This window comes from Hevea brasiliensis, chromosome 13, assembly GCF_030052815.1.
Source record: "Hevea brasiliensis isolate MT/VB/25A 57/8 chromosome 13, ASM3005281v1, whole genome shotgun sequence".
In the NCBI taxonomy this organism is placed as follows: Eukaryota; Viridiplantae; Streptophyta; class Magnoliopsida; order Malpighiales; family Euphorbiaceae; genus Hevea; species Hevea brasiliensis.
The window spans coordinates 82,972,983-83,111,694 of NC_079505.1; the positions used below are offsets into that span (position 1 = coordinate 82,972,983).

The window sequence follows — 138,712 nt, forward strand, 5'->3', positions numbered from 1 at the left end:
AATCCAACTGACACCAGGAATTTTCCTTACTCCAACATTGTCCATATCATCTCTCATCTTCTTTACATCATCCCACCTCCCATCACCTGCATAACTATTAGAAAGCATCACTCTGTAGGCACCTTTTCTGGGCTCATTATCAAAGAGATGCTGGGATACTATTTCTGCCAACTCATAACTCCTATGACTATGACAACATGATAAAAGTGCTCCCCAAATTCCAGAATCCACCGGCTGTTTCAAGGACAAGATAAAATTGTATGCCTCTTTCAATTCCCCAACCGTCCCTAGGAGTTTTACAATGTGAACGTAATGCTCAGTTTTAGGTTGGATGCAAAATTCATCCATCATTCTCCTGAAAACTTCCCGCCCAGCTTTGACTAGGCCACTATGACAGCATGCACAAAGAAGGGAAGAGAATGTAGATTCGTCAGGTTTCATCCCTGTCTCTATCATCTCCTCAAATAGTTTGAAAGCCTGAACAGCAAGTCCATGCAAACCAAGACCTGAAATTACTGAATTATAGGACACAACATTTCTGTTGGACATATTGTCAAAGACAAGAATCCCAAGTCCTACAAAACCACACTTCAAATACATATCTATGAGAGCCGAAGAAACCTTGACATTAGATTCAAATCCATGTCGAAGAACATAACCATGTATCTCAGAACCACACCTTACATCTGCCAAATGGGCAGCAGCCACCAATATACTGGCAATCAAAATGGAATCTGACTTCTTGCCTTCCACGGATAGATTCCTATAGAAAAACAGTGCCTTCTTATGATCTCCATACCGAGAATATCCAGTTATCAGAGCAGACCATGCAACTAAATCAGGCTGACATAAGCTGATAAAAACACCATATGCTAAATTCATGCATTTGAATCTTGAATACATGCTTACAAGTGCACTGCCTACATAAGCACTGCAATCAAAACCACTTTTCAAGCACAGCCCATGAATCCCTAGGCCAATTCCCAGCTGACTAAAATCCATAAAACCTGAGATGATCCCAACCAAAGTGTAACCATCTGGCTGCTGCTTCCCATTCTCTCGCATCCTATTAAACAACCGCAACCCTTCAGCCCAAAATTCACAAAAACTATAGCCAGAAATCATAGAATTCCATAGAACCAAATCCGGCTCAGATACCCCGGAAAACACCTTGCTTGCTTCGCTAACAAGGCCCATCTTTGAATAAGCTGTCACCAGTGCACTACAGGAAAAAGAATCCAATGCCAACCCAGAAACAATTACTCCTCCATGTACAAGTCTCAAACCATCCAGATCAAAGTTTTCATGGCACGCTCGTATAAGACACGCATAAGTAAAGTTATCGGGTCTGATTTGGGTTCCTAGCATCTTTGTATACAGCGATAGCGCTTCATCAAATTTGTGGGCTCGGGCAAAAGCTCGAATCATGGAATTCCAGAGGAAAACGCTGCGTTGAGGAGTTTTATCGAACAGGTTGCAAGCAGAGCGAAGGTCATTGTTCAAGCCGTAGAATCTTAGAATTTTAGTAGCATAAAACGAGTCATGTGAGAGGTGGACTCTGGTGATCGAAGCATGTAACTGCTTGGTTATTGATAGCGTTTGATGGGACTTCGCAAGCTCCAGGAGCAGCGAGGGATATTGAATAAACATTTCAAGGGGACGTGTTTGCCGAAATAGAAAGTGAAAGAAGGTTAGCGTGGGGTTTCCGGCCAGTTTCAACTTTCAAGATCGTTGCGTCTCTGGATTTTTTCGTTTTTTTTAATTAAACTGGATCTCAAATTGGGGTGGGCTGCCCTCTTTGAACCAAAATGGCCTGTTCAGCTATACTGGTCCTGATTTGGTGTTCTCCACTTATAAGGCCATTTTTCATTCTCGTTGGTTGGTAGTAAATAGCATATTTATGTCTTGTGGCCTCAACATCTGATTATAGATGAAGTCTACAACTTAGTCCTCAAAGAATAAGTTTGAGTATCAAGACCGCTATAAGCACAATCTGATTGAAACTTTCGTGAAATTGTATCAGTCATTGCTAAAGCGTTCCATGCTTCAGTTGCAATGTTTACCTCTACTGAACAGGACAGACAAAATTGGCATAGATAATAGATTATTACTCATCAGTATTTGGCTTTCTCGTCAAGCTACTGTCTTCGCTTCAAGGCAAAATATATGTACTAGCAGGTGAGCTGATCTGCTCATGAAGCACCAAGCTAAAACATAAACTCCTCGGCCCGACCTGACCACCACGGAACCACATGATGCTTGTCTATCTTTGACTAGGATGCTTGTCTATCTTTGATTAGGATATAGTGGCGGTGATGGAATTCTCAACCTTAGGTTCAGAATTGAAACTTATTTCTGCCAGCAACCATCACAATTCTGCTAACTCTGGCTGTAACTGCATCCATTAGGCCATTTCCAAACTCAAAAACTTGCAATAAACTCCTCCTGCCATCTCTCAGACCATGAAAAAATGATAAACATAAAGTAAGAAACACTATGCTTAACACAGTAATTTTCATCCCATTGTCACAAAATTCACATCATCCACAATCAAAAAGTACTGTACTCAGATAGCTCCAATTAGAGAGCAAGTAACAAGACGATTCCAGAAGTAGGCAATAAGATATTTGGTGAATTCCATGGGATGCATCAAAACACAGTTGTTCATTACAATGTCATAATGTGCGAGTACAGAGTGCTCATCATTCAATTTGAGCACCTTTTAGACTGAGTCCACGTATGAACCAATGAATATAATTCTGATGTCCTAAAATATGTCCAAGAGAGAAGTGAATTGGACTTTAAAAATAATTTTTCGATTCTTGCTCAAAACCTTTGAAAAATTGCAGCTTTCAACCTAATTTTCTACTGTGAAATATGTGCAATACTGCTCAATTGATAAGTTAATACAAAGTTGGCTCATAAGCATTCAGTATACTGATCTAACAGGATATATTGACATTAAGAAAGAATTTCAGTAATCTGAATAAAATCACAACACAGCAAACAAAGCAGTAAACAGAATATATTAATTGACAGTAGATATAACAGTAAGCAAATTATATCAGATATCAGCAGATTCAACAGTAAACAAATTATCTTAGTTTACAACAGAGTTAACAGTAAACAGTATCAATTTTCATCTCAGCAAAAACACTTCAATCAGAAAATTAAAATGCATAAATGTAAAGAGTAAGGGTTGAGAAAATTGAACACTGAATTTTTATAGTGGTTCGGCTCAACTATCCTCCATCCACTCTCTCAAAGATCCCACTTTGAGTCTTCACTCCACTAATCTTCTCTTTTAAAAGCAAGAGACAAAAGCCCTTTACAAATCTTCTCACCAAAACTTTTACAAGTAGCTTCACACTTCTACCAAGTGTTATCCCAAATACTTTTCACAATCAGTTTCAATAGGTGCTTGAATGACCTTTCATAAATGATAAGAAAGTGTTTAAAACTCAATCTCACTCAATACAACAGAATCTATAAAAAAGAGATGAGTAGGTAAGCCAATGATGAGCAATAAAAACAATTTGAGCACTTTGAATGAAAGCTTTAATGATCTTAAAATGTTAGGAACAGTAGAGAGACTTTCATTAAGTGCAACATGGCCGAGAGTAAGTGTATTTATAGCTTTGAATCATTTCTGACCGTTTGAGAACTCATTTGAATGTTACAATTTCAAATTTCAAGAAAATAGCCGTTATTTTGTCTTTTTCTGCGATGTTGTGAAGAGTTGAGACAGTTAGCATACCAGAAAAAGTAGCAAATCAGTTAGCATACCAAAACAAGTAGCAAACCAGTTAGCATACCAGGAAAACTTTTCTGCATAACTTTGAAAACTTTAAAACTTTACACCAAATCATAATCAAATGCTTTTAGGCCATTGATGATATTTAAAAGAAAATAATTGAGGGATTAGAAATAAGTATCTTTGGCTTCTACTCCTCAATTTTTTTCACAAGTAATCATAAAAGTTAAAACTAACTTCTATACTATCTGTACCTTCAAATTTGATTTTCAATGCAACTTTGAAAGGTAACCTTTTCTTCCTTTATCTTTTTTGATTCATCCTGTATTATCTTAAAATGTCATCCTTTCTTTAAAAGCACGAATCAATCATGAATTCTTTGAGTCTTTTTCTTTGTTCTTTGAGAAGCACAACACTTAAAACAAGGTTAGTTTGATTCTAGTTGAGTTTTGTTATCATCAAAATCTATGCTCCTTTGAGCTCATAGGGTCATCAATCTCTCCTTTTTGATGATGACAAAACTCAATTGAATCACCATGTAAGAATTAACAAGTGTGAGTATGTGTATGAATGTATATGTGGGAATAACTCTCCCTATGTATGTGCCTATATCAACACATATTAACAAATAACTCCCCCTTAATAATTTCAATGAAATATTCACAAGCATTTTCTGTCACAAGGAGTTTTAGACAAATGTGACTGAAATACTAATTAAATATGCACAATATATTTTCATAAGCTATATCAATAATATATTAGTCACAAGCTATATCAACAAGATAACTCGTTCATTTCTCCCCCATTTTGTCAGCATCAAAAGAATATGGGAGAAAACATGCACATGTGTATAAACCAAAATTCAGTTTAAGTGCGGTGAACAAAATAGTTAAAATAGTAGATAATATAGCAAACTAATTAAAGTCCATAAAACTAAAAATAGCAAACAGAGTAGCAAACTAAAAGACAGACTGTCAGACAAAATAAAATCAGTAAACATCCAGTATGGGGATTTATCCTTTCAGCCTAAAGCTTCTTTTGATTTGTTTTAAAGCGGCCATCTTCACCCTTTTTGGCTTAACAGGTTTATCACTCAAGGTTTGAAGGATTTCATCAACCATTGTAGTTCTAGGTGTTAAGGAAACAATAGGGCCAACAACTAACTCAGATGCAGCAATAGTACCGGATTCTACAATAGGCTTTTTGCAAGTTTTAGCCTTTTTGCCAGATGGTTTACCAGTTTCTTCTTTCTGCTTGCTTCTTTGTTCCTCTTTAGCTGTTTTTGCCTTTCCTTTTGCAGGTGCAGCAAGAGCAGGAGTCTGTGGTTCCAACTCAAAAGCAGAGTCACTCATGTCATCTCCATTTCCTTCTTTGCTGCCTCCTTTTCCATTACCATCATCGGATTCTTCTTCCTCTTTTTCAGTCTCTTCTTCTTCCTCTTCTTCCTCTTCTTCTTGTTCTGTTTCCTTTTCTTCTTCCTCTTTTTCTTCTCTTTCTTCGTCTTCCTCTTCTTCTTCTTCTATTTCCTTTTCTTTTTCTATTTGTGAAATAGAACAGTAGCAGCAACCTTACTGGTTTCTCCAGCTTCAGTGCTTGAAAGACCCAAATGAACTTTGATTTTGAATAGTTCTTCCACAATTTTATACATCAACATCAAAGTTCCATCAATCTTAGAATCAAGTGCATTCATAAGAATAGTTTGAAAAGATTTAAATTTCTGTAATTCTTCAAATTCAATCTCAACAAATTGCCTTAAATTATTCACTTCTTCCAGAATTTCTTCAACATCAAAAGCACCACTTGCACTATCCTTAGAACTAATACCTTGTTCAAATCTTAGTTTTCTATCATCATCATCTTTCTGCATACTTGTAATTGGGATCATATTTATTCTAAGTTTCTCAGTTTCCAAAGGTATCCCAAAGTCTCTAAATATGCAATTAAGAAGATAGGCATAGGGTGGTTTCCATTTCATAATTTGCTTCAGCATAAATTAGGCAAGATTAAACTCAATTTCATTCACAATATGCCAAATTATGCAGAGATCAAGTGTGCTTAAATAGTTTGGACTACCAGTTCTAGGATTCAGCACATAAATGATCAAGCTATGAAGGATTTTGATGTGTTGGTGAGCATGGGTGATGCTAGTCTTATCTTTCACTTCTTCTTTAAATACTTCTGCCTCAAAATCTCTTTTATTGAACCCTCCAACAGCAAATACTTCTTTATGAGAATAGATTCTATTCTCACTGTTTGGGATGCCTAGGGCTCTGGCTAACCTTTCTACTGTCAGCTCATAAACTTTTCCTTTCATTTTAACCTTAAAAGATTCATCACTTTCAGCATCATCAACTCTTAAATTTCTATAGAATTCTTGAACTAAATCCACATATATTCCCTCAGTATTAGAGCATAATTTATCCCATTTTTTATATTTAAATAGAGACTGTAAAGGAATATAGACTTCATTAAAAACAGGCCAATGAATGTACCATGGTTCATGAATAGCCCTTTTCATAAGCACAATTGGAGCTTTTGAAGTCTTTTTCTTCTTAGAACCTTTTTCCTAGACAGGCTCACTAATCCTCTTCTTGGACTTTTCTTTTGATTTTCCAATGACCAGAGGAACTTCTCTCTGTGGAGGAGGTGATGCAGGGACACTGGCATTGGTAGAATCTGAAGATGATGAAGGTGTGGTGACCTTTTCTTTGCCTTTTCCTTTTGATCATGCTATGACCAAATCAGAAAAAGTTGTCAGTAGGGATAGAGAAAGCTAGGTTCACAAAATGAACAATGTGAGCAATCAACGTATAACCATAAGAAGTATATCAACACATTTTTTTTTTTTACACAATGTTATGTATTATTCAAAAATTTTAGAACTAACAATAAGAAATATTAAGGTTTTTGAGAATCAACAACAACAAATTCATGATTTTGTTATATAGCGCATTTTGGTGTAATGTGAATACTCAAAATAAGAAAATCCATCAACTAATTTCAAGAGTGAGAGACGAAAGCAAAACAAACAAAAAAAAATGTAAAACACGTATCCACTAATGTTTCAAAATCAATACCTGATACTTGTAGAGAGAACACGAATCGATGATGACAAGAGAGAATGCGTCGAAAAATTTTAACTGAATGAGAATCAATTTGAATGATTTCCTTCGGTAGAGTGAGAGAGATATCGGGGAATGAATAGGAAGGATTTAGGGATTTTCTGTCTTGAAGAATGCAAAATGATAGCTTTGTTTTAGAGCAAATGGGTTTCGGAAATTTTAAAGAAGACAAAGGGAGATGATGGTTAAGAGGTTTCTGAGTGAAACGGGTTAACAATGGAGAGGAGATGCATTCAATCAGTTTTCAGGAAGAGATGCGTCGGAAAAGGGAACAATTTTGAAATTTAAACTTGAAAAGACATAAATGGAGATTTTGCAGAGTGATTGATACCATGTACTAGTGGAGAAGCAGAGAAGACTAATGGTTCTGCAAATTTTTGTGTCCCGCGCTAGAGGTTAATATATAAAAAGTCTTTTGCCCTCTAAACACATAATGATACATTACTTTAAATAAAGGAGTATTTAAATAATATGCCTTTTTAAAAATACATAATAGGTGCTCCGAAAAGAAGAATAATCTTAGAATTTCAGTACAATTAGACCTAACTACCAATTTGCCAACGAAGAATTAGGAGCAGTGGTAAAGCACTTAGCAAACAAATTAGTATGCCACTGCAATCAAATTTTACAGAATACTGCTCATGTCAGATCAGACCCAGAAATTTTCAAATTACACCAGAAATATCAGAACACATTTTTAACACCACATACCAACATATATCACTTCATTTTCATATAGGAACATGAGTATGCATCAAAAGTTAAGCAAGAGCATCAATCATACCAAGTTCTTTTCTTATTTTGCAAAAAATTTCCTCATTAAGTGGCTTTGTAAAAATGTCAGCAAGCTGTTTTTCAGAAGGGACAAATTCAATTTGAATATCACCATTTTGAACATGATTCCTAATAAAATGATGTCTAATTTCAATATGCTTGCTTTTAGAGTGTTGGACAAGATTTTTTGACAAGTTTATAACACTAGTGTTGTCACATCTTATGGGAATATGATCAAATTTAATTTCAAAATCTTCAAGTTGTTGTTTCATCCACAAAATTTGTGCAACACAATTTCCAGCTGTAATATATTTAGCTTCTGCTGTAGAAAGTGCAACAGAAATTTGCTTTTTACTGTGCCATGAAACTAATGCATGACATAGAAATTGACAAGTTCCATATGTGCTTTTTCTGTCCAATCTACTACTAGCAAAATTTGAATCACTATAACCAATAAGATCAAATGATTCACATTTTGGATACCACAAGCCAATGTTGTGTGTGCCAATGAGGTACTTAAAAATTCTTTTAACTACTACAAAATGAGATTCTTTTGGACAAGATTGAAATCTTGCACATAAACATATACTAAAATGAATGTCTGGTCTAGATGCTGTAAAGTAGAGTAAAGAACCAATCATACCTCTATAGAGTTTATTATCTATCTCCTTACCTTTTTCATCTTTCTCTAATTTGACTGTTGAGCTTATGGGAGTTCCAATGCTTTTCATATCTTCCATTTTGAATTTCTTTAGCATATCCCTTATGTACTTGGACTGATTTATAAAAATTCCATCTTTCATTTGTTTGATTTTCAATCCAAGGAAGAAAGTAAGTTCACCCATCATACTCATTTAAAATTCACTTTTCATCATATTGGAAAATTTCTTATAAAGGGAATGGTTAGTAGCACCAAAAATGATATCATCTACATAGATTTACACAATAAGCATGTCGTTTTCTAGTTTTTTAATGAAAATAGTAGTATCCACTTTTCCTCTTTTAAAATCATTTTGAAGCAAAAATTTACTAAGTCTCTCATACCATGCTCTAGGAGCTTGCTTTAAACCATAGAGAGCTTTAGAAGCTTGTAAACATAATTTGGAAAATGAGGGTCTTCAAAACTAGGAGGTTGAGCCACATAAACTTCTTCATCAATATATCCATTTAAGAATGCACTTTTAACATCCATTTGATAAAGCATGAAATTCTTAAAACATGCAAATGCACACAACATTCTAATAGCTTCAATTCTAGCAACCAGGGCAAAGGTTTCATCAAAATCAATACCTTCCTCTTGGTTGTATCCTTGAGCTACTAGTCTAGCTTTATTTCTAATTACATGTCCTTTTTCATCCATTTTATTCCTAAATACCCATTTAGTTCCAATAATAGAATGCTTTTTAAGTTTAGGAACAAGTGTCCACACTTTATTTCTTTCATATTGATTTAATTCCTTTTGCATAGCAAGAAGCCAATTTTCATCATTTTGAGCATCATCATATGTTTTGGGTTCAAATTAAGAGACAAAAGCAATATTACCAAAATATCTTCTAAGTTGATCTCTTGTCATCATTCTTTGTGATGGACTATCAAGAATGTCATCTTTGGAATGATTTCTATGGTACCTCCATTCTTGTGGAATGTCTTGATGTTAAGGTTTCTCAATTTGTAATTCTTCCACATTTGGTTGGGAGTCTTCTTGAATTTCAACATTTGTGGAACAAGGAAGTTCTTCTTTTTTGTCATTTTGATCATCCTCTACTAGTTATTTTGGATCAAGCTCATCTTTATTTGAATTCTTTGAATTTAGAATCTGCTCATTTTTATCATCACAAGAATCTTTCCTTTGCAAGAAAGTGTTAGCATCATCAAAAAGTATATGCATTGATTCTTCCATGGTCAAGGTTTTTCTATTGAAAATCCTATATGCTTTGCTATTTGTTGAATAACCTAAAAATATTCCCTCACAATATTTAGCATCAAATTTCTTGAGATTACTGTCTTTGTCATTCAAAATGTAACATTTGCAACCAAAGACATGAAAATATGCAATATTAGGTTTTCTTCATTTCCAAAGTTCATAAGGAGTTTTCTTTAAAATAGTTCTAATGGAAATTCTGTTCAGAATGTAGCATGTTGTATTTACAGCTTCCGCCTAGAAATATTTTGGTAAACTGTTTTCCTTCAGCATTGTTCTTGCCATTTCTTGCAAAGATCTGTTTTTCCTTTCAACAACTCCATTTTGTTGTGGAGTTTTAAGAGTTGAAAAAGTATGATAAATACCATTTTGAGAACAGAAATTTTCAAATAAACTATTTTTCAAATTCCTTTCCATTATTGCTCTTCAAAAATATAATGCAGTAGCCTTTTTCATTTTGAATTCTTTTGCAAAAAACTTCAAATACATCAAAGGTTTTATCTTTATGAGCAAGAAAGAAAGTCCATGTGAATCTTGAAAAATCATCAACAATTACAAATGTATATGCCTTGCCTCCTAGACTTCTAGGTGTGATTGGATCAAAAAGATCAAGATGTAATAACTCCAATGGTCTAGACGTAGTTACAACATTTTTTATTTAAAAGATGATTTTGTATGCTTGCCAAGTGCACATGCTTTGCATTGAAACTCTTTTTCAAATCTTAACTTTGGAAGGCTTCTAACAAGATTTCTTCTAGAAAGTTTAGCAAGTATACTCATGCTAGCATGTCCTAATTTTCTATGTCACAACCATGTACTATCATCTGAAGTCATAAAGCATGTTTCACAATTTTCTTCAAGACTTGTTAAATCAAGTAGGTAAATATTATCTATTCTAGCACCAGCAAACATAACATTATTTCCATGAATCTCACAATGTGTAGAAGTAAAAATGACTTTAAAACTATTATCACACAGTTGACTAACACTTAAAAGATTATATTTTAATCCTTGTACTAATGCAACATTCTCAATGCAAGAATTTTTACCAATAATTCCACATCTAATAATTTTAGCTTTACTTTTATCACCAAATTTGACATAACCTTCTTCTTTCAAAGTAAGAGAGGAGAATTTGTCTTTATTTCCTGTCATGTGCCTAGAGCAATCACTATCTATGTACCAGTGTTCTGTTTCCAACATACTCCTTAGGCAGACCTGAAATCAGTTAATTGTCCTTAGGTACCCAAGCAACTTTAGGTCCTTGTATGTTAGTAATATTAGGTAGGGTTCCTTTAGGCACCCATACTTTCCTTGCCTTAAAGTTTCCTTTCCTAATAGGACAAGCATTAATCATATGACCTTTATGATTACAATTAAAGCATGTAATATTTGGTTGAAAAGAAGATGAAGCTTTAACAAAATAATGTTTGTATTTTCCATATTTCATAAATCCATCATAACCAATTCCAAATTTTTCATTTGTGGATCTTTGATTCCCAATAAGTACATCAAGTGTTTCTTTTCCTTTTGTAAATTTTGTTAAATCTCTTGTCAAATATTCAACTTTTGCTTCAAGAATTCAGTTTTTCTCAAAAAGTTGTTCACAAACTTCTTTTGATCTTTGAAGCTCATCATTAACTTCCTTAAATAACTTCATTTGAGATTTGTAAAATTCATTTTCCTTTGAAACTATACTCAAAGAAATATTTTCTTATCTTAAAGCACAGTTTTCATGTATCAAAATTTTGCATTTCTTTTAAAAGATCTATATTTATCATATGTCTTTACAAATGCAAGTTCTAACTCATCAACATTAGAAGGTTCAAGATTTACCTCATTTTCACTATCTTCAATGTGCGAGCTTTCACCTTTTTCTTCAATTGCCATCATACAAGTATTTGCAACATCTTTGTCACTTGTGTCATCATTTGATGAAGAGTCACTATCACTCCATGTTACCGTCATTGCCTTTTTACTTTTATTTTTTGTAAACTTGTTTTTTTTCTTCAATATAAGACACTTTGGGTTAATGTGGCCTGGTTTGTTACACTCATAACAAACTATTTCACTTGAATGATTTGGAGTCTTTGGAGCATATTTCTTTGTGAACTTCTTGTATTTGCTTCCACCTTTTCTAAATGCTCTTTTGAATCTCTTGACTATCATAGCCATATCTTCATCATCATCACTTGAAGCACTTGAATCATCACTTGAACTAGCTTTGAAAGCAACATTTTTCTTTTTCTCATCTACCTTTACGGATATGAAGGCTATACCTTTCTTTTTCTTTTGATCACCTTCTTTCTCATCTTTCTTGTAGATAATCTCATGTGCAATGAGAGAATGCTCATCATAGGAATACTTTCTGAAATCCTTGGTGTCTTGAATAACAGTGGCCTTTGCTTCCCATGATTTTGAAAGAGATCTCAAAATTTTCTTTACGAGTTCTTGTTCCTCAAATTTCTTTCCAAGAGCTTTAAGAAGATTAACAAGATCTATGAATCTGGTACTCATTTCAGCAATTGTTTCATCAGATTTCATCTCAAATAACTCATAATCACGGATAAGGAGGTTTGCCTTTGACTCTGTCACCACATCGGTTCCTTCATATGTGACTTTTAGTTTGTCCCATATTTCTTTTGTAGTTTGACACCCTAAAATATGATTATACTCATTAATATCAAGAGCACAATGAAGAATGTTAATAGCTTTGGCATTTGTAGAAATTTTCTTCCAATCATTATTATCAAATTCAACTTCAACTTTAGGAATTTGCACAGTTCCTCCACTAATTTTATAAGGAATATAAGGACCATCTTTAATTATTCTCCAAGCATCAATATCAACAGATTGTATAAAGTTTCTCATTCTAGTTTTCCAAAAAGAGTAATTTGTGCCATTAAAAAGTGAAGGTCTAGTGATTGAATAACCTTTAGCTAAGGGAGCAGGTATACCAGCTAAGTATCTAAATGAACCAACCATGTGTATGGATCACTCTAAGGTGTTTAATCCTCAACCAAGAGAGACAGGCTCTGATACCAAATTGATGTCCCAAAATATGTCTAAGAGGGGGGTGAATTGGACTTTAAAAATAATTTTTTTGTTCTTGCTCAAAACCTTTGAAAAATTACAGCTTGGTTCAACCTAATTTTCTACTATGAAATATGTGCAATACTGCTCAATTGATAAGTTGATACAAAGTTGGCTCATAAGCATTCAGTATACTGATCTAACAGGATATATTGGCATTCAGTAAGAATTTCAGTAATCTGAATAAAATTACAACACAGCAAACAGAGCAATAAATAGAATATATTAGTTGACAGCAGATATAACAGTAAGCAAATTATATCAGATATCAGCAGATTCAACAGTAAACAAATTATCTCAGTTTGCAGCAGAGTTAACAGTAAATAGTATCAATTTTCATCTCAGCAAAAACACTTCAATCAGAAAATTAAAATGCATAAATGTAAAGAGTAAGGGTTGAGAAAATTGAACACTGAATTTTTATAGTGGTTTGGCTCAACTAGCCTACATCCACTTTCTCAAAGATCCCACTTTGAGTCTTCACTCCACTAATCTTCTCTTTTAAAGGCAAAAGACAAAAGCTCTTTATAAATCTTCTCACCAAAGCTTTTACAAATAGCTTCACACTTCTATCAAGTGTTATCCCAAACACTTTTCACAATCAAGCTTCAATAGGTGCTTGAATGACCTCTCATAAATGATAAGAAAGTGTTTAAAACTCAATCTCACTCAATACAACAGAATCTATAAAGAAGATATGAGTAGGTAAGCCAATGATGAGTAATAAGAACAATTTGAGCACTTTGAATGAAAGCTTTAATGATCTTAAAAGGTCAGGAACAGTAGAGAGACTTTCATTAAGTGCAAAATGGCCAAGAGTAAGTGTATTTATAGCTTTGAATCATTTTTTACCGTTTGAGAACTAATTTGAACGTTACAATTTCAAATTTCAAGAAAATAGTCATTATTTTATTTTTTTCTGCGATATTGTGCAGAATTGAGATAGTTAGCATACCATAAAAAGTAGCAAACTAGTTAGCATACCAAAACAAGTAGCAAACCAGTTAGCATACCAGGAAAACTTTTCTGCATAACTTTGAAAACTTTAAAACTTTACACCAAATCATAATCAAAACTTTTAGGCCATTGATGATATTTAAAAGAAAATAATTGAAGGATTAAAAATAAATATTATTGGCTTCTACTCCTTAATTCTTTTCACAAGCAATCATAAAAGTTAAAACTAACTTCTATACTATATGTACCTTCAAATTTGATCTTCAATGCAGCTTTGGAAGGTAACATTTTCTTCTTTTATCTCCTTTGATTCATCCTGTATTAACTTAAAATGTCATACTTTCTTTAAAAGCATGAATCCATCATGAATTCTTTTAGTCTTTTTCTTTGTTCTTTGAGAAGCACAACACTTAAAACAAGGTTAGTTTGATTCTAGTTGAGTTTTATTATCATCAAAATTTATGCTTCTTTGAGCTCATGGGGTCAACAAATTCATTATGCTAACACTCAAATAAGCACTTACTGCAGCATTAACCACCCTCCTTCAGTGACAAGAAGGATATTAATGTGTTGAGAAGCTAGCTATATTTAAATTATGAAGATGACCCTGACTGATCTGAAGTGCTACATACCACCAAACTCCCTGCACTTCACCAAAGAAAATGAAAAAGCGGCAAGTGTTTGAACAAATCATATCGAAGTACCTTTTTTTAAAATGTACATAACCTGCATTCATAGGCATGGGAACCCAAAAAAAGGCCAGGACTTCAAAGTTTCCCCGAGTGATCTACTTTATGATAATAATAAGCTTCCTCAATCCCGTTAATCCAATTGCATCACATTACATCTAACTTTTACCGCATCTTCACACCAACTTGCTGATGAACAAGTATTTGCAGAGAAGAAAACAGAATGGAAGAACATACTAAAAAAAACTACCCTTGATAAGCACGGTATGAACAGAAAAACATCTATTTTTTTGCCTTTTAAGAAAAACATCTAATGTTGATTCATACAGGAATACACACAAATACAAAAAGAGCATTAATACATTTCTCAATAAAATCCCTTCATTCCACAAGTTCAATTGTATAAGAAGCACCATAAAAACAATACCAGACTAACACATAAATGGTGCGTGCCCACGTAAGAGCAATCGAGCAGTCGTCCTTTCCATTTCCAAGACTCAAAACAAAAAGATCGTCACCGAATACCTGATGCATAGCCTTCAAAGTATCCCCCATAACCACATCGCCGTCCCTCCTCTTATCCTTCGTCTCCACACAGCGACCCCCAACATTCACCGTGATTCTTCCGCCTTTCCTCAGACACCTGCTTAACTCCTCCCAAGTGTTTGGATCTTGAAGCTCGGGGATCACACTACCCTCGCCAAAGAGATCAACAAAATCCCCGAAAACCGTCTTTAACATTGGATTTTAACGTCAATGCATTTCCAATTTAAATAAAAACTCTCGGGGTTCTGCTTTTCGAGGCTCTCAAGGCCAAAATACTCTCTGCCCACTGCAATCACAGATGATCAAGCTCCCATCGGTGAACCGCCGCTTCTGGATACAACTACAGTATTAAACAGGCCGCAGAACATGGCCACAGATCCAGCGAACAAAATGGGAGGCAAAGTGGTGAAAACGTCAAAATAGGTATCAGTGAGTAATTTGAAGCGAAAGGAAATGCCATGGATGTTTTCCTAGGCATCTAGGAGGAGGAGTCTACAGCCGGTAAGAGGGTGATCGACTTTACGAGAGAATTCAAGAACGCGAATGTAGCTGTATCTGGACTTAAGTTTGGCAATGATTTTGAGGTTTTCGATGGCGATGCCATCGTCCAGGGTCTTGGTTTGGGGTTGGAGTGGTGGGTCGGTCGAGACTTGGTTGCTATTTGAGAGCTTGGGGTAGACATTGGAGGGGAATTAAAAGATAATTTGAGGTTTCTCGGGCAAGTGTGGCGGGAAATTTGAATCGGGTAGGAATAATCGGTCGGATTTTGAGTGAGGTTAGCGTTAGTGCCATTGCCTCCTATTCGGTCTTGCTCTCTCCAGACATTGAGCAATACGTCCGATTCGCATATCGCAGCCTGGGCTCGGAGCACTATAAAAATGGTGTTTTCGTATGCCCATAATTATATTTATTCTTTGAATTAAGAAATAATAAATTTCATATTTTATGAAAAATAAAAAATATATTTTAAGAACACATAATAATTTTTCAGCAATTCATAATAATTGATTGCACTGAATAAACTCTCAATTTATATGAGGTGAAAACAACAGTCTCTGGGCCTTGTAGAGCGTGGTTGGTATAAGGAGTCTTAACACTTGTTCAAAACCCATGGCAATGTGGAATTAGATGAATGCAGAAGTTCAAAGAATCTACCAGCATGGGTGGGATATCTCAGTAATAATCAAACTAAAATTTTCTTATGATTTCAAATCCGCTTTTTGATGTTTTAATTGAATTTTAATCTCATTATTGTAATTTTGGTTTGATTTGATTTTAATTCAAATTTTTTTCTTAAAATAATTTCAAGCAATTATTATCATAAAATTGTATTTAATTATTATTTAAAATTTAAAATTAATTATTAATATAAAACAGATCTTTTAATGATTTCTTAATTATATAATTAAATATTAAGTATATTATATAATATATTAATATACTTAAAATAAAAATTATAAAATAATTTAATATATTTATAAGTAAAATTATTAATATATATATATATATTTCCCAAAGTCTGCCACGCAATATTTTATTATATATAAGTTAAAAATTATTTAATAGTTATCATATTAATACTATAATAAATAATATTATTATAAAATAACTTGTAATATATTAACATATTTTAATTATTTTTATTAAAAAATTTGAGATATAAAAATAATAAAAATAAAATTTAAAATAATTAATAAAAATTTTAAAATATTATATTATTTTTAATATTAAAATTAAAAAAATATATAAATTAAAATTATTAATAGCATGTGTTATAATTCCCAAATAAATATTCCCAAGCCTTTTTTTTTCTTTATTTGAAATTTAAAATTTTATAGAAATTTAATTTCGAATTTAATTTTTTAATTTAAAATTTTTTATTTTAAAAAATAAAAGTTAACTATAATTCTGTAAAAATGTAATTGAATTTTTTTTCTCTTTCAAACGATTTTTCTTTTAGGTTCTTTACCATTGATTTCCTCTAAACTACTTCAATCTAATACCCCAAGAGCCGCGTGAGCAAACCCGTCTACCCCGCTTCAAATTGTAATAATTAATTGTACCGTTCTTTCTCCATTATAAACAAATAATAATAATAATATGTGATTTACAAATATTCGAGAATAAAATTGACCAGAATAACCAAGAAAAAGGTAAATTGTATTTATATTCTGTTCGCATATCACATCTAATTTATAAGGCTTCGTTTGTTTCATATAAAATATTTTCTATATTTTTTTAGTATTTGAAACATTCAAAAAAAAATAATTAATAAAAAATATTTTCATAATTAAAAAAAATTAAACTATTTTTTTTTAAAATAACATTTTCTTCTAAAATTATTTTATATTTTCTAAATTTTAATAATTTTATTAAAATATAAAAATACTTATTTATCCACATTATATAAATACATATCATTAGTTTAATATTACAAATAAATAATAAAAAATATTTTTTATATAAAAATTATTTTTCCCGAAAAAAACGGAACCTATAAAATACAATTTCAAACAAATAGGGTGACAGCAAAGGGAGCTAAGTGTTTGTAAGTTTCTGCTCTATGCCTCATCAGAAGTGTCTAAGACCAACCTCAGGGCTTGGAAGTCCGAGCTTTCATTGTCGGAGGAAGATCTCTGATTCTACAAGAATAAGAAAAAAGAGGCACTGAACCAAGAACAAGCAATTCCATGTGTCAAGAACGCGGATGCTCTTCTCTCTTGTCTTCCTTTTCATCTGAATAATCCCTAAATAAAAATCAGAAATTTATAAATTAGCTGCAGGCAAGAAATGTTTTAACAGTGCAATATGGCAATTCATGTTTGACTATTCTATACATGGATCACTCTCGGTGACTCCCCCGTTTCCAAATTCTCAGTTTCTCCCACGTTAGCAATTAATAGCATGAGCCATTAAGGAAAATTAACAAATTTGATACTAAACAAATGGATGAAGGTTACATTACATATCAATTCTCACTTTCCATTCAGTTGGAATTAAGGTTAAATAGGTATCGGTAACCATGTAAATTTAAAATGTGTAACAAATGTATACATGGGTCATTATTCATTAACTTTTTCCCATATTGTATTTTCTATCTTATGGGCAAGACCCACAATATGTGGGAATATTAATGAACAGACCAGATTAAAAAGCATCATCCAAAAGAGTGACGATTTCACAAGTTTGAGTTAAGAAATAGAACTAGAACCTCATTTCAACTTCAGCAACAATCTGACCATCATTGTTCGAACTTCTAGGTTGAAACTTCTCATCCTCATCAGGATCAGACACATAATCTTCACCATTCCATATGCAACATTTAGGTCTTCTATCAATGTCCTCTTCAGCCTATATAAAATAAATCATCCAACAACGGAGTACAGAGATATGGTCAGGAAGTTATATCCATGAAATAACTATAGAAAATTTTGTCACTGCCTGCCAACCTCTTCTGGGACTTCAGTAGTGGATGGTGTTGTCTGAAAAGGAACACTGGGAGCATTAGGCAGTTTAGAGAGTTGCTCTAAAAGTATGTTCCTGAAACAGCATGTCAGTCAATGTCAAACACAAGGGTACAAGCCAAAGATAGCTACAATAAGAATTATTTAAAATGAAAAATAGGCTAATATATAACATATAACAAATTTCTAACAGACATTATCTATGCCCACTTTTTGGTGTACACTTCTATACATGAGAGAGAGTTTTACTATGTTCATTGGATTCACTTTTTAATATTATGGCTGAAGTTTTCAAGGAAATGTCTGCAAGCAGTCCGGCGCGTGAACAGATGTATGTACTGGGAAAAAAAAATGTTTCCCCATGTAGCAGGCAGCAGGAGAAATCCCCAAATAGTGCCCATCAAGATAGATAAATTAGCCATCCAACCAACAATTATAACTCTAGCTCCTCATGTCCTCAAACAGGCAACCACATATCAGCTCAAGAAAATATTAAGCCCAAGTGGCAGCATTTATCAAACAGATCTATTTGATTAGATTAGCCACCAAGTAATAATGGACAAAGCATTGGTAATGTATTGATATTTTGATATTTTCAACTAGGAAAAGAAATAATATATCACTGACTGCAAATTCAAATGGCAAACAGTTCTAGTCTCACATTGTGGAATGAGAATGAAAAGCTTCATAGGATGAACACCTTCATAAGTATCATTGCTGCACAAAGAGCATATGCAAGGTAAGCTGCATGTGCCATGCTTCAAATGTCAAAGAAATAGGATCCCGGTCCATTTCAACATAGTAATTTTCACTGTAATCTTTAGATTTGGCTCTAATAGGAGCAAAAGGCAGAATAAATTATAGAGTTGTTTGTCATTTTGAGCCATGGCCATTCACCAACATGATATTATTTCAGCGTTAAACAAAGAAGCATCTCACTAAATTGAGTTATAACAAAACTGTTTACCACAATTCATAAAGCGTATTCAAGATAAAATATTTTTTCAAAGTTCTACCTGTCACTACTCAAAAGTTTTAATTTAAAATTTGAAATGCAAATATAAAAATAAATTACTAGAGCTACCAATAATGTTGACTCTAAGTATAAGCAAGTAATATAGCAACCCAAATCACCTTATTCTCTCCATGTCTTTAGGTGAGTTTAAGTTCTCCATGTTGGAAGGTTCAAAGTGAAGTGTGTAATCTGGGCCAAAGTACTCATAATATTCATTGTAAGGCAATTTATTATCAGGTTCCACCCCAACTGCAACTGCTGTCTGTGAAAAAGCAACAAAGGCACTCATCACTTGAAAGAGTTAAAGAATTGACAGACAAGAGAGAGAGAACAGGAGGAGGAAGAGAATGACAAGCCTCATAGCACCAGCAACGGGCAACATTCCGAATAGTATATCCGCCACCACCCAAGACCATCAAAGGGACATTAAAAGATCTAAGAAAATGAAGGCAATCAGCATGACCCTTCACAGACAAGTTGAAGCACCCCAACCTATCACCAGATAATGAATCTGCTCCACATTGGAGAACAACCGCATCAGGCTGATATATCTCCATGACTTTCTGGATGATGGGACGAAACAGACTGCGGAAACTTTCATCATTCATCCCATCATTTAATGGGATATTCAGAGCATAGTTCTTCCCTTGCCCAGTACCAGTGTCCTTTATATGCCCTGTTCCTGGAAAGAAATCTCCAAATTTATGAAAGGACACTGTCATGACCCTGTCAGTAGTATAAAATGCCTCCTCAACACCATCTCCATGGTGGACATCAATATCAACATACAGGACACGCTGCCAAATATATTCAAACACACCATTCAGCAAAAAAGTAATTGTCACATGCAACAGTTTTAATTCCAAACATGTACCTTAGAAATTAAACATGATAAAAGATGAGTCAAACATAAAACATGTAATAAGGTCCCAAAACAACTGTCTTTCAGTGAATATACAAACTGATGTGATCACACAAGAAAACAAGAGGTATATTAAACAAAGAAATCTAAAATATAGTGTACATCAGCCATAATTATTGGCAATGTTATTGGCACTTCCATTGCCAAAAAGCACTGCCACTAAAACTTATATTTGTCCATCTATCATAATTCTATGTTGATGCAAACAAGTACACCCAAGATCACAAACCTCCAGTATTTCCATTTTCCAGCTTCAACCATTATCAACCACCCCCTCCATCTTATCTGAACAAAAACAGGCATCTATAGGCAACCACAGAAACTTGAAGAAATAAGAAATGCTAATATAAATTATCGCTCAAATTTTGGCGCAAAACAAACTACTTACTGCAAATAAGCTTTGAGTATCAAAAATAAAAAGAGAAAGAAAATAGATGCAACTGTAGAATTTTCAGCTTTGAGTATAACAAATAAAAAAGATAAATAAAATAGATGCAACAGTAGAATTCTCTAAAATTTTTCTCCATGACAAGCAAACAAAGTATACATCCATCAAGTCATCAAAAAGAAGACCATACCACAGTAACAGGTAAAAACAAATATCTCAACAAAACCACCTAAAACAACAACAATCCAGATATTAGAAGGAGAAGAGGAAGAAACTTTTACCCTGTGAACCTTAAGCAACTCGAGAATCCCCAGCACAATATCATTAACATAACAAAATCCGGACGCCTCACTCTTCTTAGCATGATGCAAGCCACCAGCCCAGTTCAACGCGATATCGGCATCACCCCGATTGAGCTTGACAGCAGCCCCAATCGAGCCACCGGCAGATGCCTGACAAAACTCAAAAAGCTCATAGAAAACAGGGCAATCCTCCCCAACGTTAAACCTCTTGAGATGTCTATTATGCGAGGGGTCAGCCATAGACTCTGGAGACACGGAAGAAAGGAACTTCACGTAGTCATCCGAATGGAACTTGAGGATGTCAGCGGGAGCCGCGGGGAAGGGCCGGTTTATCTCCATCCTACGGTGGAGGGAGTAGTGCACGATCAAATTATGCGCCATGCGAATTCGGTGGGGCTTCATTGCGTGTCCCTGGCCATAGTAGTAGTTGCCAATCGTGGGCTCGTAGAAGTAGGTTACACGACGCTTCTTGGCGTCGGTGCCGGTGGACAGGAGAGAAGCACCACCAGTTGTGTCACCCATTTGAAAAACCCTATTTGAAGAGAAGCTGAAGTTTGTGTGTGATTTCCTCTTTCCAGAAGGGGAAAAATGTTGACAAAAATAAATTCTGAAAAAATTCTATAATTTGATTCAAATACGAGTTAATTTCCCTATTTATATAGTATTAAAGTTCAACTAAATAAAATAAAATTTATATAAAATTTTATAATAAAAAAATTTTTTTAATTATTTTATTTACAAATATATGCTTTAAATTAATTTTTATGCACTTATTTATTTATTTATTTTTTTTTATTATTAATATTTTTAAAAAAAATTATTATTATCACTAATATTTTCATTCATAAATTGATCACTTTTTAATTTTTAATTATCAATTAAATTAACAAAAATAAACATAAAGGTAAAAGGTATAAACAAATGAAAATTTATAAATATTTTTATCTATTATTTAAGACGCAAAAAGACAACCATCAATAATAAACATAACACATTAAAAAAGGTAATACTAAATAGTGCTATGGTTATATTAATATTACAATATACTTATTAAAAATTAAGGTGACATAGTGGCGAATCCTAGTTGAATGATAAACTAATAAATGAGTGACACGTAAGTAAAATAATTACTAAATTTTAAAAATAAAAAATTGTTGAGTAGGTATTTCACATATATATGTATGTTTAAAAAAAATGCTTAAAAAATTATAATGTAGCATAATTAATTTTATACATTTATTTGTATAATTATTTATATAAAAAAATTAACTTATTATGTTAAATATAATTTTTTACTTAAATATTTTCAAATTTTAAATACAAAAATTTCATCTTATTATAAAAAATATAAAAAAAAATTTTAATATACTTTTTAAGAATTTTAAAATTCTTAAATTTACAATTTTAGAAATTATAAAACTATACTTATATTTATATAATCAAATTTTTAATTAAATCGTCAGTCATATTAAAAAAAATTATATATATATATATAACAATTATTTAATAAAAAATTATTTATAAAATTTAAAATTTTATTTTTTAAAAACATATCTTATATTTAAAATTTAAGAATTTTAATGGTACTTCAAAAACTGTCACATGACATATTTTTTATTTTGTTTATTATTTTGTTAGAATATGTCAACTAATTTGAAAAATAATAAAAATAATTTTTTAATCAAATTATTTATTTATTAACACTTAAAATAAAATTATAATTAATGAAATTTTTATCATTAATAAGATTTTATAATATGAATTTAAAATATAAGATATAAAAAATATTAAACTATATTATTAAATAAAATATAAATAATTCGTGCAACACACAAGTAAAACAACTAATCTAATACTATAATAAAAAATTTTAAAATTAATATAAAAAAATCCACTAAACTTGTCCTAAGAATATTTTTGAATGTATGCAAAAATTAAAAAACTTGTTTTATTGCACAATAATTAACCTAAAATTTACTAAATTTTATATTTTAACATTATAAAGTAAGGCTTATATTAAGGTTTTAATTTTTCTATTATACTAATTGTATTAGAGTTTTTCTATTTACTAAATTCCTTGATGGCTATCAAGTTAATTTAATATTTTATAAGAAAATTTTAGATTTTAATATCAAAAATATTATGAAAGGTTAAAAAGATATTTTTCTTTTAACTAACAAATATTATTTTAAACTCAAATCTAATACTGTTTAGTAAAAACTAAACTATGAATCTCTTTAATTACAATTTATTTTCCCTAATACTCAAAAAATATAAATTTTAATAATATTTTTTAGCCTGAATTTATTTTCATAATTATTATATTAACATATAATTACATTCTTTTTCCATTTTATTGTTGCCTTCTAAATTAATAATATAGCACATTCAAAATTTAAATTACAAATTAAAAAATATATATATATATATATATATAATAAAAAAAAGTGACGTGGAATTTTACTTTAGGACCAAAAAAAGCACTACGTGAAGCCCAATGAGTCCAAATTAGTCCAAGCCGAGCACATTTTATATGCATCATAATACCTCAAGGATGAAGCCCACATAAAATGAATTTAGCCCAAATTTCTATTTTTATCATGCAATTCAAATTCGACATATTTATATAGTGGAAATGAGATCAAATATAATTATGTATTATCAGCCCATGGTTAAATAAGTTTTAAATTAATTTTTAATTTAAATATTATTCTTTTTATTTTTTTATAATAAAATATTAAAAATAATAATTTTAATATCAAATAATTGTTATCATTTTCTTTAATTTTTAATTTTCTTTTAATTAAAATAATATTTAATATTTTAAATTTTTAAAAATAATATTTTATTATTAAAATTTAATATTTTATTGGGGGAAGACTTATTTAGTCTTAATCTTTTACTATAAATTTTATAAATTTAAAATTTAAAATCTTTTACTATAAATTTAATACTTTTTAGTAAGAAATTCTCGTGCCATAATTAGATATAAAATGTAACAAATATGACTACAAAATAGATTGTAATGAGATACTTGACCTATAAATTTAGCAATAGATTTAGCCAATATAATCTTAATATAAACCATAGAATTTATATTAATCTTGATTACATTAGACATTTAAAATTATTACTGAAATCCTCATCTACAAATTTAATTTTTTTTTACAATAGATTAATTTCTTGATATTTGCAAAAGAAAAGAGAAGGATTGAAACTTAGATTTTTTATTAATGTGATAAAATTATATTAAATGTAATTGATAATAATGTGATTAGGTGGAAGGGACAAAGCTAATGTCAGCCTGAAAGAACGTCAAACAAGACGGCATATGCTAAAGATTACAGAAGCTATTCTTGGTCAGCCCTACAAGCTATGTCATTTCAAAGCTTCTACTTTCTGGGAAATTTGCGTTTTTGTGTCGGTTGTATTACAGGCCTGTATAGCAAACTTGTACAATATGAAGAGGGTGAGTGTTACATTATTAGAACTAAAGATGGATACAGGAAGTACTAACTGTGTCTAATCAGAAATTTGCTGTCAACTGGGGTCATATATGAAACTTTAATCAGGCTTACCCCTTAGGGGTATTTGTGACATTAGACATTGAAGGGGATTTTCTTATAATTGCAACTTTTGACTTGAAAAAAGGCAGTCGATTGGGTACATGGACAGTGTACCAAAGAGGGACCTTGGAATCTTCTAACTGTGCATTGCAGGGGTTGACATAAGAATCCTTCCATAGTGTGATTAGGCATATTTCACTAATCGAAATTAATTAAAGAAAGTTTTAATATATAGTAATTAATTTATATATTTTATTAAATTATAAATATTAAATAGTAAAATACCAAGAAAAAAAAAAAGAGAAAGAGGTAAAAGACCTAATGATTAGAGAGAGGGATGAAGGAAAATAAAGGATTTTCCAAAGCTTTACTTTCACTATAATTTAGTGATGAAAATCTCTTGAAAAGGAAGCTTTATTGTTGGTTGATGCTGAGAGTGTTGAAAGGACACTGCCTTTGTAGGAAAACACCAGCAGTTTCCAATTTCAATACCCATCACTATTCAGCTGCTCTACTGCTTGTATTTTTCTTTTTCTTTTTCTTTTTCTTTCTATTATTTTTATTGTTATTTATAGTCCCAATATATTGATGCTGCAGTGAGCTTTGTGGACCCAGTAGGGCCGGTACTAATGCCACGTGGCTCTGAGTGATCCCATAACTGACTACTCTGATGGTTAAATTAATAAATTAATTGTAAAATAATTAAAAAAAATTATAATTGATTTGAGAGGATGAATATATGTTTATTTTTTTATGATATTTTTTTAATATTTATAAGCTTTTAAAGAAAATAATCATTACTTTAATTACAGAGATAATCTTGACATCTCGATATTATCTCTTCAAAATTCAGCTTTTTCATTTTTGTTGGTGCTTTTGCTTGGTATAGGTTTTGCTCAGGTTATTGAGTAGGCAACATCATTCTTGTCAATCTAGGCTTAGATTGTCTGCGAGGATGGTTTGAAATTGCTTGGCTTTTAGCTTGGTCTTGACTTTCTATATGAGTATTTGTTATTTTGATTGTCATATTAAATTCTTTTCATTTTTTTAACCTTATTTTGCTCGGATAGCATTATATATATATATATATACTTTGAAAGCTTTTGTCTAATATGCATATAACACAACGATACGGAATTAATTTGTAAGTTATTAAATTAGAAGTTCTTAGAGGTTTCAACGTGTAAAACTCCACCCTGTTAATCTCCACAATTCATTTTATAGTAAAGTGCATATTAATTTTATATATGTGTATGTTAAATTCGAGAAAATGTTTGATAAATTATATGTTATTTTATTTTTATTATAAATTTATATAAGTGATTAAATTATTTTACATATCAAAATAAAACAAAAGCAAAGTAATCACTGTAATCCATTCATTTATATTTACTCTTTAATTTTTCTAATTTTTAAGTATGAGATATGTAATCCTAATAATGTATAAAATATTAAAAATTAAATATTTAATTAAGCTTGAGTTGAACATGTAAAATTCGTAATTTTTATAATAAAAATAAATTTGATAATTCATAAAAAACTATAATGAGAAATTAAAAGTACCGCGTAATATTTTCATAAGAGGAAAAAAAATTACAAATGTAAAAAATTACAATATTCTATTCATAAATCATGTAGCAGAAAGAAATAATTTTTCAAATAAAAAATTTGACGGGATTAAAACTCAGTTAATATGTAATTGATGAGTTAATGTCAATTGTTGGTATAGTATTTGATAATATAGTTCGTGTCACTATTTAAAAAAATATTATCCTAAATATATTAATTATAAGCTATTATAAAACTTATTTCTTTAAATTAAATTTTATATATTTTTATTGTAAAATTTGAAAATAGTTAAACGATAATTTCAACCTTTCAGTTCAATTAATTAACACCTAAAATAGTTTATTCTAGCTTTTGTAAATCGCTTTTGTCCTTTAACTATTAACCAATAATTTTTTTTTTTTTACTTAACTAAATTTTTATTTCAAAAATTTAGGATAAGTTATGAATTCTCTTTATCCACTCTAAATAATTTTAATTTTAAATAATTATAATTATCAATAATTAATACACAATAAATTTTCTGTAAATTAAAAATTAAAGATTATACAAATACGAAGTGCGCCAACTGTTGTATATAGATAAGAAGACATAAAGTGTTGAATGGATGAAAGAGAAAAGATGAATCGTAATCCAAAATTGATTAAAAACGTTAATGGAGATGGAACACATCTTAATCTGCGGTCATCCATCCATTGATTGAGGGGGTGGCTCACTTTTTAATTATTTCTTCTAAAAGTTTTTTGAATTTTGAATCTTTCTTTGATTTCTTCTTCTTCTTCTCCTTATTATTGCATACGTATATCAGTCCACGTTGCTTTTCAACACGACGCACCCAGAGCCTCAGATATGCTTCAGTTATCCTCTACTACTATTTACCTTATTTTCATTAAAAAAAATAAAGCTAAATTAATTTATATATTTACGATTATTTTATTTATAAAATAAAATAAACACTCCATACAAGAAGGCAATGAATGAATGAATTTATATTTCCAGTGGTAAAAAGAAATGAATAAATCATTGATATTTTGTGAACCCATTCCAAGAAGACAGGGGAGAGTGATTGTGATTGAGCGTAGAGATTTTGGAAGGGGAATTGAAGATAGATGGGACTGACCCGACTCCTCACCATGTGTATACAATGTACTGCTTCTTCACAGCCCCACATTCTCTTCATCAATCATCAATTCATTCCCCCGTCATTTCAATTTCCTCATTCTTATCTCATTATATCCTAGGAACATTCACTGATAACTTAGGACAAGGTGTATATATGATGTGTTGACGCGTGTTTGAGAGGTTCAAGTCGATGGAAATAAATTTACTTAGTACAATCGTTTTACAGCCACTCGATTTCAGAGTAGTTTTCTGTGGGCAGAATTCTATTGGTGCATCAAAAGGGTTCGGTAAAATCTAAGATGACTTGTATTTATGTAGCAAAAAAGTTAATATTTGCTTGACAGGTATAAAGTCATATCTAAATCAATGATATTCTAAGTCGAATCAAGTGTTCTTTAAAGTGTTAATGGCTCTGACATACTTGAAGTGATGGTGACTAATCGATTAATGAGGCTGGCTTATCTGCCTATCCAACCTATTTGTGGGAGATAAGTGTATGTACCGATTAGTTAGTATAGGTAATTTTTCTTTTAATTAGTCAAAGTGTCAGAGAGTTAAAAAACATATTTCACTCTGCTTTTAGTTGTATTCTTTCGAATTTGGTATTGATCTTTTAGATCTCTCAACTTAGAGTTCTGGTACTTCATAAATAATTATGAAGTTTAGATAAGTCGACATGATTCAACTCTTTTTTTGCAACTTATTACTACAGTATGATCGCCTCTGATGGTATTTAGGGTAGGCTACCTCTTTAGTAGAAGTGCAGATACTTTTACATCTCCTTTTCTTGTACTGAAACTCTTCCAACTTCTCTCACAAAGTGTGCACGTGTCACCCTATTAGAGATTTGTATATTTTATGATGCATCATTCACTATATACGAGTATGCTTCACTGCCCACAAACACACTCAAATTATTAAAATGATACTCCATGTTGCAATATTTATTACTTGGTTGTTTATGTATAATCATTAATTCGAATAAATCAAAAGGAGAAGATCAAATGCGAAAGTATGAAACAGACTTCTGAACTCAATTCTAGGACAAAATGGTTGAAAATTGCTAACAACATGACAATGAGAATAAAGAAAAAAGGAAATGGAGGAGGAGAGCGATGAGCAAAACAGGTAAATAATATAAGAGTTGGAGTGGGATTTTAATATGTTGTGTGAGAAATTGGTTCAAAATGAATTGGTTGGTAAAGTTAAGTCTTAATCCAGCTTTATTTCTTTTTGACAATCTTCATATTGTGACAAAAACTCTTGACAACCTAACAACAATGATGCTGTACATAAGCAACCCTTTTTATTTAATAACAACTATATGGAATGGGACCCTTTTCAATACACATAGTTAGCCATTTACAGCATTTTGATGCGCAAACACCCACACAAAAATATTGTGTTTGGCCAATTAGCTTCTTGCATCCTTCAGAGAAGCAAGCAGCCTTATGCTGCAAAACCTTTACCATTATTAATTTGTTAATAATTTTTCTCATTAAAAGCAATTAATTTCTATAGTTAGGTAAGTAAGCTATGGTCAAATTATAATAAAGAACATTAATCACGAGAAAGATTAATGAATGATCACGGAAATTTGCAAATAGAATAAAAAATTAATTAGATTAGACATCAATTATTTATAAGAACTTAATTATGAATGTATATATTATAATGGATGCATGCACAACTAGATGATGACTGAACATTATTTATTTGGATTGATATACAATACAACTAACCTATTTCAGAAGCACCGTTTCTGATACATCTTCACGAGGAAAAATTATATCTTACTACAGTGATTCTATATATATAGATTAATACAAATTGCAGCTGATGAATACCATATCAGTTGCTCATGAGCTATCAATTTTATTTTTTTAAACTTGTCAAACACTCTAATTCATTTGTTTGGGTGTCTATCAGCTATCAGCTATCAGCTATACCCAACAGGTAAACCAAATACCTTCTTAATTGGCTTTGAAATATCTTATTTTTTATTTTTAAAAAAATATATAAAAAATAATACTTATATATTTGTATTTTACATTTATATTCTTATATATAATTATATACTAAAATTTTCACTATAAAACATTAAAATTTAAATTTTTATAAATTTATTTTTAAAAATTTTAAAAAGAATTTTTAGTTTATTTATTTGTTATATATATAATATTTTTTAAAAAGAAATCCATAAATTATCAAATTCATGAAAAGTAGAGTAGGATGATGGTGGAGGAGCTAAGGATGACATCATGGTTTTTTCATATGATTTTGTTTTTAAAAGAAAGGGAAAATGAAAAATGGCAGGAAGCTCAATGTATTGATATTTAATAGGATGTGTCAAGCTGGCTATGTAATTAATTTCCAAAGAGAATATATCTCTCAAAGTTTTTCTTTGTCGTTTCTCTCGAGTTGTCAAGCTTTTCTTTTGTTGAAGGCTTCCCTTGCCCTTCGAAGCAGATAAAGACTCGCTTAGCTACGATTTATCCCTCCTGCAATTGGGTTGAGAGTAAATAGTCTTTTGGGTGTTGTTTCTTGCATATCTATGAGTCTTCATGGTGAGGGTGATAAGGAGTAGATCTATGTAGGGATTTCTATGGCTAAATAAGAGAATTGGTGGCCTTTTATGTTTGGGGATGAAATCTGGTGGAGATTAAAAAAACTGCTGGTGGTAGGTTCCTGTGTCGTCCAACGTCCCCTTTTGACACCGAATCTATTGTTCTCGACAGGTGGCTCAGTAAGGGAAGCTCAGATCTTTGAAAGGCTCATTGTCTTTTTAGGCGGCAAAGAAGATAATGATTTAACTACTAGAGTGCTCTCTCTGTTTCCGAATATCTCTGTGTTGATATTCTTTGTTTCAAATTAGTTGAGTTTTGATTTTACTTTGTAGTATGATTTGTGGACATGGGGTTTGCCTATGGATAAACTTTCAATCTTCTGATGGTGCCATGCAGCAAAGCTATGGTGAAGGGTTCTGTTTCGTCTTCTTTAGCATGTTCTAGAGATTTCCTTTCTAGTTCCCTTTGCTTTATAATGGGCAGGGTTGAAACTTTTGGGTTGATGAGTTTTGGATTATTTATTTTTAGTTTGGACTTAGTACTTAACCCCTGTGTTTCCTTTCATTTTAATGAAATTCTGATTTCGTGTTATGTTATGTAATTAATTTCCAAGACTTATTAAAAAATTAAAAATAACAACATTGCATTTATAATTTATAGAATGTCCAACTTGTTATTGTGGGGTACGGATATATGCAAGTCTATGAATGATTCCGATCATTGGAGTTGCTTCTACCATTCACAGCGTTCTTGAAACTTGCTAGCAATGGTTTCATTTTATTTAATTTAATTTTTAAAATTTGGTGGTTGAGTTACCTAATTGGGCTGCTTTTACATTAATTCCTTTAAATATCAACAAAATGCAAGTTTATGATTATGTCTTTATTATTATTATTGCTTGCTCGTGGAATTGTACTTTTCTCATTAATTTAAAAATGCAATCACTTTTTTTTTTTTTCCTTTCTTTTAGTATTCGACGTTGGTGTAAAAAAATTCACATTTAAAGGTTAGATTTAAAAGAAATATTATGCAAAAAAAAAAAATAAACAAGTTGGCACCCACATGTATTGCATTAATTAATTTGATTAGAGAAAAAGAAGTGTATTAAGACGTGCAAAAAGCACACTAATTACTAAGCATTATGATGGACCCTTTTCATTTTTTCTTTTTAATTTTTATTTTTAAATAAATTTTATACTTATTTAAAAAAAAAATGTTATTATTATTATTATTATTATTATTATTATTATTATTATTATTATTATTATTATTATTGTTTAACTTGGCTGTAATAATTTTCGACTCAAACACCATTTTCTTTTGAGCAAACAATCAACTAATTTAATTTGAAATTGAAAAAACTGATAATTAAAATTGAATTATCTATTACTAAATTAATTTAATTGTGATATTAATTAACAAAAGTAAAATGAAATTAATCAATTCTGTTTGGTTCGATCTATCGATAATTTTAAATACAATTTCAAGCATTAACACGAACACTTGAAATCAAATAATAAATAACCCATGAAATTTCAACCCAATAATGCAATGTATAACAATTTTAGCCATCAAACATAAACCACTCAACAATTTTACAAGATTGGTAAGATGTGTTACATAAGTTTCCTTTAGAATAAATTATTTATAAGAAAATAATTTAATTAAAAATATTTATTTTATATTTAATTTTTTTATTTATTTTCAAATATTTTTTTAAATTAAAAATAATTAAATTCTTTTATTTAAAATATAAGAATTGATGAAAATTAAATTAATTAAATTAAAATTTTATAAAATTTTAATTTTCACACAAGCAGATATAATTAATTAAACAGCGTCATTTCCTGTAAGTTAAAGTCTTTATGAATAAAACTTTTCCCTTTATTATCTGTTTCATATTCCTTCACTAAATTTTCTTCAATTCCTTACTAGCTAAGTGAATATTCTCATAAGTGATATTTCTCTCTCTCCCTCTCATTAAAAATTTTTAGTTTATTTTTAATATTTTATATTATGTTTTTCTAAAAATCTCTACATTCATATTCTTTTTGAAACGATATTACTAACACCCAGAAAATATTATTTTTTTTATAAATAATTTATCGTAAATTTACTTATGTAAAACTGCCATAATGTAAAATTCTTTACTTTAAATCTATATATATATATATAGATTTAAAAAAAAAAAACTCAAATTTACATCTCTTCTGAAAAAATTTCAAATGATGAACTACCAAATGTGACAAGTCAATAGATAATGTATACTTTTTCTATTTTGTTTTTTAGATTTATTGATGTTTCATCATAGATTTTTTTTTTATTTAAACTCAATTTATTATAGACCTATAATATAATATGTATCATAGGATTTATTTATTAAACATACATATTTATATCTTGAATTTCTTATAAACCTAATCTAAATAAGAATTCTCCATTATTATGCATGACTCGGTTATGGCATCTCATTTTCTATGGATAAGTTGCACCTAACATATATGTTTTATTTGCATGTGCAAATTTCATTAACGTGTGCAATGCACACACAACAAAGATTTATTATAACTTGGGGTGGAGGGGAAGCAGTGGTAATTGTTTAAAATAATGACTGGCTGATTCAAAGCAAGACTTGCTTCAAGTATTAGGGAGTAGAAGTTATCAAAAAGGATTGTTTTTATAACATGTGTGGTTCATGGTTTTAGATTATTAATAGAAACTTCGTTTTCATTGTTTATTCTTTTTTTTTTCAACATTTTCTGTCTATTTCAGGGAAAACCCTTTTCATTTTGGTCCAAACGCACCATCCCTTGTATATGTACTATGTAGGGCACTCCAAAAGGAACAGAACAGAAAAAAGAAAGAAATTTATTTATTTTTTAACTATTTTTTGTTTTTTCTCATTGAATCTTTTACGTAATGTCCTTCTCCTTGTTACATGACAGTCAAATTATATTATTCATGGGCCCCACCCAGTGTCGGCCGCCTTTATATATCACCTTATAATATTGGGAATTATATATGTAATAATATAAAAGATTTAATATTGGGAATTATAATTTTACATGAGTTATCTGCAATGGGGTGCTTCGCAGTAACTGGCAAGCAAAGAATTTTCCCCTGAGAGAAAGCGACCCTGTTATTTTATTTTCTTCATAGTAATTACATGTTGCTCACAGTTTCTCTAATCAAATAATTAAGTTGGTAGGTATTCTAATTTCTACCCTTCCATTGAGAATTTCTTTCTTTCACTAATACATATTTAAAAATTATTCAAGAATTAAAATTATTTACTTTGATAATTATAATAGTCGATTAACGTATAGTTGTTATAATTAGTTTGTATATTATATAATAGAGAGAAAAAAATTTTCACATTTTTAAAATATAAAAAATAAAATAAATGAAAAGAATGAAATATATATAGAATCATATATATTTAAATAAATATATATCATTTTATGATGATAATTGGCACGTACATATATAAAATAAAATAATTATTTTATTTTAATTTTTATAAATAAATTATGAATATATATGTTTATTAACAAATAGATGTGTCTATTAATAAATAGATATATTTATTACACATAAATAATTACAACTGTTAGAAGACATGTCAGAATATATGTATCTATTAATAAATGAATATTTTCATATTTATTAGAAGATATGCAAATTAAAACAAATAGTTGTGCTTGTTAGAAATAAACATGTGTGCCTATTAATAAACGAATATAGTCACATCTGTTAGAAGATATACCGATTTAAAATAAATAATTATATCTGTTAAAAATAGGCATATGTGTCTGTTTATAAAAAGTTATATGACTTTCATTCTTTATAAATATGGATGAGTTTTTCAATTTAGATATATATTATTTCCATTATTTCTTTTTTTTTCCTTCTCTTTTAGTATCTTTAAATTCAGTTCATATAAATAATTCTTAAGGAAAATCTTCAGGAATTGCTGTCTACAGATTTCAGATTTTATTGTATTCTGAAAATATATTGCCATAACCTTACAGCAATCTAGTGAGAGCAATTAATATCTTAAAGATAGTAATTTATCATGCCTTAAAACCTATTCTACACCCACTGCCTCAACAATAGTTAACCGCAAGATAAAAAAAAATGTTTTGTAAGTTTGAAATTGAGGAACATATGATGCTTAAGTGAAGAAATTATGAAAGAGGGTAAAAGTGAATATATGCATGTATGTAGGGGAGTTTTTATAATTTAAAGAAGTTGATTTGGTTCAACAATAATTGGAGAATGTTAATTTCCCATGATTATATTTCAATGTACATGTATGAGGTTTGACTTTCAAGGCACTCTCATAAATTAGACTATTATAATTTGAGGACACAATTTATAACCGTATTATTACTTATGATTGCAAGGTTATTCAATGCACTCATTGCATACAAACACTCTCTTCTCTCTATAAATATATGAGTTTCATCTCTTGAAAATCAACACTATCTCTAGATTATAGTTTGAAATGATTTCATATTATATGATACGGTTATTGTATTTATTTGAAAATATTGTTCCTAAAAAATGATAATTCAGGATTGTAAAACGATGGCGTTCTAATCATCTTTTTATTGTAACTTTTCAAACTACTAAATTGATGATTTGATATGATTTTCACTCCACAATGTATAAAATTCTAATTATATAGTTTCAATGTCATATATTTATAATATATATTTAGTGTATCTTTAATTATTATTATTATTATAACATTATTTATAAATTAATATTTTATTTAAATAAATATTTTTAAACTATTTTTATATTTAAAATAGGAATAAATAATATTTTAGTAATATTTATTTTTGTTTTATTATACCATACTATATAACCAAACAAGAGAAGGATTGAAAAAATAGTATAATAATATGTTAATAATAAAAATCATATTATATAATATAATACTATACAATACAATACATTAATAAATCACAATACATTCAATCTAAACAAAATAAAAAAAAATGATTTTTTTTTTCTATAAGAGTACTCTGCTTGTTCATAGAGTTGTTCTCATTTAATCAATCATTTTCTTTTAATTTTAGTTTTTCTACCGATAGGGATATCTTAAAAACCAATCCAGTCCGATGCGAAAGCAGCAACGGATTTTCGTAAAATCCACTTGATTGTTTCACCTTCCTCAACAATACCTCTCCCCTCTCCCTCTCTCTCTCTCTCTCTCTCTCTCTCTCTCTCTCTCTCTCTCTCGATCTTGATAACTTGAATCCCAAGTATGATTTAGTCCTCTTCTCTTTAAATCATCATAATATGTTTCTTGATTTCTCTCCCTATACACCATACAAATACTCAACTACTTCTTATACTTAGCTCTCTCTCTCTCTCTCTCTCTCTCTCTCTCTCTCTCTATATATATATATAATATATGTTCAAATCATCCGGAAACCTTCCTTCTCAGTGGGTTGTGCGCAAGAAATGGGGAGACATTCTTGCTGCTTAAAGCAGAAATTAAGGAAAGGTTTATGGTCACCTGAAGAAGATGAGAAACTTTACAACTACATAACTAGATTTGGTGTTGGTTGCTGGAGTTCTGTTCCTAAGCTAGCTGGTAATAATAATTTATCCAGTTGACGTACGTTTTTTTGTCCTTGTCTAAGTAACAATCTTGGTTCTTGGATAATCTTAAGTTTACTGTTTGATTCGTGCAGGCCTGCAAAGGTGTGGAAAGAGTTGTAGACTCAGATGGATTAACTACTTGAGACCTGACCTTAAGAGAGGAATGTTCTCACAACAGGAGGAGGATCTTGTAATCAGTCTTCATGAAGTTTTGGGTAACAGGTATATCTTGTTATCAAATTAATTAGAACTTAATCTTTGGCACAGAAATGGAAATAATGGGTTCTGCATTTGCAATTGCAGGTGGGCTCAAATTGCAGCAGAGTTACCAGGAAGAACAGATAATGAGATAAAGAACTTCTGGAATTCTTGCTTGAAGAAGAAGCTCATGAAGCAAGGTATAGACCCAGCAACCCACAAGCCAATAAGTGAAGCACTGGAAGTGAAAGAGGAGAAGAATTGTAAAGATAAGGCATCCTTGCAAATACCGCCTTCCAAAGGGCTACCAGTTGTATCAAACACGACAATACAGGAGCCAACATTTCTCATTAACGATACGACTTACTATGGCAATGGATTAACAGAAACTTCAAGAGAGCAATTCATGAACAAGCAAGTCTATGATCCCTTATCCTACTTTGAATTCTCAGCAGGGTTTGAGCCATGTGGGTATAACTCAAGTAATATTCCAGGTCTACAGCACCCAAATCTCAGACCCTTTGATCAAAACCATTTCGAAACAAGCTCAAACTTTTCATTTACTTCAATGCCAAGTTTAACAAGTTTCGATAATGGAAGCTTGAGTGCCACAGATTTCTCCAACAATTCAGCTTCAAGAATGAGTTCTATGTTCTTGAATGAGGCCAAAGAAAGTTCCAGCAACAGCTCAAACATAAGCAGTTATACAGGATATCAGATGAACCGTATGGTGGAGAACAATGCAGCTTTCTCGTGGGACGCCGATAACAAAATAGACTGTGTGTTTCAGTTTCCGATGAACGGAATCAAGATGGAGGAATTGAGGCAGAGTCCATGGGAAGAAGGACAGCTTCACACTCAGAATTCAGTAGATTTCAGTAGCTATCCGTTAACGTCTCTGTCAGAAGATCTAGCGGGAGTAAATTTTGAGGTCTACCACCAGATATGATCACTGTAAATTAATTCGTTTACCTTCCTCAATATCTCTCTAAACAAATGCACGAGATGCTGATAGTACAGGAGTGTTTGAGATTTATATTTTTTCTCTAAAAGGAAAAAAGATGTAATCTTTTTTTTTCCCTGATTAACTAGGTGAAGATTGAAAAGCTGATATTTCTTTGGCTTTTAATCTGTGTGGTTTTCTGTATTAATTTGTTTCCTGAACAGTTGAAATGATGTACTGAAAATTTCAAGAGTGAAAACTAATTTTGTGGTCTTAACTTTCGCTGGTTCAGTTTGTCTAACTAATTATCATAATTATGTGCAGTTATGATGCTATTTTCGTGGCTGTCTTTTTCCTGCTTAAGGAGAACCATTGTTAGATAAGAAAACTTATATAGCAATAACAGAAAAAAAAAAAAAAAAGGCTTGCAGTCATTTCTGATTGAAAATACCCATTTGTGATTATATTAGTATAGGCTACACGATTAATTGAATGTGAATGTAATCAGAGAAAGGTGGGGTGGGTTTTGATTGTGAAATTCGGAAGCGCTGGCAGAGTTTTAATTAACAAGATTATCTGGGCCTACGCTCATATCTAAGATTCTGATTTCTTAGCATAAGATAATACAGCTGCTCATGCATTTTAGCGAGTCCCTCCAAAAGGCTAAAATTGGCTGTCTGTCCTCTCCTCTCCATTATTAGAGAGAGAGAGAGAGAGGGTCAACCAGAGTAACAATGCAAGGTCTAGAATCATTCATTCATCATCTTTAATTAAGTTGGTTCTAGTGCTAGCTTTAGTGGATATGCATATGCCATCATCATCAAAGGACTCTCCATAACCCCAGGCTTCACTGTTAATTAATTGCAGTGGAAAAGAACACCATGATTGGAAATTAACTGTTCATGGATGAAGTCATGCATATCCATGCTAGAGATACCTAGAATACGGAAGCAAAGAGGAAGAAGATTCCTCAGAAACGAATTATATATATATATATATATATATATATATATCAGTATCATGCATTATTGCTGTTTACATTACCAGATGATGATCATATACATGAAGGGGTTCGTACACAAACAGATTGGCTAGAAGTGTTGGTGGATCAATTATGGCAAAAACTCGTACCTTCTTCATCAAAAACAAAAGTCTGTGCCTCCACTAAAACTTGGAATAGTAACGTGGTCTGGACCAACTAGCTAGCTTTCAGTGATTAGTGAATGTCCTCTGCGACTCTAATTGAACTGTCTTTTCTATGCAACAGGAGCTAGCTAGCAAGCTATAGCTATAGGTCCTTCCAAGATGGTCCTAAACCCTCTCTAAGGTCATTTTCAGCTCAGTTTACGGGCATTGGACTTCATTAATTATATGCACTACACCTAACTAAACCCATCTGTGATGATCCTGACTCTTGTATTTTATAAAATCAAGAGACCTAATTACAATTATTTTCAAATTGATTTAACTAATAATGAATTAGTTTTCAAATTATAAGATGCCAAGTTTGAATATTATTGAAATTAAATAACTTAAAAAATTATAAATTTAATAAGTAATTTAATGCTCTATACGGAATTCATTTTTTCCTGTCGATAGATTATTGGATTGCCAAAAGGAAGAATGCGATGGGCATAGAAAAAAGGGAAGAAAGAGTCACAATTCTAAGGTGTGTTTCATACATTAGAAGCTTTTTTTTTTTTTTTTTTATAAAGCTGATGACTTAATAATAATAATAATATTCCTGATGGACTCCATTCATGAGGTTTTCCAATAAAGGGGTGCATATTATTATAGAAGTTTTAGGCGGAAATGCAGCTTCAAATTGACAGAGCAAATTAAACAAACCTATATAATATTAACATAAACAACAGTAATTAGTACTAATTTATATACCTTTTACATCAAAGTTCTCAAATTTATGCTTTAACCGACACTGTAATTTGGGATCAATAGCTATTATTCCAGTCAATTTTGACTAATCTCAAACGCCATGTTTTGTCCCCTCCGCGTATTGATTGCTGTAACATGAGAAGTGAAAGTCAAACCAAGTTAAGGAATAAAGGGCGAACAGAAAGTAAAGGTAATCTTTTCCAAAATCAATTCAAACCATAAAATCAATGTTGGCGGAAAGAATCTTTTCATTCTTAAAATTATTAAATTCATAAATTATGAATATTATTGATTGTAAAATTGTGGGTAAAAATTGTTTGATTTACAAATATATATACCTGCCGACACCCTTTGATTAGCTCAATTTTACGATTAAATAATGAAAGAATTAGATCATATGGTAAACAAAATAATGAGAAGAGAAACAGCTGGGAAAGTTCGGAATATAGTAGCATATATTTTGTTGGTCAGAAAATGGCGGGTGGTCCTCCGACAGGTGCAGTTGGTACTTGGGTATGCTCTATCTAATCATAGCTCTTCCAGACATTGCCACGGTAAAACTACACCGACAGGACATTTCATTATTGTGACTCCAGAAGAAATTTCTCAAGTCAATTCTATTTTATAAGTAATGTTCATGAATCGGATATGAATTAGAAGAGGTAATGATAACGAGGATCTACTTTTTTTGCATATCCATTTGCATCTTTTCCTTATTTCCCCTGCTAAAGCACAGCTTAATCATGATTTTACGATGCAGCATTTATGGTTAATATTCCAAGACAATGGCGAGAAATCCCACGTTTAACTTTATTTACTTTTCTTTGTCCCATGCATACGACTGTGTTAAACCAAGAGAGTGACACAGATATTACCGTCCAATGCTGTGTTATATTGAGGCCCTGCAAATGATTATAGATACAAAACACAACTTGCTGTTAGGTTTAACAGTAATATATAATAATGACCTTAATTTAAACCTAAAAAACTTCGCCTTGTATCACATAAACAACATCAAGTGTTTCCTTAAATTTAAAGTTGTTTGTAGCTTCTCATCAAAGATAAGCTGTACCTAATGAATTTTATTTTATTTTATTTTTTTAAAAAAATTAATGAAATTGTTTCCATAAGTCTCCATTGATTGCCTACAGCTCTTAATTTCGTAAAATGAGCTAAAGAAACTTCTGATGACATGTTTGATGATCGTTTCTTTCAAATATGGAAGAAATGAGACATCTGTTTCTGACATCCTAATCCTTGGATTTTAGGTTTAAGAATTTGGTCTAATGAAGGTAGGTAGGACAAGAATTTTCCTTGTAATTATTATTATTTTCAATGATGATTTCTGCCATTAATTCCCTAATTAATCATAGTTGTCACACATTAGAAGGAAATAAGCAGAGAGGGCAAGCTGATTTCTGTTGTGATTAAACATTTATCTGTGACAGATACTGCTACGCATGCAGCACTGTAAGCTAACTCTCCATATTGGCTGCCATTTTTCATAATTCAGATTTAGCTCTACACGTGATAGAGAATAAAGATATGATTTTGGCAGCAAGGAAATTTCATTTTTCTCTATGATTATAATATATTAAAATCTTCCTTGCATTTATATAAAATTCAACTTTAAATAAAATAATAATAATAATAATATCATACAAAGTAATAGGACGCCATGAATTCTTTATATCCTTACTTCTTGAATTGATGACAAAGAAAGGGCCTTCGAGCCCATTGTTTTATTTTGATGGGCTGGGCCTTTCAACAGAGGCTTGTCTTTCTATTCCCTATCAGTTTTTATTTTGGGCTCTAGGAGAAAAGAGGTTTGGGCTCTTTTATCAATTGTGTTGAAGGAAAGGCTTTGCGAGCTATTCAAAATCCAGCTCCATGAGAACTTACTTATTTTAAATTTAATTTTTCTTTAATAATAAGCCAAAATTTTAATTAGATAAAATTTGACTAGTTTCGAATTATTAGTTGGCTATTTTTCCTATATTTGTTAGCCAATTTTTTATTAATAATTTAATTTTAATTTTTATATATGATATACATAGAAATAATAATACTTATTTAAAATTGTTTATAAAAATTGGTTTTCAACAAGGTATTGTTTTAATTTCAATCTTGTAATGTATAATTAAAACTTAAAATACATATTTTAAGTAATTACAGATATTATTAATTGGGCCCAATTAATATAGGAGTTTGTAGAGAAAAAGATACCATTGCATTACACGTTGTGTATATGAAGAGGGAAATTATTTCTACCGACACCTGAGAAGAGAATGGAGAAACTATTTAACAATCTTCCTGGCACTGGCTACTTGTTTACCCATAAAAATCCAAAGGGAGAAGCTTCCAGAGAACTCTCTTGGCGACACCAAAAGGCCATCCTCATTTGGTGGATGAGAAAAGAGTAGGCCATGCTTCATATTAACTCAACTTTCTTTTCTTTTCTCTTTTGGAAGAAAAAATCACTTGTGTGGTGTCACCCTTACCCCACATGGCAGCTCTGCTATCCAACATTACTTGCTCTCGCATCATATTCATAGCCGCAGGACAAGAAGCCAGTTTCTCCAAGAAACAGAGGCTTTTGTCGATACCCTGTAGAGTTAGCAATTCATGTTCATCATTTCTGTCCTTGTGATGTGACTCATAAGCAATAATCAGTTACAAGGAAACTGGCAAATTCTCTTCATTTATAAGCTGGTGGAATGTCAAGCTAAGCAGCCAATGAAAAAAAAAAAAAAACACCAATGATAAACCACAACTAATAGCTCTTTCCATAGTTGGAAAACGTACTTTGATTCAATCTTTAATACCTTCTTAAAGCTACTATGCGATAGGAACACTACGTGTATCAGATTAAAGAGTGGATATAAATTACAGCCACAAAACTCAGGTATGCTTCAGAAATGATGTAGAATAAACATGGTGGTACTAGTAACTTGTCAACTTTATGCTACCATCCATAAGAAATAGAAATTTAGACCCAATTCTTGATATTGATAATACCATTGTTAAATCGATGAAAAAAAAAAAAAAAAAAAAAAAAACAACCCCAAATAGAGTGAATATAAGGTGGTGCAAACCAAAGTACTTGGGTCATTTGAGTGGAGGTAGACTAATTTAGAAGGGATTTTGCTGATCCACACTTTGGGCCCGCGAAATTCAGCAACCATCTCAACCACAATGCATATCTACACATTGTTAATTCCACAGAATGCTGGTGCATTCAAGAAGCGAAGCAGAGTATTCCCTCGATGCAGAGCACAATGTTCCTAAATCATCACAATTTTTCATATTCACATGGCAGATTTTTTCCGATCCACACTGACGGAGTTAGAAAATCTATTTAGGAGATCTAATTAAAAAAATATGTAATTTATAAAAAATGATATAAATTCATAAAAAAAACTTTTAAAAATAAATCTATTTACTAAAAATTAAATAAAAATTGTTGTTAATTAAAAATAATAATAAATACTTAATATTAAGAATTATCGTACTTATAATAAAGTAATGGCTTAAAATTAAAATATTTATCTAATTTGTCTCGAATTTTTTTTTTCATAGTAATTACGAAAAATAAATTTAACTAAAATTATAAATTAAATAAAATAAATGATATGGCTTTAATTTATAAAAGAATTTTTTTTTTAATTTGAGTCTAAAAAAATTATAGTAAGAGAAAAATTTTAATAATAGCAATAAGATTATGAGAAGAAAGCCGTTAAAATTTTAAATTAATAAAAAAAAATGACAAAATAAATGTACTAGAATTTCATTTGATAATTTATCCAATAATTTAAATTTCAAAGAAAAGAAATTAGTGATTGCGGTAAAATAAAATTGATGGTAAAGAATAAGCCAAGAAATAATGATGTCTTAAATTTTTTTACAAAAAAATTTACGTTTTACTATTAATATCATTCAGTTAAAATTTAGAGTTTTACTTTTTATAAAATTAGTAATACTCCCAAAAATTTTTAAAATATTAAGACAACAATTGATTCTTTAGAAACTATTACTATATTATACCCCTAAAAGATTTTAAAATACTTATTAAATTTTTAAAAGAGGTAGTATCCCATAAAATTTATATACTAATAATTAAAAAATACTAATATTTTAAAAAATTACTATTATATCTTTAAAAATTTTTGAAAACTCGGGGGATCTATTGCCCCCCTTGGCCCAAGTGTAGCTTCCCCCTACACCAAAACACTGATTGCTAATCATTTTCTCATAACCATGACTAGATTTTATGTCAAAGGAATTATGAAAAACCTTTTTTAGTAAAATAGGTACACAAGTTTAAAGCACATGTGTAGTATAGAAAAAAAAAAAGAAAATAACACAAAATTTAGATGATTCGACTGTAAATTTTATATTTACAGTCAAGATGAAAGAAAAAAAGTATCATCCGCTACCAACACATGTCTCACTTTTTATTGCTAAATTTTCAAGTTGGGGTGATAAATAGTAACTACTTCATGGTCACGGAATCAACCAATCTTCGCTTATGCAGTCCACAACCTGAGTTATCAGACAATTCAAATCATTCTGCAAAAGACAGAATTGTGAAAGCTCTGAACGATAGTCACAATTGATAATTCTTAGCTTGAGCTAAAGGAGTTGGAAGACAGAACGACGGGTAAAAATAATTGTGGGGGCACATTTGGAGCTGCAAAAAGAACCAAGTTTGTTTATTGGAGAGAGACAGAGAGTGCATGTGAAAATCATAGCAAAATGAAAAGCTTGACAATCCTTTAACAGTAGTGAGAAATGCCAAAATTAATTTTCAGTCTGTGGAACAACCATCTCTTGAACAACAAAATTTTCCTCTGTTCCATAACTTTTATTTTTCAATCTAATATAAGATATGTTACAATAACAATAAGAAGGTTCACATGGTTTGGAAGCTCAAACGGTGGTATTAATTATGACGCAAACGACTGCCTATGAGGATGAGCTCCGGCCTGATAAAGAGTGAGATGGTGTATAGCCTTAGCAAGCAAATCCCTCAACTCAGGATGTTGAGCTATCACAGGACGAGCTGCTCCTTCAAGAGCATTCAATGCCCTCACTTGTTCAAGGGCCTTGCTATTCCCAGAATTCAGGGCAAGGTAACATAGTAATACTAGGCCATGCATTCGAGCTCGATCACCATTCCTTATCAATTTCATCAAAGGCTGAACCCCATCAAACTCTATAATTGCTTTTGAATGTTGAGAGCAATTGAAATTATCAGGAGACACAAATTTCCCCAAGGAAATAGCTACTTCAGTTGCAACATCCACATTTCTATTACCAAGCTGGGCAACTAAAGGGGCAATTATCCTGGTCTCCCTAGCAGGGAAAGTTCGAGCTAAGCACCCAATTGATCTAATAGCAGGAATCTGCAACTTCGGATCACTTTCTTCCTGAATTACTCTTAAAAGCTGATTCAAAACTGCCTTGGCAGGAGGCCAATTGGTCTTAAAAGCTGCACGTCTAAGATCATCATTGGATTCTGCCACTGCTACAATCTCCGAAACCGTCATCAAGCAATTTAACTGCAACTCCCCTTTTTCATGTTCAATAATCTTGGCCAAGCAAAGCAGGCCTTTGGTCTCTGTAATCTTCCTACTATTGGATACACTCCCTTTAGACAATTTCCATAATGCCAGTGCGCAACTAACCTTAAGCTTAAGCCGCACCTCAGGTGTTTCCATCTCCCTTTCCTTTCTGTGGTGCGAATTACCATCAGAAGAATGACCATTGTTGTATCTTATATTATTATAAGACAATTCTTTATTCATTTGCACAAGCGAATGAATACTTGTTTTAGCAGACTGATTTTTGGCAACGTCCAAATCCAAGTCAATGGATAACAGAGATACCAAAGGCCGATTCACGGTCTCTCTCATGAACTCCTCCTGCGCATATGGGTCAAGTTCCGCCATGCTGGCCACTAAATTCGCAACCACAATCTGAACCTTCATCGGAGAATCCCCTAAAACACCCACAATGATAGGGACCCCAAGACAAACCACAATCAACCTAACTCTCTCCTGGTCAGTGGCGATATTGAAGAGGGCATTTGCAGCAGCAATTTGCGCCTCAGGAGAGGGACCTTCCTTAAGCAACTTCAAACAGGGCAAAATCCCTCCTTCCTTCACTATCATCTTCTTGTTCCTATCGCTATCCCGAGCTAGAGAGGCGAGCTCGTTAGCCGCATCAACGCGGTCTTTCGGCTGGCCCATCTGGATAGTCGATATATGAGACCAGACCCAAGCTAGAATAGGATCGTTACAAGCAATTGGAGGGAGGGACAGATAAGTACCTCCATCGGACTCGAAAATCGACAGAAGCCATTTCATATCGCCGATGGAAGACTCCAGAAGGTTGGAGACCTTGCGAAAGTCAGCAGTAGAGATGATGGAGAAGACATGGCGGAGAACGCCGCTGTGCTTGCACTTACGAACAAGGGTGAGGGCACGATCGAGGTTCTTGGAGATGTCGGAAGCGATGAGGCGGAGAGGGCGGTCGTAGATGGAAGGAGTGGTGGAGACGAGGCGGACGGTGGATCGTAGCAACTGGGATAGGCGTTCCACTTGTTTAGCAAGGTCGGAGCAATCCTGTTTGAACGATTCTGCTTCTTGGGCCGAATTGATCACTCGATCTGCAAGTAAAATTGGGATAGTCAGCTCTTGGAGAGTCTTCTCTTCTTCACGGCTAGACACTGTAGCGGCAACGGCCATTTTTTAAAAATGTTTTCTGGCTCTATTACTAATGATTAACCGACATACATGAAGCACCTCTTACTTTATGTTAGATTTGAGCAATCTAGAAGTTGCTGATGAGTAGAGTTTTGCTTCTGTCAGATGGTCGAAATATGTGAAAGGCAAGGTGAGTGGTAGTGATTTGAGATATTATTTATTTAATTTGGGAAATGATCCTGGTGATGGCTTTGTCTGTGTGCAAGAAAGACGAACATAAGAGGAGGATGACAGTTGACTAATCAATTATTTAGATAAGGATGCGGAAGAGGATGGAGAAAATTCTTATGTCGACTGACGCTGAGGAAATGCCAACCCCGAAATCAATTTTAGCGTTTTTTTTAATTTGGCTATTGACTATTTACATACAGCTGATATGTTATAAGCCGATAATTGTTATTGTTAATTAATAATTAATATTTTATAGTTGATGATTATTAATTTATATTAAATATTTAATAAAATAAAATTATTATTATTATATATAAAATAATTAAATTAAAAATATAATTATTAATTTAATATATTATATTATTTATTATATTATTAAATAAATATATAATTATTAATTTATTATATTATATCAGAAAATAATTAAATTATTTTAAAAAATAATTAAATAACTTAAAAAATGTAATTATAAAATAATAAAATAATTATTATTAATAAAAAAAATTATAATTAATTTTAAATTTTTAAATGTAAAAAATGTAATTTTTCATAATAAATAAATATTTTATATTTTATATTTTTAAAAAAAATATTTTAATAAAATTATAATATGCTAATTAATATATTGAAATTATAAATATAAAAAAATAAAAGTAAATATTATTAATAATATTAATTTTTAAATTTTTTAAAAACAATAATATGATTTAAATAAAATATAAAATTAAATTAATTTTATAAAAAATAACACGTTAATATAAATGATAATCGATAGATATTTTATTAATTATTAATTTTATTTTTTTAATTCATCAAATATCTCAATTCACTTTTGTCCGTACCAAAAAAAGTAAACCAAATGCTGCAATACCCAAATTCACAAATTATTTCCGGTGTAAGCTTGCCGTAGGCAAACTCACCTTTCTAATTTATTTCTTAAAAATTAAGATTAATCACACGGGTCCATAACGTAATATTATATTATTATAAAATCATGCGTTCACACCACGTCCCTGTTAAACGCAAAGAAATAGGTCTGCCGCTTGCTGCTTGCTTTGCATGGCCCATGTCTCTATCGACAAGTCGAAGGCCAGAACATTGAGAAATAGCTGTACGATGCGATACTAATTAAAAACATTCTTTTATTCGTTTAATCAACTAAATCACACTCAAATCCACAATATATCAACATATAGTCAGATAAAAAGTTCCAGATCAAACCTCAATTCACAAAGCAAATCCTGATAATTATACCCAAAGAAATATATATATATATATATATATATATATATCCTGATGTGCAAAAACCACTAACAATGATCAGGCTCATTGCCTAGTTGCCAATGCTGCGATTGGATGGCGGGAGGAGAAAACGCTACTTTATCAAGTTGCTTTCTAGCATAGAATCCATTTGGAAGATATTCAGAGCTTTGCCAGCAACCCACTCTGAAGAGGCTTGGCTACGCCATTGTCTTTGACATCAGTGTCTTTGGTATCCAATTCGCACGCATTGGGTGGGACATCCACGGCAGGAGAGCAGTTGAAGAACCCATGCGGCTGCATTTACAAACCTCAGCAAATTCAGATTGATACAAGAATAATCAATAATGTGCTCCAACATAAGCCAGAAGTTTCATTGCCAGATCAAAATATCTGTTTCTTGAATGATAGTCAGATGTCTAACCTCATGTTATTAAAATAATTATCGTATAGCTTAACCATATTAGAATAATTATCGTATAGCTTAACCAATTTTATTAACAAATCAAATACATCAGAATCAGAGACCTCGTGCAATTTCAGTTGAGTTTTTCTAATAAATCTACCCAAAGCTTATCCCATGTTCCCGTAAGACTCTTAATGAGCACACAGTTAATAGGAGAATCCAATAATAATAAAGAGAAATGCACGGTATTGGCAAAGTGAATACCATTAGCATAAAACCAATGCGCTCTACAGGCATTACTGGCCAGTCTTCCAACCGAGGAACATGAGTGATTCCAAAAACATACCTGCAAACAATATAATCAGAAATGACTTGTCAGAGGAATCAACCCAAATTTGAGCTGTAAATGTTCCATTAAGTGTAAAAGAACAAACAACAGCATAATAGAAAATTAACACAACTCTTTTTTTTTGCATTGCAATCAGCAGCTTAAGTTTCAAAGTCATCAAATGCATCATTAATAAGACATCGTTATTATAGCAGTTAAAGCTTGGGACACCTCCATGCTGTATGGGCACCACAGGCAGTTCATTAAGCTTCAAAATATGCAGTAGGAAAGATCAGAAGCATGAAGCAAAAAGGCATATAACCTGAATAATAATAAATTCAAGCAGCATGTGCCAATAATACCACATAACGTAGCTTGCAATAACTTCCCAACATTTTAGCATGTCAAACACGGTCAAAACATCAAAGTGATGATGCACCCAACTGAGATGAGTGCTTCAAAGGCAAAATATTTTTGGATAAACACACATATTTCTGTGCACATGTGAGCAAATAGAAGAGACAGAAAGCAAGAAAACTAACCAAAGAACTATATCAGTTTCTTCCAAAGACCGATTCTGCTTCACCCATGTAGCAAGTCCTTCTCCAACACGTGGATTTTGGTTAGGGAATTCTCCTCCAGGAAACATCTCATCATGTGCATAAGGTGTAACCCAAAGATTATGCTTCAAAAAAGCAGCTCTTCTCAACACCTTGGCCTCAGGACCAGCTAATGGCAAACAGTTTGAACCAGGCACCAGCTTGTAACTTGCTAACTGTCCCATCCTATTGACAGTTCTAGAATTTCTCACCTAGAAAGTAGACATGAGTAAATGTTAACTGTACATTACTAAATTAAGAAAAATTGAAAAAAGACAAGAGTAGCCACATAATAGCCACATAATTTTTATTACATGTGGAGTTCTATATGCCTCAATATCCAATCATGGTATTCTACCTACAAAAAGGTCCAAGTTTTGCTAAACTGAGACTAGATCAAGAATGTAGCGAGTGCATACAAAGTAAAATCCAATTAACATATGACATACTCTGATTATAATCTACAATGATCTAATCTAGGCTCCAATTTGCAAGGACCAGGTAAGACATAGCTAAGCCCACTCAACATTCAGACCAAATTAACAATGTCCTTCACCTATTTGCACCAGGCAATAGACACAAGGAAGCCAACAACTTATATGACTCTGCCTTATATCATTCATCACATGTACAGCCATTATTTATTAAATGATCAAAAAGTACACCAAGTACATAGACACTAAACTGAGAAGACCGGCAACATTCGGAAACATCATTCTAGAAGTACAAATCAAAGATTTTCAAGATTAGATGACATAGACATTAGAGCAAAAAGTAGTATTTCAGTAAGAATCTAAGCTCCTGGATCAATACAAAGAATTGATCAAGAAAAGGAAACAACTAATCAACTGGCATTCTCCAACCATAGGAGGATTTAGCAACTACAACTAGATGGAATGTTTTCATTCTGCTTCACTGACCATTGTTTTCCACAACTCTTCATGAAAATGAAATCATTCAATGCCATCCAATCAAGATTTTATCTTAGTTCCATTCAACAATAAATATAGACGCTATCAATAATACAACACATAGAACTGATAGGTCAGCAAATATATACAACCAAAGGCATTTCAAATAAAGAAGCAATAAAAAATATCGTAAGTTGTAAATAATGGCCCAGCAGAAGCAGCTTTATGACCAGAACTAGGAGGCCTTACAATCCAATGGCGTGCAGTTAAAGGATTACAGTCCCGCATTGCTTGCAATTCAGATCTAAGCAACGTCTCTTCAGCATAAAATGCATTATTGTGGACATTGTTCTCCCCAGGCTTCTCAACCTTAACATCCACCTCAACAACCTCCAAAAGTGAAAAGAAAATGAATAAAAATGTATAGCATAATATATAGACAACAAAAAATGTTGAGAAATAAATTAAAATATCTAGTTTCTTTTTTAGACAACAGATGAACTTTATTTTGTTCATATTCAATCGACATCTTCCTAAGAGTATTGATAATTTTACAATAATGGTTCAAGACTGAAATACTGATAATTTGGTTTTTTTTTTTTTTTTTTTTTTGTCTAAAGGTACAATTGCTTAAAATTTGTTTGCACCCATCTTTAGCAAGACTATGTATGAGGTCAAGGCCTCCAAGTGCAGAAGAGAGTAAGAGAAACATGGATCCTCAAGAAAAAAAAATCCATAAATTAGAACAGACCACCTTTTTAAAGAGATAGTGAGAAGAACCTAACATTTTTCCTTAGTTCCTAAGGAAGCAACAACCTGGCCCAAATATCACTCAACTGTGTGGATAAAGCCAATAAAAAGTAAAAGGCCAGAAAAGTGAGGATTTAATTAATTTTTAGCCATAAATATTCACCAGGTTTAAAAACCGTTAGTTCCTGCATTACCTTCACACTTACAAAATTGCAAGTTAACAAAATTAAAATTTTTTAAATTCAATGCAATCTACCTGATTGAAAGCTTCACCAGGTTTGCAATCTACAGCCATGTTCATACGAGCAACAAAGAAATGTTGATGAACCGGGGCATATAGACCTGGAGCGATGGTTGTGCCATATTTTCGAGTTTCTCCAGGTTGCAATGCTCCTAAGCTGAGGATTCCTGTAAGTTTAACTTCTGCCTCAATTTTGCCATCCTGTAACAACAAAATTGCATATCATCTTATTCTTAAGAGCAAACACTGTAACCAAAAGAAATGCACCTTCAAACCATGTAAGATGTCTATAACTAAGCCTAGATTAAATCATGACTTTCAGGAAACATGTGAGACCAGCACGTATAAAGGAACTTAAAAGGTTACTTGAAATAATGCCCATAACAAGTTTACGTTGTCACTGGCAAATGCAATCTTATGTGTTCAAGTGAGCTTAATGATTCCAACAGAAACAAACACCAACCACCCCCCCCCCCCCCTCCCCCCTTCTATTCTCATTCACAAATCACATGCGACAATAATCCAACTTGCCTGATAGAAATGCCAATAGAATCCATACTCATAATTAGCAACTGTACATATAAAAGACACTGTGAGCCGTCTGGACCTTCGTACTTCTGCTAATCCAGTTCTCCAGTCTTGATGCTTCCATAGAATTCCATGATCCTCTTCGTGCAAGCATACACAATTTTCAATTGTTTCAACACCTCCTGTGAAGTTTGTAAAGTGGGCATCAAAGTATTTGATATAGCCCAAACAGTCACATCCCTGCGATAGTAATTTTAATTATGATCCAATAATAAAGAATAATCTAGTGCACACTAATTGAAGTTGTTTGCAGACCTTTTTAAGAGAATGTGCATTTTTACCAAGGCCATCTTCCCCAGCATCAAAGGCATTTTTCCGATAATGAGGATCATTTGGATCTCCATAAGGCACAACCATCTCTACAAAGCTTAACCTGTGGGCAACAGGTCTCCGCCCCCTGCTACCATCAACATATGCAACAGAATGTATAACCAAACCCTCTCTAGGAGTGAATCCAATACGAAAATTCCACTGCCAACCAGCAATAATAGAAAAAGACTGTTCAGTATAATCTTCTAAACATAATAAAAATATGTTATCAAACCAAATCAATAAAAATACGTACCTTTTGCCATTCAACAAAGTACCCATTGATACGAAAGCTTGGACCTTCAGGCTGAACAATTTGTAAAGGTTTCACGTCACTTCGATCAACACCCCCCCTTGTCTCACCAGGGGTATAATTCCTTAATGGATCAGCTGGAGGTAAGGGAATAAGTTTACGATCTTCAAACTCAATCACCTTCATGTTCTGCATGTCAACAAGTACATAGATGCCCTCAACTGGGCGTGCATAACCATTTTCCATTGGGCAGTCGCTCTCAGTTCTGCAGAATATAAGAGGTTTGGCAAGTCTTTTGCTTGGAGCATCGGCATCACTGTGATAACCAACACACCTGCATCATAAATATTTTAATATGAACATCAAGATATCAAATAAAAGCACAGCATTAGATAAACTTTCCAGAACAAGTTTACAGAAGCCAATCTTTTCTAACTTACCAGGCATCAACCATTACAAGTTCCATATCTTCAATACCTCTTTTCCTCATTGCCTCTCTAAATGGAGGGAAGTCTTTTACTACAGCTTCACATTCAGCATATTCAACAGCATCCTGAACTTAAGCAAGAAAAGCATTAGAACAAAACAGCAAAATAACCATGTGAGCATAGATAATCTAATAAACAGTCCTTTCAATACATCAGTTGCCCAGATTTGTGAAAGATATTTATTTACAGAACTCAGCTGACCATCAAACTTAATGGTTACCATATCAGATAAAGCCTGTAACCTACAAACTCAAACAAGCATCTTTTTCATGATACAGAATAAATGAAGACAGGAATCGATATTTTGCACATAAAATGTTATCCATGTTACCAAGACATTGAATTATTGAGAGTAACAAACTTCACTTCTTTCAATTAGAAACATTATGTTTAAGTAAAAAATTAGGGATATAAATCTTCCAATATTCATTTTAATGGCGTAGCATCTACAATCAGTGTTTTAGTAAAATACTTTTCTTTGCCTGAGGACGCGAGAAAAGAAATGGATAAACACAAAAAAAGAAATGACTAGGGATTAGAGGAAAACCATGGGAGGCTGAACATCAGGAACTACTTGTGACGAAATTACTTTTCCCCTATGATGTCCACCTCGAGTTACGGCATGTACTTCAGATAGCTCCACAATCCATATACTTGTCTTGTTTGACCTTTTGTTGTAAACGACCAGCCTAGCTCTCCTTGGAGGCAACTTGGCAGGAATTACAGGACCACCTTTTGTTCTGTGAAGCAAGGATGGTTGGAAAGGGGGGAAGAAATATGCATCTGCCAGCGCAACAACATGTTTATCTGGTTCCAAAAGAACCACCTCAATGAACCGCATGCCATCTCTGACCTGACAAGCAAAATGTTAATTAGCTCACTACTTGAAAGTATAAAAATAATAAACAAATAACACACGCAAGAGCTCCAGTAACCATTAGTCCTTAAAAGAGAATTATAGGAAAAAAAGGGTCATAGTATATTTGACAACCTCAGGAGTGGCTCCAGCAGCCCGGACAGTTGCCACTGCCACATAGATTTCAGCAGCAGACAAAGGATCCAAAGGATGACTGGTTTGAGCCCTCAACATGACTGGAATGCCAGCTGAACAATACAACAAAGAGGATCTATCAACTAAGTGAAATGAAAAGCATTGCAGCACTAATCCTTCAAGATCAACCAAGAATTTGCAACATAGAATTGTCAAATTTTTAGAAAGATCCACGAGGGTGGATATATTCTCATATAGAATCAGAATAAATTGAATAGAAATGCTACTTTGTTTGACTTCAAATTCATATTATAGAGCTGCACAAGATTTTCTTTTCCATGAAAAGGAAATTATAGGAAATCAGAAATCAGGAAACAGTTAATAAAAGGGAGAATAGGAATTTCCAAAGTGAAATAACGCAGTACTTGGCCATCATTGAGGTTCATTTCAGAGCACTGACAATTGTATAATGTATATAAAAATTAGTACTTAGTAATTTACAATATATTTAACAGATCTTCTAATACATTGAATGATCATCATCGATGGACCCATATAATGGATGCTTTCAATTTCAGTCGCCACTAAATAAGTCATGTGACTTCTAAAACGAGCCGCAAAATCGATTTATCATAATATATATATATATATATATATATATATATATATATATATATATATATATATATATATATATATACAAGTCAATAAAAGCAAGACAAAAACAAAAATGATCAACGGAGAAAACCTTTGGGGGCGGCGTTTGTGGAAGGTTCGGGAAGTGAATCGACAGGGCGACTCAAGGACGTGATGGCAGCCTTCTCGCCGAGCTGATCCTCGAGGCGGCGATCGCTCCAATCTTGCGGCACCACGGACGACGGCGCAGGAGCAGCCTCGCGACGAACGGAAGCAGAATCACTTGAAGAGACGCAACACGAACGAGGAGGAGAATGAGGCGTCGTCTTTTTCGTAGTTGAGGCCATTGCAGGGGGTTCGCGAGCTCGCCAATTCCACCAAGGTAAGTCTCTAAACAATCTACTGACATACAGCAATTCTCTTCTTTACCTCTCTCCCACTGTATCACCCTCTTTCTCTACTACGGTACACCACTCTGTTCAGCCCAAAATAGCTATTTAAAGAGAAGCTTCAAGAAACAGAGAAATCTTTCTTTCCTTCGCTTTCTGTGCGTTTTTTCAGTATAAACTAGGGTTTAAACAGCGAAAAATGTGTGAATATTCATGAAAATAAAGAAGAAAAGGCAAATGTAACAGACTGATTTGGCGGTGAGAGAGAGAGAGAGAGAGAGAAGGGGAGGGGAGGGGGGGGCAGAGAGATATGGTTGGGAGAGGAAATGATCAGAAGAGAAGGGTTATATATAAGGGGGGCGTGCCACGTGCATCGATCCTACTTGAGCTTTTCTTATTAATATTTTTTTTTCTTTCTTGGTCTTTTTAATTTCTTCTCGTTTTATTTCACTGTTGAAGGTGTAAAATTTAAGAGGATAAGGGCAAAAATTGGGGGAATTTTTTATTTGCCCTTTTTTTTATAAAATTTAAGAGGCTTATCAGTTGGGCTTAAGCATACGATAAGTACTTGTCGCATGTAGGTGTGATAAGCCGAATCTCCGTGCGCTGATGGACATATAGCAGGGTCCAAAAGCAATTTTTGATATTAGCATGATAAGACATGCAATCTTTTTCACATTGTTTCAAGAAAAATGCCAAAACTTGAAAAGCAGTTGCTTTTTTTTTTATCAATTGAAAAGCACTTGTTGTTTTTTGGCCATTTGGGATGTCTAATTGCATTCTTTAATTTCTCTATTTATTTGATTGATCTTAATAATTTTAGACAATTTTAATATTATTAAATTAAAATTAATTAATTTTTTTTATGATTCCTACATTTTCTAAATATTGTTATGATGATAATAATAGAAAATTAATCTAGAAGGGAAATTTATTAAAAAATATATTATATTGCCATTAAGAATATTATATATTAGTATATTAAGCAACAAATTTTTAGTTGCATTTTTATTTATTTTGCATAACATTCTTTATGGAAATCCAGCACTAATTTGATTATAATAGTGTTTATTGCCAATATTTTACTTCTTCTTTAGGAAAAAAATCAGAGCAAAAATGATATTACAAATGGGATTTTTTATATATGTGTAAAAAAATTCACTCTCCTTTATTAACATATATGCATTTATTGCACCAACGCACCAATGATATAAAAAATTAATTTTTTTTTTAATTTGAGAAATTGGACTTTGAGAAGCATACAATATAATTTTATTTAATTTTTAAAATTTACAAGGTGAGAAAATTTTAAGTTTTTTTTACCTATTATAAAGTCTCTGAGTCAATTTTATATTTATTTTAATTAATTCATCAAATACCATAAACTAGTGAGAAAAATCAACTTTAAATTATAATTTTGTTTTATTAATTAATTCACCTAGTCATAAGTAATATGATTATTTTAAATGTACATTTATTTTTTAATTAGCTAAAAGAATAACTTATTTATTATATTAATCTAAAAAAAAAAGAAAATAACTTATTATACTATAATTTAAATTTTTTTTTAAGCTTCAGTTAGATAAATGGAGATTTTAAATAAAAGATGATTTGAATTTGAAATTATATTAATGTTTTATAATTTTTTACTTAAAATCATGTTTATTTTGTTTATGGTATTTTTGGTACAAAAACTTTTTTTTTATTCTAATACAAAATATATAAGATATATATATATATTTATTAATTTAGTGCAATGCTTTTAGAATAGTCAAGAAATTTCATAAGAACATAAATTAACAAAGAAGGGGGAAATATTATTTAATATTTTTATTTTAATAAAAATAATTCTTTAATTTTTTTTTATTTTAAAAATTACATTAATTAATTCTTATATTCTTGTTCTGCTTGTCCTTTAATCTCTCCAATCATATTAAGAATTAATATAAATTCTATTTAGTTTCTATAATTCAAAAAACACAATTATATAATTTATTTACTTTTTAAATTTAAAATTATTTAATTTCATAATAATAATTTTTCTTTCATTTAAATATCTGAACTAATAGAACTTATGACCGTTAATTGATCCAATATTAAACTTAATCAGATTGTTGTTATACTTTTACGAAACACTGGCTTTTCCGAATTACAAATAAATAAATAATTTATATCTTTATTTTTATTTTATTTATATTTTGTTTTTTTACTAATAAATTATATATTACCAATATATTTTATAATGGATAAATTTTATTTTATAAAAAATAAAATTACTATAAAAAATATGAGTTTAGTATTTTAAAAAATAAAATAAAAATAATGAAATATTATGAGAATAAATAGAAAACCTGAAAACGTCCTTATCTACGTGCACAACTAGTGCAGGCGTAAAGGCGACCAGATAAGGCATGCCCATGCTTAAGCAACAAGTCCACGCAACCATCTCCATCTCCCTCTAATTTTAATTAAGTAATACTTAAAAAAAATAAAAATTAAAACTATCATTAAATGTTAAAAAAAAAATCTAATTACAACACTTCATGCATTACAATTTTATAATTATAAATAAAAAAATTTAAGATAAATCACTAATATATAATATAATAATAATTATATTAATTTGAGATATTTAATAGCGTTGATGAAATACTTGAATTGATCATTCGATATGATATATGCTTTATTTGATGATAATTTATATTGTTTCACTTTAAAATTTTCTAATTAATCTAATTTATTATTAAAATAAATTATTGCAATAAAGAAAATAATAAATTTTTATAAAAAAGAAAATATGGAAACCCCATATGAAAAAGGTAGCTAATCATTTTAAACGAGAAAACAAAAATCGGATAACTTAAAGATAAATATAAATATATTCTAAAATATATATATATCTAGATATTATTGAAAAAAATATAAAATAAATATAAGAAAATTAAATGAAAAAAATGACAATTACCCATAAAATTACTTACGAACAACTACTTTAAAGAGCTTATAAGAAGAGAAATAAGAAAGAAGAATATACTTTTATTTTTAAAGTTACGAATTCTAATAGTTATCAGTTGTGAGCTATTTAATTGATCAAAATACAAAATGCACTAGAATTGAAACGTGTGATTTTAATTTTTAATGTTTAATTCATTATAAAATGAGAGAAAAAGTATATTGTGATTCCTCAAATGAGAGAATCACCCGTTTCCTCCTATTTCTAAAAAGTGAGGTTTGAATTTCCATGAAAATCAATTCAAACAAATGATTTATTGATCAAACTTGTCAAAACTTAACATTTAATATTTAAAATTTAAATTACATAATTAAAAATAAAAATAGAAACTTTAAATTATGAAGTTTCAAGTTCGAATTTTATTTAAAATATTTAAAAATTAAAAATAAATAAATTATAAAATTAACTCAGAGCAATCGAATAACTAATTGAACTACGATTTTGGTAATTTTTTAATTTTAAAAATTAAAAAAAATGAATTTCTCAATTTATTAATTATTAAATTTCTTATTTTTATCATGAAAGTTATTAAATTTTGAGAACTATATTTCATTATATAATTTATTATCTTTAAATTAAAAAATTAATGATCCTTTGCAAAGTTACTCTATTATTTATCAAACCTTTTTCAACTTAAAATAAAATTTAAATAAATTTTAGTTCATTGAATTTTTTTATTTATTTTGTTACATCATGATATAAAAATATGTACACAAATAATTTCTTTCGCACACAATCCTCCAATTATGTTCCTTAGTCGGATTAATTATTTAAATAATATAATTTTAAAAGCTATTTATCATTATAATGTAAAATTTAAATTATTTATCAAAATGATTTGGTGTAATAAAAATCACTAATTGAAATAGCGATTTTATGATCTTTCAAATCAAGTATCAAATTCAATTTAAGTATACTAAAAATACCATATTAGTTTGAGGTTTCAAGAATAATATTTATAACTTATCACATCAATTGACCAACTAAATTTATGTACACTGAAAATATCATATAAGTTGGCAGTTTCAAGAGCAATATCACTATAGTATTGTGAAAATTAGATTGTAAGAATGTTGAGAATTTATTCCTTTACTCACACATGCCCAATACAAACATTGCTCATGGCTCACTTGCTGGATTTAAAAACCTGTTGTAAATATATAAAAATTGGGACATACAAATTTTTAATCATTGGTACATAAAATTGTAAATACAAAATTTTAACTAGAATGTATGTGTAATATTTATTAAATTGATGTTAAGAATTTCCTATTAAAACAAAATTGTCATATTTTATAAAATAAAAGTTATAATATTATAAATAATTTAAAGCATAATCAAAATTAAAATAATTAATTATACTCATAATAAAAATGTAAATAAAAAGGGTGTTACAATACTCCTAATTTTTACTTTCCAAAATTTTTTTAAAAAATTGATATAATATATCGCTAAAATTATCACAAAAATATATATATATATCAATTATAATTTATTTTAACTGATTATTCAACATACTAATTTATTTTTAAGTAATTATCACATCTTACGCACGTACCATTAAATTCATCACTTAATTTAACATATACATTAATAAAATTGTCATAAACAAAATATTGAAGAATATATCACAACAATAATCACAATAATAATTTGCATTAAAGTTTAAAATTTTACCTTAGCTGTAATAAAACTTCTTAGCGCGAAAAATCAATCGCCGTGAATGTAACAACCCAAAAATTTGAAAATAATAATAATAATAAATTAATTAATTAATTAATTAAAAATTAAATTAAACTTTAACATGATAAAATTATTTTGGACCTAATTGTAAACCCCCAAAAAGTTGAGGGATTAATAGTGTAATTAAAAGTAAAAAAAATAAAACACAGCAAGCCGCTCCCTCCCGTCTCTCTCTTCCTCCCGTCTCTCTCCCTCTCCCTCTCCGTTCACTGCGTCTCCAGCCGACCTAGTGGCGGGCGACGGTGGGCAGAGGTTCGGCAAGCTCCCAGCAGTCCCTAGCGGCACCGGCAACCCCCTAGACAGGAACGGCTGCGAGAGGAGGCCCCCAACGCGTGCGGCAGCCGTGTCCTTCTAGGCGTGATTCCTGCCAGGTGAGGGTGGCGCTTGACGCCTGGGACCACGGGCTTCCCATCTCGACCGGCGATGCTCCATTCCGTGGAGGTTTCCGGCGAGTCTCGAAGAGAGAGAAAGAGGAGAGAGAAAGTGATGGCAGTGGCTTTTCGGCCACTTTTCCGGCGATCCGATCGTCAGATCAAAAATCTGAGGCCACCGATGGACTCAGGACGACGAGATCTTCGAGGTAGGACTGGTCCCGCTTTGATCGGACACCATTTTAAAAAGGCGATAATCGGACAGTTCAGATCGTGTAGTGAGATTTTCAAACTTTTTCAATTTTCAAAATTTAAAAATAATTTTATGATAATTATTAACAAAATTTGGACTTAATTTAGGTGCGATCGGACCGAGGATAGCTCACCGGCGTTGGGACTGCATTTTTAGCTAGATCCGACTGCCCGGCAGCCCGTCTCAGAACGTGGTTAATATTATAGTCAATCATAATATTTTCAGACGTTTTGGATGCGTTCCAGGTGTCAGAATTGGCATAGGTAAATCCGAACTCTAAGTTGCTCATTTTCGACTAATACCAATTTAGAATAAAATTAATAAAATATTCATAGATGATCAGAAAATTATGATTTCTTTTGCATTAGCTTAGTAATGTTGCTAAGGACCGCGGGGAAAAGTTTTAGAATTTTTAGAGCTCATTTGGATGGTTTTTGCAAATGGGTCAATTATAGGGACTAAACTGTAATTTTACATATTGTGATTGATGACAGTTTAGATGGGCCCAGGAGGGGCTGTGTGATGTGATTGAGTTGTGGATGTATGATTTGTGGATATAGAAGTGCATTTTAAACCCATTTGCAGGTTGAGTAGGTCCTAGGTATAGGGGAGACTCTGCCAGATTTTCGGCACGACTTAGGACATCTTTGGTCTTTTTCTTAGTTTGCATTGAGTCAAATTTATTAAATGATTGTAATAAAATTGTCAGGTGAGCCGGGACAGCCTTCCTCCTCTGCCCAGCTGCCACAGTGACTGCGGTTAAGTCTGTGAGTAAAATATTAATTTTAATTGTAATTTCGATATTATTATATGTTCAAGCATGCCCATGCATCACTTATAAATATGTATTTATGTAGTTAAATACTAGGAACATTTTATATTTTATTCATAATTGTTAAAGTGCCATGGATGTTGTTGTGGTAATTTGGAGCAGTGTGCATGAGTTGGCGTGCGTATGGTATGGTTGTTAGTAGTATGCCCTAGAGCATATCATTTAGTATGTATCTTGTACATGTTTTTATTAATAAAAGACATTTCTACTTTTCTTTTTACATAATATATTTATGTGTAATAGAAAAGGTCCATTGATATTTTGTTAGAAATTCTATTCTTAAGTTATTAAGAATATGAGTGACAGTATTTCTAACACAAAGTATCATAAATAGGTTCACAATCGAGGATACTTCATAATAAGGACATGACTTATCCAGAAAGATTGTATTCATGTTTGTTCCCAAGTTATTTATATGAGATATAAATAAGATGGAATGGTTAGTCTCATGCCATATAACAAATATGATAGGCACTTATACATAATAAGTAGGCCGAACCAGTGACACTTATGACAAGCATATGGAGTTTACTCTTGTCAATGCATTGTCATAAATCATATCAGTGCATATAATCTTTAGACATGAGATAGCACAGTTATCTTGTATATAGGTGGTTTAAGTTTGATACTGCTTTCATACTTATACTGTGTATGGGTATATGGACATGTGTTGGCTCCTACTAGTTATTCATTTAGGTAGGTATTGATCAAGATGGAATCTGTTCCTCTAAGTAAATAGAGATAAAATCCTATGTTCATTTAATTGTTCTTGATGTTTCAAGTTCCTAACCAAGACAGATAGATTTAATCAGAAAATAGTTTCTGATGAGAAAATTTTTTAATCAAGAACTATAATTAAAAGAGAACATAATATTCATAGCAAATGGAGTTTGACATAAACCATGACTCCAGCTTGAGTTGGGATTTTGTAACAGAGAGATTCTAGTGCATGGTAACATATGATTATAGGTCCATTTAAGGTAAACCTTATTACTAATTGGATGGCCATGGCATGCTATGCTAGGTGTTAACCATGGTCTATGAGGTGCATAAAATGATTTAGAGAAATCATTTATGGTAAAAAATAGTTCTGATGATATTAAGAGTTGATACCATATCTCATTGCCAATTAGTGATGAGCCTAGTAAGTCACACACATACGCAAGTTATCACCTAATTAAATATGATTTAATTAATTAATTAAAGAGTTTAATTGATTAATTAAATAGGTTTGGTTTGTAATTAGATTGCAAAGTCCCTAGCATGACTTGAAACCAAATCTAGATTATTTGATGTACAGTATAAGTTAAATTTATATTTAAAGTGTTTAAATATTAATTTAATTAATAAGAAATTAATTAATAAAGATTAATTAATTAAATTATATTTGATATAAATTGATTAGAAGAAGAGAAATAATTATTTTGGTTGAAAACTCAAAATTAAAACACAGAGGCATTTTGGTCATTTCACATGGTGACATGTGGCACCATGAGATGGTGACACATGGCATTACACATAAACTTGCCAAATGTCTTTTAATCATATAAGATGATTAAAATTAAGATTGAATATAGGTTTGATACTTGGCACAATGTGATTGGGTCAATTAAACCTATAATCAATCAAAGGGTGACATGTGGCAAGGGTTTAATGTGTTAACCTAGCTATATAAGTGTTGTTATGAAAAGAAATAACACAACCAGTAGCTCCTCATCCTTGGCGCCGCCACCCAAGAGCCTCCCTTCTCTTTCTCTTCATCTCTCATCTATTCCAAGAGATTAGCAAACAATCTCTTGAATTAAAAATACTAGAAATTGTTTTTAGTGTCCTGTTAACATCTTTAATCTCTTAAAAGGCATAACTTAATTTTCTAAATAATAGAAAAAGCTTTAGAAGCTGTTCAAGGGCTGCCATAGGTGTTCTTGGTGTAGATAAGCTAGAGGGACAACATCTGGTGTCCTAAAGACACATCTCAAAAGCGCAAATACACTACAGTGCATCAAGAGGTTAGTGTGTTTATTCTTGATTTAATCTAGGGTTCTAAAATTAATCTGATTAATTTAAAAATCTTAAATGGCAAATACAGATCCAAAAACATATTAAAAGAGTTTTAATATGTTGTTTATCATTGAAATCAAATATATAAAAATAAATCTTGCGTGATGCATGTGACCCTAGGTGAAAATTTTTGAATTCAATGGTATAAACTTGTGTTTTTCACGCTTTCGTTCCTTCAATGATGTTGGCTATGGACAGGACGGGTAGACACTGCTTGAGTTCTTCACTGAGACCCCAATTTAGTTTATTAAGCGAAAGTCCGGCTTGAATTCTTCGCTGACACAGGTTGGATTAAGAGGACTGTATAGGGGATCAGCTCCTATATATGTATTGTTTGACCTTATCGAGTGTGTGAGTGCTCCAGATTATTTTTTTGTTGTTATGATGTGAAAATATTAATGATATTGCATTTCACTCTATAGGTACATTAGTTTTATATAGCTATAGAGATTATGGTTAAAATTGATATTTTACTCTCTGAGTCGAACGCTCACTCCTGTTCATTATTTTTCCAGGCTACAGGAGGATTATTGTTGTGGTTAACCTGCTTTTCTTCTTCGCAGGTCGTTTATTAATGTTTGTGTAATTCTATTAACTCCTAGAATTTTCGCATGTGTTAGAAATATTTATTTGATTTGAGTCTGTAATATAATTTGCCAGGTTGGACCTGTAAACTTATTATATGCATGTATGTTGGACTGGATGAGGGAGCTGAGCTCCCATTTGACTTTATGTTATTATGAGTATGTGGGGGGTGAGCTGAGCTCCCCAATTAATTATATATTGTGTTTGCAGGTCCGGTAAGTTAAAAACTCCCCATTAAAAGGTCCATTTTATGGCCAGACTCTGTCCGGTTGAATTCTTGAAATTAGGCCCAAATGGGCCTTAGAGTTGGGTTGAAGAATAGTTAGGCTTACTGTGGTCTCGGGGGCTTTAGGCTGGCCTAGGTCCTAGTGCCAGTCCGGCCTATAGGTTGGGTCGTGATAGTGAAATTTCAAAATCCTATATATAATATAAAAAAATGCTGAATTAAGAAAAAAAAAATAGAAGATAAGAGAAGAGAAAACATGTATTCAAGAGAAGTAAAACTCTAAGTTTGATAAAGGGAGTTACTCTTTTTAAAACTAGTTGAAACTTTTCAAATTATTTATGGTCATGCGTGTAAAATGAAGGAATAAATTTCCTGTCAATTTTTGATTTCTAATGATTTTGGGTAATTTTGGTGCTACTTCTGAAATCGTTAGTTCAAGTGATGATTTCTATGTTTGCTCCATTTTTCGTGCTTTTTAGTAAAATGACGTGACTTTTTACTATTGAAACCACCAATTCAAGTAGTGGTTTCTATGTTTTAAGGTTGCCACATTTAAACATGACGTTCTGCTTATGAAACTATCAATTTAAGTGACAGTCTCTGTGTCCTAGGGCCGTAAACTTTTCAATGACGTGACGTGATATAAATGTAGTGTTTTACTTCTGAAACCATCATTTTAATTGATAGTATTTTATTACCTTTTTACACATTGAAAACATATTTTCAATTAGCTTTTTTTCAAACAAACATTAGAATGATAAATAGTTTGGATTTCACACTATAATAATAAATTGTTTTTTAAAATACATTATTTAAATAATTATTCCTCCTTTGTCAATAAAACTTTGCATAATGCCTTCCTTTTTTTTATGATTAGTTTTTACCAAAGAAATCTCGGAGTTTAAAAAAAATTATTATTAAATTAAAATTCATCTTATTAAAAAAATGAATGTTTTGGTTAAAAAATATAAAATTTATTTTTTAAAATTACAATAATTATTATTTTAAAATTTTAATTCGCAACATTCGTAAAAAAAAATATTTACATATTATACACAACATAATGTGAATAAAAAATTAAATCAATAAGTGAACAAACTTTTATGATCCGGGCACCACATTGGGTGGTGGAGCTGTAAAGGCCATGTCTGAGGTTGCACCCAATTTAAAGTGATAATCACAAAGACATTCATTAAGCATGAACTTATCAAAGTTGAAAAGACATTATATGAATTGAAAATGAATGAGAATGTCAAATATGATTATTAACTATTTGTAATAACAAAGTAATTTCATATTAGTTCCACCTACCAATGCGAAAGTACATGGACATTGGACAATCATCCTCCACACTTGGTGGTGGAAGTGGACTGCTGGCGGTGGAATCTAGTTGACATCCCACTTGATAATGATGCTTACTTTTTTTAATTAAGGCTGACTCAGCCTTCCCTACCCACCTCCATTACGCGCTATTACATTAATTGTTAGTCAATAACTAACTAAGTATTATTCTACCAATGGTTTTTACTTTCCTTATCAGAAATTTTAATCTCCTTTATGTGTGTCAAGAAAATAAACCCTATTTTGCACTTAAAAAAAAAGTTTATAGTCCAAATATATTAATTTTGTAACACTCTTAATTTTTAAATTTATTATTTTATGAGAAAATATTAATATTTTAAATTATTTAAATTTTAGAAAATTATTTGAAATTTCTCAAATTTTAGAAATCAGGTTTGATTTTCCGAAAATATAAAACTTTGATGATTTTTAAAAATTAATTTAAAGACCACGTGATAAAACTAAAAATATATTTGGACTCTAAGAATTTTTCTGAGTTTTTTAGAATTTTTTCGAAATTTTTGGGCCTCGTTTTTTGTCCCAAGGCAGAGTAAACATTCAAAATTTTGTATCTTGAATCGAACTGGCCAAATCGAATCAGACCGGATTGGACCAATCGAATCGAACCGACCTCTTTCCTTCTTTTCTTTCTTCCCCGCGCGCGTCCCGTCTCTCTTCCTTTCTCTCCCATTTTCTTTCTCCTCCCTCCTCCCCACGCCGGCCAGCCACCGCCCCAGCCTCCCCACCTCGCAGGCCCGTCGCCCCAGTGCTTCCCCATCGCCGGCCGCCGCTTGGAACGCTCGGAAAACATGCACGAAGTCCCGCGACGCGCAGCGCGATGCCTCACCTTCCCGGCCAAAATCCGACGAATCAGGCCACCGATTGGGCCGGGTCTTGTGTCAAACACCATCTACACCTCGAGAGCTTTCCATAGACACCAAGAACACCAAAATCCATCAGCGGTTTGCCCAATATTTGTCTGGGAAGGTTTATCCCATTTTGACTTTTGGGCTAGATTTCTCGCAAACCGTGAACCCCACGAGAAAACCGAGAGTACCAGAGCGCTCCACTCGTCGAGAGCTTCGCGGCAATATAAATTTCAAAATTTTTCGATACCGTTTTTCGGTGGGTCCCATGAAACTTCGTAGTATTTTTTTGAGCATTAAATGAGCTTAGAAAATTTCGTAAAAATTATATACTAACCCCCGTGTTACCTTCAATTCGCGGAAATTCAATAGTTGCCCGGATCTGTGAATTTCCGGCCAGACAGACCGACTACCGAAAAAGTCTTGGAATTGGATCGAGATTTTTGCTACCCCACCGTTTTCAGACGTCCCGAGCGCGTCCCCGGAGTCAGAATCGGCATAAGTAAACCCGAACCTTGCTTTTTCATAATTTTTTAGTGCTTGAATTGGATTAAAAATTCATAAAATATTCGTGGTAGCTCAAAAAATTATAATTCCTTTCGCATTAGCTTAGTAATGATGCTAAGGACCGCGGGGCAAAGTTTTAGAATTTTTAGAACTCATTTGGGTAGCTTTTGCAAGAGGGTTAAATTATGAGGACTAAACTGTAATTTTACATGTTGTGATTAGTGACTATTTGGATGAGCCCAGGAGGGGTTGTGTGATAAGATTTAGTTGTGGATATATGGTTTGTGGATATGGAAGTGTGTTTTAAGCCTTTTTGCAGGTTGGGTAGGTCCTAGGTATAGGGGAGACTCTATTGGATTTTCAGCACGACTTAGGATATCTTTGGTCTTTTTCTTAGTTTGTATTGAGTCAAATTTATTAAATGATTGTAATAAAAATTGTCAGGTAAGCCGGGACAGCCTTCCTCCTCCGCCCAGCCAGCACAGTGACTGCGGTTAAGTCTGTGAGTAAATATTAATTTTAATTATAATTTCGATATTATTATATGTTCAAGCATGCCCATGCATCACTTATAAATATGTATCTATACAGTTAAATTCTAGGCACGTTTTATGCTGCATTCACAACTGTTAAAGTGCCATGGATGTTGTTGTGGTAATTTGGAGCAGTGTGCATGAGTTGGCGTGCATGTGGTATGGTGTTGGCTATGAACAGAATGGGTAGACACAGCTTGAGATCTTCGCTGAGACCCGGTCCTTTGGGGTAGATACGGCTTGAGTTCTTCGCTGGGACCCCTATTTAGTTTATTAAGCGAAGGTCCAGCTTGAGTTCTTCACTGGCACAGGTTAGAGTAAGAGGGGTATATAGGGGATCAGCTCCCATATATGTATTGTTTGACCTTATCGGGTGTGTGAGTACTCCAAATTATCTTTTTGCTGTTATGATGTGAAAATATTGACGATGTTGCATTTCACTCTACACTGTTCATTAGCTTTAGATAGCTATAGAGATTACGGTTAAAATTGGTATTTTACTCTCTGAGTCGAATGCTTACTCATGTTCATTATTTTTCCAGGCTACAGGAGGATTATTGTTGTGGTTAACCTACTTTTCTTCTTCGCAGGTCGTTTATTTATGTTTGTATAATTCTGTTAACTCTTAGAATTTTTGCATGTGTTAGAAATATTTATTTGATTTGGGACTGTAATAAAATTTGCCATGTTGGACTTGTAAACTTATTATATGCATGTATGTTGGACTGGATGAGGGAGCTGAGCTCCCATTTGACTTTATGTTATTATGAGCATGTAGAGGGCGAGCTGAGCTCTCCAATTGATTATATATTGTGTTTACAGGTCCGGTGAGTCAAAAACTCCCCGTTAAAAGGTCCATTTTATGGCCAGACTCTGTCCGGTTGAATTCATGAAATTGGGCCCAAATGGGCCTTAGAGTTGGGATTGAGGAATAGTTAGGCTTACTACGGGCCTTGGGGGCTTTAGGCTGGCCCAGGTCTTAGTGTCGTTCCGGCCCATAGGTTGGGTCATGACAAATGTGGTATCAGAGCTTAGGCTCCAGATTCATAAGGAAAAATTGTCTAAAGTGTTGGGAAGAGTCTAATAGGAGTCACATGCGGAAAATAAGGTCCACATTCGTCTTGCATTGTCATCTTTGCTTCTAGTTTTTACCTTATAAAATTGTGTATAAATATGAGTCTATAGAGCCATGTAACATGTAGTTTTGAATTTTGTGGGCTAATGCTGCTGAATTTCAGGAAAATGCGTAGAAGTAGGAGAGCTGCCACTGCACCAGAACCAAATGTGCCTGATGAGGTGTCGGCACAGGACGAGGCGCCTGCCCCGAGGAGACGGGGTAGGAGGCCTAGAGCTGCTCAAGTAGAGGAGCAGCCACCACCAGTTTAGGATCAGTCTTTTATGGCATAGGGTCCCATGGACCCAATGGCAGCTACTCTAGCTGGTTTGCAGAGAACCATCGATATGATGGCACAGTATATGGTCCACCCTCCCCAACAGCAGCAGTCCACCGCACTAAGAGGAGAACCTTACAAACAAATAATTAATTTCAAGAAGTTGGTGCCGGGTACTTATGATGTGTCAGACAATGCCTATCGATTTTTGGATTCCTGTAAATAGGCAGGGATGGAGTTGTAGTTGACCAATAGGAGACTTATAGAGCGTGTGCAGCATGTCATGGGGCCTATGCTTAGACAATGGATGAATGACTACATATTACCTCGGATGGAAGGTTTGTCATGGACCCAGTTTGTGAAACTGTTTATCAACAGATTTGTACCAAAAAGTTTCAGAGATCAAAAGCAGTGAGCCTTTGAGGCCTTAAGGCAGAATGGCAGGTCTGTAGATGAATATGCTACAGAATTTCTGGAACTAAGCAGATATACCCCTACAGCAGTGGCTACAAAAAGTATGAAGGTAAAAAGGTTCCTAAAGGGGCTAGACAGGAGGTATGCAAACCTGGCCATGATGTCTGATCAGTCTTTTGATGTGGTAGTTGATCGAGCCCGACAGATTGAGATTAGCTACACCAGAGATGACAGTGGAAGAGCAAAGAAAAATAGAGCAGAGGGTTCTTTAAGTGTTCCCCACTTGGGTGCTCCGGATAGCGGAGGCCATAGTAATTACAGAGGAAAAAGTAGGAACAAGAGGAGTGGTTTTAGACACAAATCTCAAGGATTCATACCAGGGTACAAATCCAGTAGTGGTCACAGTTCGGGATACAGCAATTCTGGGTCTGGTTCAGGATCCTCCTTGGCACCTTGCGCACAGTGTGGAAGAGGACATTCAGGACCTTATCTGATGGGTACAGGAGTATGTTTTAGGTGTGGCCAACCAGGTCACTTTGCTAGGGAATACCCCGTGTTCAGCGAGCCACAGATAGGGTCACAAGGTTCTGTTGTAAATGTTCATCGTCAGTTGTATCCTAGTACTTCCAGCACGGCAGGCAGTCAGTTCAGTGGCCAATAGGGCCGAGGACAAGGGGGACGTGGATTTGGAGGCAGATCAGGAGGTAGGAGTCAATATCAGGATTCAGCAACGCAGGGTAGGGGTCAAGCTCGGGTTTTCATCCTGACCCACTAGGATGCTCAGGCTTCTAATGTAGTTGTAGCAGGTATTCTTCTAGTCTGTTCCTATGAGGCTCGTGTTTTGATAGATCCGAGTGCTACGCACTCCTTTGTCTCTCTAGTGTTTTCCATGAGATTGGGTAGGAACCCTACAACTTTAGAATGTCCTTTGTCTATAACTACCTCGCTTAGTGACAACATAGATGTAGATATGGTTTTTCCAGGTAGCCCAGTAGTAATGGATGGAAGAATCCTCCCAGCAGACTTGGTTCCTCTATCAGTAATAGATTTTGATATAATTTTGAAAACGGATTGGTTGGCAACTCATTATGCCACTTTAGACTGCAGGAACAAAAAGGTGTATTTCCACATACGTGGTGTGGAAGAGTTTAGCTTTGATGGTGACAGGAGCGTAGCTCCATATAATTTGGTGTCAGCAATTAGTGCTAGAAAAATATTGAGGCGTAGATGTCAAGGATATTTGGCATTGGTGAGAGATACATCTATAGAAGGTATTAACATGGAAAATGTTCCCGTTGTTAGAGAATTCATGGATATATTCCCTGAGGAGCTTCCAGGGTTACCACCAGGAAGGGAAATAGAGTTCTGCATTGATATTATGCTAGGTACAAACCCCATATCAATGCCGCCATACAGGATGGCACCAGCAGAATTGAAAGAGCTAAAGGAGCAACTACAGGAGCTTTTGGACAAGGGTTTCCTTCGTCCGAGCACTTCACCCTAGGGCGCTCCTGTTCTATTTGTGAGAAAGAAAGATGGGTCATTGAGGTTGTGCATTGACTATAAACAGCTGAATAAGGTGACTGTGAAGAACAAGTATCCATTTCCTCGGATCGATGATCTGTTTGATCAGCTCCAAGGGGCTAGATTCTTTTCCAAGATAGACTTACGATCAAGCTACCATCAGTTGAGAATCAGGAATGAGGATGTGTCCAAAACATCATTCAGGACAATATATGGTCATTATGAGTTCTTGGTGATGTCTTTTGGACTCACTAATGCACCAGCATCCTTCATGGACTTGATGAACAGGGTGTTCAGGCCATTCCTGAACCGTTTTGTCATCATATTCATAGATGAAATTTTGGTATACTCTCGGACCGAGGAAGAACACGTATGGCACTTGAGGATGGTGTTGTAGACTTTGAGGGAGCACCAGCTATATGCCAAATTTTCAAAATGTGAATTTTAGCTAGAAAGCATCTCATTCTTAGGACAAGTGATTTCTAGTGAAGGCATTCAAGTGGATCCCAAGAAAATTGAGGCTGTAACTAATTGCCTTAGGCCTACAACAGTCACTGAGGTGCGAAGTTTTCTGGGCCTAGCTGACTACTATAGGCATTTTGTGCAGGATTTTTCCAGGATAGCAGCTCCCCTAACTAAGTTAACTTGGAAGAATGTTCCATTCATTTGGACAGATGACTGTAAAGAGAGTTTCCAGAAGCTTAAGGAGTGTTTAACCACCGTCTCAGTGCTGACATTACCTATGAGTGGTGAAGGATATACCGTATACTGTGATGCCTCCAGAGTTGGCTTAGGGTGTGTTTTGATGTAGAATGAAAAAGTAGTGGCTTATGCTTCAAGGCAGTTAAAGAGGTATGGGCAGAACTACCCCACCCATGATTTGAAAATGGCGACTGTAGTCTTTGTACTAAAGATCTGGAGACACTATCTATATGGTGAAGTGTGTGAGATATACACCTACTACAAGAGTTTGAAGTACATCTTCCAACAGAGGGATTTAAACTTGAGACAGAGGAGATGGATGGAGCTTCTGAAGGACTATGATTGTACCATGCAGTACCACCCTGGGAAGGCCAATGTAGTAGCAGATGCTTTGAGCAAAAAATCTTCTGGCAGCTTAGCGCACATATCAGTGGAGAAGAGACCGTTGATTCAGGAAGTACATGAGTTGATGGATCAGGTCTGATCTTAGATCTTTCAGATGAGGGGGTATTATTGGCTCATTTTTCAGTGAGACCAAACCTGCGAGACAGAGTTAAAGTTTCTCAGCACAGAGACCAACAATTGATGAAGATCATAAAAGGAGTACAGCAGGGTGAAGGTGGTGAGTTTGGATTTGCCAATGATGGCGCTCTTATGCAAGGTTCCAGGATATGTGTGCCCGACATGGACAATCTCATAAATGAAATCATGCGAGAGGCACACTATACACTATACAATATCCACTCAGGCTCCACCAAGACGTACCATGATGTGAAAGATAGTTATTAGTGGAATGGCATGAAGAGAGACATAGCAGACTTTGTTTCCAAGTGTTTGACTTGTCAGAAGGTGAAATTTGAATACCAGAGACCGTCAGGGAAGCTGCAAGAGCTCCCTATTCCAAAATGAAAGTGGAAAATGATTACTATGAATTTTGTGACTGGGTTGCCTCGTACTACACGGGAATATAACTCAATATGGGTAATTATAGACCGTCTAACTAAATCAGCTCATTTCTTGCCTGTGAAGACTACATATTCTGTGGCACAGTGCGCCCGGCTCTATATTGCATAGAGTTTCGGCTTCCATAATATCTGACAGAGGGCCCCAGTTCACTTCTCAGTTTTGGAGGAAGTTATAAAAGGCACTTGGCATGCAGTTGAACTTTAGTACCGCTTTCCACCCTCAGACAGATGGACAGTCTGAAAGGACAATCCAAACACTGAAAGACATGCTTCGCATGAGTGTTTTGGATTTTGGAAGTTAATGGGATGATCAGTTACCCTTGGTGGAGTTTGCCTACAATAACAGTTATCATTCCAACGTAGGGATGGCACCCTATGAGGCACTATATGGAAGAAAGTGTAGGTCTCCTTTGTGTTAGACGGAAATGGGAGAAGCGAAGGTGCACGATATAGACCTAGTGTAGTACACTTCAGAGATAGTTCCTCTAATAAGGGAACGATTGAAAACAGCTTTCAGTAGGCAGAAGAGTTATGCAGACCCCAGACGGAGGGATGTAGAATTTGCATTAGGCGATTACGTATTTTTGAAGGTTTCTCCGATGAAGTGAGTCATGAGATTTGGAAAGAAGGGCAAGTTGGTGCCTCGGTATATTGGACCTTTTGAGGTTACTGATAGAGTTGGAGCAGTTGCCTACCGGTTGGAGCTACCACCCAACCTTTCCCACGTTCATCTTGTATTCCATATCTCAATGCTCCGAAAATACATTCCTGATCATTCTCATGTGTTACAGCCGGATGTAGTAGAGCTGAAAGAAAACCTGACGTTTGAGGAACAACCTGTAGCCATAGTGGACTACCAAGTGAGACAACTAAGATCAAAACAGATCCCTATGGTTAAGGTTTTGTGGAGGAGCCAGTCAGTGGAAGAGTGCACCTAGGAGTCAGAGGGGGATATGCGTAGCAAGTACCCTTATCTATTCCATGTGTAATTCTGTACTTTATTCTGCCTTGTGTAAAATTCGAGGACAAATTTTTTGTAAGGGGGAAGAATGTAACACCCCTAATTTTTAAATTTATTATTTTGTGGGAAAATATTAATATTTTAAATTATTTAAATTTTAAGAAATTATTTGAAACTTTTCAGATTTTAGAAATCGAGTTCGATTTTTCGAAAATATAAAACTTTGATGATTTTTAAAAATTAATTTAGAGACCACGTGGCAAAACTAAAAATATATTTGAACTCTACGGATTTTTCTGAGTTTTCTAGAATTTTTTCGGAATTTTTGGACCTCGTTTTCGGTCCCAAGGCAGAGTAAAAATTCAAAATTTTGTATTCTGAATTGAACAGACCGAATCGAACTGGACCGGATCGGTCGAATCGGACTGGCCTCTTTCTTCCTTTTCTTTCTTCCCCGCGCACGTCCCGTCTCTCTTCCTTTCTCTCCTGTTTTCTTTCTCCTCCCTCCTCCCTCCTCCTTACGCTGGCCAGCCACCGCCCTAGCCTTCCCACCTTGCTAGCGCGCCTCCCCAGTGCTTCCCCATCGCTGGCCACCGCCTGGAACGTAGGGAAAACGCGCGAGAAGTCACTCGACGCGCAGCGCGATGGCTCGCCTTCCCGGCCAAAATCCGACCGATCCAACTACCGATTGGGCCGGGTCTTGTGTCAAACACCATCTACACCTCGAGAGCTTTCCATAGACACCAAGAACACCAAAATCCATGGAGCAGTTTGCCCAATTTTTGTCCTGAAAGTTTTAGCCCATTTCGATTTTTGGGCTAGATTTCTTGCAAACCGTGAACCCCACGAGAAAACTGAGAGTACCAAAGCACTCCACTCGTCGAGAGCTTCACGGCAATATAAATTTGAAATTTTCTGACACCGTTTTTCGGTGGGTCCCATGAAACTTCATAGTGTTTTTTTAAGCATTAAATGAGCTTAGAAAATTTCGTAAAAATTATATACTAACGCCCGTGTTGTGAGCTTCGTATAGGTACTTTCAATTCGCGGAAATTCGACGGTTGTCCAAGTCTGTGAATTTCCGGCCAGACAGATCGACTACCGAAAAAGTCTTAGAATTGGATCAAGATTTTGGCTACCTCACCGTTGTCAAATGTCCCGAGCAAGTCCTCGGAGTCGGAATTGGCATAGGTAAACCCGAACCTTGCTTTTTCATAATTTTCTAGTGCTTGAATTGGATTAAAAATTCATAAAATATTCATGGTAGCTCAAAAAATTATAATTTCTTTTGCAGTAGCTTAGTAATGATGCTAAGGACCGCAAGGCAAAGTTTTAGAATTTTTAGAACTCATTTGGGTAGTTTTTGCAAGAGGGTTAAATTATGAGGACTAAACTGTAATTTTACATGTTGTGATTGATGACTATTTGGATGGGCCCAGGAGGGGCTGTGTGATGTGATTGAGTTGTGGATATATGGTTTGTGGATATGGAAATGTGTTTTAAGCCTTTTTGCAGGTTGGGTAGGTCCTAGGTATAGGGGAGACTCTGTCAGATTTTCGGCATGACTTAGGACATCTTTGGTCTTTTTCTTAGTTTGTATTGAGTCAAATTTATTAAATAATTGTAATAAAAATTATCAGGTGAGCCGGGACAGCCTTCCTCCTCCGCCCAGCCGCCACAATGATTGCGGTTAAGTCTGTGAGTAAAATATTAATTTTAATTGTAATTTCGATATTATTATATGTTCAAATATGCCCATGCATCACTTATAAATATGTATCTATATAGTTAAACTCTAGGCACGTTTTATGTTGCATTCACAACTGTTAAAGTGCCATGGATGTTGTTGTGGTAATTTGGAGCAGTGTGCGTGAGTTGGCGTGCGTGTGGTATGGTGTTGGCTATGGACAGGACGGGTAGATACGGCTTGAGATCTTTGCTAGGACCCGGTCCTTCGAGGTAGACACGGCTTAAGTTCTTTGCTGGGACCCCTATTTGGTTTATTAAGCGAAAGTCTAGCTTGAGTTCTTCGCTAGCACAGGTTGGATTAAGAGGGCTGTATAGGGGATCAGCTCCCATATATATATTGTTTGACCTTATCGGGTGTGTGAGTGCTCCAAATTACCTTTTTGCTGTTATGATGTGAAAATATTGATGATGTTGCATTTCACTCTACAGGATGCATTAGCTTTAGATAGCTATAGAGATATGATTAAAATTGATATTTTACTCTCTGAGTCGAACGCTCACTCTTGTTCATTATTTTTCCAGGCTACAGGAGGATTATTGTTATGGTTAACCTGTTTTTCTTCTTCACAGGTCGTTTATTTATGTTTGTGTAATTCTGTTAACTCCTAGAATTTCCGCATGTATTAGAAATATTTATTTGATTTGAGATTGTAATATAATTTACCATGTTGGACCTGTAAACTTATTATATGCATGTATGTTGGACTGGATGAGAGAGCTGAGCTCCCATTTGACTTTATGTTATTATGAGTATGTGGAGGGCGAGCTGAGCACCCCAATTGATTATATATTGTGTTTACAGGTTGGGTGAGTAAAAATCTCCCCGTTAAAAGGTCCATTTTATGGCCGGACTCTATCTGGTTGGTTAAATTCTTGAAATTGGGCCCAAATGGACCTTAGAGTTTGGATTGAGAAATAATTAGGCTTATTACGGGTCTTGAGGGCTTTAGACTGGTCTAGGTTCTAGTGCCGATCCTGCCAATAGGTTGAGTCGTGACAAATTTGGATTTCATTTTAATTTTCAGTCTTTTTATTATGATAAAATAATGTTACAGGTCATATTTTACTCATAAAAGATAAGGTTGTGTTTGAATTTAAGGTTGTCCATATATTCACTTTAAATCAATGATACAAAATTTAAATCAATGGATTCAAATCAAGTGTTATTATTATTATTATTATTATTATTATTGATCGATCTAGAACCCTACCTCCAGTCACCATGCTCCAGTAAGATTAAAATGGAATATCAATCTATCACTTTGTTAAACTTTAAACAATGTGGTCTCCAGCCGGTGACAAGCGTTACATCATGGAAAGTTTAAGTGGGCATTGAATTAAGTTCAGAAAATTGAATATATAAATTTCATTGGAATAAATAGTAAAATATTTTACAACTTCATTTCAATAGTATTGGAATCTATCACCAAAATTAATATTTGAATATCAATCAAAATTAAGTGTAAAAAAAAAAAACCCAAAACAAAAATCAAATGCCTAATTTTAAAATGGAATTTGTATCATTTCAAGAATTATATGAACAAACAGTATAATACGGAGGGACTTCAATTTCAATGAAAGCGAAAGTAAGAGTAAAATAATGTAATTTTTAAACTTCAGGTACTCAAGTATTAATAATAACAAAATTCAAGGATCAAATAGTAGATTTTCTTATTTATAATGAGTGTAATGATTTTTGAGCCAACATTAGTTGATAAGGAGATGAATGGTCCCCTTCTCAGCTTCTCCCATGATGAGGCTTATGATGATAAACAGAAAGAAGCTGTGCATGTTCTTTTGGTGGAATCCTCTTAGTTTTAAGCACTGCTGTTGTGTTGTTATGTGCGTTGTCAAATCAGTTCAGTTCTTCGCTATTGGGTGTTGGGCAGGACAAGGAAAACTACAACTTACAGGTGAGTTTGCAAGAGAAATCTCGTGACAGAACTCACTTGAAATCTAACTTCCCTTTTAAACCCTCTACTTACTGAATCTATTGACTATCAAAAATTCATTTCTGGCCATCATTATTTCCATTGTCGTTTTCATTATACTTTTGTTGTGCTTTTACTTTAATAGTTCCTTGGTCTTTCCCTAAATATGTAGTGGGTAATTTACACGGCTAGACCGAAGAAAAAAGGGGTGCAAAATAGGACTTTTATGCTATCTTAGAACCATTATTAAATTATTTCCACTGTCATATCATCATAGGGTACCCATTGTATTTCTTCTTTATTGGGGTAATTGGTGAAGAAGGAAAATTTAAAAAATGAAGCTGTTTACGTCTACTTGGACTTTTCAATGAATGGAAAAATGAACAAGGAGAAGAAGAGTGATTAGCAAGAGAAATTATATCATTATCCTGTTATTTTGTGTAAGATAATTTATATGAAATGATAAAAAAAAATTATAATTATCAAGAATTTTTTTTAAAGTAATAAGGGTAATTATATATCTATCTTATCTCTTATTGATTTGTTATTTCATATTATGTGCCTACAAAAAATTAGGGATTTACAGAATAATTAATCGATTAGTGGCTGCATTTAGGATGTGTAAGTGTAACATTAACACATCTGAGTCTTCTAAATAGGTACCATATAGGCTATGGTAGGAGGTCTTACCTTTGGAGCCCGATCATTTCTTCAGGTCCACCAAGGATACCCACAAAATAAGGAGATGAATTGCCCAGATGAAGCTTTTGTTCAGTAGGTTTTTTTTTTTTTTTTTTTTCAAGTAAATGGATTTTTCATCTAATGAAATAAAGTTTACAAAAGCCCAAGTCCATTACTGGAGTATAGACACATAAAATTCCAATCTAACCCAAGTTCAGGAATAAAGGCCCAAACCCTAGTGACCATAGAGCTCTAGACTAAAACGGATAGGAACCGAAAACCCAATTTAGCTGCCACCAATTTCAACCTCATCTTCACCAGCAACGCTTAACTGGCCTTACAAATAAAATTGTAAGGCAGCTTGAAAAAACAACATGCAAAGGAGACCATCAATATTACAAGGATAGCATAAACACGTCATTGAACACAAGAACCTCCCTTGCTCAACACTTGGAAAACCTAAGCAGCAAAACACCATAGGAGAGCATGTGACTCAAGCCATTGCTAGATCAATTCGGGAAAGGGCTTGCAAAAGAGACTAGATCTAAACCAATCTCTGAAACTACCAGCCAACACCTACTCCGAGAAGCTTTACAACAAATCACAGAGGAAGCTACCTTCAACATGTTGAGCTTCCCCACCGCAACTCATCAACCCATCATCAACTAGGAAGAAAACAAAATAGAACTTCCATAAAAACTAAAGTGCTATCTTAAAAAAAAAAAAGAAGGGGTGAGGGGAGGTTCAATGGCCAAATGGGCAGACCTCCCCCTTGGACTGCTATGAGACGAAGACTTTTAGTGAGAAGGGAGAGAGTTTAGTTTAGAGAGGGAAGAGATAACAATTTATTCTATGGACATTTGTTCAATGTCAGGCATTATCAGGGTAATGATGAGAAAGGAGAAAGTTGCTCTTATATATTTATATATGAACAAAAAGGGGGAAAATTCATTTTTAATCATTTATCGGTACTCACTTTGTAAAATCCAAAATCCAGATTTACATTTCTCAAGCAAACTTAAAGATTCATGGAGAGCACATATTCACCCATGTGCTTGCAAAGGCAAACACGAGAGCCCCACCCTTCCACATCGCTATCCAGAAAACTGACTGGAGCTGATTTACACGGTGCATTATTGTTTTTATTTATTAAGAAAGGTTTCGCTTCCATGAAAAGAAGCTACAGCCCAGGAGTGCAAATTCCTATTAGGCCCAAAAGAAAATATACAATGACAAACAGGGCCCAAATAACATATGAGAATCCTACAAAGCAATCCAGCCCATCGAAAACAGTGTAACTGATAACCGACTGCCTCCAAACAAAGGGCAAGAGCAGGATCCTTTTAGTGTCCCTGCAAAAAGGGCTACTTCTTGTGCCACGATCTTCTTGGATATTATAGTAGTCCCACTCATTCCTGCTGTAGTACAAGTGGAGCCACAGCCTTTGAGTAGAGTTTGATCTCTACCAGAAGCAAAAAAAGGCCTCCGAAAACTCCTTTTTACACCACCCACATCCAGATTTGGGTTCCACCCCATGAAGATAGAAATGTTCTTACTGCCAATGGTAAACGTACGCCTTAACAATTGCTCCTCAGCCACCACTAACTAGCCATTGAACTTTGTGGCATAAGAGCTTACACCAAAAGAAAGGCTCCCTTACAACAACTAAGTATCAAAGATGTAGAATAGAAAACTATAAATCAACATGTTTTTACTTCTTATGATGGAGAGGGACAAAACCAAAAGCTATTATAGGAACCCATTGAAAGATACAAAGGCAAGGTAAACAAATAAATAAATGAAACTGAAATAAAAATGGGCAGCAACCTAAGATAGAAGCCGGAGAACTAGGTTTCCTACAGAAAAACAGGGTTCAGAACACTTATTATCCAAACTAAGAATATGAACCTCAATAGTAATTAAGCAGAACTCATTTACATGCATCAAGATCAACCTACCACAAATCATATTAATCCAAAAACTAATAGCACTCTAGCAGTATACAAGTTTCTGCATCCATTTTGCTAATGGACAATTGAAGAAAACCCCAAAAGACCTACATTAAGAGCAATTGAAGTAAACCTCATCAGACCTACATTAAGAGCACATATCATCACAAGGCATATTTCCTAAGACGAATTTATATAACCTCAAACAAGCACAATCTACATAGTAAATACTAAAAATGACTCCCATTATTTGATAGGTGTTAGAAACCTATAATCTGCTAGGGATCAAATAGCAAACTCATGCTATAATCTAATAAAAGATCCGTACTTTACAATAAACTTCAAGACAAATGTAACAAGGAAAATTAGCACATTCTTATCGAAAGGTCAAACATCAAAGACATCACCAGAATAATTCAATCAATAAGAACTAAAACCTACTGGGAAAGTAACTCATATCCCTTTAAACCAAAAAGCACCAAACAAAACAGCTTAAGCAGTAAGAACAACAGCTCCACCATTCTCCTTTATCTTATTCTCGGCAATCTTGGACACCAGCTTCGCTTTCACCACAATCGGCTTATTCTCTGGCATGGCGCCCTTCCCCAATACCTTGAAGTAGCCATACTGAGTGACATCGATCATGGGCACATTGTCCTTGCTGGCCTAAACGTGAGACCCACCACAATCAAGGTTTCATTTTACATACATCGGATGTTTCATTGTTTGATTTTTCCAGTTCCTGAGGGATCAATGACCGGAGTTTGTCGATATTGGCGATGGGGCAGTGGAATTTGTTACGCAACTTGTGGAAATATCGCATACCAACATTTCCAAAATACCCAGGATGGTACTTGTCGAAGAGGATCCAATGGTGGTGCATGCGTCCTGGGTTTCCGCGACCTCCTGGATGCTTCCGGTGCTTGCCGATACGCCCATGGCCAGCGCTCATATGGCCGCGCTTCTTCCGGTTATCGGATGGTCTTTTTGGCCCTTTTGGTATTTGGGTAGCTCTATGAGAGAAATAAAGGAGCTGCTAAGAGGATGGGATTAGGTTTTTGAAGATTTATAGAGGGAGAGTTGGGGGTGTTTGCTTCAACTATTTTGGCAGCTGAATCAAGCCGTTTGTAAAATCCTTAAAAAAGAAGAAGAAAAAAAAAAAGACTACATCTATCGATTACCTCTTCTATCAACTCTATAATTTGAGCGCTAACCTCAAACACAGGACTGTATCTTCTATTCTCCCTGTGAAAATGTTCAAGCATGTGAGAAGCAGTGGAACAATTGCACTGTTTTATTTTATTTTTTTATTTTTTTGCAAAATGATTTATTTAATATTATTAAAATTCATTTTCCCTATTTTCAGTTTATCACTCTAACTTCACTTTATCTCTGTGACATTTAAATTTTTTAAATTTCTTCTTAGATTACTGAATTAAATTTTTTTAATTATTTATTTTTTATTTATGAGATAATAAATTAATAATTATATATTCTAAAATAAATTATAACATATATCCTTAAAAGCTATTTTATGGGCAAGCAATAACAATTAAATAGAAGCTAAGCACCAAATCAAAGTTGTGTTTTATTATTTTGCCCGCTATGATTATATCAAAAGTAACAGCAAAGTACAGAAGACGTGACGTTTTTGATATATAAACGTTGGCATTTTAGATATGATGGGCTTAGATAATGAAAGTTGGAGAACGTTCCTTTATTTTTTTTTTATATATAATTTTCTTGTTTTTGGTTTTGACAAAAACACAAAACAAGTTTCATGGAAAAAAAAAAAAATTTTGATGGACAAGAGACCAGTGATGTGGAAGAATAAATAGAAGATAAAGAAAAGCAGTTAAGTATAAATTAAGTTCATAATTGCCATTTATATTTCGAAAAATAGCAACAATAACATAAAAAAAAAATTAAAATCATGATTTCTAGTTTTCTTTCTATTATTTTTTATTTTAAGAAGTATTTCACATAAGCGATTAAAATAAACAACAAATTGTAGATCACGCGTTCTACCGTTTTTTCCTTCAACATTTTCTTCTTGCAGAAAAAAACAAAAAACTGCAATAATAAGGTATACCGTGCTTCACAACAAAGCAGTATCCCTTGCCAATGTACACGGTCTCTTAGCCCTAATTGGAGAATAAAAAGCACACTCAATCAAATTTACACTTTGTTTCCCAATTTCTTTGGACATCTGATTTTTAGACTAGTATGGGAAAAATTACCATTATCACAAAGAAAAAGTACATTAAGCTACCCCAAACCAATTAAATTGGCACTTCCAAAATTCACAAATTAAACAAAATACCAGCACTAATTCAAAGAGAGTAATTGAAAGCTTACAATCAGATAGGTATGAATTGCTAATACAAGAATTCCTCAACTGAAGAGGCATTGTCACTTGAATTTATAATATGGCCTGATATCAGAATGAAAAACTAATATTCAGACGGCATAAACCATATTAGTAGCTTTATACATGCAACCCTAAGCTTGTTCCTTGAATGTGGCAGCTACAATATAACACTACCAACGCCACTTTGCACCAAGAGGCACAGGATTAGATCCTGATATAACACTACCAAGGCCTCTTTACACCAAGAGGCACAGTATTAGATCCTGAAATTAATGCACGATTGCCAAAGCCTCCTCGTCCTCCTCTAGAACGGAAGTTACCCCCAGAACCTGTGAACCAAAATAACAAAAAACTTACGTACAACATCCTTGGATGGATCCTACACTCAAATTGATGCGGTGCGCAAATTCATATCAGATTCAAATACTTGCATTTTTCATATTTTACAAGAACTTCTAGTTTTAGATAGATTCTTTATTTTGTTAGATAAGTTTTATTTATATTTCTTTGTATATTTAGAAATGTAAAATACTACTTCTATTTAACTTAGGTCTTTAAAATATGTTTTCTATTTAGATTAAAAATTTTCAATTCATTCCTACCTAGATTAGGATTTAGAGCTCTAAAAATACCTATTATATTTTTCTTATGTATAAGTTTTTCAGATTTATTTTAATCTAATTTGCTTTATTTTCTCTTTAGAATCTTGTGTTTCTTAAAATCTTGAACTAGATCTTGTTTATTTTTAAGGGCTTGATCGTGTGTTTATTCTTTTTCAAGCTACACGTTGCGTCAGGTGATATCAGAGCAGAGATTTCACTCTCATTACGATGGTCAATACTTGCGGTGGTGGTGACAATCAATTATCAGGGGTTACCAACTGTTTGAAGAGAAACGAAACTTTACGACAGAAATTATGTGACAATTGCAAGAGCGATTGCGCACTTGGGTTAATGTTTATTAAAATAGGAATCAAGTACATATTCAAACCAGTTGAGCTAATCCCAGTAGAGTTGAACTTGATCCTGTTATCTTCAACCCTAGAAGAAGGGCTATGATGGAGGATAATACAAACGACAATGAGGAGATGGACTTTAAGTATGTCCCACGCTAAGGACAAGAGGTGGCTAAAATTTCCAACAACACTATAGGAGGGATTATGAGTTCAAATTGAAGATGAATATTTCAAATTGAAGATAGATATCCCTACCTTTAGTGGAGATATTGACATTAAAAGTTCTCTTGATTGGTTGACTAATGTGGATCATTTCTTCGAGTATGCTGAAATTTCAAAGGAACGAAAGGTAAAATTGGTGGATTATAAATTAAAAGCTTCCGTATGATAGGATCAATTGAAAGAGACAAGGAGGCAAGAAGGGCGCAATCCAGCCACCACATGGGGGAGAATGCAACAATTATTAAGGGGTAAATTTTTACCTCTAGATTATGAACAATATTTATTTAAAACTTACCAAAATTGCATATAAGGGAGTGTCAACGAATATACTGCTGAATTACAGCACGATATTTGAGGGGATTAAAACCTTCAATTCGTAATAAAATTAAAATTCAGATGGTTATGAGCGTGCAAGAAGCAAGGGACTTAGCCTTGAAAGCTGAGATGATGTTACAGGAGAAAACTCGCCAAATTTATCATCCCACATATGATAAAGATAACCACTAAACTAGAACTGAAAAGGAGAAAACCTTACAAGATGTTTCTTTGGGTGGTAATGTGGAGATAGCAAATAATCCTGCAAGTGTCAATAATAGAGCCAGCAATTCTAACTCTCAGAAGACCAATAATCCCTATGCTAAACCCGTTCCAGTCAAATGCTATAAGTGCGATGAGATGGGACACAAATCTAATGAATGTCCAAAGAGGAAATCTATAAACATCATTGAAAAATATGATGATGACAATGATGATGATGAAATTTATTGTGAACCTGATGGAGATGATGAAGAGGAAGATTATGAACAAGATGAACCGACATGCTTAATGAAGGGGTCAATGTTCATACCAAAAATTAAAGACAAGCCATTAAAAGATTATGTAGAACAAAGGGATCATATTGAATTAGAATTTGACACTTTTGCAAAGCTTTTTGCTATGGTAGATAATGAAGAGTTTGAAAAGAGTGTCCTAGGGAGAGAAGGACATCAAGCCAAGGAGATTTCAATGAAGATTGAAATTTTTTTTAACAATTTTTCTAGTGTTTTTATTGGTTTTATTTGTCCAAGTGAGTCTAAGTATGCTAAGAAAGATTCAAAATTTACTCAAACCAATTTTGTTCAAGCCAATTTTATTAATACCATTCAAGGAGAAGATACGATGTGATCTTCCAATGAAGATTTTGATTCATCAACACTTAAAAATTTAAGGTCGAATTTTCTCTAAAGTGGGATTGAATGACAGTGCGCAAATTCATATCAAACCCAAAGACTTGCATTTTTCATATTTTACAAGGACTTCTAGTTTTATTTATTTTGTTAGATAAATTTTATTTATATTTCTTAGTATATTTAGAATTATAAAATACTACTTCTATTTAATTTAGGTCTTTAAATATATTTTGTATTTAAATTAAAACTCTTTAATTTATTCCTACCTAGATTAGGATTTAAAGCTCTATAAACACCTATTATATTTTTATTATATATAAGTTTTTCAAATTTATTTTAAGTTGGTTTGCTTTATTCTCTTTAGATTCTGAATTGAATCTTGTGTTTCTTAAGATCTTGGATTAAACCTTATTTATTTTCAAGAGTTTGATCGTGTATCGATCCTTTTTCGCGCTACACCCTGCGTCACAAATATAATAAAGATCATCAAGTGTTTACCTCCTAGAGCGCCACCTGACCGAGCCAAAGCAGACAATGCTGGAGAGACAATCTGCCTTGCTTCCTGTAAAATCTTGATAAGATCCCGAGCAAACTTTGCATTTGCATGGGTGAAAAAGGTAAATGCAGTTCCCCTAGCCCCTGCACGACCAGTTCGACCAATCCTGTGGACATAATCCTCAAGGCTGGAAGGAAAATCATAGTTGATCACACACTTTATGTCCTTCACATCTACAACCAACAGAAATAGATATCAAGCCAACAAACAATAATGCATAAGATTCATAGAAGTATTGTGTCATAATTCAAGGCTCCAAGACAACAAAACTCTCAAGATTGGCTCATTCCACCTGAGACCATTATTAAGATAGCAAACCTTGAACAAAAGATTACTCAGCTATCATGTTTTTCATTGTGAAAGAATCAACCTACTCAAGCTTAACACTAGATCAAATAAATAAAAATCTTTCAAAATCCTATATGGATGAGCAAGCCAAGCTTGTGCAGTCTTTCAGTTAGTATGACTAGCCTTATTTAGTCCTAAAACACAAACATTCCCTTATCCCTGCACTCCTAAGATCTGAGCCAACTTAAGACAACAGATTCATCAGATAAGAGTGCCCACCTTAACCTTGCAGGGATAAGGAGCAGCTTCAATACCAATCACCACAACTGTATCCAATCAATTTATAAGCATGTGAGAGTCAACCCGGCTGCCGAGACAAACCAGCTCCATAATCGTGGATGGGGACACTGCCTTCAACCATGTTACTTAGACACCTGATGCTTGGAGCCATGCCATGTTAGGCAATGTTAGGCAATTCATTCAAATTACAGCAGCACATGAAACTAGATTTCCAAATTATCATATTCATACCCCACCCAAAAGAAAAAGGAAAAACAAAATGCCACATTCCCAACCTACAGAATGTACTGCTATCTTCATGATATATGGTCAGCCCTGAAAATTCTTAAACTGCTGTCCCAACTATATCAATAGGCACCGCTCCTTATGTCCATGTAACATGAGCTGTAAGAGTAAGGTAGTAACCAAGCAGGCTATTTCATGGGATATTATAGTGAATATGAGAAACTGATATGCCTCTCAATCCAATTGGCAAATCCCTTAGAAGTAAAAAAATCTTGCTTACAGGTTAATACAAAACAATTTGTCAATCATCTGCATAATGGCACCTCCCTTTGCACCCATACCACAAATTATATTCTCAGGAAACTGGATAGCAGCCGGCCGACTCTTTTTATCTTAAAATTTCAAGACCTAAGCAAAATGAAGTAACACTCCTATCACACAATGATCCTACCAAGACCCCGTGCAGCAACATCAGTGGCAGTCATTATAGGACTTCTGCCACTTTTGAACTCAGATAGGACCCAATCCCTTTCAGCTTGATTTTTATCACCATGGATGGATAGGGCTGGCCATCCATCCATTCTCAACTGCCTCGTAACTTGGTCACAGCCTTTTTTGGTCTCCATGAATATTAGAATTCGACTCCCATCCATCACTTCTTTTAGAAGTTTGATCAGTCTGCATAGATAAAGCATAGTAGTGCATGGTTATGAATACTATAAAGCATCAACCTTTCTCTTCAGCAGTTGCAAAGGCAAACCTGTTGTACTTCTCCACCTCTGTCAAAACTTCAACAACTTGGTTTATTGATTGATTTGCTTTCAAATCGGCTGAGCCAATGATTACCTAAAGATCATTACAATTTCAAAACTAATAATCAATATGCCTAGAATTCTTAAGCAAAAAACTACACTGAAAAAAAGATCTTATGAATTGAGGGTCAGACCTTGTATGGATTGCGCAGAAACTGTCTTGCTAAAGTTTCAACCTCCCTTGGCCACGTGGCACTCCAATACAAAGTCTGTCTATCTGGCCGGATCTAAAACAAAAATACCCCCTCTCACATTCAGAGTAAAAAATCCTTATTTTTTTTTTTAATTTTATGAAATTCCAATAAGAAAATCCAAACTAATTAGCACAAACACAATAAATATCATCTACAAACAAATTAGTTGGACAAATATATGTCAGGAAAATCAAGTAAAATCTCCTAATGCACTTGTGCAACTGCAGGGAAAAGTATACTGCATTCAAGCTAATAATGCAATTTAAACAACAAGTGACAAGTGCATTGATTTCAAAAATAAGGTAATGATTCGTCTAAGATACCAGACAGACAACTGAATCCATGAATATTTGGTATATCAACAACTATAGAGCTAAAAATCATATCCTTTAGATTAAGAGGTTAAAATAGAAGGGACAAAAAAAAGGCTTCCACATAGCTAGTTATATAACTTGAGAGCTATAAGCCAATTAGAAAATATATAAAGCAACTAAGCACTTATTTGCATACAGTAAGAAGATGACAGTGTACTGATAGTTGAAATATACCCCGCGGAAATACTAAGGAATGATAAGGCCATCATATTAAAAAGAGAAAGTTATGAGATAGAAACATACTTGAGATAAAATTTTCCGAATCTGAGGCTCAAATCCCATGTCCAACATCCGATCAGCCTCATCCAACACAAGGTAGGTGACTCTTCGCAGGTTTGTATGTTGAGCTTCTAACATATCTATTAGTCGTCCAGGAGTAGCAATCACAATCTCAACACCTGGCATAAGGCAAATTTTGAATCATTGATGCAGAGCATGTTCACGGGGAGGTTGTATTTTTATTTTTTCTATTCAGTTTTAATGTTTCCTATTCTAATTAGGTTTTTTGTTGTAGTTTCCTATTCCATCTAGGACTTAAACGGTTTCCCATTCTATTAAGGATTTTAATGCATTTCCTTATTCGAGTTAGGATTTGTTTCTTCCTATTTTAATTAGGATTTAGACTATGTCTTCCTATTCTATTAGAATTCCCATTTTGGATTAACTAAACTTCCTACCTATAAGGTTTAGGAGATCAAACTCAATAAACAGCCCATATATCCTATGTATTTTCAGTTTCAGATTTCGTTAAAATCCTGCAGAGAATATTCTAGCATTTTTCACTCTGTGTATGAGTGTGTGTTTATTTAAGCTTCACGCTGCATCATCAATACAACGCTCCAGGAGCCCAGCTCTGCTTGTATTTGCCAACAGTCATAAATAATGTGCCAATTAAAAGAAATCAAATACCTCTTTGAAGATCACGAATTTGAGGTCCTTTGGGAGCACCACCATATATGCAAGTACTCCTAATATTAGCATGTGAACCAAACTTTATAGCTTCTTCTTGGATTTGAACAGCTAATTCTCTTGTAGGAGCTAATACTAACACAATTGGTCCCTCACCTTGTACTGGATAAGGATGATGTATGAAAAAACAGTCAATACATCATAACTCATAATATGACAATCATATCAAATAAATCAATGTCATTAGATACTAACCCAATCGAGGTTGTGCACTGACATGCACCAATGCTGGCAGCAAGTATGCCAAAGTCTTACCAGAACCCGTTTCTGCAATGCCAATTAAATCTCTACCCTTAAGGGCCATTGGCCACCCTTGTGCCTGTATTGGTGTTGGCTCAACAAAACCTAACTTGGCAATCACCTCTAAGCAATAATCTACCACGTGAATGAAATTATATGAATAAATTTAGGAAATTATATAAAATGATTGCACAGCTGGAACATATCCACATTATCATCAATGAGAAACAAAATACCAGGAAAATTAGCCTCTCGAAACATCCGAATGGGCTTAGGTACATCGTGACCTTCGACAGTAATATCCCTCCTTGCCCGATACATCATAGCTTCATTTTCAGACATAGACTGTACTGAAGGACTCTCAATGTAGAAATTCTTCTCAAAAGGCACCAAATTCCCAAAATCCTGCTTCGGAAGAGTAATATTATCCAAGTCTCCTTTAGTAGCTCCCCCAGCACGCCTAACTCCTCTTCCACCACCACGGCCTCCATCAAATCCCCTTCCTCCACCAACACCACGCCCACCACCACGTCCGCCGCCTCGTCCACCATCACGGCCCCTTCCACTGCCAAAACGAGCTGCATCAGGCCTTCTATCCCCAATATGACCACTGGGAAGACGGCTACCACTGAAGCCCCTCCCCCCACTGACAGTGCCACCGCCTCGGCCAATATCGAATCTACCAACTGGAGGCTCAAATGGTGGATAACCGCCTACTGGTCCGGGACCACCTCTTCCCGCAAAAGCCGGTGGTGGAGGACCACCATAAGGCACCGGTCCACCGCGCCCATAAGGTCCCCTCACCATCGGCGGCCCGACCGGAGGAGGCGGGCCAATCAGGTCACTGAGTCACAGCATAACCACAACATCACCCATAACATTTTTTTTTTTGAAACAATCACACGTAACAAATTAAAAAGTGAAAAAAAAAAAAAGACTGCAAAAAAATTAGTAAAGGGACCAAAAAGAGTACCTGCGACGGTGACGGTAAGAATCGGGATCGGAATACCTGTGGTCATAAGGGTTCACCATGGCAGCGATTGAACGGAACAGTGCTAGGCTCAATTAGTATACCTATCTATTTCAATGGAATGAATATACTACGCTGACCTCTCTCTCGCGCGTTGTTCTTGAAACGCAATAAGTCGGAGGAGGAAAAGATTATTGGGAGGGAAATGCTAAAAAATCTGTGGATTGGTCTGATATTAATATTGCAGGGCGCAGGCGGCTGTAATGTTTTGATTGTTTTCGGGCAATTGGGTCAAACCTTCGGGGTTCGGTTGCGGGTTAGCGAATAATCCTGGTCATTGGAAAGAGGCTAGACGACGTCGACACTCTTTGGTATTTAAGCGACGTGTCGTCTGCATATAATTGCATCAGTCATACCTGATGGAGTCGTTCTATTTCAAAATTTCACAATACCATATGGACCGAATCCTCTAATATTAATTTTAATTTGAATCTGACCATCATATTCATACAATTTAAGTAGAAGAAATTTATTGATAGATTTTTGAAACAATTATTCCCTTCAAGATTATACAGAGCTGCCCATTTACGAATAGGCACATGAAAATGGCTGAAAATTTGAAGAGAATATTTTAGAGGTCACAAAAGTGGTTTCTACCTTGTTTAAATGCCAAGTTTCTTTTCTTTGTCCTGTCCTCTAAAAGGCCCTATATAGGCCTTGCAATCTGTCTTTGTATTCTGTGGTGATTGATTATATTTTTAATGTACAAGATGGTACGATTTGTAGGGGAAGGGAAATGTACTCATAATTTTGATTTGATGATGATTTTGTTGTTTCATATTCACTTTGTGGGTCTAAAACGAGGAACTTTCTAGATCCAAATCAGTTATGGTAGATTCGATCCCAGACCGATTTCAGTTTAAATATATCAAAAATAGCTGATTTACGTTTCATTAAGATAATGAATTTGAATCTGTTTAAAAACTTCAAGATTTTTATTTTAATTTATTTCGTTTTGAATTAAATGTAACGGTCTAATTTTTTATATTTTTAAATATAAAAATTCAGTTTGACCAGGAATTAAACTAAAGGATTCCAATTCAATTTGAATTCGCTTCATTCACGATTTGAGTCAAACACGGATTTGATCGGTTTTGATTCTGAACCAACCCATGACCAGGTTTAAGTCATGGAACTGCCACCAAGTGCTCTCATCTATTCTACAGGTTCCATGCTTTTTTTCCCCCTATTTTGTATTTTTGTGTTGTTGGACTTCTAATGTATTGGGTACAAATAGTCAAATACATTATATATTATTCAGAACTATAGGCCTAGAAAGAATTAAAAAAGTGTTAGTAATAGAAGTAGTTGTCTTCTGCTTGCACCATTATTTTTAGAACACACCACATCTCTTCCAGAATTTTTGGTTTGTGCTTGTTGTGGCCTTACCTTAGCCAATTGTAATTTGTTTTTCACATGTTCTATTTTGGAGCTGTTAAAATCTTATGAATCCTTCACCGTACGCCTGCAAACTGAATGAGAAGGATGGAGTTAGCTGGAGGTGATAATGAAAATTAAGATGGAAAGTAAACAAATTTTCATTTCAAGTGATCTTACTTTCATAAAATGCAAGTCTATTCTTAAAACTGCATCAGTCATTCACCTAAATTTATGTACAAAGCAACATGTTGCTTTCAGTTGAACTTGCCTGAAAAGCATACACACTCGAAAAACTTCCTTTCAGAGCTGCTGCGAGTAATATCTGGTCTTTGAGTATTGTATGTGAGAGATGGATGCACCATCTCTGCTCCCTGCTGATCATCCATAACTTTCTTGCCATTGTGAACAATAGTAACCTGACAATAGTCTGGAGCATGCTTCTTGATAAATTTTGCTTTTGCCAATTTTTTCTCCAGTAACCTGAAGGTATGCATTAACAGTAGAGCTATGCTCAGTAATTAATATAGTAATTAGCATAGATGGGAAGGCAAATTGCATTGGTCACTGTGACTGTGATCCAGAGTCATTCAAATTCAACAGACACAAAAGGGCAGGTAAATGTACCTGGGGCAAGGCAGGCCTGTAGTTCCCATGACAAGATTGGTAATGTTGAGAACAGGAATAAGATCAAGTATGGCTTTGGCAGTCTCACTGCTCTCAAGGAGCATTGTATCCACTGTCACCTGCCATATTAGGAGCAGGATTTCTGTTATTAATCTCTGTGTTTATTGAGTAAGAAAAACAGTAATAGAGCAAGCCTAATTAATCTTTCTGCACCTTAGCATCATCACACAAGCGAATGTATTTCTGCAATATATTCCTCCTCCTGTTATGCTCTTCATTAATGTAAAATGTCACTTGATCTTGGCTTAGTTGGCTTCTGGATAATTTTCCAACTGTTAACATATAATTGAAAAGATTTTTAAAAAATGAATGCCGCAGATCTAAAAAAACTCATGCACAATCCACTAGCGAATTTGGTATCTATAGTTGATTTGCATCATCAAGCATTAGCAAACAGCGAAAAGCTCCAATAATTAACATCTCACTTAATATGCTAATCCACACATTTTGAAATTAATTCTGGTTTGGCCTAATCAAATTCCCTGCCAAAGTCGTGTCAAAGTCATCCATTCAAGTGGTTCAATTACGTCAAGAGCACACGCTTAAAAGGCTCAAATAATTGAAAATGTTTTCTTTTGAAAAATCAAAACATAATAATTGCCACTTATTGGTTGCCCTGGGGACTGGCACAATTTCATTGAATAACACATTTCCTTATTTTTGTGGAGTGAGGATGAGAAGGTTTTAATGTTAATTCAAAGAAGCATAAACAGCAATTAAGCATAAATCCTGCCAACCAAAAAAGGGTTTTTGAAAAAAAAGAAAATAAAAGAAGAATGATCCCACTAAATTTGATGGATTTTCTCATACAAAAGTCAGTATTGCAAAGAAGTAGAAATTGTAAAAGGAATGATACTAAGAGGGCGAAGGTGTTACCTGGTGTAGGAATAAAGGTAACAGGAGGACAAACATGAACAAGGAAAACTCGAGCTCCAGGAAAAACAGCATGATCAAGAGCCCATTTCAGGACATCTAAATCATCTTTACCAACAGCTACATAAACATCATTAGCACCAAAATCTCTGGAATTAGCAAAAGTACCACTCTTACTATCCTCTCCTATCTCCACAATTTCCGATGAGATAACTCTTGCACTGCTGGAATATGGCAGAGAATTGGGTTGCGAGTATGATTTCTCTTCTTCCATCTCTTTCCCTGGCTCTCACTGCACATACACAGGCGTAAACAACAAAAACTATGTGAGAGAGATGGAGATAATCTTTGAGAGCGAAAATAACAAAGATTTTGATGTTTGTTGGCTTGCAGTTTTTATGAGGAGAGTCGTTGCTCTCAAAGCCACGAAAGAAAGAGGAAAAATAAAAAAGCAGATTCTCTTGTCAAGATTTGCACTTGGCAGGCAATTGGATGCAAGGGTGTTCGTGCTCTGATTAGATATCAGAATTGAATTAAAGTTTTTGTATTTGAAAATTTAAACAATGCCCTTTATTTTGTGCCAATAGTTAGGCACACGTAACAACATAAAATTTACCTCACATTGCCATGATAACTCACCCTTCGACCCAATTCACATACAAATTTGCCCCACTTTATTTATTTGGAGCCGACCTACGAAGAAAATATTAGTAATTATCTTTTTAAAATTTCGTATAGAGAGTCTAAATTTCACTAAATTGATAAAATAAATTTAATATAATGCCTGACAATTGACACATTTTATCATAATTGAAAAGGAAATACTCACTTTTAAGTTACTATATATAATGTGCAGTATTTACATAAATGATAAGAACCACGTCATTACAATAAAATTACCTTACATGTAGCCTTTATTATTATTATTATTATTATTATTATTATTATTATTATTATTAAGCAAAATATATAAATGATCAAATTCTTCTATTTCCGCTATCTACTTCCATCTTCACCTTCTTCTCACGGAAAATGCCTTATTCCATAATGCTTCACTGGTTAATTATCCCACTTTTTCGAAAAAAAAAAAAAGATCCCACTTTATGCAAATGCGATAACTATTAGAGGAGGATGTTTGACGTCTAGTGCCAACGTACACCACTACACTAGCTCAGGAAAGAGAATTTTTTTGGGAAGGCAGGCAACTGCTAGGTGCATTTATTTTAAACTTTAAGGTATACCTTGTTTAATTGGCCATAACCTTTGAATTCTCAATAAAATTAAGGCTTTCAATTCTTTTACTTATCATAACTTAAATTAATTTACTTCTGAAAAAATTCACTTTATAAGATCTGAGAGTATGGACAGCCTGATGGACTTCAAAGATAGATCATAAAAAGCAGAGCTTTGGGGCTTTAAAACCACACAAGGCCTTAAAGAGTAGCCCTAAATTGAAATTGAAGAATTGTGCTTAACAGTTGAGAGTGCCAACGGGCCGTGGATTGGTGTCCACCCAAAAACTTCTCCTCTCTCGTCGTTTTTTTTTTTTTTTTTTTCCAGATTCGACTCATATTTAGCACTTATTTATTGATTTAATTTAATACATCAAATGTATGGAAAAATTTTTCATTTTTCAAAATGCAATTACAGAATGAAGAAAACTGACTGTAATCATTGGCAGAGATGGGATTGGGAAACTGGCATCGTGCATACTGTAGTTATCCTTTAAGAGCACTAGAAATACTTGAAAAGTTAGAATCCCTCACCCAGTAGGAAATGGAGAGAGATTCCTGATTATCCCTTTGTTCAACAATAACTGCAATAAGGATCGATGGATCATTCCTGCTGTTGTACAAATGGAGCCACAACCTTTAAGTAGAGTTTTGATCTCTACCCAAATCTGAAATCTCCTTTTTACACCACCCAAATCCAGATTTGGGCTACCACGAGGATAGAAATGTTCTCACCGCCAATGGTAAGAACAATTGCTCCCCAACCACCACTACCTAGCCATTGAACTAGGTGGCATAAGAGCTTACACCAAATGAAAGGATCCTACACAACAACCAAGCGTATCAAAGATCTAGAATTGAAAGCTATAAATCAACATGTTTTTGCTTTTTATGATGGAGAGGGACAAAACCAAAAGCTCTTATGAGAACCCATTAAAAGGTAAACAAATAAATAAATGAAACTGAAATAAAAAGGGGCAGGCAGGGCAGCAACCTAAGATAGAAGCCGGAGAACTACGTTTCTGGTGGAGAACATTTTGAATATGAACCTCAACAGTAATTAAGCATAATTCATTCATATGCATCAAGATCAACCTACCGCAAATCATATTATCCATAAACTAAGAGCACTCTAGCAATATACACGTTTCTGCATCCATTTCGCTAATGGACAATTGAAGTAAACCCCAAAAGACCTACGTTATGAGCAATTGAAGTAAACTCCAACAGACATACATTAAGAGCATATATCTTTTACAAGGCAAATTTCCCAAGACGAATTTATATAACAACAAACAACATTCCACAATCGACATGCTAGATACTAAAAAATGGCTCCCATATTTGATAGGTGTTGGAAACGTATCATCTACTAGGGATCAAATCGCAACCTCATGCTATAATCTAATAAAAAACCGATAAATTTCAAACAACTGTAACAAAGAAAATTAGCACATTACTATCGAAAGCTACAAGACATAGAACTAAGCACTGGAATGCAACTCATATCCATTTAAACAAAAATTTAAACCAAAAAGTACGAACATCAACCATAATAAAGTATCAATTAATATCAAAATGTAAACAGTTGAAAATTTAAAAAAATATATATATAATCAAAAGTGATCAGAACAAAACAGCTTAGGCAGTAAGAACAACAGCTCCACCATTCTCCTTTATCTTTTTCTCGGCAATCTTGGACACCAGCTTCGCTTTCACCACAATCGGCTTATTCTCAGGCAGGGCGCCCTTCCCCAATACCTTGAAGTAGCCGTGCTGAGTAACGTCGATCATGGGAACATTGTCCTCGCTGGCCTTATCCTTCACTTCCTGAGGGATCAACGACCAGAGCTTGTCGATGTTCACAATGGGGCAGTAGAATTTGTTACGCAACTTGTGGAAATATCGCATACCGACCTTTCCAAAATACCCAGGATGGTACTTGTCGAAGAGGATCCTGTGGTGGTGCATGCCTCCGGCGTTACCGCGACCTCCCGGGTGCTTTCGGTGCTTGCCGATGCGCCCATGGCCAGCGCTTACATGACCGCGCTTCTTCCGGTTCTTCTTGAATCGGGTTGTCATTTTGACCTCTTTGGTTAAAGACGGTGTTTGAGCGGCTACGAGAAATGGAGGATCTGCTAAAACAGAGGCATTAGGGTTTTTAAAGATTTATAGGGAAGCACTTGGCAGGAAGAATCTCTCTCGGTTGCAGCAAAACCTAGCTAAAAGCTATGTCTCTTTGGAGTTGGGCCGGACATGGATTTTGTTCTGTTATGACGCCCAAGTGCTGGATCCTCATATTGAGCCATTTTAGGTGAACATTCTCGTACTTGACTCGAACCAGCTGACGGGTGACATGCATACATTTATATATATTATAAATAAAATGGTATCAAAAATAAAGTTTTTAACAAATTTTTATTTAATCGATTATAAATATATTTATTATTTGATTTTTTTTATTATATAATATAAACAGTTGTAAAGTCTAAGGCTTCCAAAATTTTGATAATTTTGATAATTATAATTTTTTATAATTATTCTTAATGCACATGCTTTAATAATTAATATATATATAAAAAAAAGTAAGATTTTTCAGATATCACATCAGATATAGAGTGTGTGTATAGCACTTATAAAAGATAAAGAGTCATGGTAAAATTAATATGTTTTTTTTAAATATTGAGTCATGTCCTTTTACATTATATGTGTGCATTCTTTTTTCAACAAAAAAAAAAAAAAACATAGAGGGGTAGGTCGAGTGAGTGTCTCGGTATGATCGTGGTTGAGGTTTGCAAGTGAGTGGGTGTGCTTAGGGGTCGATAATTCAAGATCTTACATTGATGTAGAGTGTGTGTGCATAGTATATACATGAGATGAGAGGTCTTGATAAAATTGTCAAAATTTTATTAGTTGAGCCCTATATATATATATATATATATATATTTGATAAAAAATAATAAAATTAAAAATAAATTTTCATAAATATTTTATTTTTAATTGTGCTTACATCATACGAATATAGAATCCAAAATAGGTTCATCTCAATAAAATTTTAATATAAATTATAATTTAATTTGAAATTTGACAAAATTATATTTAAATATCTTTATTTTTAATTTATTAAAATTATTTGCTGAATTTTATATTTATCTATAATAAAATATTATTGTTAAAATTTTAATTTTTTATTAATAAAAATGATAAAAAGGTCTTTTGAAATTTTAAAATAATAGTTTTTTTATAATGTGCATCACGTGTTTTTTATATTTTCTGTATATATTCGTAATTTAAGATTTCTATATATAAGTTTTTTATATAATATTATATTATTATAATTTAATTATTTTTAATATCTAATTAAATTTAATATTTTTTATCATTGGTATTTTATTTTTAATTAATGTTAGTATAAAAATTAGAAGAAAAAATTAATAAGAAATATTAAATTAATCAATTAAAATAATATAAATAAAATATTGTAAACAAATACAAAATCTTACCAAAATCAATATCTATAATTCTAATTGAATATCTATTAAATGAATGAAATTATATAAATAAGTTTAAAAAATTACATAAAAATGATTATGTAGATAATAACAAAATGAGAAAATAAACACCGGATAAATTAATATCTTGAAATATTTAAAAGGTTTAGGTAGCTTTTATCAGTAATATCCATTTTATTTTATTATTTTTAATAAAAATTATAATAGTTGATTTAGATAACTAATACAATAAGAATTTTATAATTAATAATTTTTAATTCTTATTTTACTTAAAATATACTTTTTAAATAAAAAAAATATAATTATAAATAATTTTATAAATAAAATATATTTTGGACAATCCCATTTTTCCCCTTTCTCATTTTTATATATATTACCTATATTATAGATAATAATTAATTTTCTCCAATACCTTATTAATTAAATTGTTTAATAAAGTAGTAAATTTTTTCTAATATATAGGTGAATAAAATGAATATATTATATATATGTAATAAGCTAGTTAGATATTTATAATATAAAATTTGTGATTTTTATGGTTCATAATTATTACTTCTTATAAATTTATATTATAAAAAATTAATAAAATAATTAAAAAAGATCATGTAAATATTGATGATAAAATAATTCAATATAATAAATTTTTTATCAAAATGTTAGAGAGAGTGGTAAGTTAGTATGTAGCCTATATTTAATAAATCTCAATTAATTATTTTAATTTATCACCAATCAAATTTTATGTAAATGAATTTTTTAATTTTTTTAATTTTATATTTTTATTAATAAAAATACTATTATATAGGTCATAAATTCTATTTTAGTTTTCATAATTTTAATTAAATAATTACCTAATACAACTAAAAAGTATGACATGTAAATGATGATTAAAAATAATATATATCTAAAAATTTTTAATTTTACTTTATCAAAATCTATATATTATTAATTGAGCTGATAGAAAGATAAAATTTAGAATGTTTTAGTAATTCAAATAAGAAAAATTTAGATTTTCACTTCGAAAAATATTAAAAATTGCATTATAAAGTTTTTTTTTAATATTACAATATAAGTTTTTAATAATTATTATTATTATAACACTAATTCATAATAATATTTAAAAAAATTATTGAAATTCATTAAACAAAATTTAATTAAAATATTTGATAATGAATAAAAATGAAAAAATCATAGTCATAAGAAATTATCTTTACTTTGACACATTTCACAGAAAATTGCTGATTTCATTGCAATAATATTAAATTAAATAGATCTAATATATATATATATATATAATTTTAAATTAAAATTATTTTGATAATTTTAATTTTAGTAGTTTCAATCGATTTATCTAGTTGATTAAAATTAGGCTTTCAATTTTAATGATTTCAATTAATTTATCAATAAACTTAATTAATTTTATTATATAATTTGAATATTAAAAAAATCCTTTTTTTTTCAAATGTTTAATAATGTTTCAAAATTATTATATTACCACAATGAAAATAGTCTTTACCAGCTCTATTTGAGAAAATTTTAAGAAATTTTATTTTCATAATTTAAAAATAATATAATTCTTACATAAATTAAAAGGTAAAAAAAATTCAATGAATTTAAATAAAAATATATAAATATAACAGATTTGTTAATTAAAGTTTAAAATTTAAATTATTGTCTCCATCTAAAAAAATAGGTTTACTTTGGAAATCAAATAATATCTTAATTTTTATTAATTATTTCATATTTTTTACATATTTTATTTTTTTATTAATTAAATATTATTTCATATTTTTTATTAATTTTTTATCTCTCAAAATTTTTAATAAATATTTCATAATAAAAACAATAAAAATATAATAATATAATAAGAATATTGTTTAAAGATATAATTATTTTTATAAATTTTATTTTTTATTAATTAAATATTATTTAATATTTTTGATTAATTTTTTTTATCTCTCAAGACTTTCAATGGAGATTTCATAATAAAAGTATAATAATATAATAAAAATATTATTTAAAGATATAGGATCATTTTAAATTAGTTCGAAAAATAAAAAAAGATCTTTAAATACAGTGCTTAATTTTGAAATTATTATTTAAGGATAAAATAATTTCATATATTAGTTGATTTATTTAATATCATATTTATTGAACCAGTCACTTATTTTTATTTAAATATTACATAATTAAAAGAAAAATAAAATAAAAAAATATAACGTAACAATATTATCAAAGAAAATGCCACATAATAGTAGCATAAAAATATCTTCCTAATATATATATATATATAAGAAATGTAAAACTTATTAATAAACTTCAGTAATAAATTTTAAATTTTTTTTGTTAATATTTAATTTAATAATTATTAAAAAAATTTACTAATTAAAAAATAATATTTCATAATTAATTTTTTTATAGTTTATCTCTTTTGTTCCTCTCTATTTATAATTTCGATGATTCAAATAAACATATTGACACTTTAGTAATTAATGACTTAATTACCCTATAGTCATTGAAAGTTATAAAATTTTATATTATTTAAATTAGAATTTATTATATTTTATGTTAAAAATTAAAATTTAAGTGTTTCATTATTATACATCCATAAGTTATATCATCCACATAATTTACCTGAAAGTGGTGTCATTGTGTTTTACCATTTTGCATTCTTAGCATCAAAAGTTGAACAAAGTAAAGAAGACGGTGACGTTTTCGATATAACGTTGGTATTTTTGATATAATGGGCTCGGATGATAGAAATTGCGGGAACACGTTCGGTCTTTTTTGGGACGTGAAAGCCCAAAACTCTGCCACTCATTTAACTGGACAAATAATGCTTAAGATGAGCAAACTTGATCTAAAAAAATTAAGTAGGTAAAAATTATGAAAATTAAGATAATATCACATGAAATTATATTAATGAATAATAAGAGTAATTAAGAATATCATATCATTACATTATTTTTAAATTCTAAAAAAAGTAAATAACACAATAATAAATCTCCATGGAAGCAATTTAGAGAATCTCTGATTGTTTTTCCAAAAATTAATTTCTTTTTTCAGTGTTGGAAATTAAAATGACCGTCATACTGTTAACTTTAGCTTTAAAAATGTCAAGTTGGCTAAATTTATTTTGATTTGGGAAATATTTTTTCCTAAAACCCTAAAATAGGTTTTTTATTTGCCTTGGTTTAAAAAAAAAAGGGCTTGAACTGGCCGAATGTTTTGACTGACCTGCGTAGCTTTGGCTAAAATGGGTCTTGTAGAGCACAGGCTTCAGCACTCTCAATTAGAAAACCCATCAAAGACACTTGACCTTCCAATTTGTATGATTTCTATATCAAGTTGGCCCACAAATTATTCACATAATTATCTAATATGCTTACAGATGCTGAAAGTAGAATCGCTAACATAATCTGCAATCTATATAATGCATATGCATGCACTTGCTTACAGGGAAAAAATATCACCCATCTGTCTGATTGTTGGATTAGCATATGCCATTGGATTCATGTTCCAGAGGTAAGACAAACTTGGATAAGGAGTGGAGAATCACAATACATACCCGACAGAGAATAAAGTTAGGTTGGGGGTGGACCATTAATCCACTATTAGATACATGGACCATTATATGTAGAGTTAAAAAGTAAAAGATGATCAAAACTGAAAGCTGAAGCTGTCGATTAACAACAAGAAGTGACCTTTTTGCCTGCAAATACAACCTATGAGAATGTTCTGTCATAATTTTCCATTAAAATTACTCCAATCAATGTCAAGTGACAACTTCTTCTATTTTTTAATGGAAAATATTATTGAAATGCTGAAAATTTTTCTTCTCATATGATAAACATACATATCCATTTCAGATCACACAGCAGAAAATTGACACTCGAAGACTATGGGGAAGTGGATGAATGATGAGCACTTCTGAAAGATGGTGGGATATGTACAATCTTCGCATTGGGTGGCTATGCAAGTTATTGGCATATTTTTGAAAGCCAGTGGTGGGGCTATCTGCAATTTTCAAGCTGAATGGATCAATCTTTCTTCAGGATTCTTTATATGCTTGATACCTTCTTGAAACAATCTTAGGAGGCGAACATGGCAAAATCTATTCTTCTTGCCATTCTAAAATTATTGATGATCTTAATATTTGCTGGTTGGGTTTCTCTTTGGCTGCTAAAGCCGACTAATCTATGGACAAGAAAATGGAAAGGAGCCGAAGATAGCACTAGGCCTACACTATTTGGCTATTACGGTTGGTACTCAAAAACATCATCTACATGTATTTCACTTGCTGCTACATCACCAATTTCATCTGTGCAAATATAAGGACTTTTTCCTTAACAGTACTGAATCAGCTATAAATTGATAGAATTAATCAACATTAGTTGAGTAGTTGAGTTGAATCATTTGAATGCTCATTCTTACAACAAAACATCAAGGATGCATTATTGTGATTGTGAACGCTGCTATAAATGCTAATATTATATTGAATGCATTGTAGGTCTTGACTTTGCTGTGTACACATTTCCTGTAATTTCTCTGGCTATAATTGGACTTGTTTACTTGAATTTGCTGTCCAAGGAGCCATTAAGAAGGAGGTAATTTACTTGAGCACTTAGATCATCATTAATGAAAAACTATAGTTAATTAGTTATTACTAATGATTCATGTGGATGACAGAAAAGCAAGGAGCTCAACTATTGGTTTCTCAAATCCTGTGATAGTAAACAGCTTTGTGGGTGTTTTGTCTTGCATAGAGATCCTGGGTGTGTTCCTCTTCATCCTCTTTTTAGCATGGACTTATTATACCCGCATCTCTAACGATTTCAAGAACTTGATGCCAATCAAATCTCTGAAATTGAATTTGTAAGTTATTATGATACTGAAAAAGATTTGGTGGATTAACAAAATCAAGAATATTAACCTTCCTGGTGTTAACCTATATTTTAGATGGCAACTCAAGTATCTGAGAGTGGCAACCCGTTTTGGTTTGCTAGCAGAAGCCTGCCTAGCTTTGCTTCTTCTGCCTATTTTAAGGGGCCTGGCCTTATTTCAATTACTTGGCATCCAATTTGAAGCTTCAGTAAGATACCATATCTGGCTTGGGACTTCAATGATATTTTTTGCCACTGTTCATGGTGGAAGCACCTTGTTCATCTGGGGTGTCAGCCACCATATTCAAGATGAGGTAAATTTTTCCATATGCAACTAGTTATCCTGTATATTTCTTTTTATTATGATTTCTTATTTCTACTCAACTACAGATGTGGAGATGGCAGAAAACAGGGAGGATATACTTAGCTGGGGAGATAGCTCTTGTCACAGGACTAGTAATCTGGATTACATCACTTCCTCAAATAAGGAGGAAAAGATTCGAAATCTTCTACTACACACACCATCTTTATATTTCGTTCTTAATATTCTTCCTATTTCATGCTGGAGACCGACACTTCTATATGGTTTTCCCTGGAATGTTTCTCTTTGGTCTCGACAAGCTGCTCCGAACCATACAATCAAGACCAGAAACTTGCATTCTCTCAGCAACAGTATTTCCCAATAAAGCTGTAGAACTTATTCTGCCTAAAGATCCAAGTAAACCTTTTTAGCCTTTCCAATTAATTACCATCACATTCAGTTAGTGTTGTTACTATAATTTCTTCATGAGGTGGCTTTCCTACTAATTGCAGGGTTGAAATATACCCCAACAAGTGTGATATTTATGAAGATACCAAGTATATCCAAGTATCAGTGGCATTCCTTCAGTATAACTTCTAGTTCCAATGTTGATGATGAAGTGATGTCCGTTATAATAAAGTGTGAGGGAGGCTGGACAAGTTCTTTATATGACATGATACAAGCAGATTTAGATTCAAATGCAGATCATATGAGTTGCATACCTGCAGCAATTGAAGGCCCCTATGGACCCGCCTCACTGGACTTCCTGAGGTTAATTTTCTAGAACTGAACTACATATGAAGTACAAAATTTCAGACTATTAGCACTAACCAAAAATCTTTTGCAGATATGACAACCTAGTCCTGATAGCAGGCGGAATTGGGATAACCCCATTTCTGAGCATCTTAAAGGAAATTGCTTCTGTCCAAAGCAGCAGCAGCAGCAGCAGATACAGATTCCCAACACAAATACAGCTTATTTATGTAGTGAAAAAGTCCCAAGAAATTTGTCTGTTGAACTCAATATCTTCTCTACTTCTAAACCAGTCTTCATCCAAACAATTGAATCTAAAGCTGAAAGTTTTTGTGACCCAAGAAGAGAAGTCTAATGCAAGCTTGGGAGAATTACTAAATGATTTATCTGTAATACAAACAGTTAACTTCGACACAAAAATTTCCAATTATGCGGTGCATGGACTAGAAAGTCCTCTTTGGATGGCTGCCTTAACCGCATTAACCTGCGTTGTGTTTCTTGTTTTTCTGATGTGTTTCAACCACATCTTTGTTTCCTCGGAGAAGAATGGCGGTGCTGCCTCCGAAAAGTTGGTTGTTCGCCGAGAAAAGAAGGTCCCAAAAGAAAAGACTCCTTCATCGGTGGTTGATCTACTTCTCTTATCTTCGTTCATCATAGCTATAACATGCAGCACTTTTTTGGCATTCATTTTGAGATGGAAAAGGCTCAAGAAAGCGATTCCTCCAGTCTCCCAAAAACAAGGCAAATCAGCGGAACCGCGTCAAGTGGAAATCAGTGCTTTTGAGGAACATGAAATCCATTTTGTGGGAAGGCCTAATTTCCACGGTACTATATATAAATTTATTGCTTCTTTTTTGAAAAAAAAGAAAAATTCTGAAAAACATATTTTTTTTAACTTTGATCTATAGTTATGATCTATGTTCTAACATGATATGCATATAGATATGTTCTCCAAGTTTCCAAATGAAACTGAAGGATCTGATGTTGGAGTCTTGGTTTGTGGACCTGAAACTATGAAGGAGTCGGTAGCATCATTATGCCAGCTCAAGTCACAAGGCTTCAATGTAGGTGCCGAGGGAAAGAAACCATACTACAGTTTCCACTCCCTCAACTTCACTCTCTAGTCTACACACTAATATCAACTACTTGGACACAAGAAATTCTAGCCCAAAAGTATAGGTAGCCCTACTCTTTTGTCTGTATCAGTATTAATGCCTGTGCAAGTAGTGTAAATTGGCTCTAGCCTTCTCCTTCCAAAATGTGATCATATGTGCAGTAAATTTCCGCTTCAAGCTTGTGCAATTTGCCTTAATTTGCAGCAGATTGATTTCTATCTTCAAGACCAAATAGCAATTCAGTTTTTTCCCCTTAAAGAAGCTTGTTGTCTCATCTCTTTCCTTTCATGCATTATGTTAGATCTCAAGGAAAATCAATTCTGGCTTCAAAAAATGGGCCTTTCTGATCAAGTTGGTCATCATATTCACCAATTAAAAGGGAAAAAAAAAATCTAAATGGTGGCCTTAGTGCGGGTTATCATCATGTATTGTGGCTTAAAATTATTTGGAAGCTACTATGTTATCATCATGTACACACCCTAATCCTAATGCACAGGAGGAAGTAATTTTGGCTGCTCCTTTGTGGCCAGTTTGCTACTGTGGTTGTGTCATCTGATCATCTCCACATTACAAGGCACAATCCATAATCCCCACATGACTTTAGCTCTGTTTGGCATTAAGTTTTAGAATCTGAAACTGTTTTTCTGAATAAAAACACCATTTAAGATGCTATTGAGAAAAACTGTTTGAAAAAAGCTGTTTTGTTATTTTAGTGTTTTTATGATAAAAACTGATCAAATTTAATTTTTAATTATTTTTTAATATTATTTAATCAATATATTTAAAAAAATAATTTTCTCAATATCAACTTTAACAGTAATATCAAACAGGACATTTACTGTACTGTGTGGGAGAAATCGTTAGATTTGCATTCCTTTCCCACCAACAATTTGCTCAAAAATGTCTTGGTGATCCATGGATACGACTGGCATTACACAATATCTTTAATTAACTAGAACCCCACCAGATGGTTCCACAGGGGACCATTCCTAGCCCTAAGAGGCAACTTGATAACGAGTCCAATTGAAAAGAGAAGAGACTCACTCCCCTATGAAAATAACTTTTTGTTTGGGCTGAAATATAAGGTCCAGACTCCAGACTTAGCCGAAGCTTGCGTGCTATGTCTAAAATCAACCACACAAGAGCCATTTTTCTCCCAACTTTTGATAAAATCAAAGTATGCCACAGGCTGAAATAGAAGTCCCGTTTGTTTTGCCAAGGTTCTTGATGGTTGCATCAAGGAAGATTAAAAACAAGTAAACAACAGAATCTAGAAAATGGGTTGGGTTTCGGCCAGTAAAAATGGGTACAAGCCCATTAGTAAATTTGAGGCCAACAATCTGACAATTGAACACATATATGAGATTCGAAAAATGGAGACACATGTATCATTTTCTGCCCACGAGGCCTTCATAATAGTTGATTGGGTCTTGATGTGAAAGAGAAATCTGCTATTATAAGACAAACACAAGACCCAATCAAGTGAAAACATCAGTGCCAGTGCAGTGAAGATTTTTCCATAGCCCATATACCATTTCAAGGATGAAAGTATCAATCTAGAGCTAGAAAATAGCAGAAGCATCCAAAACAAAATGATCCAAATCTCATCCATTTATAATTTTTCTCTATTCTGGATTAGAATCATAGGACATTACCTTGTTTTCATATAGAAACCACAGCCAGCCATGTCACCTCCATTATCTTCTTCATCACTAACGATTATCTGAAGAATCTGGGCTGCGCCCTGCCTGTGGTATTTAGCAAGTGGAAGATGCTAAGTGGTGTGGTGTGTCATGGTCAGTTTTTAAGGATAGAGGTGGACCTCAAATTCAGCAATTGCGGCCACTGGTAGCCACTGGACGATGTTAGCGGCTAACTGAATTAAGAAGAATCTTGTAACTGTGAAGACCATCCACGTGTTATAGTGTCTTCCTCCACCGGGCATCACCTGGGTTTATTCTCATCTCTAATTCTTCTAGGGAAGGGAAATGAAGGTGTTCGTTCTGTTTCCCCAGGACCAAAAGAGTAAAGATGAATGCCCCGAGAAATTATTAGATGCACTCGTCCGCTATATATTCATTATCTCTCATAATTATATGGAACTTGTTCTTTATGTTATAAAAAATATTTATTTTTTTTGAGAGAAAGTATTATTTTTTAATGCTCTTAATATATTTAATAATAAGCCAAATAAACCATGTCTACGACAGCAATGGTGATTTCTACAGGTATTTGAGCATGATTCATCAAAACTTCCAACTGCTTAGAATAGTTTAATTTGTAGGAGTTCTAGGATAGGGATTGATACTTCTACGTGAAAAGAAGGATGATAAATCAATTAAAATCATATAAATAAATATAAGTGATTCTTATAATATTCAATTTTTTTTTAAATATCTACTTATTATAATTGTATGTCAATTTTTAATTGATCTGTCATTCTACCTATTAATCTACATAGAATAATAAAATTAAAGTATAAAATCTTGAAAAGAAGACTTTTATCTGTCCAATTAAAAGATTTAATATATAATAATAATTACATATAAAATAAATAAAATTCACATATTTATATTTATAATTAAATCTAAATAATTTTTTTCATGAATGTAATTCATTTCATGCGCAGCATAAGGCTTCAGCTAATTTTGGGCCTAAACGTGGAGCTTGTTTTAAATTTTCTATTGCTTTAATTATGTATGATTTGATATGGTATCTCATGATTTATTAATTAGCAAGGATGATATGGCATCGCACCTAAAATTTAGGATTGGAAATGGTAATTAGACTAATTAATACAAATTTGGAGTACTCCCCTTCTTCAGTGCTTTAAAAGGTAATAATGGCACTTGGGATATTTATCTAATGCAACTTTCTATAATTGAGCATCTTCCTTGATTGATACTTCAATTAAAAAAAAAAAAAAGGTTTGCAGTAATTTTGTAGTGGTATTAATTTAAATTAATTAAAATTATATAAAATAATTTAAAAAATTGCCACTAAAGAGAACATTCACTTTATAAAAAAATAACAGTGTATCCTATATTTCTATTTATTAACTATATCCGTCATATTAAAAAAAAAAACACTATAGACTATCAGCCATTTTAATTAAAAAGAAAAAATTAAAATGAAATACTAAATGCTGCTTAAGAAAAAAATAATTATTTTGAAAAAAAAATAAAAAGGGAAAAATAATTATAGAAAATATATCGAAAATGGGAATTTGCTTAAAATACTGTAATACTGGCACGCTGGGGACCGAGAACATAATTAGGCTAAATAAATTAGGTTTGGTTAGCTGTCCACCGCTTCATTTTTAAAAACAAACAAAAAAGAGACGCCCAGCTGCCATATATGCCTGAATGGGCCACGGAGGCCCACCTCATTGGCCAACACATTCTTACTCTTTCTTTCCTCCTAGAAAACGAATATCCGAATCTCTTTCAAATGAAACGTTTTCGTCCATCAAACCTTCTCCTTCTCCCCCCTTTCCTTCCTTTCCGTTTCTAACGAAGTCTTCAACTCCAACTGCGTGTGGGTCCCTTTTTGGTCGTCTTCATTTTACCCTCCTACCCTTCTCCTTCCCTATTTATGCCTTTCAATTTTCCTTCCTCTGCGGTTTGAAACGCAAGCCGTCCTCTCTTTTTGGGGTTTCAATTCCCCTCCCCCACTCCCCTTCCATAAATTTCTCTTTGTATCTTCTTTTCCAATAGAATCCAAAGCTTCTTTTTTCTTTCCAACTGCACACTCCGAATAGAAAAAACATGGTCAGCGATGTTGAATTAGACAGAACCACAGAGACTATTAAGTTTCTCTGCAGTTACGGTGGTAAGATTCTTCTACGACCCGTTGACGGAGAGATCCGTTACATCGGTGGTCACACCAGAATTCTAGCCGTCAATCGTTCTATATCCTTTGCAGGTTTGTTGATTGATTATTTTAATTTCTTTGAATATTAGTGGAATTTTCGTTTCTTTTTTTTTTTTTTTTTACGGAAGTTGACTGTGTGATTGTTACAGAACTCATGGTTAAGCTTGGAGAATTTTGTGGATATTCCGTGGAATTGAGGTGTCAATTACCGAATGGAAATTTGGAGATGCTAGTTTCTATAAAATCCGATGAGGAATTGGCGCTTCTCGTTGCAGAATATGATCTGTGTTGTCCTGGTTCGAAGATTAGAGCCGTTCTCTCTCCTCCGAAGTCTCTCAAAACCGTCTCTCCTCCTCCGTCAACTCCTGCAAGTGTCGATTTCTATCCAGTGAAATCGCCTTTTAATCCCTTCAATTATCAACGATCTGGAAAATATTCATCGCCGATCAGATATCCCATCGGCGTTTTTAAAGACTCTGGCAGAATTTATTACAATCCTTTTCATGGACAAGGAGGCCTTGGAGTACGGTGTCGTGACCTTTGCTGCAACGGACAAGGAAACCCTAGATTGCGGTGTTGTGGCCCTTTCTACAACAAGAACTGGCATTAACGATTAAAAGCCCCAAATCTGGGATTAGCTAATTAGTTTATACAAATTAAGAACATAGATAACGGTAGGGAAAAGAAAATTACTAAGGGAGGATGAAATTTTGATTATGTGATTGAAATGTAAATTTGAAAAAGAATTTTTTAAGTGCGTGAATTTGTTGCCCCGTGAGTGTTGGTTGCTTGTTACGGCCGTTGGGCCTCCGATTATGGCCGTTAAGCAGGTTTATATTGCGATACGTGTGTGTCACGTGGGCTAAATTAATCAGTGACCATCACAGAGGATTTAGTTTTCAGTTGCATACAGGTCCTTGAATTCTTTTAAATTTTTGAGGCAATGAACAGTTGTCGGTTGGGTTTGCAATGGTCTGGTCTTACATGACAGGACGTGGGTTGCTTCTTCTTCATTTTTTTTTTAATTAATTTATGTGGTAAAAACTTGTATGGTTGATTGGTGGCTTGAGCTCTAACGTATTTGTTTGGTAATTTGCAGGTCAAGAAATGGTGGAGAATCAGATCAGAGTCAATTTTTGCTGGGGACCAGAAGCATCTAAGAAATGCGCATCCATTGGACTTCCTTGAATTTGGACTATATAATTAGAACAATTTTACAGCTGTCTCACTTTAAAACCTTGCAAAGCATTAAGGGAAAAGAAGTGAAAGACAGGTGGGGTCGTCTACTAATAATAATAATAATAATAATAATAATAAATTTGTGAAATTGAGATATCTAAATAAATATTTTAAAAGTGAATAAAATAATAATAATAATTAAATATTATAAAATGTAAATCCATTTAGAATATCTGAAGGTATTAAGGTAACATATAATCAAAATACTACTTCTTTTAAGTTGAGAATGTAAATTATATAATGTTATTTCTTTTAATTTTTAAGATAATATTTTTTGTTAATGGTACCATACATCTAGTCTTTTTAGTCAAGAAAAATTATCATCACTGCTTTCTCTTTCTAAACAAAGAAGGCATCAATTCTGGTTAGTTCTTAGGGGAGGTTTAACCAATTGGCCGTCGACTTTCCTTTTATTTTCTTTCTAGTTATGCTTCTTTGATTGTTTTTTAGCTATTTTTTTCTTGTTTTCTTCGGTCTCCATTGTTGGAGTTTTAGCACCATTCTTAGAATGGGGTTTTTTATTAGTGTTTAGAGGGACTGCTTTGCATGTTGCAATATTCCCTGTAGTTCATTGGGAAGCTTTAAGGCGTAGATTGTCAGCTAGCAGTTGATGTGATACCAAGTTGGTCACTTTCGTCAGGGCGAGTATAGAAGACTTGTGTTTGCTAAGCCTGTTCCCGGTTCATCCGGCACTAATTCTAGTTCTTACTATCTTCTGGTTTTGCTGCATAGCTCCTCCATTTCCCTCTGAGCTTGAAGATTTAAGTATGGTAGACTTATAAAATGCGTGAGGTGTTTAGACACTCCCTATAATGTTCTTTTCCTTCTCCCATGCTTGGTTGAGTTGATTGCAAATCTCCTTTGGTGGCAACAGTGAGTTTATGATGAAGAGGAGATGAACTTGATGAAAGATGAATATGGAATCGGGTCATACACAGTCAAGTCATAGGGTTTCATACCTGTTAAAGTTTGGCCTTGGGTTATGAGTTTTGTAGTACCATTATCTCTTGTGATTTTAGGCATTGTATTATTATTTTATTTAATGAAATATATTTTCTGATAAAAAAAGATAATTTTTTAATTTTAATTATGATAAAAAAATATAATATTATTATCTTTATATCATTATTTTTTATTTTATTTAATTTCGCTATAGTAAATTTTTTTTCAACAAAATATAATTAATCTAATATTAGATTATTATAATACAAAATCCTATTAATTTAAGATATATTTATATGAATATTATTAAATTTGCATTATTTAAATATTTTTCTTAGATAAATTATATGTATATTTGTTAAAACTCATATTATTTATTTCAATAAATGACTATCGTTTAATAAAAGTATAGTTTATAAGATTTTTATTAATTTTAATAATTATGTAAATTTTAGCACCTTCCATATCTAATACAAGGAAAAAACAAAATCTTTTCAACGTGATAAAGAGAAAGAGGAAACAAAATTAAAGCATAATAATCGACTATAGCGTAAGGCAAATCCCAGAGGTCGGCTCACGTGGAGCGAAAATTTTTTAATTTCAAAATAAATAAATAAATAAATATACTAAAAATTACAAAAAGTGAATGTTATATAAGAGGGATTGAATTAAAAATTTAGTTTAATTTACTATGTAATTTAATTTCGTTTTAATTTTGAAAAATTGATTTAGTCAATTCAATATAATTTAAAAAAAATAATAAATTAAATTGAATTTCCCAATATTTTGCATTTTGTAAGTTAGAGTTCAGCGCCAAGTATAAAGTTTTTCTTTTTCCTTCTTGCGTCGCCCTCTACTCCAACATCCCTTCCTTATTGAAATTGCAAGTCACGCTGCTCCACTCAGCTCTTCTATAAAGACCGTTCTATAAAGACTGATGGCTTGTTTGATTAGGACAACTGAGTTTGAGAACTTTAAATTTTTAAAAAATGTAAAATTTTACTTGTTTGATTGAAAGTAAATATCCACTTTATTAGAACTGAAATGTAATTTTTATTTTTATCTTTTAAAGAAATAAGTTATTTATCTAAAATTAGTTAATTTATTTTTTAAAGAGTAAAATTCTCAAAAAGTGATTTATTTGAACAAAAAAAAAAACACATTATTAAATCTTTTATTAATTTGCTATTATTGTTATTTTGCACATTTTAATTTACTTTTTAATTTTTCTATCTTGGGATTGAGAAATGGAGTGTTGATTAACATGGAAAAACCTTATTCAATTTTCCTTTTTATTCAGTTTGATTTTGATAAGTATTATGTTTCTTTTTTAAATTTTTCATACTCAACTAAACCAATGCTCACTCATTGCTATTTTTCAGAAGTTTGTGGGAGATTCCACATTACAATACACAAAATTATGTATATAATTCTTATTATTTTAAATAACTGAAATATAAAATTTTAGATTAATTTATTTATGGTATTATTATTATTAATTTTTACTTGCTGATTATATGTCCACAAATTTTGCACATATATGTGTGTTTTCCTTCATAAATTACTAGAAATGCATGAAATTTCGTCAAATATATTTAATAATTTTCATGTGATTTCTTTAAAAAAATAGATTAATTTCACTCATTATTATTTAATTTTAACAATTACAATAATAATAATTTCAATTTAATAAATAAAATTATTTTAATTTGTAATCATGTGTTTTCCGCAAAACTTTTTTTCTCTCTCTCTCTGAACGTAAAACTTCTGATGTGAGCTCTCATCCTTAAGACTCACCCCTACCATTTTCTCTCCACCCACTGCAATATGATCCCTTGCATCGGAGCCCAAGAAAAAGAGCGGCGCCAGAGATTGTGTCTGAATTTGAACAAAATCTCCAAGACGACGGCCTTTTTGAATTTAAAAATTAAGTTCATTGCCAACGTCGTAATATTTTTGTTCAATCAATTTCTTCAATGGTCTGTGAATCATATTATCGACGAGCTCATTCTTGATACTGTCACCTCCGAAGCCTGGTCAAATCAACCACAATTCTTCGACCCATGAATAGTTCATTGCGGTTGGTTGAATAATGGTACTGAGTTTCAACACTTGGATGATTGGGTTTGCAAAGTTCAGGCATTTTGTGAGGTATATCGTTTGTGCCACTTCTTTAATTGGTAAAGGCAATTTGGATAGAGCCCATGAAGTGAAACAAAATATGATGAGGGACTTTGTTGATATTGGGAGGTTAGAGGAGGCTGTTAGTACGGTTATCGAGATACAGAACCGTGGTAAATTGGGTTTGGTTGATTAGGCGAGGAACATACTCGACGAAAATGCGCAATGGAGTGCCCAAATGAGTTTGGTTGATTTTGGTAGAGAATGCAGAGAGAGGTAGAGAGATTGAAAGAGAGAAATGGAGACACACGCCAATAGTTTTAACAAGATATTGTGATTACCGCTTATAATAGTTTTATTATTTATCAAATTAAAGTACAAGAGATTTAAATATATAAATTCAGATTAATTCAATTGGTAAGGTCAAAACAGCCTCTATTGAACATAAATGGGCAGTACGATAAAACTTTCGAAAAACTAAGGCCAATTTCTTGCTCAAATTCTTAAGATGGTATCAGAGAAAAAAAAGTTAACTACATTCAGCCAGTTTCTTGCTCAAATTCTTCGCCTTCAGATTCCTCTGCATTATCAGCATCATCATCGTCAGCATCATTATCATAGTCTTCTTTATCATTATCAACAGTAGTTTTCCCAATCACCGGGAGGTTGCTGTTTGTCTTTCTGATTTCATTGCACTGCACGCATTAATCAAATTAATAAAGACACATTAAGTCATCAAAAAGGGAAAAAGAATCGAAAAAAATCAGTGCCCCAAATGCAGACTGCAATTCGAAACATCTTATACATGTCACACGCTCAAACATACATGTCCATAATACAATACATTAGGAAGCATCAAGGGGTTTTTTTTTTTTTTTTTTTTTTGTGGGGTTACACAAAATTTGAAGCTACCCTATATCAAAGATTTAAAAACCAGATTCACTCAGTTGTACAAACTACAAATAAATTGTTACTTCAAAGATTATATTCATGAAAAAATGAAAGTGAGAGAAAGACTTCTACTCATATTATGTTATAGTCTTCAATAGTTCGTGGTTTCGTCGAGAAATCAAGGGACCTAAGAAAGATAAAATTAACTTCAATTGGGAATAAAACACAATGCGATATCAGATGAATCCCATATCATTTTTGCTTGTACAATACAACAGAATGGCCCAAATATTTGACTGGAACACAAAAGCACCGAGATGTCTTTTCCTTGAGTACCAAAGCTTAATAGCAGTCCTATCTCAATTTTGACACCGCTCACAATAAGACCTCAAATGGAAACCTTCAACTTCCACATGGAACCAAGATTCTCCAGTTAAACAATTGCATTACATCTCAGAACATCTAAATCCATTCTAGTACAAACCCTTAAAACACAAGCTCTTTTTCCAGTTTCCATTATGCCAGAGAATTAAATTTAAGTCCTAAACTGCATTTTAAATAATGAGTTGAATACCTACCCATCCACTCTTTCTAGCTTGTTCCATTTCTATAAAAATCAGTTTCTTATTGTCTTTCCTGATCAGCAAACTAAATTAAACTATAAGGAGGAAGCAACCTTGCATATGAGAGTTACAGCACAGCAGCTGCTAAAAAGAAAAGGAAAATATTAAGGGAGGAGGGGAGGTTAAAATATCAGCAAAATCTTGAAAATATTAAGAAGAAAAAGAAGGGAGAAATAGCGAGCCTTGATAAAAAGAAAAATAAAATCTTGAAATATGCATAATTATACAATCCGAAGCTAACCAAAGCAGCAATGAAAATTTTGATCCTTTCTTAAAACTTCGTAGATATTCTCAATTCTCAATTCACGGTTGCAATGAAAATCCAGAAACGCTAACAAGACGCTATTCTCAATTCTCAACCTAAGTAGTTTGAAAGGACTTCACGGTTGAAATGCTTCTCCCAGAAATCAGAAATGTGTACGAGTGTCCAGTCCCAAGACAAGTTAGGAATATTAAAATAGAAAAAAAGAAAAAAAAGGCTCTGTCGACTCAACATGGAAGCCCAAGTTTGCACATAAAAACTAAACCCATTCCTAAATATACCTGTAAGTTAGATTAACTTCTAACAAACAACTGGATTGCAGGCCCAATCCAACAAAAAAAAAAAAAAAAGGAGAGAGAGAGAGAGAGAAAAGAAATCGTAAAGCACAGCGTCAAAAGATTATCACGAAAAGTTTAAAAACAATTTGAAAATTGTGATGAAATGCAAATAATATGGCAGATCAATAATAAGAAAAATGAAATCAAGGAATCTGGGTATATTTATTCAGATAATAGTATAAAAATTAAAAGTGAAGCGATAATTAATACTTTCTCATCGAAATCGGACTCCTCCATGGCGAGGAGGAGCTCTTCGCTGTGGGGTTGAGGCCATTGTGAAGGTAGCAGACAAGACGGCGGAATTGTCCTCGTAGACCAAGGGTACTGCGTCATGAACGCCGGAAACTGTAACATTTTGATTTTCCTCTTTTCGCTTTCGCTCTCACTTTGCTGGTGGCCTTCGGTGCTTTTTCACCCGATGCTAAATATATATCTCCATTTTTATGTTAAAAAAATGATTAAAATATTTTTATAATACCTTTGAAATGTAAAAAAAATAAATAAATGTAATAACAAAATTAAAAAAAAATTAATACTTTATTAATTTTTAAAATAATAATTTAATAAAAAAATTTAAAATAGTAAAAAAGTGTGCTTGTTTTTGAAAGGGAAAAATATAAAAAAAATTTCTGCACTTTCAGATTTTTTCTTTAATTTTATCTTATGCTTTTAAAATTATCAATTAAATTTTATATTTTCAAAATTTTTTCAATTTTATCTTTATATAGATTATTATGTAAAATATATAAATTTAAATAGATTTGAGTATTTAGATACCAATTGAATTTAGATGCTAATTTTTTAAAAATATTTACATTAAAAATTATATATAGTTAATAAAATTATATACAATTAAGTTGATAACTTTTTCTAAAATTATATATAACTAAAATTGATTATGTGGATTCTTTTTCACAATTCATTTATTTTTGAAATCAATTTTATTTCACTATTTAAAATCCTTTTTCATCATTCATTATAATTTTATATAAATTAAAATGGATTATAATTAATTTTAAAGAAATTATCAATTTTAACTAATTTAAGAGACTTAATTTTTATTATTGTTATACATATTTTAATTAATTATACATAATTTTTATGTTAAATATTTAAAGAAAATTAATTATTTTTTATTTTTATATTATACTAAGGATGACAATGTATAAAGTATCACTTAAAGTTATCATATTCGAAATCAATTAGTATAATAAATACTCGAACTCTCTTAAATTTATATATTTTATTTACTTAATAATCTATATAAAAATATTTATAATTAATAAATTAAGAGAAATTACCAAAAATATCTTTTATTTTCAAAAACTTTCAATTCCACTCTATATTTTAAAAATTATTAATTAAATTTTATACTTTTAAATATTGTACAATTTTATTATATTATTGGCGTGATATGGCAGTTTACGTGAAACTTGACGTTGCATAATAATGATGAGGTAGAATTGTGTAATATTTAAAAGTATAAAATTTAATTAGTTATTTTTAAAGTATATAATAAAATTAAAAAGAAATTAGAAGTATAAATTTTTTTAGTAATTTCTCCTTTTTAAACAACACTTAAAATAAGATAATAGGAAGCACCATTTATTTAGATAAAAACGGTGTCGTATTTATTTTATTTTAATCGCTATTTATAATTATTTATAATAATTAAAAAAAATAGTTATTAACGTATTTTAATAGTTGTTCACGTTCTTTAAATTTTATTTTGATAAAAATGAATTATTCAATACATACAGTATAAATATACTTATAACTATGTGAGATATATAATTTTTTTATTTTATAAAAATTTTACATGTGATAAAACGAGTGTATATTATAATTCATTTTAATGAATTTCTTTTTAATATATCAACAATTTATTTCAATACAAAGATGGGATTTTTTATTTGATTACTGAGCTATTTTCTTTTTTGCCACTTTCATTGTGAAAAATATATCCTGACATTTGGGTGTGTATTAAGTATTTGATTATTTTTATTAAAATTACAGTTGATAAATCATCAGTATTAATTTTATTTTTAAAGTTATTTCTTATTAATTATTTTTTAAAATTTTTTATTTATACTATATTATTATTTTTAAAATTATTAATTATAAAATTTTGTTTTTAAATTAATTTATGTATCATTAAATTATTTAAAATTATAATAAATAATAAATAAATATAAAAACATTGTAGATAATAATTATAATGTTTATTCTTATATAGACTTAAAAAATAATTATGTTTTTAATTTTTATATAATAAATTAATAATTATATATTTATTTTAATAATAAAATAAATAATATAATATATTAATTATAATCAGTTATCCAATTATCAATTATGGACATACAATAACTAAATAAAATGGAGAAATCAAAGGCCGAAATAACCGTCATGAAGAAAAGACTATTTTTCTTGACCCAAGGAGCAAAGCAGCCGCCTCTTCTCTCTCTCTCTCTCTCTCTCTCTCTTCAAACTTTCCATCTTGGTTATACGTTACTACATTTTCGTCTGTGCCACCTTCGTGTTCTTTTTGCTCTTATCCACGTTTCCTCAATGGCTTCATTCTCACTTTTCTCTCTTCTAAGAAGACGGAACGAATCTTTGCTTCCATCTCTACAACCCATAAATTCCTCTGTCTTTAAAATTTAAACCCCAATTCATTCTCTTCTGAAAGGAGTTATACCGCACTAATATTTTGTAGCCATGAGGCTCCATGTGTATGTATTGCTGGCAAAGGACTTGCTTGTGAGGGACTCGTATGTGAAGCTACAAGTGGGAAAGCAAAAGTCCAAGACAAGAATATTAAAAAACAACACCAACCCAGTTTGGAATGAAGAGTTTGTTTTCAGGGTCCATAATACTGATGAGGACTTGCTAGTGTCTCTTTTTAGTCATGATGATGATTTTGGGTTGTTTAGTGGCTCTGGAGATTTGGTGGGTTGGGTTAGGATTCCGGTTTGGTTGGTTTTAGCAGCTCATAATCAAACCTTGCCACCAACTTGGTTAACTCTTGAAAAGCCCCAAACTGGCAAGTTTATCAATATGGACTGTGGTTAGTGTCTCTACCTCTTTTTATCACTCTCTTGTAAGATTCTTTATTGAAATTGTTTTCTTGTTTTCCTTTAGCTTTGTGACATATTATGGATTGAATACTTACAATTTAGATAGAACGATACATTTGATTGCATGATAGTGCATTTTCTGTTTTGGTTTTTAGTGCAATTTTGGCGGCTTTATATACTTGCATTGTTATAGTAAATAATGTATTCTTATCTTTTATAACAAGAGAGTTCCCTTGTAAAAACTGTAAATAGTTTGGAGCTAATTTATGAGAAGAGTGCTTTGATACCGCATTAAAACTGAACATTCCTTTACACAGGATTGCAAGTGACTGTTTTTTCTCTACACTGGGAGTCAGTGATTTGTTTTTCAATAAAGTCTTTCTCCACTCTAAAAGATTTTGGATTAAATCATCGAAAATGTGTAATATTTTTAGGTCATGTTGTACTACTTTCATCCAAGTCAGTTTAGGTCTGCTCCTTTTTTTCCTTCTATCCTCTAACCCAATATGCTCAACTTGTCTAATTTGAGACTCTTATGTTTACACTTCACATGACCAAACCACCTCAATCTTCCTTTTCTCAACTTATCCTCAATTAGCATCACTCCTACCTTTTCTTTAATACTCTCATTACGGATTTTATCTAGTCTAGTATGGCTACTATCCACTTTAACATGTCTCTCCTTCATTGCCTAATACTTACTACCATATAACATGGCCGGTCGTATGGTTATACTGTAAAATTTTTCTTTCAACTTATTGGGAATCTTGTGATCACATAAAACTCTTGTAGCACATTTCCACTTCAACCATCCGATCTTAATCCTATGACTAACATCCTCTTCATATCCCCCAAGCTTTCTATTGACTCTTTCTTGCGTCTCATTTATTAGAACTACAACATTCGCAAACATCATGCACTAAGGGATACTCTTTTGTATATTTTTCATCAATACATCTATAACTAATGTAAAAAGATGAAGGCTTATAGCTGAACCTTGGTGTAATCCAACTAAGATAAGAAAATCTCTTGTGTCCCCTCTCACTATACGCACAATAGTAGTTGCTCATTCGTACATATATTTCAACACTTGTATGTACCTAATAGATACCATCTTTTATTCTAACACTCTCCATAAGACATCTCTTGGAACACTATCATAAGCTTTCTCCAAATCGATAAAAACCATATGTAGATCATTTTTCACATCTTTATATTTCTCTATCAAGCTTATAACGAGAAAGATCGCTTCTATAGTTAAATGACCGGGCATTAAGCCAAATTGATTGGGAGAGATAGAAGTGTCATGACATAGTCGATGTTCCATAACTTTCTCCCACAACTTTGCAAGGCAATGAACTATTGTAACAACTTTTGGTTGGATCCCTTGTAAGTTTAGGACTTCTACTGATTGCCCTCAACTTGGGGCAACCATAAAATTTCAAATGATTACTTGTTTTCTTGTCAAGTTTTGAGTGTCATGATTGGTTCTCAGCACCCACAACACAGGTTGCAGGTCAGATGCCATGCTTATGCAGTTATTCAATTTCTATTTGTTCATTCAAAAAAAAATCCCCAAATTTGGGTTTACTTGGCCCACATAATTAGCATTTTGAATCTCATAGTCTGTTTGTTTTGTTGATGGAAGTTGCACACAGCCTCTATGGACTATGGTGGCACATACTGATTGAATTATTATTATATGCATAATTCAGATCTCAATTTTAGACTATAAATTCTTTGGCTATGTGTTTTAAGGGCCATGACTCTTCTATCAACCATTTTCTTTGTGCAAAGTCAAATAAAAAGAATGAGGGACATAAAGAAACTGAAGGTCTACTTTTATCTTCTCATGGTATGTATTGCTCCAAAGCACCATGCCTAAAGATGGCACAAGGGAAGAAACTAATGAAGACTATTGCAAATTGTTTGGAGAGGGTTTTCTATAAGAATGAGGAAGCCTCAAGAATTGGTAATTCGTCAGACTCGGCCAGTGCATCATCTGATTATGAGGATTGTGTGGAGGAATATTCATGTAGCTGCAGCTTTGGAGAAGCTATGGAGATTATGAAATCAAGTGACAATAAACAAGAAATGCCAGAAAACCTCCATGGTGTATTTCTTCTTGATCAGATTTATGAGGTAACCTCATATGATCTTTTTGCACCGGATTCACAGTTTAGGAAGGACCTAGCTGAACTGCAGGATACAACAGACGTAGAAGAGGAGTCCTGGACCTGGAAATCAGTTAATATGTCTCATTTAGCACGGACAGTTACCTACACAAAAGCTGCAACAAAGTTAGTTAAGGCTGTTAAAGCTACTGAGGAGCAGACCTATTTAAGAGCTGATGGACGGCAATTTGCTGTCTTGGTAAATGTTAGCACACCAGATGTCCGTATGGAAGCACTTTCAATGTTGAATTGTTATACAAGATAGTGCCTGGACCAGAACCATCTTCAGGAGAGGAATCATCCCGCCTCATAATATCATGGGGCATTGACTTCCATCAATGTACCCTGATGAAAGGTGTGATTGAAGGAGGAGTAAAGCAGGGACTGAAGGAGAGTTTTGATCAGTTTGCCAACTTGTTGGCTAAAAATTTTAAGATGCTGGACTCGACGGAATCATTGAAGAAGGACCAGGTGCTGACAACTTTGGAAGCAGAACATGAGTCAGACTGGGAATTGGCATCTGAGTGCTTTTGGAATTTTACTGTTGTTTCCACAATTTTTATGGTCTTTTGTGTCATCCTGCATATTCTATTATGTGAACCAAGCAAAGCCCAAGGTTTGGAACTTAGTGGACTTGATTTGCCGGACAGTTTTGGACAGCTTATCACTTGTGCAATTTTAGTTATTCAATTGAAGCTAGTATGTAACATGGTTTCACATTTCATACAAGCTAGGTTTCAAAGAGGTAAACATCTTATCCTGTTTTGCTTATAACTTATTAATAAGTTCAATTCCAAAAGGACCTTGAAATTCTTACACTGGTGCAGCTCCAACCCACTACTTATTTAACTGGAATATCTTTTTTCAACAGGTAGTGATCATGGCATTAAAGCCCAAGGTAACGGATGGATTCTTACTGTGGCATTAATTGAAGGAACCAATTTGGCATCCTTGGACTCAACAGGATTTTCAGATCCCTATGTGGTGTTCACTTGTAATGGTAAAAACTAGAACAAGCTCTGTTAAGCTCCAAACTAGCAATCCCCAATGGAATGGTAAGGCGTTTATCTTGTGGGATTCTTTGCTTCATTTTTTCTGCAGTTTTATTGGTTAAACTATTTTGGAACTATAATGCACACGCACTTGAGTTTGATGCTATGGAAGAACCGCCCTCAGTTCTGGACGTGGAAGTTTTTGATTTTGATGGTCCATTTGACCAGTCCACCTCACTTGGGCATGCTGAGATCAATTTTTTGAAGTGCACGTCTACTGAATTGGCAGATATGTGGATTTCCCTCGAAGGAAAGCTTGCTCAGTCTTCTCAGTCAAAGTTACACTTGAGAATCTTTTTAGACAATAACAAAGGTGTTGAAACAATTAAGGAGTATTTGACAAAGATGGAAAAGGAAGTTGGTAAGAAGGTAAATATTTAGTTACTATCCATATGCATCAACTCATCTATCCAGAGTAGTGGCCCTTTAATTTTTTTTTTTTTTTTCTTCTCCCTCTATATTGCACATGGTGAATGTTAGGATTTTGCCACTGATTGCTGCATGTTTTTAACTTATGACAAAATGTTGATCTCATTCAATTTGGGGCGCTGCGGCAGTTGAATTTACGATCACCTCACAGGAATTCAACTTTCCAGAAACTGTTTGGGTTACCACCAGAAGAATTTCTCATCAGTGACTTTACCTGCCACTTGAAGAGGAAAATGCCTTCGCAGGTGCTAGTCATGCTTCCTTGCCAGCATATATGCTTATAGAAAGAAACTGATTGTTGGGATAACCATGTTAGCTGAGTTGGTGCATCATGCTCAACATAAATTAAATGCAAATATTGACACACTAAAATGAAATCTCTGATGTACTCAGAAATATAAATGAGTTCTTCTGTTGAAATTGTAAAATGTTCTTTATCTCAATGATTTTTTGAAGAACTCTGTTCTTTATTGGTATGGAATGTTAATCATGCTATCACTTTGGCAGAAAATTGAATCTTGCGCGGAACGCAATCTGACTTTACATTCTAGGATGATCTCCTCTGATTTGAAACTGTAATGTATTTTTAACGCAGGGAAGGCTTTTTTTGTCTGCTAGAATTGGACACAAAACAAAATATTTCTTTCTCTGAGAGGATATTGAAGACATCCAGGTTCTTCCTCCATCACTGTCTTCTGTAGGTAGCCCTACACTTGTCATAGTTCTGCGAAAGGGTAGAGGTCTTGATGCAAGGCATGAAGCGAAGGCTCAAGATGAGGAAGGCAGACTTGGATACTATTTTCAGTCATTTGTTTCATTCAATGTAGCCAGCAAGTATGGATCTCCTTCCACTCTGAATAATACATTTTTCTCATAGGCGCAGGTGATTCATTGGGCTGTTTCAACAGAACAATTATGGCCTTGTGGAGAAGAAGAACACTGACCGCTGAGCAGAAAGCACAAATTGCAGAAGAACAGCAGCAGGATCAAGAAGAAACTCCTGTCATACTTGCAGACTCTGGATCACTTTTGGATGTTGAAGAGGCAAAGATGTCCAAAGTTTACTCTGCTGAGATGCCTATTAGTGTAAGCAATCAATTCTCTTCTTTTTTGCCTCTCCGTTTTATTTATAAGCATTCAGGGTTACACCAGTGGAGCCTTTTTTATCAGAAATTTGTAATAACTGGCATGGAATATGTAAATCAGGCATGAGTTATATGGCTTTTCATTTCATGTTTATTCACAACTTCAACTATGATGGAGTTATATACTGTAGCATCCTTGTGAGCCAGCAACTTGGGGCTGTACAAGTATATATTAAAACCATCTGAGGACTATAGCCTGATATTCAGGCCTTACAATGACAAGCAGGCATAAGCTTATGCCTATATATTGGAGTTGGGCACTGGACGCTGCCACCTTGTTGTGTTGTCCCTTCCTCAACACACGTTCAAGTTTTTCCAAATCTAAAGGCTATTATTTCCAGGTGCTTCAGTAATCCATGGTTTTTAGGAGGGACTCTATTGATGCCTCACTCTATTTTATATGTTTCCCCTGTAACAAGTGGGTATATAATTTAATGAACTTGTGTTACTGCTGCTTATTCTGTGATGATGATGCAGATAAAATCACTGATGGAAATATTTGGAGGAAAGATGTAGCATAAAATAATGGAAAGATCTGGATGTCTTAATTACACAACTACCAATTGGGAATGCGTGAAACCTGGCATTTTTGAACGACGTCTCTCTTACAGATTCAACTGCCATGTTTCAATCTTTGGAGGGGAAGTCAGCTGCACACAACAAAAGTCTACCATTGCAGATGATGGAGGGTAGGTTGTTAATGAGGTCATGGTGCTTCACGATGTACCATTTGGCGATCAATTCCGTGTATGTAACAATAAATTTTGAAGCCCTGTTGTTTTTCATTGGTTATTATTTATTTAGCTGGTTCTTTTCCTGATGCATTTGCAGGTCAATTTTAAGTACCAGATTGAGCAATCTGCCCTTGCTCATAGTGCATGCAAGTGTGATGTTTATGTTGGAACTACCTGGTTGAAAGGCACCAAGTTCCAGCAAAGGATCACTGGAAACATAACTGAGAAATTCACACATAGATTGAAGGAGATATTTGAATTGCTTGAGAGAGAGGTTCTTTTTGCAATTCAACAAGATGGTGTCATTTTAGAAAACTTGGTGGAAAATGTGGAAGTTTCATGATTCTAATTCAAAAAATATCCCCCACTTTCAATGACCACCACTGGTTGGATCGTGTCAAAGGAATTTTGTTCCTGATTCTAATTCATTCAAAATTTCCAGCCTCACATTGAATTGTCCTGTCAGGAGGCCGCTTTTCTGTTTTTTTCTAGGATAGCTGAATGCTGATATCGGATATTTACCTGTGAAAAATAGTGGAAGTGGAGAAATTTCCTTCTTCCATTGCCCTTTGTTTGGATTTGGGTAAAATGGAGAGAAGATAAGAGGAGAAATGAAACTGATTTTCCTGATTTCTCTTGTTTGGTCGTCAATTTAAAGAGGGATGAAGAGAAAACGATTTTTCAAGGATTTCTCTCCAAATTAGAGGAGAATGGAGGAAGATTATTATTATTTATGAAAATTATCTAAATTCCCTTCTATAGATAGAATAGAAAAATCGTGTCTGCACATTTCCTCCATCAATTTTGCTCCTCTCAGCTGTTCACGGTCACTTTTGTGAACTTTCAGCAGATGGTGTTCATCTATATGGTTGGATCCTTTTCAGAAAAGGGAAAGATGCCGGGGCTTTCCAATTTGAAGTACCATTTCATGCAAGCTGCATCCTTGCCCTACTTGCTGCTCATAATTTATAATCCAATAAAGGCTGGAGGTTTTGTTTGATTTATTCAGCAACTTGTATCTAATTACACTATAAATTGTTAATTAAAAATTAATTTGATGATAAAAATATTACTAAGCAAAATTATTATTATTATTATTATTATTTTTAATAAAGGTGAAAACAATTTTTATATATCTATATTTAAGTTATTAATTTAGACATAAGGAAATAAATGATGATATAATATATTTTTTAATTTTTTTAATTCTAATAATCTCTCTAAATCTAAATATTATAAAAGAAACTTAATTTCATTTTTTTTCTACTTAATTTCTCTTATTTTCCTTGTTGATCATGAAGATTAAATATAGGAAATTGATTTTGCACGGCAATTGAAAGTGAAGATCTGATGTGACATTTCAACTTCTTGAAGTTCTGACTTGCTACTTATAGAACGCAATCCCACAAAAACCATAGGGGAGTCATGAATTCTTCAATAACATTTATATTTTTATTATAAAATATTTACACAATAAAAATACAAAGGATAATATCTGTTGACTAAATTCCAATTGAGGTCAAATTCATATTCAATAATCAAATATTATCCTGTAAAAATTCATTGAAGAGATTAAAAGCTTAACGTGATATTTGGATAAATCATAAGAGATTAAAGAAAATAATTAAAAAAATTATTTTATTTTTTTTTAATATTTTTATAAGTGAAAAAAATTTTAAAAATGTTGAAAGAAAATATATTTATTTTTGATGAGAAAAATGGAGTGATAAAAACAGCTTGTTTTTTAAATTACTATTTTGCCCTAATTTTATAAGGACGCAGAAAAAAAAAAATTAATAATAAAAAACGAAAGCGTTATGTAAATTCAGTGGTGGCATCCGTTTGGTCGTCACATTTCCCCTCACCATAGAGAAGAGACCGAAGGAGAGTGGTGCAGAGCTTAAACAAAGTAACAAGGCTCCATCTGTTCATTCAACAACCTCTCTTTCTTTCTGTAAATTTCTTCTACCTCATTACCATTATGGATCCCAACCCTAACTCCTTCCCAATCCTCTCTTATGTCATGGCCCGCCTTCCTTCTTTCGGACCCAAATCTTCCGACACCTCCTTCGACGTCGAGCAGCCGCCACCTCGCGCTTCGTCCGACCCCTCTTCCAGTCAAATACCCATCGTCTCCCAATTACCCCACTTAACGGACCCCAAAGTCATTGCTTCCATGACTCGCGCCATCTCCGACGTGGTCCAGACCCGATCCGTCCTTCAAACCCTCGGCCCTCGTCCTGACCACGAGACCGTTGACACTGCCAGACTCAAACTCTCTGAAATCGAATCCAACCTCTCCAAACAGCTCGAAGAAATTGTCCTCTCTCCCCGGCCGCCTGAAGTCGATAGGCTTGAATGGCGCGCGCACTTGGTGGACAAGGAACATCAGTGTCGACAAGCAGCCGAGAAAGAGAAGAATTTGTACAAGACGATATTGCAATTGGAGGAGATGCACGTCTCTTACGAGAAGCTGCTGAAGGCGGCGGAGCAGCGGCTGGTGAAGATTTATGAGAAGGCGGAGATGGGAGAGGAGGAGGAGCTGAAAGATAAGGAGGAAGTGGACGAGCAGTTGAATGAAGAGGTTGTGGGAATACTCCAAGAGGTGTCTGGAAAAGGGTTGGAAAGGATCGATTTGTCGAACCGGAGATTGTTGTTCTTGCCTGAGGCGTTTGGAAGGATTCGTGGGTTGAGAGTGCTTAATCTCTCTAATAATCAGCTTGAGGTTAGCTTCTTCCCTTTTATCCATTATTATAAATTTTAATTGCTGGCTTGCAGTAGATAGAAGCGATACACAATTCTCAATTGTTAACGTTCTAGTTAGTAGATAAACAGATTCAAGTTACAAATGATTAGTTGATTGAGATTACTGGGCCACTCGTTTTTGTTGTTGCATTCTAGGCCTTTAGCTTGGGAGTGTTGGCTTTGGCGTTCTGTAACCCGCAATCATATTATCTGCAGCCTGGGTGTTTAATGAGATCCCAATTCCTATTGGTGTACTGCATAACTGATGATTCATGAGTTCTGAAGTCAAGTTTGTGGGGTTTTTGTGCTAGCTGCTAACTTTCTAAAGTAACCGATTGGTGTCCCTAAATGCAATAATAAGCAGTATCAGTAAGGTGGTTCAGCAGACTTCAGTGAACTTAGATAGGGTCCATGCAAATCCATTGATCATTCAGGGTACAAATTTTTTTAGTGATGAAGGGAGAATGTGACCTAGGTTCCAGTTGGTCAAAGCAGTCCTCCAACTTCCTTGGGTTTTTGGTTGAGCTGCATTTTTATGGCACATGCAAAATATTCAAGTATTAGAGCGTGCATTGTATTCATTGGTACTATAAGATCCTGTTGGTCATGAGTATTTAAAAAAATTTGACTCCCCTTATTTTGTTTGCGTGTTTCATTTCCTTTACTTGCTTCTCCATGTTTTTATGCTTGCCTTCAGTATCTCAAATATCTATTAAACTACTTTCTTATGGGTATGCATTTCCCTTTTATGTGTTGTCTCGTATATTTTTCTCCTTTTATCTGGGTAACCTGTCTGAGGAGAACAGGTCATTCCTGACTCAATAGCTGGGTTAGAAAATCTCGAGGAGCTCAATCTTACTTCAAATCTCTTGGAGGCATTGCCAGATTCCATTGGGTTGCTACATAACTTGAAAATTCTAGATGCCTCCAGCAATAAGCTAGAGTCTTTACCTGACTCCATTTCTTATTGCAGGTATGTGTAATTCATTACGGATTCATTCTCTGATCAGGTTTTTTTTTTTTTTTAATTTTCTATACGCTTTCAATGGTTTAGGTCATTGCTGGAGTTGGATGTGAGCTTCAACCGTCTTACATACTTGCCAACTAATATTGGATATGAGTTGGTGAATCTTAAGAGGCTGTCAGTCCAGTTGAACAAGATTCGTTCTCTTCCCACTTCTATTGGTGAAATGAGATCGCTGCAGCATCTTGATGCTCACTTCAATGAGCTTCAGGGCCTTCCACTTTCAATTGGGAGATTGACAAATCTTGAGATCCTCAACTTGAGCAATAATTTTAATGACCTGACAGAACTCCCTGATACGTTGGGTGATTTGACAAACCTCAAGGAACTTGACCTCAGCAATAACCAGATTCAAGCTTTACCTGATACATTTGGGCGGCTGGATAATTTAACCAAATTGAACTTGGAACAAAATCCTCTCGTGATCCCACCATCAGAAATAGTGATGGAAGGGATTGAAGCTGTGAAGAATTTCATGGCTAAGAGGTGGCTTGACATACTGGTGGAGGAAGAAAGGAAAAGCATGCTTGAAGTACAAGAACAAGCACAGACTGGATGGTTGACACGAAGCACATCCTGGATGAAGAATTATGCTGCAGGTGTTTCTGAAAGTGTTTTAGGATATTTAAGTCCAAGATCTCCCAAGGACGCTTACCTTGATCAGCAGCTGTAACTTTGTGGCCCTTTGATATTTGGGCCGTCCCTTCCTTTCACGGCATTGTACACATGAGAAGAGATTGCTGATATGGTTTCTTCTGGTTTTATTGCATATATTTTCATTCTTCTTTGCTGCATTAACGTTAGCAAGAAAAAAAAAAAGAAAATTTGATAAATCTTGTTTTGCTTCCAATCCATCCCATTCCCGGAAGCGATAGCTAGTCATGCGAAAATAATTAGGCAAAGACGCTGCTGTTTTCATTTATTCTATCATAGTTGTGAATCAGCTGGAGGAGGTCCAACAGTCACTCGGTAGCATTTAGCAATGTTATTTAGCTGATTGATTCCAATTCCATGTACAGATCATCACATGGAATGCACTCTTAGTATTTGAAGTTATGACCGATCCAATTTGGCAAATACCATCTGGTCTGAGATTCTGAGCAAGCCAAGCAAATACTCAATTCGGTTGCAATATCTGATTCCCCGAAAGCTACGCATGAGTCAGATTTTAAGATTATGTATATTGGTTTTTCATTTAAAAATTTTTTATTTTTTTAAATTTTAGGTTCCTATCTAAATAATTTTGTTTTTGAGATGAGATTGGCTAACTAAATATTATTTGGTTTTGTCTTGCAAGTGCATGAATGGCTAAAATGTTCATAATAATAAAATAATTTATATCAATAAAAATAAATTTTGATATATTAAAATTTTATAACACATCAAAGAAATATTTATATACTTTTATAATATAAAAGATTATAAAATGAAAATACAATTCAATAATTTATGTTTCCACGCTAATAAAATAAATTACTGATATAGTTAGTTATTCATATCACAATTTTGACAAAATAGAGAACCTTAATCTTTATTTGTAACTGCCATAGTTATTAATTTATTTTATATAATAATTTAATAAACATAATTTATTTATTTTTTATACAATCATTCCTATTGGGACTCAACCTTAAGAGCTCAAAGTTTTTGCTTGAAGATTAATTACTTCAGTACCACTGAGCTGAGTATTACATAGAGCTAAGTTTATGTCCTCTTTTGTGTATAACCTTTAATATTTTTTTAAATTGATTTACTTATTTAAACACGTCCATATTAATAAGTTAATCAATCGGTTATCTAATTGATTCACATGGGATCAAATCTAATTTTTAATTAAAGAAAGATGATTTTATATTTGAATTAAACTGGTCATTAAACATTCTGAAACTAAGAAAATTTGTATGCTTCTACTTCTGACATCTAAGGATCTGTGTATTCACCGTCTGCAAAAAAAGAAATCCTGATACAGTGCATAATTGGAATCTGTCACCCAACTAATATCCGACTTTTCCAAATTTAATGCTAGCATAAATGCAAGGCACCAACTCCCATGTGCCTGCACATGCTTTCCAATTTGCTCATCAATCAAATAACACAAACTCATTCCTATAATCATTAACAAAACAAAACAAGAAACCCACCAAGAAAGCTCCAATATTCGCTCTCTTCCTTCCTCTTTCTTGTAGAAATCTCGAGTTTCAAGCCATGAATCTGTCTGGAACCGCGGGTATTACCAGAACAACGTTGTTCTTCTTCTTGTTGTTGTTCTGTGTGTTTCTAGGTTCTTGCATTTTTCTGTCCTATACTAATAACAGTGCCGCCAACTGGCCAGCCTGCTATGTATCGACCCTCTTGGTTGCGGGGCTCTTATTGACGTCAACATTGGTGGTTATCGCCGCCCGTGCCACCGTGTTGGCATGGATCACAGTGCTAGTTCTGCTAGCCTTCGCCGGGAAGCGTCGAGGAGTGCTTGTTCAACAGGGGAGGAAAATCACTACTGATGTTGTTATGTATTTGTTTAATGATTGTGCTTGAAGATGGCGTTACAGAAATCACATGATTTCTTTGTAGAATTTTATTTTATTATTATTAATTACTATTTTTTTTTTTTTGGTTTATCATTCTCGTTTGTACATGAAGAAACCTTACTCTTCTTACCTGTTTCCTCATAAATATTTTGTTAAAAACATGTTTCATTAATTCATCTAAACTTAAATTTCTTCTCGTAATTTATTTTCAAAAAAAAATGCTTCATGTATCAACTTGATCCGGATAACAGAGAATAAACTTAATTAAATGAATAAAAAAAAGACTATTTCATTTTCATTAATTTTTTTATTTAATTTTGATAATAGGTGTTTATCTAAAAAAATTTGTGATTTTATGCAATTACCTTATGTGAAATGGCAAATAATTAATAAAAAAATAGTCTGTGAATAATTATAATTATTTAAAATTAAAAAAAAAAACAATTTTTTAGATATTTTAAATTTCATAGAGTATATAGCTAATGAATTTCCTTCTTTTTGCCGCTAAATTTCCCAATCAAATTCGTTGAAACATTCATAACGATCAACTTTACAAGATCCCATTGTATTTCAAAAGCTCATAGCATTGGTCTTGATAAGCACCAATTTATTGCTTTCTCTGTACCAACAATACCTACTCCTTCAACTATCGCTTAAAATATATATATATATATATATATATATATATATATATATGATCTCGCATAATAAGCTTTTGATATTCAGTAATTCTTGTTAAAAATAATCATAAAAATAGCTATGAGGTCGATGAGATGCTACTCTCCCGATACAAAAATAATTATGCATCATTCTCATACTAGTGACAGCTTCGAATAAATCATATGTTAACTGTCTATTTTTATTTACTTATCATATCATGTAATCATCACGTTAAAAAAGAAAATAGAATTTTAAAAATTTAAACACTTTTTCTTAAACTAAAAATTTAAATACTTAGACTCTGTGTAACGCCCTCACATTGACACTCCTATACAGTCTACTGTTCCAGCGCCTGATGTCTGCCTGAACAATCAAGATGTCTGGAGCTATATCTGTGACCTCCAAAAAAGTCATAGATAAAAATAAATAACAATTATAAGAAGGAAAAATATAAAAAAGAAAAACAAAGCATATAAAATATTAAATGAGTCAGGGGTCACAGCGATGGGTGATCGCACCGGAAAGTGACTGTGAGATCAGTTATAACCCTAATTTTGTACTGGGCATTGTGACACCGCAGTCCTAGAAAAAAATTGGAAAACTAGGGAAAATGTAAAAATCACAGAAAAATATGCAGAACCAGATCAAATAATTAGGTCATGGTTCCAGAAGAAATACTGAATTATTAGTAAACCGGATCAGACCAACGAGGAGCAAATTGGTCAATTCACCATTAGAGGTGACTTTTAGCCTAAATGTCCAATAAAATATAGGAAATTAAAATAATGAAAGATGGATTTAAATTGAAGAGGTAAATGAAAAAGAAATGAAAAAGAAGTGAAAAATCAAAAAATAAAAAAGTTTATGACATCATCCATGGCACAATAAATATTAATTTCTAAAATTTGAAAATTGGGAGATAATGCAACATAAAAAGGAACCAATAAAAATTAAAAGAAAAGAAAATTCATTTTTTTTCCCTTTCTTATTCTTCTAGCTGACTCCATCCTTTCACCTCTCTCTCTTTTTGTTCTTCCACCATGGAAGCTTATGTTAAGCTTTCACAACCCTAAAAATCTCCATTTATTTCACAACTCCCTTAAGAAAAACCTATTCTTGAGCCTTGATTGGAAGATTGGAAGTGAAAAAGAAAAGGGACTTGAAGGAATTGAGAAGAGGGAAAAGCTACCCATAAAGTTAGTAAAAATCTTTACAATTCTCTCTTTAAAATTCATCTTGGGACATATAATTGAGTTGAAATTTCATATGAAATGGAAGAATTGATGCTTGTATGGGAATAATGAATTTTCGGCAGCCATGGAAGTTTATGGAATTGATGTGTTTTGATTTAATTAAACATGCCTTCTAGCTTGATTAGTGATGCTTACAAGATGTATAGGTTGAGGTTGCCTTGAATTGCTTGGAATTGAGAAGTTGAAAATTTAGAATTTATGGAATTGGAGAAAAAATTGGGATTTTTGAAATTGAACCAAATTGACCTAATTGAGACTCAAAATGGTCAATTGAGACCAATTAGGATGTGTTTGAATGGTTCGAATTGGATTGGGAATGGAATGTGATGCTGTCCCAAATTGGGCAGTTTGACCTTGGTCCACTTCAAGGACCAAAATTGTAATTTTGCCATCCCAATTGGTATGAGGTCAATTGGATATAAACTTATACACATAATGCCAAAATTTTCATATAGAAACCATGCCCAGAAAATGACATTAAGATAGTGAACAATTAGGTCAAACCCGGAATTGGCACACTGCCACTGTACAAAATGACCAAATAAACAGTATTTGTTCATTTGGCATAACTTGGTGTAGGAAGATACAAATGACCTGAACTTTATACCGATGGAAAGCTGAGACATAGCACTACAATTTTTATGAAGAATACAAACCCAATTTCTAACCATAACCTATTCGAAAAGTGAGCTGCAATCGGCACATCAAAACTGCTAGAACCAAAATTGTGCCCAGAATTGTGGGTAGTAACCAACCCGGCCAGCCTTAGAAAAATAGGCATAACTGGAGCTACAAAACTTCAAATGAAGTGATTCAAAAAGGAAATTAAATCTAAGACATTTAGGAACAACTTTGATGAAGGACATTTAGCCAAAATTCCACTATAGACAGACCAATGGAACAGTAGAAACTTGTGACCCAAAACTGAATTTTTGGGATTTTACTTAGGTAGTTTGGAAATTTAATTGGCAATCAATACCAACAAAATTGACACCCAAAATGTGGTATATGAGTGTAATTAGAATTAATAAACCTATTTAGTAGGAAAAGTCAACATTTTGACTTGAATAGTGCAATGAATAGTGACTCAAAATGTAAAATTCAAAGGATACCATTTTAAACAAATTTAAGGCTACAATTAAGTCAGCATGAAATAAATTAATGGATTAATTATGAGATATAGTACTGAAACACTGTAAATTATGTGTTTCAGTTGAAAAATAGACTGAAAAGGGATCTTCGAAGGAGAAACGAAAATTTGAGTAAACTAGTCGATAAAGAGGTTTGTGCACAACTAGTTTTAAATTATTCATGTTTTGCAAATTTTATTTGATTAAACGGTTTTAGTTTCCTTATGTATTATATTTATCAAGCATTGGATTTATTTCAATGATTATTGAGCATTGTTGTGGATTGAATAAATTAGTTTTGGAAAAATTGTGATAAAATATATTTTGAATTGTGATGAGCATAAAAATTATTGGATATTGAAATTGACATTGAATTGAATTGTGTTGTGATTTATGCTCACAAAAAGGACAAAGAGATTCATGATATTATTTTATATCTCACTATAGATGTTTGACTAGGTTATTACCCGTCTCTCTCATTTGTTGATGAGACAATGGAGTTAGCTTTGTTTTGATTACCATGGTACGTGCACAGACTTAGATTCTCCTCTTATTAGAGGTTAGATCTAAGTTTTTCATTGGCCCTTTAAGAAGTTTCATTATTATGGTGTGTACTGTGCACGATGATTCGACCTCCCCGACCATTGGGAGTTAGAATCCCGATTCGATCTCTCCGACCATAGGGAGTTAGAATCGCCCCGAAGATGGCCCTTACGGATTAGTCTTGCATAGTTAGTGAGATAAAGATTAGTTTTTAAATAGTAAGGAATTGTGATTTTAAGTGAGATTTGTGCATAATTGATATTATTGAAATTAAGATTTATTTCCATAAATTGCTAGAATTACTTTAAATGTTTAGTTGTGATTTGATAAATTAAATTTTTTTATCAAGATTGAACAAATGATTTATAATATTGGCAATGAATATTTTGATCTTTTGGAATTTTGATGAATTTCAAGATTTCCAAACTCTTGCTAAAATTTTTGTCAAGGTATTGTGTACTATATTTTAAATTATAGTTGTGCACCACTGAGTTCACCACTTAGCGATAGCTTTGTATGCTGTCGCAAGTGAAAGTAAAGCTAGAGCAGCAGAGTGAGATTTCCTGTAGCTGCGCCTTGAAAACACATTCGGATTAGCTCCGGGTATATCATAGGTATACCCTTGTACATTAGATTTTGATGTATTCATGTAATAATATGTATGTAAATTATCTGAGCAGTTGTACAAAAACTCTTGTAAAATATTTTGGTATGTGATTAAATGCAAATTATTGTAATGTAAATTTGAGATTTTTATTTACCTGTATAGTTTTTTAATATTAATTTTATTATCTTAATGAATGAATTGTTTCCTCTATGATGAGTTTGACTTAAAAATTGAATTGAGTTACTTGTATTGATTTGGGAGATGAAATTGAGTTTATGAGAGTTGTGATTGAGAAAGCATATTGGAAGTGTTTTTCTTTTCAGGTTTTGAAGAACTGTTTTCTCAAAATATAGCCGGCACTCCGCCGAAATTTTGAAAAAAATTCGTAACACCAGATTTTAATCGAGGATTTGATCCATGAATAAAATTTCAATTAAAGGCTTTTTAATAAATATTCAACATTCCCACCACTATAAAAATAATCGGAAATTGTTTTAAAATCCCTTGTAGTATATTTATTGGGTTACCGGTAGGCGAAGTACGGTAATTCTTAGGTGTACTACGGGAGCATGTTATACCTTACGGAGGGGTGAGGTGTGACATGTTTAGTGGTATCAGAGCAAGTTTTAATGTAAATTTTGAATTGTGAATTTGAAATATTTTATCGGTAAATACAACTGCTCAAATGTTTGATACATATAGTATATTTACATCATAAATATGAACTAATGGAGAGAAATCTCCTTGTGTAGGTTGTCCCAGGAAAAGAAGATTTTGTGAATAGAAATGGAAGAGGGAGATAAAATAGTAGAACAACCAGTTACAGTTGAGGCACAAGGGGAGGCCTCAGCTTCTCAGAGTGTTGAAGGCCCGACTGTACCAGTTCCACCGGTACAAATTACTGTACAAATGGTCCAGCTGATGCATGCATTTTATATCATTATTTAGGTATAATTTTTACACGTAATTTACCTTTTTTCATAGCTATTACTATAGATATTAGCATATATTTAGTCACTTTTGCCTTTTTACACTTCTTAGTTTAATTTTTGGAATTTATTTATTTTATAGGTTAAAATTGGAGAATTTTGGTGTATTTTGATCAGAGCAGCCATTTGGAAGAAATTAGAGTTGAATTACAAAATTTTGAAGTTGAGTTACAAAATTTTGAAGTTGAGTTAAAGAAACCAAAAGTTGCACAACCTGTGACACAGCTTGTGTCACAGGTTGTGTCATTGTCAGATATGAAGTTTTTCTCGGGCAGAAGGTTTTATAACCTGCGACACAAGGCGCGACACAATCAATTCAGCTTGTGTCGTTTTAATAAAAATAGCTGACGTGGCACTTTCGTCCATCTGATTTAATACATCACTTTCTTCAAAATCTTCTGTCTTTTTACCCATTCTAGGACAGACCTCTGAACCATATAAAAACTTCTTTTTCTATTTCTTTCCATAAGGAGAAAAAGAGGGAGATTTTGCAAGAGAGAGAGAGAGGAAGAAGAGCTCATGAAATCATTTTGCAGCAGCAGCAGAGGACATTTTCTGCAACACTCCAGCAGCAGATTCTTCATCATTTTACTGGATTTTTCTGTTCCTTAGCTTAGATTTTCATTATTTCTTCATTTCTATATTTTGGTTTGTCTTGAAACCATGATTTGTGAGTAGATCTTTGAGATTCTAGAGATGGGTCTATAAACATTGCTTTGTATTGTGGTTTTTGAACTGATTTAGTCATTTAAATGGGATTTACTGCATTTTGATTCATTGCTTGTGAGCTTGTTGCCTTGCTTAATGAATGGGCCCTCATTAAGTTAAGTTTTAATCTTTGACAGATGGACTAAAAAGTGAATGTTTGGGATAGATAATCTTGCAATAAACTTAGTTTTCTTGGTGTTAGAGATAAGCTAAGAGGATTAAGGGGACTTTCAAAAATCAATTAGAGCTTTAATTGGGTTTTTGTCAGGTTTGAAATACCGTGAAAACAGGGTTTGATTTGATAAATATCAACTTTGAAATGCTTGGAAAAGGTTTCAAAGAACTAAGAATTGATTTCCCTCAAAATTACAATTTTCATGTGTTTGGCTAAATTGGGGATAAACCATATGCAAACAATATTAAAAACCCTATCTCTAGAATCACTTTAATTTTTATTGAATTTAGATTTAATTCCTTCCAATTTCATAATTAGCAATTTCAATTTAAATTTTGGTAATCTAGTCTAATTAATTTAGTTAATTGTTTGATTTAGTTTAAATTCCTCAAATATCAATTTTAATTTTAAATTTCATTTTTAATATCTTTAAATTTTATCATTCTAATTAGCTTATCTTTTTATTTTCAATTTAAGCACAATTCTCTGTGGGAACGATATTATTTTTAAAACTATACTACTGTGACTCGTGCACTTGCGGAAACTATTTCACAGCTAACACATCACCAGCAAATGGCCACCTTCTTTCAACAAATGGTTGATAGTCTGTCAGCTCCCAAGTACAGACTCAACTCCCACAAGGGCAATATGAAATAGAGAAGAGTGAGAAACCTAGTGGTGAGAGCTCAAATAGCAATTTAGGGAAGAGAAAAAAATTTGAGAAACCCCAAACTCATGGATATGACAGAGGCGGATCTTCAGGGCAGAAGCAATCGAGAACCAGTCGGCAAAGAATCAGAAGTTTCTACCCTATCTATATATGTAATGTATGTGGTAAATTACATGGGGGTATTTATCGTAAGGCCACTGGAGCCTGCTACAATTGTGGAAAGCTTGGACATTTTGATGGAGATTGTACTAGAGCATATCGATCTGCTCTCCAAAAGTTCACAGACAGTTGGTCATGGCCGATATAGAAATAGAGTTGGTACTCCTCACAACCATAACACAGTGAATCAACCTGAATATAGTAGCGCACCAGTCAGAGCATCCACCATGCACCAAGGAAAAAGAACAGAAACTTCGGATGTAGCTGTTGATAAGTTTTTAATTTTTAGAGGAAACAATTAGTTATTATTTGATCCCAGCACTACTTATTTGTATGTTAGTGTTAAAATTATATATTCTGTTGCTATTCCTTTACATGGGAATAAATTTTGATGCATCATTGATTAGTTCTTTAAGATAAGGATTACGATAATAAGTGTAATTGAAATTAGTTTTGGAAGAGTTTGTCAGCGAAAAGTATTTGCTAGCACACAAGAATTTATAAAGCTCATTAGCGAGCCTATTTAATGTAAGACAAGAGGACCTAAAAGCAAGTTACAGTAATATAATTGCTCTAGATGATGACAAAGATATTACTGCTAGTAATTGTCAATGGATATGATAATCAGAATAAGTTTTGGATATTAGTGAATTCGAAAAGAATAAAATGTAGGAAAGTTTGATCTATTAGAATGTATCATAGTAACTATGCAATATTCTTAATATTTGTACTGTAAACTGCAGATTACAGTACTGACTTGGGATTATTGTGTAGAGCTACGTATTACCCGATAGTGCACAAAGTTAAGGATACTCGCAAACGACATCTATTTTAGAATAATTATGCCAGGACAGAATTTTATTATTGTAAATGAGTTGAAATTCCTATTTAGGGATTTAAAATTCTAAAGTTAGAATATCGAGAGGTTATAGTTATAAGATAGCTAGAGTCATTGACTCAGTTATCTAACCCAAACTACGATATGTCATAAATTGCTATAAGACTATAGATTTTAGTATAGTTATAAATTAAAGATAAAATTGATAGGGCAAGGTCATCCGGTCTTGGATATGGGGTTATAATTATTTGATATTGTTACGAATTTTTTGCTTAAAGTCTAAAGAAAAATAGTATTATAATAGTATAACAGCTAGGCACAAAGAAAAATTTTATTCCCCTGAAGGAGACAGGACGCCATGGATGATAATTATAAATTAGAAAATGATGTTTCAAGGAGTTTATCATAGGAAAAGAGGATCAATAGTATCATGTAGTTGCGATAAAGTTCTAATGAAATAAATGGTGAAATGATGTTCTAATTGAGACAAAGATAGGTTATAGTTCAGTACAAGAGGAAGTAATGATTGCGAATCAGTGAAAAATGAGTTATAGAAAATCGATAGATAAAAGAAAGGTGGAAGTAAAAATTTGAAATAGTTGGCTCAAATATAATAAAGAAACGTTATGAATATCAGTGAGAGAGTGCTGACTAGAATGGTCAGAGGACCAAAACAGAGTAATATCGAAGTATAGTGAATTTATTAGGGATGTTAAGAGGTATTAAATTTTGACTCGACAGTCGAGTCAAGGAAGAAAATAAGACTGAGGGATGAAATAATCAAAGTTAATTTGTGGAATGAAAAAAGAAGTAAATAGAAAAGTAAGGATGAGGATGGTAAAGGAATGACATTAGGAAAAATATTTATTATAGCATAAATACATAGAAGCGCGAACTTTAAAGTAAGTTAACTTGGGACAGTGTTAAGAGCCCAGCCATGGAGCTCAAAAGTGTAGGATAAGGTTCAACCTCTGTTATCCCTATTTCAATTTAAAGTAGCTAGTACGGGGATAATACCCATTTAAGTTAGACATTAGTTGAGGATTGCCACTAGAGCAAACAACCTATTTAAGATGCGTAACGATATTTCGAACTTTCTTATCAAGTAAGAAATAAGTTAAATAAATGCAAACAAGATGGTGTAAAATGGCACATAGGCCTAGATTTGAAATAAAGTTGTCAAGATAACATTTATGAATCTATGAACAATAACTAGCTAAGTAATTCTAATACGATCACAATGGTCATTCAATAAGGAAACATGAATCAAAATATTAAATAGGACAATAGTAAGAGAGGATTAGTGTTATACAAACAAATTAAACGTTGTATTAGATTGTTAGAAGTCTTACATAGACTAAAAAAAAAGAAGATTATAAGAGAGAAAAACTAAGTTCTCACTTCATAGGGTTATATGTGGTCCTAGAAAGAGTGGATCCATTAGCACCCAGATTTGCTTACCTCTAGAATTGAAATGAATCTAAATTTAACTTATGATAGAAGCTCATAAGAAACTTGACACACGAGGTGAGCAATCGATGAGTAAATATTATTGGTTAAAATGCTATGGACCATTATGTAGACTATGAAGCTACATAGAAATATAAGAAAAACATGAGAAAATAAAAAGTATGACTATTTAAGGACAGATAATGGGCACAATTTCGAGGATGAAATTTCTTTTAAGGAGGGGAGAATTGTAACGCCCTCACATTGGACACTCCTGTACAGTCTACTGTTCCGGCGCCTCATGTCTGCCCAGACAGTCAAGACGTCTAGAGCTATATCTGTGACCTCCAGAAAAGTCATATATAAAAATAAATAACAATTATAAGAAGGAAAAATATAAATAAGAAAAACAAAACATAAAATATTAAATGAGCCAGGGGTCACAGCGATGGGTGACTGCACCGGGAAGTGACTGCGATATCAGTTATAACTCTAATTTCGTATGGGGCATTGTGACACCGCAGTCTTAGAAAAAATTACGAAGCTAGAGAAAATGTGAAAATCACAGAAAAAGGTGCAGAACCAAATCAAATAATTAGGTCAGGATTTCAAAAGAAATACTGAATTATTAGTAAACCGGATCAGACCGGCGAGAGATAAATTGGTCAATTCACCCTTAGAGGTGACTTTTGGCCTAAATGTCCAATAAAATGTAGGAAATTAAAATAATGAAAGATAGATTTAAATTAAAGAGGTAAATGAAAGAGAAATGAAAAAGAAGTGAAAAATCAAAAAATAAAAGAGTTTATGACATCATCCATGACATAATAAATATTAATTTCTAAAATTTGAAAATTGGGAGATAATGCAAAATAAAAAGGAACCAATAAAAATTAAAAGAAAAGAAAATTCTTTTTTTTTTCCCTTTTCTTCTTCTTCTAGCCTACTCTATCCTTTCACCTCTCTCTCTTTTTCTTCTTCCACCATGGAAGCTTATATTAAGCTTTCACAACCCTAAAAATCCCCATTTATTTCACAACTCCTTTGAGAAAAACCTATTCTTGAGCCTTGATTGGAAGATTGGAAGTGAAAAAGAAAAGGGACTTGAGGGATTTGAGAAGAGGGAAAAGCTACCCATAAGGTTAGTAAAAATCTTTACAATTCTCTCTTTAAAATTCATCTTGGGACATATAATTGAGTTGAAAATTCATATGAAATGGAAGAATTGATGCTTGTATGGGAATAATGAATTTTTGGCAGCCATGGAAGTTTATGGAATTGATGTGTTTTGATTTAATTAAACATGCCTTCTAGCTTGGTTAGTGATGCTTACATGATGTACAGGTTGAGATTGTCTTGAATTGCTTGGAATTGAGAAGTTGAAAATTTAGGGTTTATGGAATTGGAGAAAAAATTGGGATTTTTGAAATTGAACGAAATTGACCTAATTGAGACTCAAAATGGTCAATTGAGACCAATTAGGATGTGTTTGAATGGTTGGAATTAGATTGGGAATGGAATGTGATGCTGTCCCAAATTGGGCAGTTTGACCTTAGTCCACTTCAAGGACCAAAATTGTAATTTTGCCAACCCAATTGGTATGAGGTCAATTGGATATAAACTTATACACATAATACCACAATTTCCATATAGAAACTATGCCCAGAAAATGACATTAAGATAGTGAACAATTAGGTCAAACCCGGAATTGGCACACTGCCACTGTACAAAATGACCAAATGAACAGTATTTGTTCATTTGGCCATAACTTGGTGTAGGAAGATCCAAATAAC

At 32.9% G+C, this 138,712-nt stretch overlaps 14 protein-coding genes and 1 pseudogene across 17 annotated transcripts in view; 5 read left to right on the top strand and 10 right to left on the bottom strand.

Annotated features, from left to right (window-relative positions):
- LOC110658873 (putative pentatricopeptide repeat-containing protein At1g64310) overlaps positions 1 to 2,577 on the bottom strand; it is a 4,866-nt gene extending 2,289 nt beyond the window's left edge. For both annotated transcript variants that reach the window (XM_021816637.2, XM_021816636.2), the window contains exon 1: positions 1 to 2,577. This exon is cut by the window's left edge and continues 88 nt beyond it. In XM_021816637.2, coding sequence (XP_021672329.2) covers positions 1 to 1,650 — 1,650 coding nt within the window. In that variant the 5' untranslated portion in view covers positions 1,651 to 2,577.
- Positions 2,578 to 14,608: 12,031 nt separating this feature from the next.
- LOC110658858 (uncharacterized) lies at positions 14,609 to 15,656 on the bottom strand. Its single transcript, XM_058132561.1, has one exon. The coding sequence runs from the start codon at positions 15,049 to 15,051 to the stop codon at positions 14,692 to 14,694; it is 360 nt and encodes a 119-aa protein (XP_057988544.1). The 5' UTR covers positions 15,052 to 15,656; the 3' UTR covers positions 14,609 to 14,691.
- Positions 15,657 to 17,298: 1,642 nt separating this feature from the next.
- Positions 17,299 to 21,565, bottom strand: LOC110658874 (histone deacetylase 6). 2 transcript variants are annotated; one of them, XM_058132560.1, is made up of 6 exons: positions 20,927 to 21,561; positions 19,692 to 20,132; positions 19,455 to 19,597; positions 18,306 to 18,396; positions 18,068 to 18,207; positions 17,299 to 17,603 (listed from the first exon to the last, which is right to left on the bottom strand). In XM_058132560.1, the coding sequence occupies exons 1-6, from the start codon at positions 21,467 to 21,469 to the stop codon at positions 17,552 to 17,554; spliced, it is 1,410 nt and encodes a 469-aa protein (XP_057988543.1). In that variant the 5' UTR covers positions 21,470 to 21,561; the 3' UTR covers positions 17,299 to 17,551. The 2 variants fall into 2 exon arrangements, 1 of the variants encoding a protein (XP_057988543.1); XR_009142634.1 differs by lacking the exon at positions 17,299 to 17,603 and adding an exon at positions 18,982 to 19,037 and having other exon boundaries at positions 18,159 to 18,207; positions 20,927 to 21,565.
- A 13,516-nt stretch (positions 21,566 to 35,081) lies between these two features.
- On the top strand, positions 35,082 to 36,802 carry LOC110658875 (transcription factor MYB35). Its single transcript, XM_021816639.2, has 3 exons — positions 35,082 to 35,376; positions 35,477 to 35,606; positions 35,688 to 36,802. Exons 1-3 carry the CDS (start codon positions 35,244 to 35,246, stop codon positions 36,529 to 36,531), a joined length of 1,107 nt encoding a protein of 368 aa, XP_021672331.2. The 5' UTR covers positions 35,082 to 35,243; the 3' UTR covers positions 36,532 to 36,802.
- A 6,364-nt stretch (positions 36,803 to 43,166) lies between these two features.
- Positions 43,167 to 45,514, bottom strand: LOC110658876 (uncharacterized). Its single transcript, XM_021816640.2, has one exon. It carries the CDS (start codon positions 45,165 to 45,167, stop codon positions 43,365 to 43,367), a length of 1,803 nt encoding a protein of 600 aa, XP_021672332.2. The 5' UTR covers positions 45,168 to 45,514; the 3' UTR covers positions 43,167 to 43,364.
- Positions 45,515 to 46,481: 967 nt separating this feature from the next.
- On the bottom strand, positions 46,482 to 53,803 carry LOC110658877 (amine oxidase [copper-containing] zeta, peroxisomal). Its single transcript, XM_058132562.1, has 12 exons — positions 53,229 to 53,803; positions 52,481 to 52,593; positions 52,037 to 52,342; positions 51,442 to 51,554; positions 51,005 to 51,335; positions 50,695 to 50,910; positions 50,383 to 50,619; positions 49,867 to 50,052; positions 49,110 to 49,250; positions 47,893 to 48,161; positions 47,287 to 47,368; positions 46,482 to 46,913 (listed from the first exon to the last, which is right to left on the bottom strand). Exons 1-12 carry the CDS (start codon positions 53,461 to 53,463, stop codon positions 46,779 to 46,781), a joined length of 2,364 nt encoding a protein of 787 aa, XP_057988545.1. The 5' UTR covers positions 53,464 to 53,803; the 3' UTR covers positions 46,482 to 46,778.
- A 24,792-nt stretch (positions 53,804 to 78,595) lies between these two features.
- LOC110660838 (60S ribosomal protein L27a-2) lies at positions 78,596 to 80,513 on the bottom strand. Its single transcript, XM_021819308.2, has 5 exons — positions 80,462 to 80,513; positions 80,196 to 80,247; positions 79,285 to 79,348; positions 78,813 to 79,136; positions 78,596 to 78,769 (listed from the first exon to the last, which is right to left on the bottom strand). Exons 1-5 carry the CDS (start codon positions 80,511 to 80,513, stop codon positions 78,596 to 78,598), a joined length of 666 nt encoding a protein of 221 aa, XP_021675000.2.
- LOC110660498 (DEAD-box ATP-dependent RNA helicase 20) lies at positions 80,406 to 88,292 on the bottom strand. 2 transcript variants are annotated; one of them, XM_021818869.2, is made up of 10 exons: positions 87,752 to 88,252; positions 87,015 to 87,622; positions 86,734 to 86,913; positions 86,479 to 86,640; positions 85,813 to 85,967; positions 85,136 to 85,228; positions 84,950 to 85,035; positions 84,641 to 84,867; positions 83,319 to 83,549; positions 80,406 to 80,803 (listed from the first exon to the last, which is right to left on the bottom strand). In XM_021818869.2, the coding sequence occupies exons 1-10, from the start codon at positions 87,808 to 87,810 to the stop codon at positions 80,697 to 80,699; spliced, it is 1,908 nt and encodes a 635-aa protein (XP_021674561.2). In that variant the 5' UTR covers positions 87,811 to 88,252; the 3' UTR covers positions 80,406 to 80,696. The 2 variants fall into 2 exon arrangements, with proteins under 2 accessions (XP_021674561.2, XP_021674679.2); XM_021818987.2 differs by lacking the exon at positions 84,641 to 84,867 and having other exon boundaries at positions 84,921 to 85,035; positions 87,752 to 88,292.
- A 555-nt stretch (positions 88,293 to 88,847) lies between these two features.
- LOC110660689 (U-box domain-containing protein 33) lies at positions 88,848 to 91,261 on the bottom strand. Its single transcript, XM_021819100.2, has 5 exons — positions 90,749 to 91,261; positions 90,026 to 90,144; positions 89,813 to 89,931; positions 89,457 to 89,668; positions 88,848 to 89,280 (listed from the first exon to the last, which is right to left on the bottom strand). The coding sequence occupies exons 1-5, from the start codon at positions 91,017 to 91,019 to the stop codon at positions 89,252 to 89,254; spliced, it is 750 nt and encodes a 249-aa protein (XP_021674792.1). The 5' UTR covers positions 91,020 to 91,261; the 3' UTR covers positions 88,848 to 89,251.
- Positions 91,262 to 93,469: 2,208 nt separating this feature from the next.
- Positions 93,470 to 94,273, bottom strand: LOC110660761 (60S ribosomal protein L27a-3-like). Its single transcript, XM_021819221.2, has one exon. It carries the CDS (start codon positions 94,057 to 94,059, stop codon positions 93,619 to 93,621), a length of 441 nt encoding a protein of 146 aa, XP_021674913.2. The 5' UTR covers positions 94,060 to 94,273; the 3' UTR covers positions 93,470 to 93,618.
- A 4,939-nt stretch (positions 94,274 to 99,212) lies between these two features.
- Positions 99,213 to 102,799, top strand: LOC110660916 (ferric reduction oxidase 8, mitochondrial). The gene is made up of 8 exons (XM_021819486.2): positions 99,213 to 99,747; positions 99,997 to 100,093; positions 100,176 to 100,361; positions 100,446 to 100,683; positions 100,760 to 101,087; positions 101,183 to 101,441; positions 101,518 to 102,248; positions 102,366 to 102,799. The coding sequence occupies exons 1-8, from the start codon at positions 99,591 to 99,593 to the stop codon at positions 102,545 to 102,547; spliced, it is 2,178 nt and encodes a 725-aa protein (XP_021675178.2). The 5' UTR covers positions 99,213 to 99,590; the 3' UTR covers positions 102,548 to 102,799.
- A 3,355-nt stretch (positions 102,800 to 106,154) lies between these two features.
- On the top strand, positions 106,155 to 107,174 carry LOC110661049 (uncharacterized). The gene is made up of 2 exons (XM_021819600.2): positions 106,155 to 106,462; positions 106,561 to 107,174. Exons 1-2 carry the CDS (start codon positions 106,306 to 106,308, stop codon positions 107,019 to 107,021), a joined length of 618 nt encoding a protein of 205 aa, XP_021675292.1. The 5' UTR covers positions 106,155 to 106,305; the 3' UTR covers positions 107,022 to 107,174.
- Positions 107,175 to 111,098: 3,924 nt separating this feature from the next.
- LOC110661147 (uncharacterized) lies at positions 111,099 to 113,266 on the bottom strand. The gene is made up of 2 exons (XM_021819736.2): positions 113,038 to 113,266; positions 111,099 to 111,408 (listed from the first exon to the last, which is right to left on the bottom strand). Exons 1-2 carry the CDS (start codon positions 113,179 to 113,181, stop codon positions 111,253 to 111,255), a joined length of 300 nt encoding a protein of 99 aa, XP_021675428.1. The 5' UTR covers positions 113,182 to 113,266; the 3' UTR covers positions 111,099 to 111,252.
- A 2,059-nt stretch (positions 113,267 to 115,325) lies between these two features.
- On the top strand, positions 115,326 to 122,330 carry LOC110665480 (C2 and GRAM domain-containing protein At5g50170-like; annotated as a pseudogene).
- A 935-nt stretch (positions 122,331 to 123,265) lies between these two features.
- LOC110661225 (plant intracellular Ras-group-related LRR protein 9) lies at positions 123,266 to 126,004 on the top strand. Its single transcript, XM_021819836.2, has 3 exons — positions 123,266 to 124,166; positions 124,993 to 125,159; positions 125,241 to 126,004. Exons 1-3 carry the CDS (start codon positions 123,423 to 123,425, stop codon positions 125,881 to 125,883), a joined length of 1,554 nt encoding a protein of 517 aa, XP_021675528.2. The 5' UTR covers positions 123,266 to 123,422; the 3' UTR covers positions 125,884 to 126,004.
- Positions 126,005 to 138,712: the final 12,708 nt, after the last annotated feature.

Excerpts from the sequence above, each read along its gene's own strand:
- LOC110658858 (XM_058132561.1), bottom strand. The coding sequence starts at position 15,051 with ATGTTAAAGACGGTTTTCGGGGATTTTGTTGATCTCTTTGGCGAGGGT.
- LOC110658874 (XM_058132560.1), bottom strand. The coding sequence starts at position 21,469 with ATGGGTGACACAACTGGTGGTGCTTCTCTCCTGTCCACCGGCACCGAC. Across the intron at positions 20,133-20,926 it reads AGTTGCTTAAGGTTCACAGG|CGTGTCCTGTATGTTGATAT; the intron begins GTAAAAGTTTCT and ends TATATTTGGCAG. Across the intron at positions 19,598-19,691 it reads CCCGTTGCTGGTGCTATGAG|ACAGCAGTTGCAGTTGGGGT; the intron begins GCTTGTCATTCT and ends GCTTTTTCACAG.
- LOC110658875 (XM_021816639.2), top strand. The coding sequence starts at position 35,244 with ATGGGGAGACATTCTTGCTGCTTAAAGCAGAAATTAAGGAAAGGTTTA. Across the intron at positions 35,377-35,476 it reads TTCTGTTCCTAAGCTAGCTG|GCCTGCAAAGGTGTGGAAAG; the intron begins GTAATAATAATT and ends TGATTCGTGCAG. Across the intron at positions 35,607-35,687 it reads CATGAAGTTTTGGGTAACAG|GTGGGCTCAAATTGCAGCAG; the intron begins GTATATCTTGTT and ends TTGCAATTGCAG.
- LOC110658876 (XM_021816640.2), bottom strand. The coding sequence starts at position 45,167 with ATGGCCGTTGCCGCTACAGTGTCTAGCCGTGAAGAAGAGAAGACTCTC.
- LOC110658877 (XM_058132562.1), bottom strand. The coding sequence starts at position 53,463 with ATGGCCTCAACTACGAAAAAGACGACGCCTCATTCTCCTCCTCGTTCG. Across the intron at positions 52,594-53,228 it reads CACAAACGCCGCCCCCAAAG|CTGGCATTCCAGTCATGTTG; the intron begins GTTTTCTCCGTT and ends TGTATTGTTCAG. Across the intron at positions 47,369-47,892 it reads GAAACTGATATAGTTCTTTG|GTATGTTTTTGGAATCACTC; the intron begins GTTAGTTTTCTT and ends TATTGTTTGCAG.
- LOC110660838 (XM_021819308.2), bottom strand. The coding sequence starts at position 80,513 with ATGCCTCTTCAGTTGAGGAATTCTTGTATTAGCAATTCATACCTATCT. Across the intron at positions 79,349-80,195 it reads CTGCTTTGTTGTGAAGCACG|GGAGAATAGAAGATACAGTC; the intron begins GTATACCTTATT and ends ACATTTTCACAG. Across the intron at positions 78,770-78,812 it reads CAAACAATGAAACATCCGAT|GCCAGCAAGGACAATGTGCC; the intron begins GTATGTAAAATG and ends TCTCACGTTTAG.
- LOC110660498 (XM_021818869.2), bottom strand. The coding sequence starts at position 87,810 with ATGGTGAACCCTTATGACCACAGGTATTCCGATCCCGATTCTTACCGT. Across the intron at positions 86,914-87,014 it reads TCGAGAGGCTAATTTTCCTG|ATTATTGCTTAGAGGTGATT; the intron begins GTATTTTGTTTC and ends TTCACGTGGTAG. Across the intron at positions 80,804-83,318 it reads GTCAGGTGGCGCTCTAGGAG|GTTCTGGGGGTAACTTCCGT; the intron begins GTAAACACTTGA and ends TTTGGTTCACAG.
- LOC110660689 (XM_021819100.2), bottom strand. The coding sequence starts at position 91,019 with ATGGAAGAAGAGAAATCATACTCGCAACCCAATTCTCTGCCATATTCC. Across the intron at positions 90,145-90,748 it reads TACCTTTATTCCTACACCAG|TTGGAAAATTATCCAGAAGC; the intron begins GTAACACCTTCG and ends ATATGTTAACAG. Across the intron at positions 89,281-89,456 it reads CGAGTGTGTATGCTTTTCAG|TTTGCAGGCGTACGGTGAAG; the intron begins GCAAGTTCAACT and ends CTTCTCATTCAG.
- LOC110660761 (XM_021819221.2), bottom strand. The coding sequence starts at position 94,059 with ATGACAACCCGATTCAAGAAGAACCGGAAGAAGCGCGGTCATGTAAGC.
- LOC110660916 (XM_021819486.2), top strand. The coding sequence starts at position 99,591 with ATGGCAAAATCTATTCTTCTTGCCATTCTAAAATTATTGATGATCTTA. Across the intron at positions 100,094-100,175 it reads AAGGAGCCATTAAGAAGGAG|AAAAGCAAGGAGCTCAACTA; the intron begins GTAATTTACTTG and ends TGTGGATGACAG. Across the intron at positions 101,442-101,517 it reads GCCTCACTGGACTTCCTGAG|ATATGACAACCTAGTCCTGA; the intron begins GTTAATTTTCTA and ends AATCTTTTGCAG.
- LOC110661049 (XM_021819600.2), top strand. The coding sequence starts at position 106,306 with ATGGTCAGCGATGTTGAATTAGACAGAACCACAGAGACTATTAAGTTT. Across the intron at positions 106,463-106,560 it reads TCGTTCTATATCCTTTGCAG|AACTCATGGTTAAGCTTGGA; the intron begins GTTTGTTGATTG and ends TGATTGTTACAG.
- LOC110661147 (XM_021819736.2), bottom strand. The coding sequence starts at position 113,181 with ATGTTACAGTTTCCGGCGTTCATGACGCAGTACCCTTGGTCTACGAGG. Across the intron at positions 111,409-113,037 it reads AGTCCGATTTCGATGAGAAA|TGCAATGAAATCAGAAAGAC; the intron begins GTATTAATTATC and ends TAATGCGTGCAG.
- LOC110661225 (XM_021819836.2), top strand. The coding sequence starts at position 123,423 with ATGGATCCCAACCCTAACTCCTTCCCAATCCTCTCTTATGTCATGGCC. Across the intron at positions 124,167-124,992 it reads TCTCTAATAATCAGCTTGAG|GTCATTCCTGACTCAATAGC; the intron begins GTTAGCTTCTTC and ends TGAGGAGAACAG. Across the intron at positions 125,160-125,240 it reads GACTCCATTTCTTATTGCAG|GTCATTGCTGGAGTTGGATG; the intron begins GTATGTGTAATT and ends TCAATGGTTTAG.